Below are 110522 nucleotides of genomic sequence, written 5' to 3'. Positions count from 1 at the left end.
AAATGGTCATGTGTCGGTCTGCGGGAGAGTGAGAGCGGTAAGGCTTGTCACCTGGTTCCCACACCACAACTCCACACATAATTTATTCCAAAAAGGATTGTTTATTGTAAAACATGTTGAAAATTTGCTGACAGGCGGTCAATTCATTGATGAGTGTCTTAAGCTGGCTCTAGCAGACACAGGACAACTCAAATTAGGTGGGGGTGTCACGCTTAATGACTGTTTCATTTTGCTCTCCTAGTCAGTGAGCCTGTCACATAAAAAAAAAAAAATCGCTTCCGTCCTCTGGCAAAAAAACGAACACTTTATACATGAACTGCGCTCATTGGTCACTGCCTTTGTGGTGTGTTTTCACCCCACCCACAGCCACTGATAATTTCAAGCAAGCCGGATGTGTATTTTCAGTGTTTCAAGGCATTAACTCAGCTGGCCATTCAGAGAGTCAAGCGATCAACACATCCCGCTGCGAGGTGCCAATGTGCACTCTGTCTCCCTCTGGTTGGCCAGTGATTATGTTAATGAAGCTAACACCTGAAAATCATTGGAAAAATCAGCAAGTGTAGCACCAGCAGAAAAAGCATAGCATCTGGAAAGTGCTCATTGATGGTGCATTTGGAAGAGAAGTTTATTGCTCTATGGAGTCAGCATGTATTTTTGTATGACATAGCTCATGTCATCATATGACAGACCATGAAAAGAAAAAAAGTGTTCGGAGATCGCTGCTGAACTCAATGTACATGGTAAGGAACCATTTAAATATACAATCACAATTATGAGTAGCCAGGTTGTAATTAATATGTATACTAATGCTGCAGTGATAAGGCACAGAACAAAGTCAATGGCAGTTGTTAAGTGTGACACCTTCCCATCTGTAAATGTGACAGGCTCACTGACTAGGAGGGAAAGATTAGTGAAAACAGTCATTAAGTTTGACACCCCCACCCAATTCAAGTTGTTCTAAGTCTGTTAGTGTAGAGCCAGCTTTATGCTATTTTAGACTAAGCTTGAAGGCTCCCCTTGATAGAAGGGCTGTCTCTGTCTGCACATGTGTCAACCATTAGGAAATGTAATCAAGCTTGAAATCATGATAGAGATTGCAATGGCAAGAGCTACAGTGAAGGGAGTACCATTTTGGTATTTTCTAAACCAAAACCTTCTTGATCACTTCAGAAGACATTGGTTAAACATCTGGAGTCTTATGGATTACTTTTATGCTGACTTTATGTGCTTTTTGGAGCTTCAAAGTTTTGGTCACCATTCACTTGCATTGTATGGACCTACAAAGCTGAGATATTCTTAAAATCTTCATTTGTGGTCTACAGAAGAATAAAAGTCATGAACATCTTGGTTGGCATGAGGGTGAGAAAATTAGAGAATATTCATATTTGCATTTTGGTTCTATCGCTCTTCAGTTTCTTTTTATTTTTTACTCATACTGTTTTCATAAATGTCATTGGTATTTGTCCTAAAGTGTCTTACCTTTGAAATTCTAGCCATTCCTGTCAATGACGTGACATTTACATGGAATGAATACACTGGTCAGCCACAACATTAAAACCACTGACAGGTATATGAATAACATTTCTTATCTTGATACAATGGCACCTGTCAAGAGGTGGGATAAATTAGGCAGCAAGTGTCAGTTCTTGAATTTCACGTGTTGGAAGCAGGAAGAATGGGCAAGCGTAAGGATCTGAGAGACTTTGAGAAGGGCCAAATTGTGATGGCTTAGACGACTGGGTCAGAGCATCTCCAAAACAGCATGTCCTGTGGGGTGTTTCCGGTATGCAGTGGTTAGTACCTAACAGGGACGTCAATAGAAATCCATGGATGGGTGGGCTAAGCCTCTTTTAGGGGTTCTGGGCATACTCTCCCAGGAGCCCCCAAAATTTCTTTTCATCATGTATTTTTAGAGTAACAACGAGTGTAAAATCTATCGAAATAAGATTAGTTTTGGTCAAGGCTGTCTCATTCTATACACATAAAGAAATGAAAAGTCCACCTTGTCCCCATCCATCCAACACCTACAAAAGGCACAAAAATGGCTGTACTATGTATCCAAAATACTTTTGGTTTTATTTTGAGAGAGAGAGAGAGAAAGATAAATTGAAATACAAATTGAACTGAAAGCTTAAACATCTACTTGCTTTTGTTTATCACTAACCTTCATCAGACATGCTCCCTCAGCCTTGTCAGCATCCAGCTTCTTTCCCTCATTCTTGTATGCTATGTTTTGACATGTATTGTTATTAAACGCATATTTACAATGACTCAAGGCTTAATAGGTGATTAATCCATTTAAGTTTTAATTTGTTTGTTTGAACAGGTAAAATATTGGTTTCTTACCGGATTCCATCCATCCATCAATTTACCAAGCCAATGAAAATCAAAAGTAATTAAAATCTAATTAAAATAATGAACAGCATCAAGAAGAAACATTTGGGCCCCAGATTGTCATTTATATCATATTTATATCAACAAATGGTGCCAGCTCAACTTTACTCTCACAATAAAAGATTGTGTTTGTTTTAATATTTCAGTTTAATATTTAAGAGAGGAGAGATACCCAGAGGAATGACACTGAGTCATATGAAGAAGAAGCTTTCTGTCATGTTATTGAACCAATCGGGTCAAAGTAAACTGGTCAAGGAAAACCTCATTTGATTGGTTACTAGAAGCAGATAGACCCGCATTCCACCTCATGTTTGCAAAACTCTTTTCAATGAGACGTTTGTGTCAAAAGTGTTAGCGCAACAAAAGGTTAGGTGGAACAGTGTATATCGGATTATTCCTTGATTATTATTCAAGGTCAGTAACGTAATCTAAATACTTTGGATTACTTCTTCAGCACTGGTAGATATTTTCACTTGTTTTGACTATAAAAATTCTGCCAGTACAGTAAGACAAAACACACATGTTAAAAATACATTCTTAGGGCTGCACCTAACGATTATTTTTTTATTGATTAATCTAACGATTATTTTTTCGATATTCGACTAATTTGCCGATTGTTCTAAATATTATTTTGTATTATTTCTTGATTAATATAACAATTAATTAACCCAAAATAAATACTTGTCATTAATATTTCAATATTTTAATAAATTATATTCTCTTAAACACAAACAAATGTACAAGAAACAAAGTGTGCACTGCAGGGCATTATTCTGCAACAAAAATAGCCCCGTTTTAACTGGTAATTACAGTCCAACATTCACTTTATTTTGGAGAGATTTTATGTTGGACTGCTAAACTCGAGGTTACACAATGTTTTGATATTCCTCCTGAAAGTGACTTGAATTTTACATTTGTTTAATTTATTTTGTTGTTGGATTGCTAAATGTAGATTACTTTAATTTTATTTTGGAGTGATTTTAAGTAAGAACTTGTTCAATTTGAGTAAAAGTTAAGTGCAATCTACATTTAGCAATCCAACAACAAAATAGATTAAGTTTTAAGTTTTTAAGTAAAGTTTTTGTCTTTCTAGAAAAAATAAATTATGATCCAACGTGAATTTTCTAGATAAAAAAATACAATGGTGTCTGGTAACATCTGCATGTAAAATGGCTAGAAATAGCATTTTAGCTTAGCGTAAAGCTGATAATTTACACGAGGTTTATTTTTATTTCTTCTGCTCCGAACTTACTTCAAACGTACTTCTCTGTTGCGCGTATGAATGTAACACATCATAAGAAAGTGTTTCACCGCTGTTCAAATGCACTTTGGATCACATCGTTGATATGTATAAATGTTTTCCATCTGAAAGGAATAAATATTAAATGACACAAATGACAATAAAATGCAAAGTAATCTCTTCAGTTATCAAAATACCTTTTGAATGTAACTGTATTCTAATTACCAATAATTTAAATTGTAACTGTAGTGAAATACAGTTACTTATGTTTTTTATTTTAAATACGTAATCCTGTTACATATATTTTGTAACTCCCAAGCCTGCTTGTAACTTCATTTAAGCTTTCACAAATCTTTCTCTGCGCATGCAAATCATTTAGGGACTATTTTACCTTCATACTATAAAGACAATAAAGTAATTCAATGGTTATCAGGAGTGAGCTCACTGATTCTTGAGATAAGGGATGAGGGTAAAGGGTTTTTAATTTTTTTTATACTAAATTAATTTGACAAAATATATATAGGTATATTTTTAACTTACATCTTACTGTCATTTGTGTCAACTCCGTCAGACACACAAAAAGCATGCCATTTTAATTGGATTCACCCAACAAGTGTAAAGTCTTTAATTATCTAATAATATTGTTCAGTAAAGGAGTTAAATTATAAAATACATTCAATATATATATCGGGCGCCCAAGGCTTATTGATGCGCGTGGGAAGCGAAAGCTAGCCCGTCTGGTCCGATCCCACAGATGAGTTACTCTAGCACAAATTGCTGATAAACGTATTGCTGGTCATGATAGAAAGGTGTCATAACACAACACACTACATATAATTGAACTCTGACCGGTCAGATTGCCCATGCTGACCCATGTCCACCGCCTACAATGGGCACGTGAGCGTCAGAACTGGACCATGGAGCAAAGGAAAAAGGTGGCCTGGTCTGATGAATCAAGTTTTCTTTTAGATAATGTGGACAGCCAGGTGCGCGTGCATCGTTTACCTGTGGAAGTGATTGTAGCGGATGCACTATGGAAAGAAGGCAGGCTGACAGAGACGGTGTGATGCTCTGGGCAATGTTCTGCTGGGAAACCTTGGGTCATGGCATTCATTTGAATGTTACTTTGACACGTACCACCTACCTAAAGATTGTTGCAGACCACATACACCCCTTCATGGCAACGGTATTCCCTGATGGCAGTGGCCTCTTTCAGCAGGATAATTCACCCTAGTTTGAGGAACATGAAAAAGTGTTCAAGGTGTTGACTTGGCCTCGAAATTCCCCAGATCTCAATCCGACTGAGCATCTATGGGATGTGCTGGGCCAACAAGACCGATCCATGGAGGCCCCATACAGACTTAAAGGATCTGCTGCTAATGTCTTGGTGCCAGATACCACAGGACACCATCAAAGGTCTGGTGGAGTCCATGCCTAGACGGGTCAGAGTAGGGGTATAGTTTTCAGGGGGGATGGTGGGGGAAAAGTGGTAACCCCCCAATAATCAAAACAAGCAAGTACAACCCCCCAATATTAAAGCCAAATCTACGCACTTGGATCAGGGCTGATTTGGCGGCACCAGTGGGGCAGGTGGGTTTAATGTTGTGGCTGATCGTTGAAAGTATCTATTACAGTGTACTGTATATCAAATTAAATTACACAGTGAAAAGATTACAGTGCCGGAAAGTGATTATGTTGTGTCATAATCCAAACTGTGACTGAATTGTGTGACTTTAATCCAAAGAGGCAGCTTCAAAGCTTCGTTAAATATTAGGCCTAATATTTTCCAGTAAAAAAATATAAGAAACTTCCTGCTCAACAGTGGTAGCCTACAGAGGGCCAATGTAAATAATGCTCGCAAAGATCTGACAAATTCAAGACAGTTGATCAGCACATTTCTGCATTTATTTTTAATGACAGTAATTATGCAAGATGATGATACTTCAAATGAAGCACGCCTTCCTCAGGTTTCACGTGGTAGCAATTTACATGGCATGGGTAAAAGAAGAAAAGTAAAATCAATACAGAGGAAATGGAGTCGAGTGTAAAACAAACATAAGTGGCATTTCAGCTTTACGTTAGGTGTCAAACAAATGTGCTCATAATTCTTTAAATGCACCGTAATTACTTAATTACTTGTTGAGTTGTAAATGCTTGTTCAACGTAATAACTTCAAATGAAGTTTATTCTGTGTTCACTTTATTAGACACCAAATATAAAGTGGAAGCAACTATTACACCAGAAATTGAGGAGAGCAACACCGAGTCCTTTTCTGTACATGGAAGCAAATTCATTTCATTAAAGGCAGCTAAGCTAAGCTATGCTAAACGTGTGAAATTTAATTTTAAGCATTGACAAGATTCAGTGTTCTATCTTTATGTTTCCACCATAACACGTTTGTTTCTACAGTATAACGCACAGGGATACAATTTTTTTTTTAACGTTTTCTTGTATAAATTTGCCATCCAGAAATCCACACACAAGGTTGTTGTGTACTAGCCAGCGTGTTAAAACACTGCAAACAGATGCTCAGAACTGTACACAGCAAATATGTTGGTGCTGTTGGTATATCTTGCCAAGTTCTTTAAAGATGATGATTTCCTTGAGGTTGTGCAGCTGTCCAGAATGAAAAAAGCCCTCAAAATGGGTCCGTTTTTTAGATTTACCATGGCATCAACCATTGTGGAATGATCCAATATCCTTAAAATGGAGGTATTTCTCAGAAAAATGGTCTGCACTTGGTTAATAGCTTTAAAATGGCTTTCAGAGCAGTAATCGTCTTCTAAACGCAGATGATAGTCCCAGGGTTAGTGGAAAAAGAAGAAGAAAAAGTTTCCAAAAAAATCTTTAAGGTAACTTTGAAGGCAAAACTGGAAATAAACATACTCAGGCTAATAACAGTTTAGGACGATCAACATTCAAAGATGCCAGAACTGCCCTCAGAATACCATAATTAAGATTCTTATCATCTGTGTTGTCATTTCTATAATTAAAACATTGTCCTGTTGTTGGGATGCAGATATCAGCTTTCAAAATTTTCAAAACATGGAAAATACGTGATGACTTGTACTGTTAAAAGAAATATGTAGAAATGAGCAGCTGATGTCTATGACAACAATAAAACACTTTGGGGAAAGAAAGGGTAAGAAACCCTGATAATCACAAGGGCTTTCAATACTTCACAATGGTTCAGAGTTTCTTGTATAAAAAAAAACATATACTTGAAACTTTTGAAACAAAATGGATGGACTTCTTTGATTTACACAAGAGGACCAACACAGAAAAGAACAAAACACAGTTATCATATCAAATTAAATAAATACTCTCGAGAATGAATTCTCAACACTGCTCATGTAAATAGTCAATCATTTGGGAATGTTTATCTGCACTCAAATCAGTGAGCCTCATTCATTAATTGAGACACTGAATTTGTGTAAATTGTAAACCATTTTCCCGTTGCAGAATGTGTCAAAAGAAAGTTTAATGCTTTAAAAACTATTGTTCAATCATGATGCCACGACTGTAAGGATGTCACGATACTGATACTGTATTCCTGTACTGTACTCTGATACAGCGCTCATGTACTTGTACTCGGGTTTGTAAAAATAAATGAAACTATCCGACGTACGAATGTCATTCATCGCACAAATTAAAATCACATTATGTTCCAGTATGATTATTAAACCGAAAACCCCCTGTCACCTCAGGTCCTGTCCACCCTCCACTCCCTGTTGTTATGCCACTGTCTGTGATGCTCTGTTACTTTATGTGACAAAAATAAACAAACAACTATCGGTATCGGGAGAACCGAAAAGTTAGTATCAGTAATCAGACTTGTTCTCAAAAAAAAATGGTATCAGGACATCCCTAATTAAAATGTGTTGTCAGTTTTTTTAGTGCGACAATTTGGTTTTACAGGCAATTTACACAGAAATTAGTTCTGCTTGTGTATTATGAATGACGCCCAATATCTCTTAACTTGGTTGAGTTATCATGCCGAGTTGAGACTAGTTCTGTGGTTTCAATTTGTGTTGCAGAAGCAGGTCCTGACACAACAAGGTGACACATACCCTCAAAGTTTCAGGGGTGAATTCACTAAACACCTACAGCACTTTTGCATGTGGTACTTCAGCACAAAAAGCTGCACCGTGCAAATTGCGTTCAGGACAGATTTTGCGCGTTTGCCTGATCTGCATAATTCCTTCAGTGAATTGGCCACTAAACCAGTGCAGAGAGTGCGTGCCAACAAACAGCACTTTTAATGGCCACAATTCATTCTTTGTGAATTCCCTCCTCAAACGTTCTCCATCAATTGTTGTGTCAAAATTCCAGTTTTCCCAGGAGTATGACTTAAAAATAAAATTAAACACATTTAAACATCTGTGGTTAAAACATAGAAGACAAAAGTGACTCTTAACACCACTTAATAACAAAAAGGAGATTCCACATTGTAGTTCGTGGAATGATAATACTGAATCAATCAAAAAAGTAGGACAGCCAACAGGCATAACAAATTAGGATTCTCCAGGGCTCTCTGCAGTGCAATCTGAATGCACTTAACATAGACTCCAGAGACCAATATATCTGTAAACACACTAAAAGACTGGGTTAACAGTGAGGGCTGATGAAACAGTTTGGGTAGCAATACAACATATGTCTGATTGGTGCAGAATTCTTATCTGAATGTACTGTATAGTCTCATAACTGTAATGTAACCGAGACCAGAGGTGAGAGGCATACGGTACCTCTGAACGGTTCTGAGTTTCACATAAGCATTGCACCCAATAAGAGTTTAAAAGTGATGTTTTCTTTTTGAAGAAACCATTACTCATTAGCCCCTATTCATTTCATAAATGTGTCGTTTTGTTACAGAAAGCAAACATTAGAAGCCTGTGAATGCTAACTCTAAATATCAAGCTTACACATTTCTCACCCTGTTTGCCAATTTTGTTCTTAAAAGTAAAAATAAATTACCTGAAAACATCTCTTTTGCCATGCAAAAAAAAAGTAAATGGACAATTTTTTCACTGTATTATTTGCCTATATGTGAAAAAAGGTAAAGCCCTTACCCCTCTCCTCCCCCCCAGCATTTTGCTTAAGCATTTTTAATATTTAAATATATGCAATAATATATACAAACAGTCCTCTTGTCAATCATTGCTATACAGAACACCCCTCACTCCAATCCTCCTCTGATTAAGACCAGAAGTACACTGTTTTTGTTTTCTGATGCAAGCATTTGAGTTGTGTTCATTTACCGTTCTACATTCCTACCGACTTCAGAGAGGCTCATAATACTTGTGAGGGAGCTTAAACAGAAATAAGGAAAACATGACTAAATGGATGTATAAAAAGGGCCTCCTGTTGGGCTATTGGGTTGACGTCCCTCAGGCGTCTGGTACAGTGATTGTTCCCTCTATGTCCCCGGTCACACCCCTCATCATGATTCCTGTTCTTCAGTTCAGTTTCAGGCCATGGAGGGAAAATGTGGTCGGAGGGTAGAGTGGGCAGGGTTGAAGGCGTTTCTTTTGTTCTGTCCATCTTTTCTGAAGCCGGAGACTTACGAAGGCTCCAGATCCTTCAGGGCACCAACCTTTGACTCTAAATCAGTAAGCTGAGAGGAAGACACATAGAAGTTAGGGGGAATCTTACTCTGGTCTAGTACACAAGCAGTACAGTTTGGCCAACGCATTGAAATGTGTGGTCTGGTTATCAACATTTTCCTGAATGTGACGGTTCATAACGGAGGCCTGTTTTCCGGTTTTCAGGGTCCAGTCCCATCGTCGTATGCTTATAATGTGATGTATGGCATATTCAATTTGTAAAAATTGCCAAATTAAAAAAATGTGGCTCCATAGTGCCAATAATTTGCAGAGTCGAGCTGACCGTCTTTTGACAGTGCCTTACCCGTCAACCACTTTGAGTTGTTTTGACAGCCAACAACTGCCCAAATTGAGCCTGAACTTATTTTAACACCATCTAACACTTCAAATGTTTGTTTCCCATGGAATGCTCTTTTCAGAAGTTTTTTGCATTCTTCTCATGAGACCAGAACTAGAAAACAGTCCAGCGGCAATTAGAATCATCATGGCACCCCCCCCAATGGTTGGCCAGGAAAACTGTGGATACATAATGTGCGTTCTACTGTTTTGGCAAACTTAATACACAAGGGGGTGACAGAGTTACTTTTAAATGCCTGTGCCATTCAACCAGATGTTTTTTTTAGGTAACTAGTATAAACATGCCGAAAGTTTGGCTAATGTTAAAAGGATTGTTCACCCAAAAATGTAAATTCTCTCATCATTTACCCTCATGCCATCCCAGATGTGTATGACTTTCTTTCTTCTGCAGAACACAAATTATGATTTTTAGAAGACTATTTCTGCTCTGTAGGTTCATAAATTGCATGTGAATGGTGAAAAAAATGTGGATGCTGCAAAAAGCACATAAAGGCTTCATAAAAGTAATCCATTTGACTCCAGTGTTTTAATCCAAACCTTCAGAAGTGATTTTTTTTGCTAGAAATTCTTCTCCCTGCCCAGTAGGGGGCAATATGCATGAAGAATGTGAATCACCAAAATAAATTTGAAGAATGTGAAAGTGAAAGTTAATATGGAGATTGACTGAGTAGGGAGGAGAATATATAGTTCAAAAAAAGTACTTAAATGATTAACTGTTTCTTACTCATATTGCTTCTGAAGACATGGATTTAACCACTGGAGACTTATGAAATACTTTTATGCTGACTAATGTGGTTTTTGGAGCTTCAACATTTTGCTACCCATTCACTTGCATTGTATGGGCCAAAAGAGATGAGATATTCTTCTAAAAATCTTCATTTGAGTTCAGCAGATTCATACACATCTGGGATGGCATAAGGGTAAGTAAATTATGAGAACATTTTCAGTTTTGGGTGAACTATTCCAGTTCAAGTTGAGTTGCCACCAGTGACAAATAGAAAAACATTATGCAGTGCTTCCAGGATTTTGCAAGAATTAATGCAAATTCAACCTCTCTCCACATTATTTGCGGAAGCATACAATTGTAAAAAAAAAAAAAAAAAAATGTGAATCTGTGGTATAGTCCGATCGCAAATGAATGCTCAAAGCTTTTTGCAGTTGAGACGCACCAGATTATCCAGACGCACAGCCGCCATTCTATCATCCCCACAGTAACAGAGTAAGCACAGAGTCAACAGCGTGTATGAACTCGAAACGACCATTTGCCTTTACACGATTGTTAAATTAAATTGGAATGGAGCACTTTGCGTTTACAATCATTACAAATGCTTGTCTAAACTTTCACGGGACAGCAGACAGTGCATGTACATCACACTACATCATACGCTCTTCAGGTTTTTGCAAATAATCACGTCAGATTGTTTAGATCAAAAGATCACATTCACGAGATGTTATAATCGTGGCAGGCCTAGATATTTGTTTTAGTTTACAGTTTTATTGTAGGTCTACTCTTTTAACCTCACCAAAGTTTACTTGCATTGTCTGAGGCAAAAACTTTAACCAAAAAAGAGGGTCTTCAACTCGTTTTAGCCATATCACGGATTTTACCTCTTGAACTCCTACAAACTTCAGTCATTTTGGGCCACAATAATCAAGAAAAAGTGCAGCGAAATCCCGGTGGGAATTATTATGTATTTGTTACATTTAATAAATATATGTATTCAATGAAAAGTTGAATGAAACATAATGGAATAATCTGACAAAAGTCACATACCTTCTCCTGGAGATTTTCTGTCTCCACCTTGTGACAGGCCTCGAATTCCTCTTGTGATCTGCGCTGGGCAGTTTCCTTTTTTAAATACTCAATCTCTCTGCATTGAAACACACATACACAACACAATTGTACATTCTCCAACATTTAGCTTTTTTTAACTATTGCAAAACACTTCAATCCAAAACTACAAACCCCATGACATTCTCTTCATCTAGTGTTCTTCATTAAAGTAACCAGCTTTATATTAAGCCTCATTCATTATCCACTCAAGAGACTACAATTCCCACAACCCCTCACTCACTTCTGCTGATACTCTTTGATGAGGCGTTTGGCTTTGCTATATTTGCGCTCCAGTGCCTGGTACTGCGCCTGCGTCTCTTTCAGGTGCTCGTCCACTGCTTGGCACAAGCTCTGAGCCTCCATCCAATACCCCTCCAACTTCTCCATCCGCTCTTTATTCTCCCTCACCGTCTGCTCCAACTGAGCCCTCTCCATACGCCAGCGCAGCTTATCCTGCTCAGCATGAGCCAGCTATAGAGAGACAGGGAGAGAGAGACACCTTGTCACTTCAAGGGTAAACTAAGGTTGTTTTCAGATCTTTTCAAAATGATTATTACCTTGGAAAATGTAACTTAAAATATAGAAAAACAATGAAATGTGGCATCTTTGAAAGGTGTACCTTTCTCTTGAGCTGCTGAATCTCAGCTTGGGTCACAGCATGCTTTATCTGGAGCTGAAGACACAGAAATGAAGATACTACTCAATATCCATGCATTATGGAACAATGTAAATGTTACTTTTGATTTCACATTTTACAGGTGTTTATGTCTAACACATGGTTAAATAATTTATATTTAATTTAAGTTCAAACATAAATTTAGGAATGCACAATATATCAGTATCCATATCGATATGGGTCAATAATAGCATTTTATTTAAATTATCAGTATTAGTATGATTAGGCAGATATTGAAAGGTGTATATGTGAAAATACCCATTTGTTTTCTATTCAAACTGTAGACTACACACTCTTTCTATGCTATGTTTTAAATCTACTAAATGATTATCCATGTTTTATACACTATCTATCTATATCTATATTATCTAACTTTTCAAGACAAAAAAAACAAAAACGTAAAGATATAAAGATATAATCACGAACATCTTGTCGATAATAGGTGATAGCGTAAAAATAATTATCAGATATCAGCCAAAATATCAGCCAAATTTCAATATGTAGCTTTAGTGTGAAAGCTTAAAGTAAAAAATAAAAAACAGAAAAAGTATCAAGTTGTAATATTGGCTATTGGTCATAGTTTAAAAGTTGTAATATCAGCTATGAGCAAAATCCAAAGTTTGGCTCACTTTATCACAATATTGCTTCCCTACTTAATAATTAAGTATATTATCTATAATATAAGTATAATATATAATATGTATATATATATATATATATATATATATATATATATATATATATATATATATAGGTTTGTTGGTTTGTTTGAACACCCTTTGTGAAGATTTTCTAAGCAGTCAGTTCCAGCAGTTTCCCCATGTGTTTCCTCACTGACCTCCTTAAACTTGTGTGTAAGTTTCTCTGGGTCCATCTCCGCAGGCGAAAGCATGTCCTCATTCTCTGCCAGGTCAAACACCTCGATGGCATTGGGAAACATGGGGCTCATCTCGTCTTCCTCATCTGTGGCATACTCACCCGTCTGAACATAGAGACAGAAAAGCATAAGAATAAAAAGTTATATAAAAATAAAATAAAAATAATAAAATTGTATAAAAATCAGGAGAACGTCTCGGGTTACTTAACTGTAACCCCTGTTCCCTGATAAAAGCAATGAAATTGACTAGACTTTATAGCCTCTGCTGATGACTTCATTGGATGCACCTGTAGCACGGCTATAAATAGATGCATCACAGGTGCATCGTCAGGTATTTTGTCTGGAGAGCAGTCCTGGGGCATCCCAGTGCAGCAATGAAGCGCAGCATCTCGTTCCGCTTTTATCAGGGAACAGGGGTTACTATTAAGTAACCCGAGACATTCCCCATCAAAAAGCTACACTTTGATGCTGTGCTGATTTAGCGCTTTGGGAACGAGAATACCCACGCCACCACACTGTGGATGTCCGGACCCCTTACAGTTGTGTAGTTGTGCTCACAAGAGCGCGAGAGGTCATGAGACATGAGCTTGTGATGTTGACTCAAGGACATAAGAGTGGCATCAACATCCAAACTAGGGTTGCAGCGGTATACCGGTTTCATGGTATACCACGATTTAAAAATTGACGGTTATCATACCATGTACATTTGCTTATCTACGGTATTGAGAAAATGCAACCTGATGGAGAATCTCACATACGCGTGCGCATCTCCTTTCCTCCTTGTTTGCCTGTCAGACTCGTCAACTTGCGACAGACACACACACACACACAAATGCTGCGGATAAAATGTCAGAGAGAAGCGAGGGCAGGGGGACTGACATGAGTGTGTGTGAGTTAAAGCAGTGTTTCTCAATTGGTCTAGTTGGACTGGGTCATGGACAGCAGGGAAAGAACAATGCCATGGTTCTCCCATTGAAGATATGTTGGCTGCCGCCCAAGTGATGGCCTATTTAGGACTGCGGAGGCAGATTTAAAGATAATCTCGCAAACAGCTAAAGCAAACATGGGCAATTTACAGCCCGCGGTCTGGATCAGGCCCTCCACATGGTTTAATTTTGAATTTTTTCATTGGATATTTCAATTAACTTGGATTGGGACCTAACGCATCTCCACAAGCGTTTAACATGCTAAGGGTTGCCAAATAAGATACGCAACACCCCCGGTTTGAGATTTATACTTGCGCAAATTGGAAATATTCTGTCTAATGTAATACTTATTTTGTGCAATCTGGCACTTTTTCTGTCTCTCACTTTCCCCTTTGAACAAATTTAGCAATCTGTAGTGCAATATTCTGCTCAAGGAAATGTGTTATACGGCTACTCTGTGTCCATTCTTGAGGCTGATTGTGATGTTTGGTGCTACTTTGCAGGTAAACGTTCTCAGTGATAAAATTAAATATAGATGTAGATCTCGGCATCATTGACGCACGGAGGAGTAATCGTTAACATGCGAGCAAAAGCAAGCCAGATATTAATAAGTGTATGTATTTTTTATTTGTGCAATTTAGAAATGTTGAAGTCCCTTCGTACCTGTATGTTAATCTAACTATTGCAGTAATAATTTATCATAGGCATGCAGCCGGTGTTATTCTGTTGAGTGTTGAAAAACCCTCAAGGAGACCCGCATCATGACCCTTTTAGCATGTAAACGTGTAATGTTTTAGAAAAAACAGTAAACTCGCCCGCTTTGAAACAAACATTAAAAGTTCTATAAATGTCATTCTTTTTTTATTAAAACAGACACCTGATGTAGAGAGTGTTAAACTGAATAATAAATTAACAGGGAAGTAGAGATGGTAAAATACATTTATAAGCACAGCCTTCATTCAGTATTTTAATGCCTGATAGAAAATAATCTATCTATGTAGAGCAATACAATACTTAAAACAATTACAGAATAGTCCCATTAGTCACAGATACACTGTGTAAAATGTAAAATCTGTCCTGAAGCAAAACCAGTTGAGAAGCACTGTGTTAAAGGTACAGACAGGAGCTGTCTACAGTATATGTTAATTATTAATAATCATAGGACATTACTTTAAAAGCTCACACAGCTGATGTTATTTTTCATTTAGTAGTTCATTTAACATGCAATGATAACATGTAAACTAACATGCTTAAATTATATAACATGTTATAGTTACATTATATTTTTTCTATCATATTTATAATTCTGTTACCTTTCTTATTTTTTCTATTTATTTTATTTTCAAAAGGGAGACTTTTTTACACATACTTCAATAAAATAAATGGTTTCAAGTTTCAATTATAATAAAGTGTTTGCTCAAAAATAAATAAATAAATAACCCTTATGTTTTCACTGATAATACAAATTGTGTAAAACCGTATACCGTGATACTGTGAAACCGTGATATTTTCTGAGACGGTTATACCGTGAAAATCTCATACCGTTGCAACCCTAATCCAAATTATAGAATCTTATAAATGTGTGCGGAGAGGACCAGCCTGCCGCATCACAAACATGCTGCGGATGGACACCTCTAGCGAAGGCTTTAGAGGAGGTGACCCCTCTGGTAGAGTGAGCCCTGATACCTACTGGCGAAGCTTGACCGCGCACCTCGTAGGCCAGGGCAATAGCGTCCCTCACCCAGTGCGACATAGTCTACTTGGTGGCGGCCGCCCCCCTGTTGCGGCCCCCATGGCAAACGAATAGTTGCCCTGACTTACGCCACTGTCTAGTGCGGTGGACATAAGTCTGAAGGGCACGGACTGGACAAAGTCCGTGAAGTCTTTCCTGCTCCGGCGTTATAAACGGAGGGGAGCAGAAGGCTTCGAGAGTGACCGAATGTACAGTCGAGAAAGAAACCTTATGCAGGTAGTCAGGATGAGGGTGCACAATTGCTTTAGCCATTCCTGGGGCAAAATCTAAGCTGGCTGGCTAGACAGACAGAGCCTGTAGATCCCCAATTCTTTTTAGAGAAGTAATTGCCATAAGACGTTTATCAGACGCTGACTCTAGAGGTTCGAAGGGGGTCTCAACCAGACCCTCAAGGACTATTGCCAAGTCCCATGAAGGGATCCTGGTCCTAGCAGGAGGTCTCAGTCGCATGGCTCCACGAACGAAGCGAGCGAGCAGAGGATGTCTCCCCAATGGCACCCACGTCAATCAAGGCGTGGCAAGCCGATAGAGTGGCAGGGCATGAGCCTGCTGATAATTTTTCCTGCAGGAAGTCCAGAACTGAAGCAATCTGGCAGTTAACTGGATCTGCATTATATGCACTGCACCATCTTTCAAAGACACCCCATTTATTTGCGTAACTTCTTCTAGTAGAGGGAGCCCTAGCACTTAGAATGGTCTCGATAACTTCAGGTGAAAACCCAGTGTCCCTCAGTTGGTACCCTTCAGGGGCCAAACATGAAGGTTCCACAGCTCAGGCCGGGGATGAAATATTGTCCCCTTTAATTTTAGTCTCAAAGACAGATCTCAGTGTACCCAGATCAACCAATGCCAACACTGTGTATATAAAACAAGAAAAATTAATATCTAATCTGAACTAAAATAATCTGCTATCTATCTTTTCCTAAACTCGGGGCGCCCCTGTCTGAGTTGAGACACCAAGAGAGATGAGGTTTTCCCATTCAAAGTCTGCAGAATATTATTTGCGCCATCCTTCTGTGGATGTCTTTAATGTCATCCTCACATTCTAATCAAGATTCCACTACATCCGGGTGTGATATCTACCAACTGCTAGATTCTTAATAAAGACTCCAAGTGAGGACTAGAACATATGCGTGGACTGTCAGAACCACTCCCGCCCACTCTCAGTACGGGCTGTCTTAGGCCTCTTTTATTCAGGTACTAACAGCAGTACTTCACTCAATCTCTCCATCAGATAGTCCCTAACAAAAAATTTTCTTTTTTTTTGTTGGTTCATCAAGTGTACACCGATAAAATTGCCTGCATTGTTCCACCATAAGCTGTAGGGGGCGACAGCTGGGTCCTCAATATGGATATTGAAGAATACAAACTCAGAGTCAGGTTTTGCAATAATCAAATGAGAGAGTTTACTGATTGTTCTCTATAGGTTCAATAGGCATCACAATTCGATGAGATACAAAATAATTAAAATGAAAGAAAAAATTGAATACAAAAGCAAAATGATTTCATTGAAATCAATAAGTGCAGCACAATGCTTAGTCAGAAAATGCACAGCTAAACAGAAGTGTTTTCAGTCTGGATTTAAATGTGGCTACTGTTGGGGCACATCTAACCTCTTCTGGAAGCTGGTTCCAGCTGCCCGTGGCATAATAGCTCAACGCTGTTTTACCTTGTTTTGAGTGAACCTTCTGTATGTCTAACTGACTCGATCCTAATGATCTGAGAGGTATGTTAGGTTTATATGCAACAAGCATATCTGAAATGTATTTAGGTCATAGGCTATTGAGCAATTTATTATCGAGTAATGGTACTTTAAAATAAATTCTAAATTTAACTGGAAGCCAGTGTAAAGACCTGAGGACTGGAGTAATATGCTCAGATTTTTTTGGTTCGGGTGAGAATCCTGGCAGCAGCATTCTGAATGAGCAACATGTGTCTAATGGTCTTTTTGGGAAGGCCGGTTTGGAGTCAATTGTAGTAGTCTAACCTACTGGTGATGAAAGCATGAACAAGTTTCTCTAAGTCTTACTGGATACAAAACATCTAATTCTGGCTATATTTTTTAGATGATAGTAGGCTGATTTAGTTCTGATTAAGGTCTGACTCCAAAATGACATCCAGATTTCTTACTTGATTTTTTGTCTTTAGGCCCTTGAAGTCAATTTCGCCATGTTGCCAAACACGATGACCTCTGTCTTGTCATTGTATAACTGAAGGAAGTTTTGGCACATTCAACTGTTAATTTCATCAATGCACTGGCACAGAGCATCTATGCGGCTGTAGTCATTTGACTGGTAGATCTGGGTATCGTCTGCAAAGCTATGGTATGCAATTTGTTTCTTTTTCATAATTTGGCCTAGTGGGAGCTTATACAGGTTAAACGGGAGTGGTGCAAGAATTGAGCCTTGTGGGACTCTACACCTCATGAATGTTAACTCAGATTAATAGTTGCCTATGTTCACATAGTAACCCCTAACGTTTAGATATGACCTGAACCTCCTGAGGATTGTCCCAGAGAGCCCTACCCAGTTTTCCAATCTGTCTAGGAGAATGTTATGGTCAACAGTGTCGAAAGCAGCACTGAGATCTATTGATACCAGCATTGATATTTTGCCTGAATCAGTATGTAGCTGAATATCATTTAGGATATTTATGAGCACTGTTTCTGTGTTATGATGCAGTCGGAAACCAGACAACTTGCTGTTTTCAGGGACTTCGGAAATGTGATCTTTTTCCAGACAGTTAAACACATTTTTTTAAATGTTGTGGGGAGTGTGTCAAGACAGCAGGTTGAAGTTTTAAGATGCTGTACTATTTCTTCCAGGGTTTTGCCATCATTTCCCTCAAAATAGGAGCAATGCCATCAATAGCATTTTTAAATTTTGAGTTAGGGAGACAGGGCCCAATCAATTCTGGCCAAATTTCTGAGATCATCCGATAAAGATCTTGTGTTGCACAAGGTGATGAATAAAGGAAGGCTTTCTTGGAAGAATTTTCTTGTTCCCATTTTCTTGTTCCCAGGCTTTGTGAATTCGACAAGACAGAAACGTGTCTATTTGAATCGATTCAAAGAATGCAAGAAACTCTTACATCAACGGAAGGTCGCTTTTGCACTGATGTTCCTTGGCAAATTAAGAATAGAAGCTAAGGACATTTACATGCCCACAGCAAGCGATGTCCTTCATAAAGTCAATGAACTAAGTTAGTTATTTTGTGGTACTCATGTTGTAGCCAAATAGACAAACTCTCTAAACATCCACTTGACTCTTCGAGGAACTGAGTACCTTTTTTGTTTCATTTTGTGCTGGTTCCACCTAGTGGCTGGATTTCGTTTTGTGGAATAACACTTCTTCGGGACTGTTGAGTGGATGAATCTGCACGTTCTTTGTGCTTATGCCTCCTATTGGCTGCAGTTTGTTTTGTGGAGTATTTCTTGCAAGAAATTGGAGTGATTAGGTCATTGTTGCAATCATGTAGCAGCCGAATGGACCAACTCACTGAACATCCACTTGACTCTTCGAGGAACTGAGTGCCTTTTTTGTTTCGTTTTGTGCTGGTTCCACCTAGTGGCTTAAGTTTGTTTTGTGGAATAGCACACCTTCGGGACAGTTTTGTGGATGAATCTACATGCTCTTTGTGTTTATTCCACCTATTGGCTGGAGTTTGTTTTATAGATCAGCTGTTGTTGTGTAACTCTCTCATAATTTTTAAAGAAACAGGACTTAAGCAATTCGATGGCAAAGTTGTTGCGGGGGCTCTCATAGGCGTACATGGACTGTTTGAGTTTAGAGGGATGGACGCCAGTTGGCGCTGTCATGCGCGGGGTTAATGCACATGTTTGAATTTTCTCTATTTGTTTGGTTCTGAGGGGTGTTCGTGGTTTGATTGTTGCACTAATGTTGGAATGTGGTCTCTATAATTTTGTTTTTGACACATAATCTATTTGTTCTCATATGTCAAAATGTCAAATGTTAATATTAGCACATTCTCTCCATGTGGAATGTGAATGGGTTGGGGCATCCTATAAAAAGAAGGAAGGTTATTTCTCTTCTTAAGCATAAGAAATATGATATAGTGTTTCTTCAGTAAATGCATCTTTCCCCACAGGAAGCTGAAAAATTTGTGAATATTTATGAATATTTTTTCTTTAGTGCTGGCTCAAGTAAGAGCAGGGGAGTCATTACAATAATAAGTAAGCATCTATAATTTATATGTCTCAAACAGATTAAAGATAAATTAGGAAGAGTCATTATTGTTTTAGCAAAAATTCAGGGACAAAGGTTGATTTTGGCTACTATTTACGCACCTAACGCTGATGATCAGGGCTTTTTTATAGATCTTGAAAGGATGTTGCAAGCTGCTAGCACCCCTCATGATATAATATTGGGAGGATACTTTAATCTTTTGATGGACTCAGTCCTTTATCGTAGTGAAGCAAAAGTGTGCAAGTCCCCTAAAGCAACATTGAGGTTTCACAGGATGTGTAAAAATCTTGGTCTTATAGATATTTGGAGACTTTTGAACCCATCTGGTAGGGACTATAATTTTTTTTTCAGTCCATAAGATTTACAATAGAATAGATATTTTTTTATTTATATCTAAGTCTCTCATTTCATCTGTTGTTGACTGCTCAATTGGAAACATTTTAGTATCAGATCACGCCCTGGTGAATTTAGAGGTGCTGCCACATATGGAGAAAAGGAAATCATATAGTTGGTGCTTTAATGTATCCATTTTGCAAGGCTGAAATCAGTGTTTATATGGAGACCATCTGGTCCTCAGTGTCCTCTGTGGGCATAGCTTGGGAGGCACTTAAGGTGGTTCTTAGTTTTGGTGATTATGGCAAGAATAGGGGCACTTATTTGGCCTACGTAGAGGGTTGCCAGGGAGGAGCAGCGTAGAGGGACAAATATATGGAGTTCCTACATATGTGGAACCCTTTTACTTTTTTTTGTTGGTTAACGTGTTTATGCCATTGGTTTTTGTTCTAACTTTCATCAGTCATTTTTGCCATCTGTTTTGGTGGGTTTTTTAAGTTCATTATAGACTGTCAAGGAACGTTTGATTTATAGGACTCACCGGCTGTAGGCTGAGGAGGTCCATAGTTATGCACTCCTGTGTATTCCATCAAGGTTGGCAATACTGCAAGTAGTTTTGTTTTAAGAACTATGATTTTTTGTAGAAGTCTATTGCAGTGTGTGCAGCAAGTGGAGTTTGATCTGAAAGGAGACATTTTCTTTCTCGTCTGTCTGTGTGAATGAAGCTGTGTTGTCCCTTATCAGGAATGTAAACTGCCAGTTGTAGGAAGGCTGGTAGACCACTTTCACAGAAAAACTAATTTTTTTAAGTAAAATATCAGTCCCAAAAGTCTCTAGTTGTAGAGTGGGTGCCAAATTATGTTGTTCTGAGCATTTTGCTGAACTTCTGATATGAAAATTAAAGATTAAAATGCAAAAGCAAGGGAGCAAAGCATGGAGCAGTAAGCTAATGTGTCCGACGGTAGCAAAGCAGAAGCATGAAAATAACGTTTCAAGCAAATCTAACAGGGAACTATTAATGCTCCATTAAAGATTCTTTGACACAAATGTCTTTCTATGTCCTTCTATTTGATTTTGTCATCGGTCCAGTGCAATGGAGAGCTAGATTTGCATATCTGATCTTAGATTTATGGGAAAAAAAATATGATCTGTTTTTGGCCCTACAGTAATTTTAGTTTTACGTCTAATATGCAACAGACTAGATTGGTTTGCCCTACGTATTTAGAAAGCCGAAAATCATCCTTGGGTCCATAATGTTGGTGGTTGAGATGCTGTGATGTTGATGATTGACTGTGTATTGGCTAATTTTGAAGTCTGATCAGTGTGTTAGTAAGGTATATAAGGTTGTCCACTAGATGTCAGGTTTGAGCTAATCAGAAACCAGTTGGACCAAGGGGAAGACACCTTCCAGGAAATGGAAAAAAGGAAAGAAAAAAACAGTAACTGGCCAACCACCATTTTGAATTGAAAATGCAGCTGCAGGAAGATGCAGTAGAGCCTGATAAAAGCAATGCGAGACAAATGTAACCACTTGATACATTGATGTGCCACATTTAAAATGGTTTGTGAGCCAGCGGGACTCTAGAGGACACACACACACAAACTTGTTTTTATATCATTGTGGGGACTCTCTACAGACTTCCATGCATTTTATGGATTTTATACAGATCTAACAATAATTTGTATCCCCTAACCCTACCTCTAATCCTAACCCTCACAGAAACCTTTTTACATTTTCAAAAAAGCATAGCTTTGTATGTTTGATTAGCCATTTCCCTCATGGGGACCGCTGGCTGGGCCCCACAAGGACATTTGGTCAATTACTCTGACCCCAAAAACTCTAGTTGACCCGGCACTCCCTCAGAGCCACCACAAATACACTGCTATAACAAACTTTTTTAACAATGGACTTCCCCATTTGCAAGTTGGGACAGGAGCTGGCAGATTCCCCGTGATGACTTCCTGTCTGGATGAGGGAACAGTGTAAACTCGTATTGGGCAAACAGCCATTAAGTTTATGACACTTATCGTGACAGAAAATCTTGGTTCCTCTAATGTCACATTTTGTTCCTGTTAATGATAATCTTTATAATCTGTTCATTTTGAAGGTTATTATCATTTCTGTATTTGAGTAGTACATAACTACTATTTTCATGAAAAATTGAAGAATGGCAGCACTTTGTTGATTTTGTGAGAAAGATGTAATATAAATGCTGTATAAATGATGTAATTTCTCACTGATAGGGTTATTAGCACACAAATTGAACAGCGATTACATAAAATATGCTATAGAATGTGAACATTGTTACACAGAAAATTTATTTTCCCAGTTAAAAAAACAAACTTAATTGTTCTAGAGTCTCGATATTTTAGGTGTGTTTAACAGAGTCTTATACACCAAATATACTGTATATATAAAAAAATAAATGTAATATATTTAAAAAATAAAGTAACTGTCTGAATAATGTGTTATGTTAAAAATAAGAAAATTAATATTTAAAAAATAATATTAAAATAACCCATTTTAAAACAATGTGTGTAAAATGTTTATTATATAAAATACTATTATTATATTTGTGTTTATCAAGTATTTATTTTTAAATGTATTTATATAAGTATATATGTATATATTTTGGTTATGAAGTCTCAATATTTAAGGTGTTTAAGCAGGTTTAATAAATAAAAAATATCCATGTTAAATAAATAAATAAAATACTTTAAAAAAATATATTAAGCTTTTTGAATAATTTATTGTTATTAAAAAAAAGAAAAATAAATATTTGTAAAATTATGTTAACAATAAAACTCATTCTAAAATAATACACATAAAATGTACATTATAGAAATTACTATTAATACAATTGTTTTACATTTCAGTGTCGAAGCAGGCCTCATAAATAAAAATATATGTATTATTTATACATGATAAATAGTAAATAAATTAATAAACATGTTTAAGTAATAATAATATTAATACTTTATTAAGAATGTATTTTTATTTATAAATAATTTAACTTCATATAATTTAATATAACTATAATTGTATTATTACATTTTATTTTATTTATTTCAATTCACTTTAATTTGAGACCCCTTTTTTATTATTTTATTATCATCATTTAGATGGCTTCTGTGTTTCCTGCATTTTCTATCTCAGTTCTCTTGCCATCACCCCGCACTGACCCTTAGCTCGTGTGCCCGCCTGAACTCTGCCATGTGGGTGAAGAACTGCACACACTGTCTGTTTCGGCGCATCTCAAACGTTAAGACAACATCAGACTGATGTGGGCTCAGTGTTGCGGAGGAGAACACGCTGAGGGGGCACTGAGCTGGCAAATCAATCTGCGAGATGCACTGCCATGGAACTCTGCCCTAACTTTCATACCCAAGATCTCACAGAATACCCAATGTGAGAAGTGCTACTCCTCAACATCTCAATTATTAATCAATTCCCTTCACGCCATGGCGACGTGGGTAGGTGTAGAGGAGAATTATGTGATGTGTACAGGATGTCCTGCTTTATGCCGCATGAACGTGTTAAAAGTGCAGTGTAATTAAAACAGCTAATTATTGTGAACTCCTCTAAAAAGGATGAAATCCTTTGTCTCGATGAAAGAATGTCTTCCACGTTGAATGCACCAAAATCACTTCTAATAACCCATCATTAAAGGATAAAACTGTATTAATGCATTTAAATTGTGTTAGCTGAGGAATTTGTTTTAAGAGACAAAACATGTCTTTTGATGCAACTTGATTTCTGAGTTTGAACATTTCAAACTGATGGAAAACAGTGTTGATGTGGCAATGATGTGTTGATGCATTGCCAAGAACCATTTAAAATATTTCCCTGTGAGTCTCTCACATACACCAAGGGATTATTATTTTAGAAATGGAAAGTGATGACATGCTGTTGCAGGTAACAAACTTTACATCTCTACAGTCTCAACCTCTCATTTAACCTCTCATCATGCTCCTGTTTAGTTTGTGTGAAGTGTTTATTAACATGGAAGATCTGCCCTTTTTGTATTTCATGTCAGTGTGGTCAGAGATTATTTAGCAGAGATGGGCCACTTCTATTAAAATCAATGGGAGAAATTGGAATGCTCAACCAAGGAGCTCTGAGCGCCCAACGGTCAACAGATGTAGAAAAGAAGTCCCGCCTTACAGTTAAAAGAGCCAATCACCTTTTAGATACAGACATCACCTGTAAATCAACTTTAGAACGCACATGCACATTAGCTATACGAGCCGAGAAAATGGCTTTTTTTAGCGTAATCTGAGGTAAAGAATCACAATATATGATTCCACTATTGTCAGATTTGATAGCTGATTTGAAATATGTTCTTTGATCGTAATCTTGACCAACCGTTTTTTTTCTCCATTCAAGTAAATAGGAGCTGCACTAGCATGACTGGAAATAGCCTCCAGAGAGCGTTCCAAAGATGGCCGACAGTGGACTGACTTGCTAGAAAGACTTTGGTGTGGTTTAAAAAACAGCTGAGCGTTGTTAACCTTTCTGCCCACATGACTTGTTTACAAATATGATGTTTTTTTAAATGAATTAGAAATATTTCAACTGTGGTTGTTTAAGCCAGTGTCAGAAATGAAGGGGGGCTGAGAGCAAAAATTATACCAAAAGACAAAAAAATGTGGGGGCAATAAATTGTATTTATTGTAAAAGATCTGATCTTAGTTCTTAGTATTCTACAAGCCTAATATTTATACACATTATCACATAAAATATGATTTGATGTTGATTTACTTGTATGGATATGAGGAAATATATTCTCAATGTAATTATTTAGATTAAAAACTTATGTTAATAAATTGATTAAAGTAATTTAATAAAATGATTGCACAGTATATTTATTATATGTTTATAAAAATGCCCTTAAAATAAAACAAAGAAAGCCCCTGAAAAATCAGTTCCATGAGTAACTGCCCAAGTATTGCCCCTTTAGGGAAAAGATCATTTCTGAGACTGGTTTAAGCAAAAAACAGAGAGAAGATTCAGACCATGAATTTAGGGTGAAAAACAAACTAAACTCACTTTAACACACAATAACTGAATAATGCAGAGATGTCATTCATATTCTTAATCTTGTTCATCATGTCTTGTGTCTAAATGAAAGCTGCTGACCCAGCATCCTTCTCTCGTGCGTCAGCACTTGTTACGTAAAAAGCTTGACACAAACTCCAGTCTTCCTTATGAAAACTAAGGTGTCTGCTGTCTGTTAGAAACAAACAGACTGAACAAGGGCCTTTGTCCGAACAACAAAAGACAATTTAAAAAATAAAAATAGATCACAAAAGTGAGTACACCCCTCGCATTTTTGTAAATATTTGTTTATATCTTTTCATGTGGCAACACTGAAAAAATGACACTTTGCTACAATGTCAAGTGGTGAGTGTACAGCTTATATAACAGTGTAAATTTGCTGTTCCCTCAAAATAACTCAACACACAGCCATTAACGTCTAAACCGCTGGCAACAAAATTGAGTACACCCCTAAGTGAAAATGTCCAAATTGGGCCCAAAGTGTCAATATTTTGTGTGGCCACCATTATTTTCCAGCACTGCTTTAACCCTCTTGGGCATGGAGTTCACCAGAGCTTCACTGGTTGCCACTGGAGTCCTCATCCACTCCTCCATGATGATATCACGGAGTTGGTGGATGTTAGAGACCTTGTGCTACTCCACCTTCCATTTGAAGATGCCCCACAGATGCTCAATAGGGTTTAGGTCTCGTGCACTCAACTTCTGAGTGGAACCTGTCCTGTTAAACCGCTGTATGGTCTTGGCCACCATGCTGCAGCTCAGTGTCAGGATCTTGGCAATCTTCTTATAGCCTAGGCCATCTTTATGTAGAGCAACAATTCTTCTTTTCAGATCCTCAGAGAGTTCTTTGCCATGAGGTGCCATGTTGAACTTCCAGTGACCAGTATGAGGGAGTGTGAGAGTGATGACACCAAATTTAACACACCTGCTCCCCATTCACACCTGAGACCTTGTAACACTAACGAGTCACATGACACCTGGGAGGGTGACATGGGAGGGAAAATGGCTAATTGGGCCCAATTTGGACATTTTCACTTAGGGTGTACTCACTTTTGTTGCCAGCGGTTTAGACATTAATGGCTGTGTGTTGAGTTATTTTGAGGGGACATAAAGAAATTGTATTTTTTCTTACATTTTCTTGCTGGAATTGCTTCCAAGTATTTACTATCTATATTAGCCATTGATTGAAACCGAGATGATTAAAGCTCTGTCACATACAGTATCTGTTGAAGCCTCACCTCTTCGTCCTCCTCCATGTAGGGGTTGTAGCGTTGCTCCATCATTTCTTTCTGCCATCTCTCCTGCTCCAGTGTCTGCTGGATCAGCTGGGCCACCTCACTCTGCTCCCCTGGCTTCTCCCGGCCAATCACAAACCTGCACCACACAAACACCAGCCAGTTAGGTGACTACTTTATTGTACAACCAAACAAGGAGGGTAGGTGTTTATTTGTCACTCTGTCATTGTTTATATTACTGGTTTTAACAGGATAGTTTCCAAAAAATGAAAATTCTTCAATCATTCGCTCACCCTTATTACTTCTCAAACTCATATGACTTCTCTTTCTTCTGCAGAACATGAATTAAGATATTTTAAAGATGATATGATGTCTGTTTGTCTATACAATGCAAGTGAATGGTGGACAAAACTTTGAAGTTCCAAAAAGCACATAAAGGCAGCTTAAATTTACTCCAGTGGTTTTATCCAAGTCTTCTGAAGAGATCCGATCAGTTTTGGGTGAAAGCAGACCAAAATATAACTCCTTTTTCACTGTAAATCTTAAATCCCTTCACGCTCCTCATTATTTCAAGCTTGATTACACCTCCTAGCACCATCCAGAGCTGCACATGTGTCAAGAACTAAGACGTGTAATCAATTTTGAAATCATGATCATGCCTAGAGACTGCAATGGCAAGATGTACAGTGAAAAAAAAGAGTTATATTTTACTCTGTTCTCACACAAAATTGATTGGATCACTTTAGAAGATGTGGATTAAATCACTGGATTAGTTTGGAAAAATTTGGAAAATTTGCTCACCATTCACTTGCATATGGACACACAGACATCATTTTTCTATTAAAATATTTTTGTTCTGCAGAAGACAGAAAGTCATATAAGTTTGAGAAGACATTATGGTGAGTAAATGATGGCAGAATTGTTATTTTTGAGTAACAAGTGACAAGTAGTATGTATATATATATATATATTCAAGCTGTGCTTAAAATTATGTATCTTTCTGACATATGCAAGTACCACTAACTCTGAAGTATTTCCTGCTCGCACAAACCCAAACCCAGATTGTGACATGTATCTCAAGTTAAGCTGAGGCTTAAGCGTCATTATTGTCTTACTTGACAGTTCCGCTGGTATTCCTCAGGACTGATGCAGCAAAATTCTGGGTCACGCCCACCAGGCTGGTTCCATCCACCTCTACGATGAGGTCATTCACCTGGATCCTGATGAAGGGAAAAATGACAAAGAGAAGTGTAGCACAACTGAGGTCCATTAAGACTGCTATTGCATCTGTGAAATGGATGCTACACCCTGGGCCAAGTTACTGATAAATCGTATCACTCTAGGTGTAAAGAAAAGCACTGCCAAAGGAATCGTTTATCTAGATAGAAATGGACCTGAAAACCGACCAATAGCTGCAGTGAATCAGTGTCAAACTTCTTCTAAACCTCTTCTTGTGTTCCAGGCCTTTAAGAGATTGATCGGCTCTTTTCAGGACCTTTCAGTCATAAAACATTTCAAAATATCCAGGCCCATCCAAAACACAGTCCCCGTCAGCCTGTTCGTGACACCTACAACAATAAATAGATTCTTTAGCCATTTTTAATCCCAAGATTGATCTTTCAATCTTTCAAGCCTCTACTACAAGCAGAGGAAATCTCTCGCATTTGCAAACAAATTTTGCGCTACGCCACTAAAGTCAATATATTTGGCAACTGGCTGGTAAATGTTTACATTTCACTCACCAGTAATTATGTATTTTAGTCATGAAGTGTTCAACAGCAAGATCCTTTCACTGCATGTTGAGAGTAAAGGTTGTTCCGTGTAATGTGTGTCCAAAGACGAGATCCACGCAACTCATTTTTTATGTAATTCTGTCTCTTTTAAAACCATTTCTGTTCATTACAGTCAGTTGTTGAACAAAAACAACAACAACAAAAAATATTTAATTGCAATCATGCTTTGCACAGATGAGGTAAAGCCAGTCCAGTCCTTTCTAGTTAACATGCACTCATTTAAAGGCGCTTACAGGAATGAATGTTTTTGTTAAAGAGTACCGGTTTTAGCACCTGTTCAACAAATCAATGTAAATACTTGTAAATAGTACAAATGATGCAATTTAACAATAAATATGCAACAAAAATAATATATGAAATATAATATCTTATTTATTGATTAAATACATTTATTTGTTCATTTTTAAAAAGCCAAAATGTGACCAAAATGATGAAAAAGTAATAAAATATAATTAGTGAAATTAATATATTCCAAATGTACCTAATTTATAGGTCCCCTATATAATTAACAGCATTAGCTGGGAGATAATTTATTTTATATGTAAGCAAAAGGGACATTATAACTGAAATAAACATATGAATTGATATTGAATCGAAGAGCTTGTGAATCAGAATCAAATTGAATCTGGAAATCTGTATCAATACATTTACATTTACATTTATGCATTTACCAGACGCTTTTATTCAAAGCAACTTACAGTGCAATTATTACAGGGACAATCCCCCTGGAACAACCTGGAGTTAAGTGCCTTGCTCAAGGACACAATGGTGGTGGCCATGGGGTTAGAACCAGTGACAATCTGATTAACAGCCCTGTGCTTTAGCCACTACGCCACCACCACTCCACCACACCAATACCCAGCCCTACCAATTAGTGCAGCCAAATGTTTGATGGACAGCAAGAGTACCAATCAGGCACCAGAGAGTGGGAATGAGGGCATTTCCGAGGCTACATTCTGCCATTCTGCTACATTCTACAGACACACATGGTGACAGCTCATTTCAACTTGGGCTTATTAGGTTTTTATATTAGCTGTGACTTCCAGGTGGACTTTTTCTAAATGTCAGGCCATTGGACAAACAAGAAACGAAAATGAGATTTAAGTCACTTCAATGCACTTCGAACATACTGACTCAAGACCACAGAGAAATTACAAACTTAATCATGAGTTTTGTGAACATTCCTAAAGCTGGCACCACTCTAGCAGACTCCAAAGAGCTTGATTTTGGCCAAGGGTGTCACAAACGTGTTGCTAAATTTTTGCAGAGATCTGCTCTGTTTAGTCAGAGGTATGACACGCATGCCGAAAAAAAATGGTGAAGTGGTGACAAAGATACCAAGTCAACACAACTCTCTATCTGTCAAATGGAGCACACAGAAATAACAACACAAGAACCACTGTGATTTGTTCCGTATTAAAGTATTCATTATGTTAAGGTTACGCAAAATGTTTCCGCATGGTACAGAATGTGCACTCGAGTCAGAGGTTGCACTGCAAATAAACATTATACGACACACCGATGGGTATGAGTTGTGAAATTTCCGTTGTGGTTATTTTTACATGTCATTTGTGGCTTTTGCATTATTTCTGCATTGAAAAGTACCTATTCTCACATTCAGGGAGCTTGGTCTCTCTTGCGCCCGAACACAAACACACACACATGCACGCACACATGCACACAGAAAGAGTGAACTTTATTTCTGACATAAAGTTGCTGATGCTGATGCCATCCTACCTGTGGCTGTTCCGCCGCTATCCACAAGAGAGAAGCGATCGTTCTAAAACTATCTCAAGTATTATTAAATAACTCCCATTTTATCTAATATATTCACCAAAATACAACAAGCTGAATTACAGGTTTCTTCTCCGGAGATCCACCTGGTATGTGATGGTTTATATAGGGATATTATTTGTCTCACCAAAAGCAAACTGCTCCATATTTAGTTTGCAATCGGACAGAGACAAAGTGCATGATTGTGTATTTATCTCCTCAAGGCTTGCAGAAGAAAGCACATGTCCATATGCAGCTTTCAGTTACGTTCAATAAAAACAGACTGTCGTGTCTCTGGTGTCATTTTAGTGTGGGAAAAAAATGCAGGAAAAATGCTTGGTGACAGAATCACTCTGGATTACGGTCAGCGTTTGTGATGGTAAATGGTCTGCACTTATATAGCGCCTTTTTAATCTTAGCAGTTACCAAAGTGCTTTACACTGTGTCCCATTCACCAATGACAGCACAGCTGCCATGCAAGGCACTAGCCTGCCATTGGGGGCAACTTGGGTTTCAGTGTCTTGCCCAAGGACACATCAGCATGTGAAGTCATGTGGGCCGGTAATCAAACCACCAACCCCTGGATAAGTGGACAAACCGCTCTACCACCTGTGCCACAGCTGACACAGCCGTTAACCATTAACTCAGAAGGGAGACCCGACGGTCAAGTGATAAAGACCTCCCGCTTGCAATGGCTAATTCACACTTCGTCTCCCTCTGCCTGGCAAGCAATTATGTAAATTAAGCTCACACCTGAAAATTAAGCTCACATCTTTTACATCGTCAGCAAAATCATCACAATTACGTGTATATCATCGGTATTAGATGTATCGCCTAGCCCTACTCTCAACTCTATTATCTCTGCTTGTCTATTGCCAAACAAAAATGAAAGCACTGATTATATTACATGAGTAAGGGGTGTTCTTTAGAAATGCCTAAAATCCGCTTAGGTGTTGTTCACTTTGAAAGCGTTTTCGTGTTTATTTAAACATGCTAATCCTTTGACTGTTGGCCGTGTCTCGCTGTTTTTTCAGTGTCTCGTGTAGAACTTTCACTGTTTTATAGACGCCTTGTCAAGTTAAAGGTGCTATAATCGATTTTAGAATCTCAGTTGCCTCCATGTCTGATAACATCAATCCGAGCATCTTATCACGTGGATTGTTGAGTGCGTTACCGCAGAGATGTAGCACGTGTAGAGGCTCAGCTATTCTCCATGTCATCCATGCACAATTCACCATGCACCCCACAAAGAGCGAGAACCGCACATTATAGCGACCATGAGGAGGTTACCCCATGTGACTCTACCCTCCCTAGCAACCGGGCCAATTTGGTTGCTTAGGAGACCTGGCTGGATTAACTCAGCACACCCTGGATTCGAACTCGTGACTCCAGGGGTGGTAGTCAGTGTCAATAACAACACAGTATCTTTAAAAAAAACTTCCACTTTCAAAAATGCATCTCAAGACACCTGCATTCTGTTCTATACATTCTGTTCTGTCAATCATTTTTAGCACAACAACACGTTTGGGTCTTTAAGGCCCCTCAACCGTCATGAAAACACTGTAACACACAGATTCATGTGGCTTATTGCTTTTATAAAACTATGATAAAAGAGACCAGTGCTCATTATTCTGATAATTAAAGGAATTAACAATTCTTTTGCAAAATAAACTAGTTCAATAGCTTAACGGTTGTTGGTTGCCAAGCAATGCAGCAACTAAATGGTGTTCATTTAGTCATTTAACAACAGCTTCAAACATGGCTTGATATCTAATCACATTCACACATTTTTAAGTGTGATATACAGTAAGTGTCTACTGTATATTGATAAAAGCATAAATGTTCTCAGGCTACAAGATCAGCTCTCAAGACACAGCATCACATTTCCTGTGCATGTCTGGTTATTCCACCATGATTTCACAATTTAATCCCCTTTGCAGACTGATCTGCTGAAAACGCAGAAAGAGACAGAAGGAAAGGGAATCCGACCTCATCACCACTTTATCACAGCATTTTTCAGTCAGTCCCACTTTTCACTCTCATAGCCACACAAATCCATATAAATCCCATTCAAATCTTTTAATTCTCTAACTGACCTTCCATCTCGATGGGCAGCTCCTCCCTCTGTGACCGTCTTGACGAAGATACCGAGTTTTTCCAGGCCCATGTCTGCACCTGCACCCATTCCGATGATGCTGATTCCCAATCCATCTTTATCTGAGTGAAAGGAATCACAAAGTAGCATTTACAATTCTTAGGACAGATCTGGATAAATCATCCTATGTGCCAAGTTACTTTCAAAAAGTGACGTTCACAACTATGTATAGTCAACATTTACTTCTGTAAAATGACATGTTTCAGAATAAAGCAGGACTTTCATGCACAATAAGACCTGAAATTTGTACTTTTGAATTTGAAAGTAAAGGGCAAAATTTGATTCCATGTTGACTTTATAATGATTGTATTGAATAGAATTTAGAATGCAGTCCTGCAATTTATTTTCCCTGCCTGACATTTTATCAATAACATAGAACCTAATCTTTAAATAGTAAATAGGCACTAAATCGAGCTTTAAGGTTTTAAGCCAGTAATAACTAAATAATGAGTTAATGAGCTGAATTACTTTGTCACCAATCCAGTGACTCTAAATCATTTGAGCAGATTTTAATAGATTATAATTATTTATCAATTACAGTCACATAATTCAGTGCCACCAGAATTTCACTGCACTTTTTCTTGATTATTCCGCCCAAAAATTACAGAATTTGCTGCAGCTATTCTCAAAAATGTCGATGCCATTTGTGCCATTTTTTTATGTTTTGCGGTGACAACTCAAAATAATCATAGTATACTTGTGTAATTTGTGTCAATGACAGTATAAGTGCAATTTCTTGATAATATTTTAGTGCATAATAACTGAATATGCAGTTAGTAGGCAAAAAATATAAAAACACAAAACACATTCAAGAGGCGAAATCCGTGAAATGGCTAATGCGAGTGCAAGCTTTTTCAGCTTTTTTTGCCTCAGACAATGCATGTAAACTTTAGTGAGGTTAAAAGAGTAGACCTACAATAAAACTGTAAACTAAAAACAAATATTTAGGCCTGCCGTGATTATTATTACATTGCAATCTTTTGATCTAACCAATCTATCTTGATTATGTGTGATAACCTGAAGAGCATGTGAAGATTTTGATGTGCATGTGTTGTCTGCAGTCCAGTAAAAGTTTAGACAAGGATTTTGATTGTAAATGCAAAGTGCTCCTTTACACTTTAATTTAACAATCATGCTAAGGCAAATGTTCTTGGTCATTTCTGTTCATACACGCTATGTTAATGACAAGCAGTGACACAGAAGAAGAGACAACTGATTACTCCAACTACTGTGGAGACGATAGAATGGCTACCACAAATAATGCGGAGAGTGGTTGAATTTGCATGAATTAATTGTGATTGCAAAATCGTGGAGGGACTGATTATTCGGTTTCTAATGATCTCTTGGAACAGTCTTATTTTTAATCATTTTGAGAATGCAAGCTGACAGCCAGATTGTTTGTAATTAAAATTTTACAACTGCAATATCAAAACTACACAGTTGACCAATCACAATAGTGCCACACATGATTTAAAATGTTTGCACAAGCTTTTCTCAGCATGTTTCAATCCTCAAACTTTTCCACTTCTACTCACTGATATTTCATGTATAGCAACCGGCAGACTGCTTTAGCAAGAAGGGTCCGACCCCTAAGACTTTCTTATCAGAAAAAGCTGATTACTTTGCAGACTAAAACAAGCTGCTTGAATCTGTTTGTTTCGAAACAGGCCGTTAAGAACCCTTGAAGGCCCCAGCATTCTCATGGAGAAGCTCTTTTTCATTCTTTACTTAGAGCCAAAAAGAAGTTCGAAACAGCTGAGCAACGGTTTATTGTTTGTGAACATTCAGATACTGGCCATGGCGCTGTGGGAGGCACTGAAGAGTATTTTAATATGAGGACGCACAAGACTTAAGAGTTAAAACAGCTTCTTTTAATGATCTGGTGTGAATTATAGTCTTAGAATGAGGCATGAAGTCATTGACAACATGATAGAATGGCTACCACAAACATCAACTAATATGACATTAAAATGTGTTGTCAATGACTTCATGCCTCATTCTATGACTATAATTCATACCAGATCAGTAAAAGAAGCTGTTTTAACTACACAATGCTGGTTTAAAGTAATATATATGCAAACGATAATGTGTAATTTGTCATGTTTACATTCTGCATTCATGGCACTAATGCACGAACACGCTATATGCGGCCATAATATGCACTGGTTACCCTATGTTAATGTATTTTATGATTACACTGATACTACTGCAAAGATGGGTGTATGAAAGAGTGTTGGCTGGCAGAATAAAAAAAGAAATAAATGATAGGCATATCTAACTATTGGCAGATGTGTAAATGGCTTTCGGCTGTTGACGGCACATGAGTGAAGCAGCATATCAAACGGACTGAACAGGCACTTAAGAGTATTTAAGTAGCTTCAATTTCTTTTGTAGACTAATCAAGCAAACAAACAAAGACATTGTTCTTGGAAAATGTCTCAACAAGAATCGTCACACAGATTTTGTTAAGTTTGATCCAGTTTGCTAATAGCTCTGCAGGCTAGTGTGTTAATGTTGACTAATCTTAACTGACTGAACGGCAATTAGCTGTCGGCTTCAAAGTAGGTGGAGCTACAGGTCACACCTACCGATGATGTGGACCAATGGCAGTAAGAGGTTTTCATGGAAGGTTGCGCTGGCTGGCCACAGAAACAAACTCAAAAACACCTACGTTTTAGACATTCTGTTCTAAATGACGCCACACCCGTTCGTTCTTCGATTTCGTATGAAGTATGCCAGGGCCTTAAGACAACATACCACACATGCTTAAAAACACACACAGTCTAGTAAAGTACCTTTCTCCAGCTCAACGGGGAATAGATCCAGTCTCTCCACTCTCTTCTCCAGTTCATACTCGGCTGAGGCTGCCATTGGGTCAACCTCATCATTGCGCCTGTCATAGTCCTCATTTGAGTACGTGGTGAAAACCTGGGAAGACAAAGGTCAAAAACTTGAGATAATGTATAGGAAGGTGAAAGTGCATATAGAATTAAACAGGGTTCAATGGTCAATAAAGCAAATTGGCAAACAATTTTGCAAAATTGGCAACTACCCCCCACACACACACACTTTTTTACCTGTTTGCTTTCCACGGTGAACCCTATTGACAGTCTGTGATGATGCAATTCCACCTTATCTAGCAGCATAAATCATGTAATCTTTTTTAATTATTTAGTGTACATTTATAACATTAATCTTTAATGGCATTAAATAAAAGTAAAAACTAATATTTGCTGTGGTCTCCCATTCACTATTGCAGAAGTTTACCCTGCTATAGTTCACTTCCAGAAATGTGAAAATGGTCCATTAGCTGCGAGAGAAGGCCAGAGTGACAACTGAGAAGTGTGAATTAATTAACACTTGTTGAAGGAGACTTGGATTCAGCTACTGGCAGCCCTCTAAATAGCGAGAAAATCACTTGCATGTGCAACCAAATTTCACGCAATGCGACCAAAATATGAATTTTAATCAAACTGTAATTTAAAGCAACTGTAATAAGTAAATGTAATAAATGTGGAAATACATGACTATTTAAAGGTACAATCATACAACATAAAATAATTTCACTTCAGAAAACACTGTAAATATGAATTTCACAAATACAAATCTTTGGTAAAAATAAAGGGTTTGGTAAAAATAAATTTGTATTATTATTAAAAAAATTTTTTTTTGCATAGTTGTTTTGATATAGTAGCACTTAAATGATTATTTTTATGATATAATTATTAATTCTATTTTCATTAGGTTCCAACCTTTTTCAAACCATTCAATTTGTATGAAATTTCAAACAGTGACATCAGCTTGTATCATTATCAATCATAAAAATGTATAGAATGTGAAATTTGTACATTTGTGCACAAGCTAAAATGTCATTAAAAGGATCAAAAGTGAAATATGTATATGTTTTAAATTAAAAACTAACATATGTACAGTATATATGAAATGTTGGTGCCTTGGGTAGCTCAGCGAGTAAAGACGCTGACTACCACCCCTGGAGTCGCGAGTTTGAATCCAGGGCCTGCTGAGTGACTCCAACCAGGTCTCTTAAGCAACCAAATCAGCCCAGTTGCTAGGGAGGGTAGAGTCACATGGGGTAACCTCATCGTGGTCACTATAATATGGTTCTCGCTCTCGGTGGGGTGCGTGGTGAGTTGTGCGTGGATGCCGCGGAGAATAGTGTGAATCCTCCACATTCACTATGTCTCCACGGTAACACACTCAACAAGCCATGTGATAAGATGCACAGATTGACAGTCTCAGACGCGGAGGCAACTGAGATTCGTCCTCCGCTACCCGGATTGAGGTGCATCACTACGCCACCACCAGGACTTTGAGTGAATTGGGAATTGGGCATTCCAAATTGGGGAGGAAAGAAAAAAATAAATGATGGTGCCCCCTTCTCAGTTTTCTTATTATTGTTTTTAGTTTTCAATTGCATTACGCTTACATGTTGTCAAAAGTCTGGCGAGCAAAAGCAAAAATGTACTAGACAATGGCGATTAATTCTCCAATGTGTCTGTTGAGGATTGACTGGTCACACACACAGTCTAGTATCTTTTTGTGGGTCAGTAATCTAGCTGTTATGCATTATTTTCAGGCAGCTAAAGCCATTTAGGGCAGTAAAAGATGCAGTACAAGTTTTCACCAGTTGGAACCACCATACAAGAGCCAACTCAGTAGCAGACAAGGGTAGGCTAGGGAACAGGAGATGTCCCAAACTTAATTTGAAGCCACAATTTTCCAAATTGAGTGTTCTGGTACTAAGCCACCAGCTCTCTGAACTCATTAAACACATCCACTCTGACTTGATGTCTTTCCTAACAGCGCAGAAAAGCAATCTGGTCCCATAGAATCACATTACTGTACCTACTTTTTTGCAAAATGATTTTCCTTGTTGTACATATCACTACAGTTTCTTTGAGAAAATAACACTAGAGGCTCTAAAATAATTTTTATTCCCTTTCATACAAATCACAAGTAAAACAGCAACTATAAGTAAGGCATTTGTGGGTTGACTTATCAAAGAGTGTTAACATAGTGACACTTGTTGTAATTGTTTTGAGCACTGCCAGATTAGCTCAACTAAATGTGTGAGTTTGGGGCTGGACTATTTGTTTATCCAAACAACAATAGACTGACAGAGAGCTTGGGAACATCATCAGTTTTGGTTTTCCGTTTGGCACTGCAAATGCCACAGAAATTACACAACATTAAGTACTGTTGAGAGTCATCCTCTTCTGCAAACTATTTTCTCTATCGCCTTGGGCGGCACTAACTGCGCAGCTAAAGCAGCAGTTTACACCGCTAAATTCATGAATCATGTTCTCCTTTGGAGAGACAGTGGCACTGAAGCCACACAAGCATGCGGGTGTATAACTATGAATTTATAATACTTGTGAACTGAGACAGATAATCTTGCTCTGGAAACATAGTACCAATTTACCACAAGTCTTCAAAGAGCACTTGATTTCTCGTTTGAGTTTGTAAGACACCAGCTGAAAACAGCTTCCTGTTGAGGGTCTTCTTTGATTTTAAAAGTGTTTGCAAGGCAGCACTATGTTGATATGCCTCAAACACTTTGGTTAGGGTTTTCTCAACACACTAAACCCGAAGTATTAGACTGCTGCAATGAATTAAGGAATTTGAGATTAAAATAGGAAAAATATCCCATTGACCAACGTTAAAGGAATGTAACCATTGGTGTTCTTTCTTACATCTATATGCATACTGATTTATGATAAGTCTTGTCTTTCTTTTACCTTTCTTCCATTTTTAGCAATTTATAAACTTTGCATTGCACAATTATTGTGCACAGCCAACCGAAAACAAATGTCACGGCCATTGCAAAGCGGCTTGCATGTGGCATTTCATTTACTCCGAAAAAGCCTAAAACCTCAACTTACCAAGTACTTTAATGCTATTCTTTTGCTGCCTCGCAAACACTGGTATTTCTTTCTTAATATGCAAATCTAGTAATTTTTTTCTCCTTACTGAAGATCCTGACTCTCAAGTGCTTCACAAAGCTCAATTAGTATGATATTGTCAAGTTATCTCTTTATGACAAAAAGAGGTCAAACATTTTTGGAAATATGTTTCTTTCAGTCATGTTGAAATCTGACAGGATTTTCCTCTACATTTGACCCATGTTGCTCAATACAAATGCTGAACGAAACACAGAACTGTGTTTTTTTAAATAAAGTATGACCTCATCTCATCAATATTACCTCAAAAACTGCTGGTCTACCAAATCAAATTCGTAGTGCAGTCGTGTAAAGTCAGCAATGAGCGATCACCCATCTGTTTTTCTGTGTGCCTGGTGTCAACTTCTATTTTCCTCTAATTTTTGTTTAGTCATATTTAACTTCCTCAGGCCACCCCATCTGACTGAGCTTGTGTCTTTCACAACCACTCTCTTCTTCTTTCATTTCATCTCCCCCTTTTCATCTACACACAATTTACAAGCATATAATTCTCTTATCCCTTCATTTAACTCCATCAAATTTCCCCAAATAGCAAATAAAATCCACTGTTTCCACCTGCACAGTTCATTTACTTTTGATATGATCTTGTCTGCTGGGGAAAACTCAGTGCTTCTAGTAGGCTTTTGAAACATACTAGCTGGTTTGTTGCTGGAACCAGTGGAAATCCAGCCAAAGTGCTAGAAATTATTTTATTAATAAGCATTTTAGTCTTGTTTTCCACTAAAAGCTTCTAAACATCCTTAAAATAAGATAGATTCAATTGAGAAGCAAAATTGCACAAGATAATTGAGACCTGCTTTCAGAGAATAATTGGCAAATAGTTTTATCCAGCCTGATCTCATAAACATTATGTGACTGTGGCAATTTTTATTTGCAGAACAATATTATATGCCTTCTTACACATTTGGCTGCAGTTTCCCAGTGAAATGTCCAAAGGCGAGTAAAAGTGTGTTGAGATCTGACAAGGTTTTTATGGTGAATACTAGGAGGTTTTAATGAGTAAAACGTATCTCCCTGACCTAAAACTTAACCTGAACCTAACCAATTGTGACCTAAAATCAAATGATAGGTAGACACAAAACAGACAACAGTGTCCTAAAAGCAAATGCAACATGAAAAGAAACTTTTCTGAAGCAACTACATCATCTTGTGTTGCTTCTATGACACTCTCGTCTTGTGTGTCAGCTTGCATGTTTAACTGATCTCGAACTGCATACTTCAGAATCCAAAGTCCACCACTCTATGAGGTGAGCTACCGCAGAAGCCAAAAACATTGGAATGAGTGTGTAAATGTAGGTGAGTCTGTAATACAAGCGTTAAAATGTATAATTTTTTAAAATGTTGCATAATAGTAAAAGTGTTTCGACATCATAACATAGCAGTGAGTGAGTAACTGTGTGAAAAATATTATGTGAAAATAGTACATCTACAGCAGGGGTGCCCAATACGTCGATCGTGATCTACCAGTCGATCGCAAAGGCAATGCTGGTAGATCGCACAAAACTGAAATGTACTTTTTAAATTTGAATACAAATAAATATAATGTCTTTCCTTCTTTTAGTTTCTGTCTGACTTGCACTTGACCAGTAAATATTGACCAGGCGAGGTTTTGTTTATTCAGTTGCCATGACAACTAGGTTTGCGCATACGCACCTTCCAAGGACTTCTGAGAACAGAGCGCGAAATTGTCTGATTCCATTCAGTTTTGCCTAATCTGGGCAGTAGCATCGCAATTTAGTGCTCTGTTCTCAGAAGTCCTTGGAAGGCGCGTATGCGCAAACCTAGTTGTCATGGCAACTGAATAAACAAAACCTCGCCTGGTCAATATTTACTCGTCATCAGAATAAGGTAAATGCCCTGGCTATTGTAATCTATTGTGCTGTAGGTGTTTTGGGTTTAGTTTTAAAACTGAATGATATCAACATTGAACATTATTATATATTTTTTTATTAATTAGAAGATGAATTCCATGTAGGGATACATGCAGTAGTACCAACAAGCATTTTGTTATTTTAAATGAAACTGAGTTTTTTTAGTTGGTAGATCTTATTGAGTTGGTCTTTTAAAAGTAGATCATCACACAAAAAAGTGTGGGCACCCCTGATCTACAGTATCTTGTTTTAAAGATGTCTAAATATTTTACAGAAAAACAAGACAAAAAATACGGATTTAAAATAGTTTATTTTGCCATGCAAAGACCAGCTTGAACCATCTGGAAAGCCATTTAATACCAGCGACCATCAAAAGCAACTTCAGTTGGATTTCTTGCAAGGTTAGATACAATGTACTGTAGAATATCACTGTTTTATTTCTCTTTTACATCTCCATCTCTTCTCTAGGTCACGCCTCCCGTTCATATATTGCTTCATCTCTTATCTAAAAATATACCCTCTATCTCAGAGCTGAAGTGAACAGCAGGTCGGAGCACCCTCACTGTGAACACCATCAGCCTGCTCACATGTCTCTGTCGCTATGGCAATGGCCCGGCTTGGCGATTGTGATTATGACATTGTTGTACCATTTTTTTCTTCCCTTCCTGTCCCTCCCCCTTCTCAATTTTCACACTCTATATTCCTCCATTCCTCCTGTTTTCTTGTGAAAAAGGTGAGGAGATAATTTCAAGAAGACTAGTAGAAATTATCTTTATGAAAACAAATAAATATATGCCTATAATTAATGTTACTTTATAGTATACTTTATATAAACCACATATAAATACTGTTCTCTGTTGTTTATCCAGTGCAACAAGATTCATGGTTGGGTGGAAAGGAGGAAGCTGTTCGGGTGAACACTCCAACGAACTTTAATGCTCAACTTAAACGCACTACACTCTCAAAGTCACACATTACATAATGACACACATGCACACAGCTCCGTGCCTCTCTGTCCCCTACTGCCACTGTGTCCTCTCCTTAAATACTCCAGCCGCTCCTCACTGGAATGCCAGACCGGTGTGGCGCACAGGTGGAACTCGTTCACCACTTACCTTCCCGGCCTCGCTCTGCCAAGACGCCGCTTGGCCACGCCCTACTCGCCACATACCCCCATCGCCAAAACTCAGCCTGCGACTTACCCCACCTCCCCCAATTTCTAGGGAGTGTTGGCACCTCAGCAACCGCACTGCAGGATGCACGTGCGTGGGAGTAGGAACAGGACAAGGGAAAATAGAGCAGAGAGAGGGGAGCGAGAGGAGAGCCCTCGAACACACTGTCAAATGGTCCTCAGCCAGTTGCACTGCCTCCTGGCAGACGGCAGAGGTCAATGAAAGTGAACGGTGATTGATTCAGCCTAACATCTCCTTTTGTGTTCCAAAGATGAAAGTACGATGACACAGTTTATGATGACAAAATGTTACTTTTTTGGGTTAGCTGTGCCTTTAATGTTGACTAATAATAAATATGATAAAACGTCAGAGATTTATCTTGTTTACGAATTCTTGGAATTTTGCCATTCGGTCACTTTTTTAGTTTTAGGCCAATTCAAACAGTCCACTACCATGTGCCATCTGTGGGTCGTCAGTCATGGGTTATTCCTAAAAGGGGAGTATTTCCATACTATTTTATCTCTTGTAGTGTCTCCCTTTCTGTACCTCTCTCTCTCAGATAGAAAGTTGGAATGGACAGCAGAAATTCAGAGGCCAAATGTGTGTCTAACATATGCGACCTCTGTGAAATCCTTCAAACAGAAGAGAGGAGACTTCATAGTCAAAATCCATCTATCTTAGTCAGAGTATATGCTGAGACAGTATAGGGGGAAGAGAAAATTATTTGGAAAAATCTGTGGCTGTAGGAATGGAGGTCCCACCTTTCAGTTAAGTGACAATTGTCTTTTTGTTAGAGGTATCACCTGTTAGCTGCTCTGAAGTGAACCAACTGAACCAGACAGAAATTAAAATTCTCTCATCATTTACTCATCCTTATGCCATCCCAGATGTGTAAGACTTTCTTCAGCAGAACACATTTGCAGAAAATAAGAAAAACACCTCAGATCAGTAGGACCTTAAAATGCAAGTGGATGGTGGTCAGACATTTGAATCACCAAAAAGAATAGACAGTCAGCATAAACTTCATTTATATGACTCCAGCAGGTAAATTAATGTCTACTATTGCTTTGGTGTGAAAAATATCAATATCAAAAGATCAAAAGATTCTTTACTCAGAATGGTGCATTTGTGTGCTTATCCTGAATGTCTCAACGAGTGGAGAACGTAAGGGTACGACCATAACATGCCAACATGAATTCATCAAACGAGAGGCCACGTGAACTCAGTGCTCTAGTGAATGCACACTGCTGCTGAATGCAAGTGATGGTTTATAGTTAAAAAGTACATAAATATTGATCTTTTTAGCACCAAAAGCATTTCGCATTAGAAGACATTCATTTAACCACTGGAGTCATATGGACGACGCTTATGCTGACTGTCTGTGATTAGCTTCAAAGGTCTGATCACCATCCACTTGCATTTTAAGGACCTACTGAGCTGAGATATTTTTCAGTTCCCTGTCTGTCGCTCACTTCGATGTTGTATTGAAGAAGCAACACTAGGGGTCTCTCTTGAGAGCCTTTCACATCTCTGATCTATGAGAAAAGGCCAATGAGAAATTGGCAGACAGAATTTGCATGTCCCGCCCCCGGACATACGGGTATAAAGGGAGGGAAATGCGTCTGTTTCATTCAGGATTTTTCTGAGGAGCCGACAAAGAGGTTCGGCCGCAACAGTGGCTCGATTCAGCGACGTGGCCGGGAGGACACAACTTCTCGTTCCCTCCATCAGGGAACGGAGGTTACGTCCGTAACCTAGACATTTTTCTTCAAATGTGTCCTGCTGAAGAAAGAAAGTCATACACATCTGGGATGGCACGAGGGTGAGTAAATGATGAGAGAATTTTCATTTTTGGGTAAACTATCCCTTTAAAGGTCCATTTCACAGCCACTTGAATCTTGTGGCTCACTTCCTGTCAGAAACATAGTCATTAATCTGAGACAGAAATTGAAAAAAAGAAGAAAAATGAAGCCAGAAAGATTTGTGTACCTTACTTCACAGATCTGCCCTACAAAACATGTCAAGGGTATGACACACTAAAAAGAATAAGTGACACAAGTTGACAAATAATCCTGCTAACATTAGCCAGATGCTATTTTGTGTGTATTTCAGACACCGGCATGCACATACACACAAATGCAGTGTGTGCTTGTGGAATGCTGTTGTTCTACTGTGTCTGGATTCTCTAGCCAAGCCTGGCTCATAATTCTATAGTCTCTCTGGTACGCAGGAGACAGTGCAGTGTGTTAACGTAGCAGCAAGCAGCTCCCCTCCCTCACACTGACAAACCTTAATTTTGCGGCATGTCTACATCCTTAAAGGAATAGTTCACCCAAAAATTATCCTCTCATTATTACCTCACCCTTATTCCGCATCAAACTCACATGACTTTTTTTCTTCTGCTGAACACAAAGGAAGATGTTTTGATGGCCATAGGATGTGAAAATATCCATACAATGCAAATCAATGGGTCCAACACGTTCAAGCTCCAAAAAGGACATAAAGGCAGCATAAAGATAAACCATGTGACTCAAGTAGTTTAATCCTTGTCTTTTGAAGTGATATCGGTTTTGTGTGAGAAACTGACTAAAAATAACTGTTTTTTCAATCTAAATCTTGCCATTTTGCTGATGCTAATGTCTCAAATTGGCCAAAAATCTGGCACATGTGTGCTTTGGTTATTTTTAGCAGACCTGATTTTACCCAAAAGGGACTTGCAGAGATCATCCACTTGGAGTAGTACACTGTAGATTTAAGTGACAATAGTCACAGAGAATGGATCACACCTAACCCAAATCCTAAACCATCACCTGGGTTTTTACAAGGCCAGGTCTTTAATCGCACTTCAGGGCACATATTCAGAAACCTAAATATAGTAAAAAAGAAGTATGTGTGGTTGTGTGTATGTGCTAGTGTGTTCCTCTGGTTTCTTTGAGCAAGCATCTGTGCATACTCCTTTCTCTCTCAAAGCCACGGTGAAAATCATCCTCTCTAAGCACTGTTTTTACACTCCCTGCCTGGTTGCTATGGAGATCATCTTTACATGCAGACTGATACACACTCCACATGCACACACACACACAAACACAGACACTAACACAAAAATGACACAGGCCCACACATGAGAAACCCCCCCTGGCATTCTGATAGGTTGTGACAAATATTCTCAGCCACCTGAATTTGTCTAATAATTAAAACACTGCAAAATCACACACGTGATTCAACTGCAGGGCGGTCTAGAGAGTCTATCCTCACTGACAGGACAAAAAGAGAGAGGGAGTAGCAGGGAAACATTGCAGGGAGGTCAGAAAATGGCAGACAATGAACAATCCCTTTATTTCCCTTCCTGTTTGATATTCATATAATGCAGATTAACTCATCTGCATATAACATGGTGGGTCGTCCTCCTCTTTTTGAAGTTTCATTCTAATTTATTCCTTTGACTACTGTTTAACATTGGATAACAAATCTTAAACATTTCTGAAATATGCAAATTTATGAGTCAGACACATGTTGAGGTTTAAATATTTAGAAATAAATCCACATTGATTAATGATATAACTATAGCTATAACTATATAAGTCATTATTGACTCCAGATGTTCCTGTCCATGACAGCAAACGATGATGCAAAATGACCAGGGGTAGCCCATGACTCTCTTTAGACATTTCTAACTGTTCCTGTAAGTTGTCAACAGATTTCTTCATCTGCTCGGATGAAGACAAGAACTTTAGTTTAATTTTCTGTCCAAATTGATAACATTTTCTGACTCCCAAGTCACAGCCATTAAACGTCACAGAATTAAAAATGTTCATCTTCATCAGAACGTTGTGACTAGCCAAAAGTAGACCACACATAGCGCATCCTGTCCTCGTACTGTACATGCTCAAACTTTGAATCTTCTGGCTTTGTTACATAGCATCAAATCAAAACTTTTGCAGTAGTTTTAAGTTTAGTCCAAAATATTTATATATAAAAGTCTTTATTTTGAATGGAATTCTAGCCTACTGCTTAATGTATAAGGCACAGTACAGGTCAATGCTACCTACAATTTATTGTAATAGTATGTGAAACAGTATGGAATATGCAACAATAAACATTTCAATCCATAGTATGCTACATCATCACATGACTGGTTATTTTGCATTTGTAGCTAATGGCAGACAATCAAATAACGAGTCAAGAAAAAGATGTTAGAAAGGTTGGTATTGTTTTCACAATTCATCATAATGAAAATGGAAGTGAAATTTCATGTGTTTGCTTTTATAAAAGTTGCGCTGTCAATCGATTAAAACATTTAATCATGATTAATCATATGATTTTTCATAGTTAATCATGATTAAAGAAACAAATGCACTGAAATAGCACTGTGGCAGGGCGGAGGGCGGGGCCGGGTCGTGATTATAGACACCCGGTCCCTTATCAGGCAAATTAAGCCTCTGAGAGGGATAAAGGCCGATGGCAGACGGTGGTGTGATGAGAGAGAGATAGTTTACGGACATGTCCGTCATGTGTGTATGTTTGTCTTTTGTTTAGTTGCTCATTAAAATATTATTTATATTGCCAATCTGGTTCTCGGATACGCCGTAGCTTGTTCCTCGGCCACTCCTCCACCCTCTAACAGACGACAGCCGCGCCTCTCCAGGTGTGTTGGCGGCCGTCCTCCTCTTCCAGGCGGCCGGGCTCCTCGTCCCCCGGCAGATGGCCACGGCTGCTCCATTGGGGTGGACGGTAGTGGCGAGAACTCTACTACGACATATTCCTCCTCGTTTCTGTATTTCGGCACCAGTATAACGTAGTTCAATGGGAAGGAGGCTTGGCAATATAAATAATATTTTAATGAGCAACTAAACAAAAGACAAACACACACACAACGGACATGTCCGTAAACTATCTCTCTTGTCGCACCACCGTCTGCCATTGGACTTTATCCCTCTCTGAGGCTTAATTAGCCTGATAAGGGACCGGGTGTGTATGATCACGACCTGGCCCCGCCCTCCACCCTGCCACAAGCACCAATTCAATTAACATTATACTCTTCCCAAAGTTAAAGTGGGAGGTTAACTAATATAAATATCTAGTCACAGTACTTTGCGTTTTTTTGAAATGGTCATTAAATCTCTTAAACACTCATTCTCCACAATGTTAATAGTGGCTATCCATTTTCCTACAGCAATCGTGAAGCTGCATTTACTTAATTTTCCACTTTGAACTCCACTTGAAAAGCGCTTGCAGTGAACATCTTGTTTTACTTGTTGTGCACGTAAATTATATTTAATCTGTATTGTCTGCAATGCGACGGCAGGGAAATGCTGATGCTTCACTGATGGTCGTATGAGTGTGGCTTATCAAAAGTCCCATTTGGGTTTGTCTTTTACAAAAAAGTATTGTTACTTTATGGTTAGGTCCTTTCTCCATCACTTGATCATTAACACAGAATCGCTGTAGTGTGTGTGTTTCCGCCCAATTCCAACCAGTGTTCAGAACTCACAAGGAGCTGAATAAAATGTTAAATCTAATGTGAAAATTGGTAAATGTGTTAAATGTGGTTAAGAAAATAAACATTTTAAATTATTAACATTTTATTTTCGACTACTGTAATAAACATTTATCATTGGATGGTTGTTCAAAAATCAGGCTACACGTATCCCCAAAATAGCTTCCTCTAATCAAAGGGATTCAGATAGGTAATATTCTGCCATTTAGAGATTTGGAATACACTCAACCATTGGGAAACCAATAAAACCTTTCTAAACTCAGGGTGCGCAATCTACCTTTATGAAGAGTTTAGGTCAACCCCTAGGTGTAGATTTAGGTAGGGATGATAGGGACATATCCCTACCAACTTTCAGAATATTGAAAATGGCCCAAACAACATTTGGACAATTTTAGCACATATAAAATACTTCAACTTTATTATGTTTTTATTTTCATTTAAATTACTTCAAATTCTCAGTATTATTTTTCAAGTTATTGTCCGACGTCTTCTTAAGTGGCGCATAAAATGCATTTTCACGTGCACCTGTTTTTTTTTTTCTCGCCACTGTTCGGGATCAAACAATCATAGTTGTTTGTAATTAGTGCATAAGGGCTTTTTTAATCATTCTCTGGAGATTACACAAATTTCCATTTGTATTCTTTAAATATATCCAGTCTGTGATGTCAAGCTAAACTGAGTGATCTCTCCCTCTTTTTTCCCCCCGAAAATAAACCCAACAAGCAAAGAAACAGCTTTGAAAACAGGACATTGTTGATTATAATCAGAGCTTCACTAAGCAAGGTAAAGCAAAGCATAGCATTTTAAAATTGTCACTTGTGACCAACATTGTCAAAAGAAGTAGAGTACCACATCAATTACTAGAGTTAAGGGATACTTCACCCCAAAGTGAAAAGTCTGTCATCATTTACCCACCCTTAAATTGTTTCAAACCTGTATGACTGTCTTTCTTCTGTGGAACACAAAAGGGACATTTTTGGAGAATGTTAGGGTGCTTTCACACTTGTTTCAATTGCTTGGACCAAACCAGAGTTCATTTTCTCCCCCTCCCCCTGCTGATCTCTGTTCACATCATATTATTTGGGTCCGACTGCATCATCAGCGTGAGTACAAGCGGCAGCTGTTTACCACTGTAACTATGCAACAAATCAAGAAGACATAATCTCTTTGGATTTACCACCAAAACTTTACTTTACACAGAACAATACTTGTATTTGTCTGTCACTGATGCGTCGAATGTGCTATGATGTGATGAATGTAAGCATTTGTCTGCCGCGAGCCCGCGGGTGTGTTGCAAGAGATGTGAAGAATGTGAGCTGCTCTCTGAAGGTGATTTATTCAGACACAAGCAGGTATCAGAAATGCATTATACCATTAGAATTGCGATAGAGTGCCTGCAAATAAGGCGGATTATACGTCATTATGAACCGTACCCAGACCACCTTTTTAAGTGTTCTCAGGTGCGGTTCCCGGTGCACACTGAGTTCAGAAAACAGTGTTCACATCATTCAAACAAACCAATCTTTGACGTCATTTGAAACCGGGTCCGCACCAAATGTGCTTGTGTGAAAGCACCCTTAGTCTCAGTCAACATTCACTTTCATTGCATCTTTTTTCCATACAATTAAAGTGAATGGTGACCGAGGTAAAAATTCTGTCTAACGTCATCTTTAGTGTTCCAATGAAGAAAGTTATACAGGTTTGAAACAACATGAGGGAGAGTAAATTTCATTTTTGCACGACTATCGCTTTTTAACTATTGTTGTACTCAAATCCTGCTCTCCTCTTTATCGCTCTTCCTCCACCACCCTTTTACCCTTTTTATAACACAATCAGTTTTCCAATGAATGAAAGGTTAAAAAGGTTAAATGTCTAAAATAGGAAGTGCAATTTCGCTGCTAATCTCACACTCACAGAGGACCCAAAATGGTGCAAAATGGTGGCATTAATGTACACCATTGATCCAAAGAGACAATAAAGTGATAGTTCATCCAAAAATAAAAATTCTCTCATCATTTACTCACCCTCATGCCAGCCCCGAAGTGTAAGACTTAATTCTGCTGTACACAGACAGATTTTTAGAAGAATATCTCAGCTCTGAAAACACCTATATAAACATTCTTTAAAATATATTGACAAGGTACCATTAATTCCGATCATAAAGCTTAGAAGAGCAAGGGTATTTTTTAAAATCGGTCAGCCGATATTATCGGATGATATTAGCCTTTCACCGATATATCATATCGGCGTATATGTTTACCAATATGTGCAGATATGAAAACTTTTTTCAGAACATATAATGCTTCATAATTGGTGTCATAACGTTGTTTGTCCAGCAGAGCGCCTATAAATACTATAAATAAAAAAATAAAATTAAGATAAATAAACACTAATACAACAGGCTGGAAAAATAGACATTGATTCATTTTAATATCCTATATATATTTTGAATGTGTTGAAACTTGACACTGGGCGACGCACCCTAAAAACTGCACCGTTAGATCGGTTTCATACTGAAGAGCCGCTAAAAAGCAGGTTTTTTTCTCTCTCTCGTAAATGTAAACGAGTGTAAATGCCAACACCATCATATATGTTGAAAGGACTGAAGCCTGTCAACCAAAACATGAGATCATTGATGTCATTAAATGAGTCTGCTTTTTTATTCCATCAGATGCTCCTGGTCGGAGGCTTTTGTACATATTTAGTTTATACGTAGGTTTACGTCCTACATAAATGTAATGGTGCAATGCTCAAATATTTAGTAGAGCATACATTTTGACTTGCCCATTTACGCCACAACTAGGCTAAGTTGTAACATACGTATAGCTGGTGCAACCGGCCCCTGATGTTTATTAAGCTATTTATTTGATTTGAATTTATTCTTTAATTTAATGGTCAACAATTGACTGATACTAAACAGAACTGATGTTTATTTAGCTATTTATTTCATTTGAATTTATTTTTTATTTTAATTGACAGCAATTGACTCCTACTAAACATACAGTACTGATTTTTATTTAATTTTATTTATTCTTTATTTATATGGTCAGCAATTGACTTATACTAAACGTACAGTACTGATGTTTATTAAACTATTAATTGTATTTTTATTTATTATTTATTTTCTCAGTGTTCATTTCTAGAATTTGTTGACAATGTATAATAATAAAGTCAAATATTCTTTGATAAAAATATTTGTTTAAGAAAGCAGCCTTCTGAGTACCTTTGCATAGTCATATCGGTGCAATCCACATAGAAAAGGTCTGATTTCATTCCAGCTCAAAAATTTGCTATATCGGTAATAAGTGAAGTGTCCCCCTCTAAAATCGGTATTGGTATCAGTCTCAAAAATCCCATATCGGTTGGGCTCTACAAGCAACCTCCAGGGATCAGGGATCTACCTACTAATCATATCTCTGTCTGGTGGTGAAACTGATCTAACATGATAATACAGGCAGAAAAGAGCCATACAATACTGAATCATCACAAACCTACAAAAATTATAACAGAGCTGTTAATTAACCAGTGCAGCCTTGCACACAGAGAAAAGGCTTAAATAATCTGATTTATTACTGAAAACATAAAACGAAGCCAAAGGTTATTGTAAGTAACAGGCAGCAGTCCTTTAATCTCACAAGACACACTACTGCTGCTAATCCTTAAAAATCAACCTGTTAGCTTAATCCAACAAGTGGCTATGAACCCTGAGGGTGCTTGACCACTACCTGACTGGCTGCTGTTTGCTTTCAATGCAAGAGAGTGTCACTGGGGCACTCTGAGAACCTTTGACATTTAGACATAACCTGGATGAAGGCTTGAAAGTGCAAGCAGGCTAACTGAGCTAAACAAGCTTACCCAGATGAAGTAAAGTAGACTAGAGTTAGTTCTGTGGAACACAAAATATGCCAGAATGTTAGCCTCAGTCACAGAGAAAGTCTGTGAAACATGACTTTTCAAACAAAGTTTGTACAACATGAGGGTGAGTAAATGACAGAATTTTCCTTTTTTGGGTGACCCTTTGAAGCACGTACTTGGCCACTGGAACTCAAATAGTCTGTTAAATGGGACGTGGGTGTAGCAAGTGTCATTTGGGAGACATGAATAGGTTTTCAGATGTAGGAAAAACCGTCATGGTCTCACACATGCCTTCGTGGCTTCCTGTCCAGGCCACAACGGCTGGTCTTCTTCCACTAATACTAACTTCAATATCGATCTACAGATTGACCAGCTGTTCCAACAATTTCCAGTACACACACACACACACACGTGCACACACACACACACAAATGTATCTAATTGTATTTCAGTCTCTCAACATCAGGACTGCTATTCAGTGCACTGGAATGCTTTCTCTTGGGATAGAATGAGTAAAGCCTTTGTGATTTGTTTGGCGATGGTTTTAATGGCTTGTGGATCAGCAACTCTCCCCCAAACTGTTACAGGAGCCTTACTGTAGATGTATTTAGAAAAGATTTAAAGAGAAAAAAAAAAGTAAATTATATCATGATTGAATTAAGAGATAGACTGATAATTGGTTTGACCGATATTTACACTTTTTTACTTAATCAGTTCTTTAATATCGGGATTACTGATAAAGTTGCAAACTAAAGACTTTATATGTTAAATATTAATTAAATGAGGGGCTTTGAACAAGTGTTGAATTATGCATATCAGTTTTTAGACACTTGAACTCAAAAATAATCAGTATGTATCAGTCATTAAAAAAACAATATTGGTCGATCTCTATTAATCACTCATGTCGTTCCAACCCGAAAGACTTCTTGTTGATGAATGCATCTTTTGTGGAATATAAAGGTGATTTTTTTGGTGAATGCCATGGCCACTTTTTTCATATAATGAAAGTGAATGGGGACTGAGGCTGTGAAGCTCCGAAATGACAAGAAAGCACCATAAAATTAACATAAAATTGATTACGACTTGTGTGCTGTACTACAAGTCTTCTGAAGCCATACTGTAGCGTTGTGTGATGAACAAACTGAAATTTAAGTTTGACGTCAATTACAGGTCGACCGATAGTTGATTTTGCCGATACCAGTAACTAAGACTTGGATCTGTTATAATGCTCTATAATTAATTATTTACCAAATTAAGCTTGTTATATCCTATATATTCATCAGATTAAGGGTTTTATATATACAGTATGTATATCACCAGATGAAGTTTAATGAGGAAAAAAGGTTTTGCCTATTATTAACAAGACATGAAGTTAGAGACACAATGTATGTGTTGACGGGGCATATTTCCATATAGATGCATTTCTTCTTTGCATAAACTCGCTTCAATTTAGAACACTTGATTATCTAATCAAAATAACAATATATGCATTGAAGTGAGGAAGTGAGAATCCTCCGGTGCCACCAACAGATTAGCACAAAAAGCAACTATCTGCACAGATTAATCGGTAAACCTCTAACATCAATGATATTTGGTCACAAGACACTCAAGAGCGAATGAACCAACTGAAGCCAAACATGACATGTCTGTTTGCCACACAAAACTATCATATGACTTATGAATATTTGGAATACAGTGTGTCATATGGACCAATTTCATGCTGCTTTTTTTGTCATTTTGGACCTTGGCAGGCCCAGTACCCTTCACTTTCATTATATTGAAAAGAAGTGTAAAAATACATTTGTGTTGCATGGAATAACGAAAGGCATTTGGTTTTAAAATGACATACGGGTAAGTAAATGATCCCTTTGAAGGGATAGTTCACCCAAAAATGAAAATTCTCTTATCATTTACTCACCCTCATCCCATCCCAGATGTGCTTGACTTTATTTCCTCTGCAGAACAAAAATTAAGATTTTTAGAAGACAATCTCTGCTCTGTAGCAATGCAAATTAACAGTGGCCTGAACTCGTAAGGTCCAAATATCACATAAAGGCATCATAAAAGGTAATCAATAATCCATAGTGGTTAAATCAATGTCTTCTGTAGTGAACTACTCTGTTTTGAGTGTGAACAAACCAAAATATAACTCCTTTTGCACTTCTTAGCACATCTTGCCATTGCGGTCTCTAGGCACGACCATGATTTTAAGCTTAATTACACTTCCTAGTGCTTGACGCATTCGCAAAGTGCTAGATGGCACAATAGGAAGTGTAATCGAGTTTGAAATCATGATCGCAAAGGAGCCTACTGTCAAGATTTACAGTGAAAATGGAATTACATTTTGGTATGTTCACACTCAAAACAGAGTGGAGTCGTATGGATGACCTTTTATGATGCCTTTATGTGATATTTGGACCTTCAGTGTAGGGTTGCAAATTGTGTAATATTTGATATTTTCGGAGATGGTTATCATACCATGAAAATTTCATACATTACACAATTTATTGACGAATCTGACAGGCAGAGAGAGGAAAGGAGATGCGCACGCTCAGGTGAAATTCTCCATCCGGTTGCATTTTTTTCTCAATACCGTAGATAAGCAAATGTACATGATACGATAACTGTCAATTTTCATACCGTGGTATAATGTGAAATCGGTATACCGCTGCAAACCTACTTCAGAGGTCTGGCTAATATTCATGGACATTCAAAGCTGAAATTCTACTAAAAATCTTGTTTGTGTTTAGCAGAATATAGAAATTCATAAACATTTGGGATGGCATGAGGGTGAGTAAATGATAAACCTTTTTTTTTTTTTGGTTAACTATACCTTTAAGTAGAGACAGCAGGCAGAGTTGGAAACTGAATCTGCAGTGGTGCAGTCACGATTTGTGCACAACAAATGGGGTTAGTAACAAAACTGAGATGGAAAAGCAACTTTGGCTGTGTGCCTGCCTCCACTCCAGCTCCCTTTGCTGCGGATCTGTGTTCCAGGAAACTCATCTGAGGATCCGTTATCAGAGCAAACAAGGTGGCAGAGAGTGAGGTGCACAGAATCAGATCAGTATTACTGAAACATTTAGAGAAACACGACCAGAAGATTCAAGGCCATGCATTAATAATGTGGATGCAGAATGCAGTCCATTTGCCCTGCAACCACCAATTTGGAGAGTTAATCGCTGTGTAAAGTGAGAAAACAGAAGGGTAGAGGCTATTAAAGTCAACATGAAACAGCTTTCACATCCCATTTTATCTGCGCAATGTGACATGTTGAAACAATATATGACAAGAAACAAATGTAGACTGGGACCTGTTTTTATCCTCTGGAATTGATTGGATCATGAAAGTGGCCTCTATAGCAGGTGGTTGCAGATGAGAGCTTGGTGACATCAGACGAAGAGGACAGTCATTTCAGAGCTGGAGAAAGTTTTTACATTTTGATGAAAGATTATGATTAGCATGCACTTATGAATTATTTACAAAAAGAAAAACTACATATTTTCAAAATTGACTAGTCAGTGGGTTGCCTAATATCTAGCTGAATAGTAGGTCTTAAGGAAGCTCTGTATATTTAGGTTGGTTTTGTGTTCAACCAACACAGATTGGACATGTTTTTTAGAGGTGTTTACACATAACATAACGTTCAAACATAACATACGTAGCTCAACGAAATTGAACCTCACTAACCATATAGTCAGTTGGACAGCTAATTTACCACCATGACCCATCCCTAAATAATTAAATGAATGTGTATGAAAAAAAGGAAATGGGGTCAAGTAAGGTGCTATGATTTCTAAAATGCCGAAAACATGGACAAAATTGCGTAAAATCCCAAAAATCTATTAACTATAAAACGAGGAACTTTACGAACTTTGACATTTTGGATAAAATTAATGTTTGAATGCACAATTACTCAAATTAAAATTGCAAAATGGCCTAGTGTGATTATTTAAATCTAAAAGGCTGTGATTTTATTAAATATATTTAAATATGAATGAATATTTTAATGTATACTTTGATGCACTGTTATGCAGCACTATATTTGACAAAAAAGGACTCCAATGTTATGTTTAGATTATGCTAAGGATCTGTACAGAACTTTTCATTTAATAACAATAATACCATGCTATGTTGAAAACCAATTGTTCTATATTCATTTGAGAATACTGTACACCCTTTTGATGATAACTTGAAAAAACTTTACATTTAACAAAAATTCTAAAAAAAATATAATGGAAAACACAGAATTTGGGAAAACATAAAATAGATTTCATATGATCGTTGTCAATTTTAGTCCAACTTTTAACTTAGATCATGACTTTTAAACAAAAAAGAGAGAGAGAAAGAAATAATGGAGTATTCAAGAGAGAAACAGAGCATTACTTTGAAAGGAGAAGGAGGGCACATGGCAGAGTGCTTTATAGAGAGAATGCTTACAGAAAAGGGCCGAGTGAGAAAATTGAGAGAATCTGAGAGAGATGAAGAAGTGAAGAACAGAGGCTTCAGTGTGTGCCGCTTCTCGCTCTCAAACAGCCAACGCTTGAGGATGACTGCTAAAAGAGTGCCAGCCAATAAGAAAGAACTAAAGAAATAAACAAGTGCGTTGGGCATTCCAGCGTGACCCTAGCAACCTTTCTATAACAGACTCCCTGTGATCAACCAACAGCCAAAAGCTGACGTTTTCCTCTCCCACACAGAGGAAAAAAGCAGTTTGCTACCTTGGCAGGCATTTCTTATGCAGGAACTAGCAAGTGGCTAAAAGTGCTATGCACAACTATAAAGACAAAGACTTTGACTTACAAACAAGGCCACTGAATACCCACAAAAACACCACAACCACCTCTGCAAAACAACATCAGAAGATTGCAGCTGCTATCTACTTAACGTCCATTACCAAATAAAGAGATTTGTCTCAGTTATCCTCACTTTTTTGGCTGTTCCATAATAAAGAGAGCTCAGTGAGGGACACATGCCATGCTGAAAATATATTTGGTGGCAATTAGCGCCAAAATACATGTACAACCACAAGATTTAATTTTAGAGCTTTGGAAACTCAGACAAACAACAAATGCAATGCTTTAGTGAGCACTGTTGAGTGATTGGGCTTTTAGATGCGCAAAGCTTACCTACATGCACTAACTGAATGGATGTAGGTTCAGGCCCTACATTTTTGCAGGCACTATTTTTGTTGGTCTATGTACACATGCATCAGACGGATAGTTTTGGAACGTCTCACAATGGCTGTGTCGTTTTTCATTGTTTTTCCGTGTCCCTAGGCATAAATGCTACATATACAGGATGCTTTTGTCAAGAGAAATGCAGTTGGAAACTATAAATAACATCTCAAGACCCAATGTCGGTTTGTAGCCTGTACAGCTGGAGTTGTGGTGACTGCCTCCTGCTGAATGGTACTCACAAAAAAATTAAGGAGGTACTTCAAGCTTGTTAATTTTCTGTAAGTTGAAAAAAAATATAAAACAAATTATGAACAAGAAGAGACAGATACATTCTTTATAATTTATCATCATAATATCCTTTTTTGTTTTACAGTCCATTATTATAAATATTGTGTAAAACTGCTTTGGCAACCCAACTATGCCATTACTTGTCTTTATATAAAGCAATTTCTCCAAATACTAATATATATGTCTCATACCAAGACAATCCCTTTCTGCCAAAATGGGAGAGGTTTTTAAGATGGTGAAGCTATTACAGGATGCAGAGCTGATTCATAAAATATAAAAATCACACAATGGCTCAGAGCAGAATGTGATAATGGCTTTGAGCACAAGACATAAAGAAAAGACAAACACTTGGCCAAGTTGGAAGGTGCCGTCTCTTCGGTCAAAGACAGTAGCATATCTGACCTCTATTAGTAAATACACCCTCTCTCCCAGGAGTAAAAATAACCAGACTGACCTTAGGTCACTGTCATCATTTACTCACCGTCATGTTGTTCCAAAAACATATGACTGTCTTACTTATGCTGAACACAAAAGGAAAAGTTTGAATGACTATTCTGGTCCGTCTTTCCATACAATGGCAGTTGATAGGGACTTTAAAGCTTAAAAATGACCCACAAGTATCATAAAAGTAGTCCATGTGACTTGATTTTCCAAATCTTCTAAAGGCATACAATAGGATTTGATGAGAAACAACCCAAATGTCTTTTTTTCAGTGAAAATATTGAGCTAGTTTTCATGTCCACCAGAAAGCTGTTTATTGCGAAAAAGCTGCATAAGATTGAAATCGGCATACGCATTTATATGCACTGTGTTCGTTGCTTTCTCTTTACTCCTGTATACATGTGATTCAGTCAGTAAGCATCTTTCTCCACAGCAATGCCATTTCCCTGTGACGCTTGTCTAAATAACCATCATGGCATCCAAGAAGACTTCGCTGTTTTATTCTGTTACATCGCTTTGTTTCCAGATATTCCAGAACTTCCATTGTGACCTGCAGGGGTAATTGTGCTGCAATAGTGGGGTTTCCCTCTAACATAAAACTCTGGGATTCCCCCAAAGTACTCGAGTACATATATGCAGACGTGAGGGACAGTATTCAATATTTTTAATTGGTGTGTATAAATGTGTATATTTTACAGTTCCCACTGTACTGCCAAAAAGCTTTCAACACTGTGTTGACTTGTTGATATGATGTGGCTCTATCCCATAACATTGGTTATCCAGTCTGTTCAACTCACATGTGCACTTTTTTAAAAACTGAGTAGAATTGTGCTTATGCATTTACATGGACACATAAGCTGCGTTCTCAGAAGCCTAGGTGTGTTAAACCGCTTTCTCTTAATCCCTTAAACGGCGTAAGAAAACCGGTGTTCTTATTTACATGACGTTGCTTTCGACAATAACTCTGGAATAAACTGTTGCATGTAAACGTGGTCATTGAAACTTCCATTGAATGTTCTGAAAACCATGAGAGAAGCACGCTCACAGCGAAAACTGATCCTAGCGCTAAACAACACAAATACTTGAATGAACATGCAAGCCACTTTTAACAAGCTTTTCTCATAGTGCACATAGAATATAGAAAGACAATGCAGGAAAAATTACACAAAAATGCCTGATAAATGCCTGATAAATGCCTTCCCAACAACTGAATATCACAATGTTAAAACATTTTAAAGTTAAAAACCTCTGTGACAATGCTGTTTTATTACATCTAATTAAGTGAATGCTGTACATCTGAGTATTGGTTAACCTTTTTTAATTCTTTAACTAAAGTCAGACTTCAATATTGGCCATCAAGTTACATTTGCTTGACTGCTGTTAAACAAACACTTATATGAAGAATTAGATTAACCTTAACTGTTAATATTTTACATAGCAACAAGAAGCCTAGAACAAAGCAAATGAGGTGTTTAAACATCAATACAATTATCCACGATCCAAATCTAAAATGCAGATGCAGTTTCTTTAAATGCTTCTAAAGAGGGATATTTTGGGTCTGATCTGATAATTCAAATGGGCTATATTAAATATACTTAATGAGAGTGATCCGTATCAAATTTCAGGGACTGTATTAAGTACTCCAGCCTTTTTATATCAAAATCAGATTAAAATGTTGTAATAATCACATCCCTTCTATCTCAAAATAGCTGACCTAGCTTCTCTGGGACTTAAGCCCCTGTTTTTCCCAGTCAATCGACTCAAACTGTTGAAAATGCCAGCACAAAGAATGAGAGGGAGGCATAATTTAATTACCCTCCAGTTCTTTTGAACCTGTATAACTTTTTCTTCTTCCATGGAACACATTTGAAAGTAGTAAGAGTAAATGATGCACATATACAGTATAGAGTACAGTATATAGTATACATATGCTTACATATATATATATATATATATATATATATATACACACTGATCAGCCACAGCATTAAAACCACCTGCCTAATATTGTGTAGGTCCCTCTCATGCTGACAAATCAGCGCCAACCGGCATCTCAGAATAGCATTCTGAGATACTACACTGCTTACCGCAATTGAACAAAGCAGTTATCTGAGTTACCGTAGACTTTGTCAGATCGAACCAGTCTGGCCATTCTTTGTTGACCTCTCTCATCAATAAGGCATTTCAGTCAAAAGAACTGCTGCTTTTTTTTGTTTTTAGCAACATTCAGAGTAAATTCTAGAGCCTGTTGTGTATGAAAATCACAGAAGATCAGCAGTTACAGAAATACTCAAACCAGACCATCTGTAACCAACAATCATCCATACGATTATCTAATCAACAGTCTCTAGAATTTACTCAGAATGGTGCCAAAATCAAAAAACTTCCAGTGAGCAGCAGTTCTGCGGATGGAAATGCCTTGTTGATAAGAGAGGTCAACAGAGAATGGCCAGACTGGTTTGAACTGACAAAGTCTATGGTCTTTTTTGTGAGAAAAAAAATGAAGGGGTCTGAATACTTTCTGAATGCACTGTGTGTGTGTGTGTGTGTGTGTGTTTATACACACACACACACAATTTAATCAATTTTGGAATATGGCTGTAACATAACAAAATGTGGAAAAAGTGAAGCGCTGTGAATACTTTCCAGATGCACTGTATACAGTACAGATTCAATTAATTATTTTCCTCAAAATATTACCCCATAATGACAACGTGAAAGTAGTTTGTTTAAAATCTATGCAAATTTATTAAAAATAAAAAACCAAAAAAAAAATAAAAAAATAAAAAAATCACATATACATAAGTATTCACAGCCTTTGCCATGACACTCAAAATTGAGCTCAGGTGCATCCTGTTTCCACTGATCGTCCTTGAGATATTTCTACAACTTGATTGGAGTCCACCTGTGGTAAATTCAGTTGATTGGACATGATTTGGAAAGGTACCCACAGTTAACAGTGCATGTCAGAGCACAAACCAAGCCATGAAGTCCAAGGAATTGTCTGTAGACCTCCAAGACAGGATTGTATCGATCTGGGGAAGGGTACAGAAAATGTTCGGCAGCACTGAAGGTCCAATGAGCACAGTGGCCTCCATCATAGGAAAATTGAAGTTTGGAACCACCAGGACTCTTCCTAGAGCTGGCCACCAGGCCAAACTGAGCGACTTTCAGACCATGAGAAACAAAATTCTCTGGTCTGATGAAACAAAGATTGAATGAATGGCAAGCATCATGTCTGGAGGAAACCAGGCACAGTTCATCACCTGGCCAATACCGTCCCTACAGTGAAGCATGGTGGTGGCAGCATCATGCTGTGGGGATGTTTTTCAGCAGCAGGAACTGGGAGACTAGTCAGGATCGAGAGAAAAATGAATGCAGCAATGTACAGAGACATCCTTGATGAAAACCTGCTCCAGAGCGCTCTGGACCTCAGAATAGGGCAATGGTTTATCTTCCAACAGGACAATGACCCTAAGCACACAGCCAAGATACAAAAGGAGTGGCTACGGGACAACTCTGTGAATGTCCAGCCAGAGCCCAGACTTGAACCCGATTGAACATCTCTGGAGAGATCTGAAAATGGCTGTGCACCAATGCTCCCCATCCAACCTGATGGAGCTTGAGAGGTCCTGCAAAGAAGAATGGGAGAAACTGCCCAAAAATAGGTGTGCCAAGCTTGTGGCATTATACACAAAAATACTTGAGACTGTAATTGGAACACTTACACTTAAAGGTGCTTCAACAAAGTATTGGGCAAAGGCTGTGAATACTTATGGACATGTGATTTTTTTTATTTTTAATACATTTGTAAAGATTTCAAACAAACTTCTTTCATGTTGTCATTATGGGGTATTGTTTGTAGAATTTTTAGGAAAATAATGAATTTGATCCATTGTGGAATAAGGCTGTAACGTAACAAAATGTAGAAAAAGTGAAGCGCTGTGAATACTTTACTGGATGCACTGTATATATATATATATATATATATATATATATATATATATATATATACTTAGATATTTAAGCTTGATTTAACAAAGCAAATAGCTTTCAACTGTGTTTGATATAATGGCAAGTGGTTTTCTTGTACCCAATTAGCAATTTAGCATGATTACTCTGGTTTTGGAGTGATTGCTGCTAGAAATTGGGCCTGACTTGATCAAAAATGACTTTTTTCAGACAGACAGATAGATAGATAGATAGATAGATAGATAGATAGATAGATAATTTTCTGTTTGTTTACTCCCTTCTGCCAAGGCACTGGGTCTGATATGCAGCACTCAGGCCTGCCATTGACTGGCTATGGGCAGTGGGAACTGTTTAACAAAATGAGGCCATACATCAATCAATAACCTCACCAAAAGCCAGCCAAAGGCCCAATAGGATTTAAACAGTCCTCCCCCAGCTTGCAAGTATATAATTCAGCTAGCCTAACAACCTCTCTGTCTTTCTCAATCAATGTACATGAATGGATTGCTATAAAGCAGTTGTTTAATTGGAAGGTGGGCGGTTATAGTTCTGGCAAACTAAAAGGCTTGCTTTGGCAATCCTGGCACCTTCAAGGCTGAAAACTGGGGTTGCTGCAAAATGACTAGAGGGGCAAATAGCATAAACACAACACTGATTTGTGCAATTTAAATGTTTGACATTTGACCACATGAAGACAATGCTAGGATGGTTCTAAGATGCAACTGAAAGATAACGTACATACAAGCTTATATTTTAGGGCTGGGTGACACTATATATCTTAAATTAGAGCTTGATGTATTTCAGTATTTGGACTAGGGATTTTCAGGATTAACCGCTATCTTCATTTGAACGATTTTTTTACTCCAGGTCAATTTTCAGTTGTTTTCGGAAGTTTTCCAATCAAAATCCTCGCTTCAATTTTCACTGGAGTTTGGCACGATTCAGAAGCTGCTCTGGGTACAGGTCAGTGTGACAGTACGAGTTCAACTGGTGTGCTCACATAATGCAAAAACATCAGAAAATGAGAAACACAAACTTGGACTCTTTCTAATAACCAATCAAATAACCGCGATCAGACTATATTTAATAATCACAGGCCGACACACGAAAAACTGAGAGAAAATACTGGCCGATGACACAAAGAAATAATTTAAGCTGTATTTTGAACCAATTCAATGAAACAAACAATGCAAAAGAACTGATTTATTGAAGTAAATCGAACTTGCCAACACTATCTGCATTTTTGCTATTGAGTATTACAGTAAATCAGAGACGCTAATAAAATATGTCCGTCTTAGCGAAACTGGCCTCCTTTTCTGGCCCAATCTTTATGAAACTTAATGGCCACAAAGTACATTAAAATCATCTTAATATTCATGATATTGGTTAATTTGACATCACCGACCAAATAATTTAGAATATATCTTAAATATTTGATCAACTCAGCCCTATTCATTATGCTCAGCAGCCCTTTAGATCTGCTGTGGAATCTGAAGAATGCTGCATCACTTCTGTCAATGGAGAACAAAAGTGGGTTGTTAAGCTGTGATGCCATGCTTCATTAGTTGTCATTTGAGCTGTAGTTTGGTTCTAACAAGCCACTCAACATCTTTCTTAGCATGGAGGCAACCAAGCAGATGTTTCCATGGGTTTCAACCACTCCAAAATAATAAAAATAAAAATGCACTGTCCCTTTAAGACAGCATTTCCTTTTCTCCTGTTTCGTGCTTAACCCTGATATTGGGCCTCATTCAACAACACATTAACAACACCACACAGCAGCACCATTATTGCTTGTGTTATGGCATGAATCACAGCTACCTTAATCCTGAGAAAGCTCTATCACCAACTTGTGAGACTTTTTCACTGGATTTTTCACTATTTTTAGCTGCAGGAATGAACTCAATCTCTTTAGGTTGAATGGCTGCATAAGCACACATTTGCAGGCTGAGACAATCTAAAAGGGTGCACATTCAACAGCTATTTGATATAGTCAAACATCAACATTTGAGTGCAATTTTATGCTGTGATAGATCCTGTTTTGGCCTATTTTTCCTATCAATATGCCTTCAGCCCTTACAACAATAATAATATAATAATTATAAAATACTTTTTTCCCTACACAAACTTAATGTGCAGAGACAACTTCACGTAAGCAATTTGTAGGTTGATTTTCAAGAATAGTGTAAATATTGTGGCACCATGATTCTCTTTATTTGAGGGGACATGTCAACACTTGTTTGCATGCCCAGTTAAGCTACAATGGGTTTTTACACAGTCATGCTACGGTACTCATTCATCGGTCCAAGTTTTCATGACACAATGCATAACCAAATATTTCACGAAAGGACGTCACCTGAGGAAGTGTTAAAATACAAATTGCACGTTTTTCAAGCATCGCACACAAGCGCACACAACAGTGAGTCCAAGTGTGGTCTGATTAAGTCGATCTATTCACATTATTTAGGTCTGTTAGTCCGACTTCTCAAAAGCTACTTCAGTCGGACTAAAGCATTACTAAAAACAAACAAAAAAAAACTAATTATTGTTTCAGTCTGACCAAAATCGATCTTTTAAAATGCATGTAAACATTCTGAATGTCTCTTGAGTTTAGGGCAGGACTAATTGTCCAAACAAAAGTAGATGGTGTGCGGGGCAAAAGGGATGCTAAAAGTGTTTGGGAAATCTGTCATTATTTTTTGCAATTACATTTGGTCCACTAAAGGTGCACAAATTATACAGTTTAGTCTCAAAAAGACCAATTTCACAGTTTTAGTCTGAGACACCAGTAAGCTTTAATAGCACTTCCTCTATACTGTTTTTCTTCCAGTCACTAAATTGGAGTAGGAACTTTCACTTTCTATTACTCTTTTAGGATCTGACTGAATCTAATTCCAGAACATCTTTCTTCTGAGATGAATTGCAATACTGTTCTGAGATCAATGTTGAAAGGAAAATTCCACCAACAGCCCCCCAAAAACCTGCTGCCTCCTCCTGAAATTGCTGGAGTTCTTCCTGTCTTTGAATGGATGAGAGAGTCTACCCACATCTGTCTGGACTCTTAATAACAAGGCCAGTCTATAAACTAGATGTGAACATAATTGCAAACCATCAACTAGAATACAAGCAGTACAATTAACATTGAATATTCATGTAAGCAACAGGCAACAACATTATCATGTAAACAGCAGTCAACATTTCAGAAGATGACATATCTGTTTCCCTGTCTCCCTTAATCTCAAATAAATGTGTATGGTAGCTGCGAAAAGTATTTGAACACTTATAAAACCACATGTATAAATGTATGAATGTCATTGCATTAGTTAACTAATTGTCAAACCAACCAACCCAAGTGGCATGTGCAAAGAAATGATGCTAGATCTTTACTCAGAACTAACTACTTTCATTGCCATTTTTGCAATGACTTTTAAAAACCTTTTCAACTTTTCATTGGTCCCAAGGTCTTTTTTTTAGTGAATGTATGATGCTGTTCGCCTCAAGTTCACATAGATGTTCTCGCAGACAACGTTCATCAAATTAAATACAGATGTGTTCGAATCATTCATATTTTTATTAGCATGTCTTTGTCCAAATTTATTTTGGAGTAACTATATGCACAGTCTACTATTAACCACAAACTACCTATCTACAGTACATAATACATACCTACAACAGATGGTACATTACAAAAATTGTCACAGCACTCACATTTACACAAACACACACACACAAACACACACACACGCACAATCCACAAGTGGTATAATAGGCCTCTGTCTATGTCAAGCAGTGTTGTAGGATCAGTAGTGGTCAGCAGAAGGACTAAGGGACAAACAAGGCCGTGTTTATAATATACAAGAGCTTTAAAGTGTTAGTTCACCCAAAAATGAAAATTCTCTTATTATTTATTTATTTCCCCCTCTCCTTTTTCTCCCCAATTTGGAATGCCCCATTCCCTGTGCACTCTTAAATCCTTGTGGTGGCGTAGTGATGGAGGACAAATCTCAGTTGCCTCTGCGTCTGAGACCGTCAACCTTCTTATCACGTGGCTTGTTAATGCCATCCACCGTGGCATCCATGCACAACTCACCACATGCCCCACTGAGAGCATTATAGCGACTATAAGGAGGTTACCCCATGTGACTCTACCCTCCCTAGCAACCAGGCAATTTTGGTTGCTGAGGAGACCTGGCTGGAGTCACTCATCACGCCCTGGGATTTGAACTTGTGAACTCCATGGGTGGTAGACAGCGTCTTTACTTGCTGAGCTACCCAGCCCCCAAAATTCTCTTATCATTTACTCACCCTCATGCCATCCCAGGTGTGTATGACTTTCTTTCTTCAGCAGAACACATTTGATGAAAAACAGAAAAATATCTTAGCTCAATAGATCCTTAAAATACAAGTGGACGTTGATCCGACTTTTGAAGCTCCAAAAAGAACAGACAGTTTGCGTAAACGCCATCTATACGACTCCAGCGGTTAAACTGATGTCCTCTAAAGTGACACAATCGCTTTTGGTGTGAAAAATATCAATATTTAAGTACTTTTTAACCATCGCTTCCTGTCAGCAGCAGTATGCACGTGTGACATAATCGCGTTGGCATTTTCACGTGAGATCTGACGCACGTGCGACACAACTGAGAAGGGGGAATGCTGTACAGAAGATTTGTTGGTTTACGTTTTGATCAGTATTTGTATCTGTTTGTTTTCTCACAATGAATGGTGCATTTGGATGTCTCAACTGAAAGAAAAATGTGAGATTACGTCCATAACATGCCAACATGAATTCATGTTGTGAATTCTCGTGAATGCAGTATGTGCATTCACGAGAGCGTTCATGTTTGCTCTCGTGAATGCACATACTGCTGCTGACCACAAGTGATGGTTTATAGTTAAAAAGTACTTCATTTTGACCTTTTTCGCACCAAAAGCAATTGTGTTGACATCATATGAATGATGTTTACGCCAACTGTCTATTCTTTTTGGAGCTTCAAAAGTCTGATCACGATTCACTTGCAAGTATCTACTTAGCTGAGATATATATTTATTATTTTTTCTTCAAATGAAGAAAAGAAAGAAAGTAAAAAACTCATACACACCTAGGATATCATAAGGGTGAGTAAATTATGAGAAAGGTTTCATTTATGGAAGACTTGAGAAGAACAAAATCAAGATTAAATTAATGTTAGACCAATAACTATTTGTAGCATAAAATAAGGTTTGATTCTTATCAAGTAGCTCTCTTTAAACCACTTGCTATTGACATGATCATTTCTGTTGTGCATTGAAGTATGATATCTCTAGAATAAAATCAAATAGGGACATTGCCATGCACCATTTGGAAAGGCAGGACACGCCCCCTGGTATCAAATCCCCTTGACATCAGTGAGATAACACTGTGTGTGCTTGTGATACAGCATTTCTTTGGTATGCCCCCATTGGGAGCTGGTGACTCCCATACTGTGAATCTAGCACCTGCCGAGCAAAACACCTTGCCAATTTGGATGTGTTTGGGTATGTGCATGTGTTTTGTCAGGATACACAATAGCTATATGAATATTTGGGAGAATTTCTTGAATATTTGCAAATTAAATTTTGGAATCATTTACTCTTTTTTTTGTGTGGAACACAAAAGGAGATGTTAGGTTGAACGTTATCTTTAGTGATCATTCACTTTTATTGCATAATTTTTTCCATGCAATGAAAGCGAATGGTCACTAAGGCTGTCATTCTCCCAAAACATCTGCTTTTGTGTTCATCAGAAGTAAGAAAGTCATTGGGGTTTGGAACAGCAGGAGGTGAGTAAATGGTGGCAAGATATTTTGTAACCTATCTATTCAATTATATACTACTCTTAGAAAGTTGAGGCTTTGTATCTATCTGCCAACACAACAACACTGAGAATTACATCACAAGTGACACAAGTGCCAAGCAGCCATGTAAAATGGCCCAAGAGACCCATTTGAAACCTCTGGAATTCATTAACGTGAGCTCATATATTTAGAGTAAAGGATATGAGAAATGAAGATTTAGCTCATATCAGTTGTTGTTTATAGAGAAGCAATTCTGGTACTGTATGCTGTGAAATTCAGTGTTAGATGACTGCTTTTGTACCACTTTAGTTTCAAGAATATAATTTTATATGCAAGAGTTGCAAAAACAGAGTGAAAACAGCCATGTGACTCTCATGCAAAGGCTACTGTGTACCACCTTTCTAACATGCGGTTTGCAGCACAAACTGATAAAAGTCAGAGACAGCGTGCTCTTAATCCTACAGAATTGGGCCTTCAGCAGCTGGAGGGGGCCAGTGGCCTTGTGTGTGCTATATTGAAGTGCTGACGGTGCCTGGAGGTGACTACATGCAGTGAAACATTTTTCACTTCATAAAAAATCTGCATCTGAACATTGAAGGAAACAAAAGCCATCTACTACTTCTTCATCAAACTAATAATACTTTCATCTGGAATTCCCCAATTAAATGCATTCTAAGACTGCTTCTAAGAAAGACATGCTTGTAAATCCTGTTGTAAGCAAATTCTTCATCCAGCATTCATCCAGACTCTGTCCAACCACACTTTTTATAGGAATGGTGGCTATAATCTGCCACAATTTATTCCAACCTAAAATTGAAACTGCATTTATGGCAATGTACTGTATACTGAATTTAAACACTAATGTGTTTAAAGGAATTTCCTTGTTCAATAAGCTCAATCAAAAGCATACGTGGCATAATGTTGATTACCACAAAAGAAAATTCAACTGGTCCCTTGTTTATTTAAAAAAAAATATATATGTGGTTACAATAAGTGCTCTTACAATGGAAGTGAATGTTGAATAGTCCATACATATTTAAAAACACACTGTTTCAAAAGTATAGCCACAAAATGTGAATTTTAAATATGCTATGTTAATATGTTAACATGACTTTAGAGTGACAAAATCAGGGAAAAATAACATGTGTTATGGCGTTTAAAGATAACAGAGTTTGCTGGCATTACATTGTTATTATAACATTACAATATTAAGTATTATTATGGAGCAACAGATATGGCGCCATCTAGCAGTTTGATATTTCCCAGTAACAACCACACATCCATGTATCAGACCACTCATTTGGGTAATTGCGAGCCATCATGCCTGCTTCTTGGATTACTGTGTGATCTCTACAAGTAAGCTAATCAAATAATTTTAACTCAGATCAATTTTACATGTGCATTTATTTATTTGCCAAGTACACATGTAATAAGTTGCATAATGAGCAGTCAGACGTTCATTAATTACAAAATAAACACTAACAGAAAAACTAGAGGTGAATTTCAGCTGTTCAGCAGTTTCTTTCTTCTCACATAATAACATGATTTCAATGCAAATCAATGTTTCACATCCATTTATTTGCTTATTTGGTAAGTAGGCTAGCAATAAGCTGGACAATGAGTGGTCAACTATCATTTGCACAGAATAAACACCAACAGAACTCAGCTGTTCAGCCATTTATTTCTTGTCATATAATTGCATAATTTCAAAGCAAATCAATATTTTATGTCCATGTATTTATTTATTTGGTTAGTAGCAGTGTAGTAAGAGGGATCATGTTCAGTCAGCAGTTGTTATTGCAAAATAAACCCCTTCAGGATGATAAAAGACCTGATCAACCTGTCAGGGTTTATTTTGTGATAACAATCAGCCAACTGTACATTATTCCTTACATATTGGATAAAACTTTGCACAGATAAGGTTAGTAAGCAATTTGATCACACTAAATTCATGTTAACACACATAATGTTTACGTCTTGTGGCTTCCATTGTAAGTGCCCTCCTATAACCAGGCTTTTGCTTTTTGTGAATAAATGAGAAACAAGTCAAAATGATATTCATTTGTATTCAACATGCCACAAATGCTGTCGATTGAGCTTGACTTGTATTGAACCTGCACACAATGCATCCTTTCTTTCTACACCATCTATGCTTTCACACATTTTAGGCACTCACCTTGATAGGGTTTGTACTGAAATGAATCTTCCTGCTAGGGGGTGTTTCATCTTCTACTGGCAGCCCGGGGACTTCTGAACAGCTGGATTCTGGTTCGTAAGCATCATCATCTTCTGCCTCCTCATCCTCATCCAGCTGACTACCACCAGAGTCCTCTCCGATGCCGCTGTACGCGCTGATGTCAACCAGGTCTGCTTCAGAGATATCCTCTTTGTGCAAGTCCTCCTCTGTGCCAGCCTCTCCTGCTGGCTGTCCAATTTCCTCTCTTTGTTCTGAAGGCTCATGGGTGCTGGTGGCCTCCCCATTTTCCAGAGAGGCATGGACATCCGCCTCCACCAGTCTACTCCCTGCATCTGGCATGATGGATCCTGCATGCTCACCAGGTTTGGACTCCTTTATCTCGTCCTGGAACTCCTCTGACCAGGATTTATCTAGATCTGTACCAGCGGTGACATCCTCAGATGGTTTATTGTTGGGTCCATCAGATTGGATAGCTGTCCTGGTCTTCAGACTCTCAGGTCCAGCCTCCTGGTCTTTAAGCTGAGCCCCTTCCTCTTGATTCCCTGTTGTAGGTAAGGCCCGCACCTTTCTGGAGATGATTTTGGAGTTTATTCCTTCGATTTGGCTTGGGGTAGGGCTTACACCATGAGAGGGCAGTGGGGAAGTTGAGGACGGTCGGTGGAGGTTGTTACGCTGGTCTGCTTTTTCAAACACAGCACTCAGCTGGCTAACCGTAGGGGACACTGCTTCTGCGGGATAGTCTCCTGTGTCCATTCTATCCAATGATTCGGTACTGCCATTAAAGCGAACCACAACATCCAGACGGCTATCTTGGAATCCTGATGCCCGCTCTTTCTTTAACAGGATCCGGTTAGTTGCGGCCTGCTTCTCCTGGAGATGACGTTGTTCAAAGATCTTCCGTGTTTCCTGAAGCTTGGATAAACCTGCGTTTGTCCCACGGGTGGAGCTACCATCAGTCTTTCCGTCAAAGCGGCTAACCCGTTCTGACACAGTTCCGCCGAGTTTCAGTAGCGCACTGTGGTCCACATTCTCATTCAGACTGCTGGCTCTGGGGAGGGACAGTCGCACTGCCTGGTCTTGAGCTTTAGCCTTTGACGGATCCTCTTCATCCCCTGGAGAACCCATCTGCATGAACATGTTCTTGATGCGGTACACATTGGAGCCATACCTGCGGCCCCGGCCCTGTGGTCGAGGTTTTCCATCCTCTCCATTTGCAGCACTGGGATTTTTTACTGGCTTAAGAGTTTGAATTCCAGCCTCATAGGCATTTCTGTGCGGAGACGCGCTTCGCACTACGAGGGTGGTGGTAGTGCTACCACTGGCAGATGGGGGTTCAGTCTTCATCATGGTTAATCAATCAGCACTAAAAATTAGCAGAAATGGCATAGCCCTCTGCTTCCACTTCTTTTTGCAAGAAGGAATGCCAGATGAAGATGCAGACATAGGGAAGCATTCACAGATCAGTCCACATTATCAGCAGCAAAAACAGAAAAAGAGAAAATTAAGTATGAAGAAGAAACAAGAATGCATAACATACTTAAAGCTGATGCGTGTAATTTTCTCAATGTTAAGATACTATACTATAACATTTAATATACAGAGACAATTAAGTTAACCATGATTTCCTTGAAAAGTGTAAACACTTCTGGCTATGTGGTGCTTTCAGACCTTGATCTGTTTGACAGACCTGTCAGCCCGACACAACAACATTGACTCAATCTATCGCATACGTTTGAGGTGGGACTTTCTGTTTGTATGATTAATGGAAAATGTAGGGTGTATTTGGAAATCTGTTTGAAAACAATGTTTATTTTTGCAATTACTTTGGTGGTGCTAATGTTGCAGAAATTACACACTTCAGCATTAATAATAAAGCCCCGAATGAGCCTGTGATATAAAAGTCAGAGCAAAACACAGGAAAGAGAGAGTGAAAACAATTAAACTTGACTAAAACAGAAGCTCATATAGCAGCTATGTACATATATACAATATAGAATAAACAGGAAACGTCTAGTAACACTAAGGTGGTTTTGGGGCATTCATTGACAGCTCTGCCTTGGCCACACAGATGCCCCTGGGTCATAAAGCCAGAAAAGTTAAATCTCTTTAGTTTTAGAGTTCACTTAATGGTGCACTCAGTGATTTTTTTCCCCAATAAATACATTAGTCTTCTAAAGACATCAATAGAAATGTTGAAGCACATGTTAAAAATCATGAAGACTCCTGTCATGTCAGTAACATTATGAAAGCTGTTTTATTTTAGAAGGAGAGGGTCCCCCTCATGGGGGCTACCATGTTAGCATCACATGTATCTCAGTAACAACCCTGTTTTTGGACACTTTAACTCATGGATTAAATTAATCATGGCTGACTGTGAATAATTAATTTTAAATGGCTGACTGAAAATGATGAAAACGATTGCATTTTAATGACGCTGCATCCACTCCACTAGGTGTCAGTGTAAGTCCAATATGACATTAAAGAAATACTGAAATAAACAGTACAATGTGTTCAGGTGTAAACAAATAAATAAAAGCCTAAATCTTAATCTGTTAATTTCAATTTTAACATTTAAGCAGCACTGGTTTATTACGTTGAAATATTAACTAAATAAAATACTAAGTACACACATACGTAGAGATGAATTTACTTGAAAAAGAGCATACATCTTACTTACATTACATAAAATTGCCTTCCCAGATAGAATACCAACATCTCCGAGATGTCTGTTTAAGAGTGCTTCATCTGGAATGCATCACATTCTAAATTATAAACATCTCAAAAACATCTGCTGAATGTAATTTCAACATCCGAGAGAAAATCTGTCTTATTGACGTATTGTAGATCAGCAAACAATCTCCTAGATATTTGAGATATTATTTAGAATATATAGAACGTTCTAATGAACATCTGCAAAACAATCAAACATTCTAAATCATCTCAAAGTCTCGAAGACATCTGCTGAATGTATCATTGACATCCGAGAAGAAACGTCTTATAGACGTAGGCTACTGCAGATGAGATGTTCTGATGTACGTGTGCTACCAGGGTTATTTTCTTCAACACAAAATATGCATTTTACAGACAGAAAGACTTATAAATCGAATACATTTAAATATCCGCCTACATTTTTAATTAAGAATGACAGCTATAAATGGACAATCAATCCGAATAGCGCTCAGATCACGTTTGTAACGGTTTATGATCTCTGTAGACATCAAATTGATCTTTGTGTCAGATACAGGAAGTCACTTCATGAACGAAACATTAAACAGTCAGAGGTAAACGAGATCAACGAGACACAATCTCAAATCGTTAGATATTTGTTTTTAAAACAAAAAGGTTCGCGAATCCTTGGGAAATGCCATGCATACTTGCATGGACAGACATGCTTTGTTGTGATCCCATACTGCTGCTGCTGATGTCAGTAGATTACTTATCTTGGCAGAACGAATCTGCCAGCCTTTAGGCACTTGAAACGTCGGCTGTCGTTTTAATTCCGGATAGAACCGAGATATTGTGTATGACATGTCAAATTGCCAACTGAAATCTAAAATAAATCGAATGTTTGCGCCGAGAATTGCGCCGAAGAAGTGTCAAGAGATTAAAGCTGCAGCCTGTCAAAACATCACATTAGGACCCTGCGGAACTACCGGGCCCCAATTTCTGCAATGATGCCTCGACTCGCGACGTCGCTTCCTGCATCCTCTGCCGTCCGAATAAATGTTCACCGCTGGAATCAAAGAAAATTAGGAAAAGCGCGACAAATCACGCACATAGCGCGCCGCGCGCTCTTCTCAAAACACCTTGCTTACCTTGTTTCTCGTGTTCATCGAAGACTCTGTGTTTTAATCAACGAAAAATTCTTCTGTTCGCGAATCCATTGTGTCCACGAGCCGTTTTCGCCCTCTTGATTTCCCCCCCACGAGCGTGTGACGCGCTTGCTCGCTCTCTCTCTCTCTCTCTCTCTCTCTCTCTCCGCGCGCGCCCTACTCTCTCTTCATCACCACTAGCATATATCAGCATCGCAGGTTATTTGAACCCTTTCAACAAGGCCTTATAGTAACATTGGTAACGGGGCAGCGATTCAACGGTAGTTTTGCACAGTAGTTGAACAAAAAGATGATTTTCAGAAAAATTATATATATATATATATATATATATATATATATATATATATATATATATATATATATATATATATATATTGCAGATGATTACATACACCTTAGCCAAACACATTTAAACTCAGTTTTTCACAATTCCTGACATTTAATCATAGAAAACATTTGCTGTCTTAGGTCAATTAGAATCACTACTTTATTTTAAGAATGTGAAATGTCTGAATAAGAGTAGGCTAGAGAGAATTCTTTATTTCAGCTTTTATTCCTTTCATCACATTCCCAGTGGGTCAGAAGTTTAAATACACTTTGTTAGTATTTGGAAGCATTGCCTTTAAATTGTTTAACTTGGGTCAAATCTTTTGGGCAGCCTTACTCAAGCGTCTCACAATAAGTTGTTGAAATTTTGGCCCATTCCTCCAGACAGAACTGGTGTAACTTAGTCAGGTTTGTAGCCCTCCTTGCTCGCGCATGCTTTTTCAGTTCTGCCCACACATTTTCTATCGGATTGAGGTCAGGGCTTTGTGATGGCCTCTCCAGTACCTTGAATTTGTTGTCCTTATGCCATTTTGCAACAACTTTGGAGGTATGCTTGGGGTCATCGTCCATTTGTAAGACCCATTTGTGACTGAGCTTTAACTTTCTGGCTGATATCTTGAGACCTTTCTTCAATATATCCACATAATTTTCCTTCCTCATGATGCCATCTATTTTGTGAAGTACACCAGTCCCTCCTGCAGCAAAGCACCGCCACAGTATGATGCTGCCATTCCCATGCTTCACGGTTGGGATGGTGTTCTTCAGCTTGCAAGCCTCACACTTTTTCCTCCAAACATAACGATGGTCATACTGTGTATTACTGTGGATATATATACATGTCTACCTGTTTCCTCCAGCACCTTCACAAGCTAAATATATGTTTATATTTACAGTTGCTGTTGTTCTGGGATTGATTTGCAGTTTTCACACCAAACAACATTCATCTCTAGGAGACATAATGTGTCACCTTCCTGAGCGATATGATGGCTGCGTGGTCCTATGGTGTTTATACTTGCATACTATTGTTTGTACAGATGAACTTGGTACCTTCAGCCATTTGGAAATTGCTCCCAAGAATGAACCAGACTTTTTTTTCTGAAGTCTTGACTGATTTATTTGATTTTCCCATGATGTCATCAAAGGTAGGACTTAAAATATATCCACAGATACACCTCCAATTGATTCAAATTAGCCCTTCAGAAGCTAATTGGCTAATCGTGTAAAGGCTTGACATAATTTTTTGGAGTTGTCCAAGCTGCCTCAAGGCACAGTTAACTTAGTGTATGTAAACTTTTGGCCCACTGTGATATAGTCAATTAAAAGTGAAACAATCTGTCTGTAAACAATTGTTGGAAAAATTACATGTGTCATGCACAAATTAGATGTCCTAAATGACTTGCCAAAATGGTATTTTGTTAATATGAAATCTGTGGAGTGGTTAAAAAAATTTGTTTAACTGACTTCAACCTAAGTGTATGTCAACTTCTGCCTTCAACTGTAGATAGACAGTTATCAAACATTATAAGGATCTATCTATCTATCTATCTATCTATCTATCTATCTATCTATCTATCTATCTATCTATCTATCTATCTATCTATCTTCTCAGCAGGTCAAATAGGTAAACATAGGGTATTATTAATACATTATCACGTCATAGAGAGCTACTTAGTACGTCTAAATTAAAGCTGTAAATAAACGCTTTTTGCAAGGCTCTCAGCTACCAAACGGGGTACGCTCGAGGAATAACCTGTAATGTAGACACTTGCCCTTTCCACATCGTTCTAAATTAATCAAACCTCTGCAATAAGCAGTCCTACAAGACACACTGACCCATTTTAGAGAGATAAGGCTCCTGTAATCCTGGTCTGTGGAGGGCGACACCGTGTGGTGAATAGTGGAAGTACAGGATATCCCTCGGACAAATCGCACCGTCGCCAGGACACCGTTATGGAATCCCACACCCTGGGGAGTCTTTGTTAGAGTTTCAGTCAGTGATTGTGGAAACCGTGGACGAGTCTGTCTGTAGGCACTGATTATGCATTAAAGATGAAGCGAGACAACCTTTTCAGTTCCATTTGTATTCCAATTTGACATGCTGCTCTGGAGAATTTTGAATCAAGCTGTAAGATGGGATAAAAGGATATTTTTTTGGTCTATGATGTTGCAGGCATAAAAGATGGAGAGGTAATCTGTGACAATCTTGTTTGTAAGATTTGCATTTGATTGTGTGCTATGAATTGGTGGCGGTGTAGTGGTCTAAGCACATAACTGGTAATCTGGTAATCAGAAGGACGTTGGTTCTAGCCCCACAGCCACCACCATTGTGTCCTTGAGCAAGGCACTTAACTCCAGGTTGCTCTGGGGTGATTGTCCCTGTAATAATTGCACTGTAAGTCGCTTTGGATAAAAGCGTCTGCCAAATGCATAAATGTAAATGTAAAGCTTCTTAAAATATCAATTTTGGATGACAAAGAGAATTTAAATAATAATTTGAAAGTGAAATGTGAAACCAAAACCTTTATCTCACCACCTGTCAACCTCCTTTAAACATTTTCTCTCTGCAGGACCAAAATGCATCATTATCCTGTTTTCGGATCTTACAATCATGGACACTATGAGCACACTTGGCCAATAAAGCTGTTTTCGTAAATTGTCGTAAATTAAGCAAAACTAAAGCTGCTAGGTATTTTTATGTAAACGTAATCTTCAATAAATGTTGACCAAGCCCAGATGTTTTGGACTGAATGCCCTTATTGTAAGGATTTGACATGGTTAAGTCAAATCAGAGCAGGGATGAAAAAAATGTAATCCACATTTCAGCAACCACTTTAACAGATTAGGCCATTTTAACTAAACTCATTTTGTTATAACAAAACCTATCCTGCTTTATGACTAGGTTATTAGCTCCTGCATTTTTATTATAGACCTACTCAATAATAGCAAGGAGTTGGTATATCAAGAAATAAAAAGATTAATTGAATGCCCTATATTGAAGTTCCTTTAAACACCAGGCCTCTCCCACTACGTTCCTGGTGGCTGCAGAACAGCAGGAGCAGGTGATGGAGACTTCCTCAGGGAACCAGAACAGCTGAGCACTGCAGTTCCAGCACCTTCTCTAACAGCTGTGTGGTTGCCTTGGCAACACATCTACTGCATACTGCCGCCACGGTGACCCAGATTTGATGATACTAATCTCACTACACACAAAACTCACACACAGCCTGCCTCCCTTCTGTATGTGCTTGGGGTGTTATGCACATGGGCATAGCTAGTTTGAAGAATATTTGGCATTGATCAGAGGGCACTCACTCCAGATAATGTTAAACAAGCATAATTGCACTCACCTCCGATCAATACCTTGTCTCGTGTTTAAAAAACAGGTAGCTATTTGAATTGTTTACTGAACATATATTAGTGGTTTTTGAATATGTTACACAACTATGGTAATTAATTTTGTCAATAGATCTCTTCACATGAACTAACCTTAGCTCTTTTATCTACCTCATTAAAATGAGCCTGTAAGCTTTGTTTTCATCCTGTTTTTAAAGGGCTATTTTTTTTTCATTAGTTAAACATTTCTCATTTTCTCACCCTCATGCCATCCCAGACGTGTCAGACGTTCTTTCTTCTGCAGAATACAAACAAGGGTTTTTAGAAGAATATCTCAGCTCTGCAGGTCCATGCAATGCAAGTGAATGGTGGTCTAAATGATGACTAAAATTAACGCGTTTTTAAATGGGTTGCATAAACTATACAGAAAAACAATGCCTTCAGAAGCGATACGATAGGTGTGGGTAAGAAACAGATAAATATTTTTAGCATTTTTTTACTATAAATCTCCACCTTTGACAAGCCCCAACCAAAAGGTGGCGATATGCATGAAGAATGCGAATGTCAAGGATCACCAGATGCGAGGACCCAAATGCAGTGCGGTGAATAAAGGGCTTTTTTTTTTATTTTTACAAAATAGCAGTGTACCTGTACCATGTACTGTAGGGGAGTAAACAGTCCAGGATGACAAGAATGTTGACAGGTTGGAGCAAGAGAACCGACAGACAGCCACAGAAATGGAAAAGACGGCCGACAGGAACCTGACCGGGAAACAACCTCACAATCAAGACAATATGACATTTAGACAACAAACTGCCTCCAGACAGAGCACAAAGGGAGATTAAATAAGGGAGAAAACAATTGAGGCAGGTGGAACTAATAACAAGATAACAGGGCAAACGAGGGGGCGGGGTTATCATTCAACACAAACCACAGACACAAACAATAGACATGAGTGCATGCTGCCAGAATGACACAAGAGCAACATGCACTCATGCTAACACACACACACACACACACACACACACACACACACACACTAGACATGAGTGCATGCTGCCAGAATGACACAAGAGCAACATGCACTCATGCTAACACACACACACACACACACACACACGCACACACACTAGACATGAGTGCATGCTGCCAGAATGACACAAGAGCAACATGCACTCATGCTAGAAAACAACAAAACAAGAGAACACTTGGCAAATCCAAAAGGTAAACCATGCATTCTCAACAAAAGACACAAAACATGAAATCACACGAAACAGAACACAAGACCCTTAGGCCTGTACCATAAAGGTAGCTGAAGGAACTCAGGGTTGCTGGATTGGTTTCAGATTGACAAATTCAAACCAATCCAATCATGCTTAATTGGTACAGAGATGCAGCTCATCAACTTTTCTGTCAACTCAGGCTTGATGTGTGACGTTTACAGCTTACAACCAATCCTGTGAGAGAACGTGATACACTTCTTGCCAGAGACAGTGGGATTTACCTCTCTGCTGAAAGTTTATGAAATAAGAATTTTAATTCATTTAAACTGTGCACAAGTCATTGTTTTAAAAACATAAAAACAATTAAAATGCATTTACACTGCTCAAGAGTTCAGCATGAAATCATGAAGTATTAAAACACTTACACAGTACAAGGGATAACTGTCAAATTATGAAGCAATTAAAGACAGATGCAAACTAATTCTTATTGTGATATATATATATATATATATATATATATATATATATATATATATATATATATATATATATATATATAAAAGCTGGTAAATCAGTGCTTAAATAAATTTATATTGACTCACAACAAGAACACACAAGCTTACATTTATTTAAAACATAAACAGTTTTATATTTGTTTGAATTAAAAGCTTTATATATCATTAAAACAATATTACAAATAAATATAGGCTACTTTTAATTACAAAACAAATAGAGACTATAAAGATGAATATTCTCCCAAAGTGTATTTTCATTTTTCAAAATCTACTAGTAAGTGTTTCAAAAAGTGTTTTTAGACAATGGAATAAACTATATATATATGGGATAATAGGAAACCTAGAATTAGTCTTAAAATTCTTAAATTGTCAAAAAGGCTTGGAGGACTGGAATTCTCAAAATGTAATAAATTATTATAAAGCTGCCCAAATTCAACCTATATTGATTTGGATGAATGAAGAATCTAAAGTGAAATGGAGGAAGATGGAAATATATGAAATGGGGAAACTTATTATTATATCCCTGTTCCTACCCAAACAAAGCAACACATTTAAATAATAGATAATATTTGTATTAATAGTACTTTTAGAATTTGGTTAGAAAAAAAAATAGGAAATGTTTAGTTAACTTACAAGAAATTGCTAAAGATCCTGATTTCATGCCAAATAGATTAGATAATACATTTAAGTTTTGAGCAGATAGAAGTCTGAAAAGATATCACCAACTGTTCACTGATAAAGGAATGGATACCTTTTCAAACATATGAGCTTCCAAATTATTTTTTTTTGTTTTGTTTGTATTTACATACAGCTAATCCAATACAAATGTTAGGAATTTTAAAGAGTGCACTTGAAAGAGATATACAGGACACTCTGTATAAAATTATATGTAGGTGGGAGGATGAATTAAAATTGAAAATGAGTCAACAAGAAATATCATATAATACATTCCATACTCAATCCAGTGTTTGGATTGAATCTGCTTACAAGATGCAAATTAGATGTTTTATAACATAATATATAATAACTATAACTATATAATAATTATTAAAGTAAATACAATAGCTGGTAAAAGGGGATTGTTGGAAAAATTGTGGAGAGAAAATGCTCATTACAGTCAAATTCTACATGAGTGCTCTAAACTGACAATTTACTGGAATTAACGGATTAGACAGGTTAATTAAATATTTGACTGCACAAAACCTTATTTTGGGTCAAATGCCATTGTCCTTAAGAAATAAAACTGAACAAAATGCATTTAGGGTAATCAGAATAACAGCTTTGAAACAGATGACAAAACATTGCCATGCAATAATAAGACATATTTGTTATTTTATTAAAAGACGTATTTTGTGCTTGTATGTATGTTCATCTCGAGTCCATGAAAGAAGTGGTTTGGGTGGCATTCACCCCTTTCCATAGCAAACTTGAGTTTTTAATATTTTAAAAATGATTATTTTTTGCAAGTGTCACATTAATCCATCTTACTGGCTGTTTTATAGATAGCCTAACATATTGAGTTTATATTTTCAAAGATTTTTTTGCTATGAGGGCTAATGAAAAGCAATTACATTTTAAATTAAATACAACACACTATCTACTGAAAATCTACATTTAGATTCTCAAATAAATAATTTATCATGAAGAGTCAATTTTGTGGCTTTCTCAGTTTGTAATTGTAAAGTGTGCTTAAGAGACACATTCCAGAGATGTCATTTTTACAGGCCACAGGCCACTGGACTCAAACCAACCGAAGTGGCTGAATCTGGACACAAGTCAGAGACTAACAAGACATGTGTCAGGGCTCTGCCACAAAAGTCACAAAAAAAAAAAAAAGAAAAAAAGAATATGGAAGTAAAAGTGGACAGTTATAGTAAAAAAGGACTTAAATATTGATCTGATTTTACACAAACACCTATCATATTTCTTCTGAAGACATGGATTTAACCACTGGAGCCGTATGGACTACTTGTATGCTGCCTTTATGTGCTTTTTGGAGCTTCAAAGTTCTGGTCACCATTTACTTTGCATTCGCATTGAATTGACCAACAGAGCTTTGATATTCTTCTTAAAATCTGCATTTGTGTTCAGCCGAAGAAAGAAAGTCATACACATCTGTGACTGCATTAGAGGGAGTAAATTATGAGATAATTGTTTTTTTTTTTTTGGGGGTGGGGAGTGGTGAGCTAGTCAAGTCAAGTGGTTTTTATTGTCGTTTCAACCATATACAGTTAGTACAGTACACAGCAAAACGAGACAACGTTCCTCCAGGACCATGGTGCTACATAAAAACAACAAAGGACCAACACAGGACCACATGAGACAACACAACTATATATAAAATACCTATATAAACTACCTATATATACCTATATAAAGTGCACGTGCAAACATGTGCAAAAAGTACAGGACAGTACAACAAATTTCTGACAATGAACAGGACAATAGACAGTGCAGCTCTGACCAGTACTCAGTAGTGCAAAAAGATGACAGTTTCTAAAATGTAAACATAACATACTATGAGATAATGTTCTATGCACATAGCAGTTATTGAGGTAGCAGACAGTTATAAGTGACAGTAATTAAAGTGCAACTCAGGACACGTGTGTGTCAAACCAGTCTCTGAGTATTGAGGAGTCTGATGGCTTGGGGGAAGAAGCTGTTACACAGTCTGGCCGTGAGGGCCCGAATGCTTCGGTACCTCTTGCCAGACGGGAGTAGGGTAAAGAGTTTGTGAGAGGGATGTGTGGGGTCGTCCACAATGCTGGTTGCTTTGCGGATACAGTGTTTTTTGTAAATGTCTTTGATGGAGGGAAGAGAGACCCCAATGATCTTCTCAGCTGTCCTCACTATCCTCTGCAGGGCTTTGCGGTCCGAAACGGTGCAAGTCCCAAACCAGGCAGTGATGCAGCTGCTCAGGATGCTCTCAATAGTCCCTCTATAGAATGTAGTGAGGATTGGGGTTGGGAGATGTGCTTTCCTCAGCCTTCGAAGAAAGTAGAGACGCTGCTGGGCTTTCTTGGTAATAGAGCTGGTGTTGAGGGACCAGGTGACGTTCTCCGCCAAGTGAACACCAAGGAATTTGGTGCTTTTGACGATCTCCACAGAGGAGCCGTCGATGTTCAGCGGAGTGTGTTCACCTTGTGCTCTCCTAAAGTCAACAACCATCTCTTTTGTTTTGTCGACATTCAGGGACAGGTTGTTGGCTCTACACCAGTTCGTCAGCCGCTGCACCTCCTCTCTGTATGCTGACTCGTCGTTCTTGCTGATGAGACCCACCACGGTCGTGTCATCGGCGAACTTGAGGATGTGGTTCGAGCTGTGCATTGCTGCACAGTCGTGAGTCAGCAGAGTGAACAGCAGTGGACTGAGCACACAGCCCTGGGGGCCCCAGTGCTCAGTGTGGTGGTGGTGGAGATGCTGTTCCCGATCCGACTGACTGAGGTCTCCCAGTCAGGAAGTCCAGGATCCAGTTGCAAAGGGAGGTGTCCAGGCCCAGCAGGTTCAGCTTTCCAATCAGGTGCTGGGGAATGATTGTGTTGAATGCTGAGCTGAAATCTATGAACAGCATTCGAACGTATGAGTCCTTATTGTCTAGGTGGGTGAGGGCCAGATGGAGGGTTGTGGTGATGGCATCGTCCGTTGAACGGTTTGAACGATTTGAACGATACGCAAACTGCAGTGGGTCTAGTGAGGGGGGTAGCTGGGTCTTAATCTGCCTCATGACGAGCCTCTCGAAGCACTTCATGATGATGGGTGTAAGTGCGACGGGACGGTAGTCGTTGAGGCAGGACACTGAAGACTTCTTTGGCATGGGGATGATGGTGGTGGCCTTGAAGCACATTGGAACGACGGCGCTGCTCAGAGAGATGTTGAAGATGTCGGTAAGAACATCTGCTAGCTGGTCTGCACATCCTCTGAGCACTCTGCCAGGAATGTTGTCTGGTCCAGCAGCCTTCCGTGGGTTGACTCTACGTAGAGTTTTCCTCACATCTGCCGTGGTAAGACAGAGCACCTGGTCGCTGGGAGGAGGGTGGACTTCCTCGCCATCACGCCGTTCTGCACTTCAAACCGAGTGTAGAAGTCATTCAGCGCATCTGGAAGGGAGGCATCTTTGTCACAGGCAACTGATGTTGTCCTGTAGTTGGTGATGGCCTGGATGCCCTGCCACATGCGCCGCGTGTCACCGCTGTCCTGGAAGTGACTGTGGATTCTCTGGGCGTATGCGCGCTTTGCCTCTCTGATTGCCCGTGACAGTTTGGCCCTAGCTGTTCTTAGGGCTGCCTTATCGCCTGCTCTGAAGGTGGGGGCGGGGCTCCGCCCGGTACGCGCCTGGGATGTTTGTGTAAACAAGATCAAGCGCGTTCGCCCCTCTCGTTGCAAAGTCCACATACTGATGGAATTTAGGGAGCACTGTCTTGAGATTTGCATGGTTGAAATCTCCGGCGACAATAAACAGTCCGTCGGGGTGAGCGTTCTGCAGTTCGCTCATAGCCCCATACAGTTCACAGAGCGCTTCCTTAGCGTTAGCGCTGGGGAATGTAAACCCGGTTATGCAAACAGTGGTGCATTCTCGTGGTAGATAAAAAGGTCTGCATCTAACAGTCACAAGCTCCAACAGCGATGAACAGTAACTAGAGAATAGCATAGAGTTCTTGCACCATTCCGTGTTGATGTAAACACACAAGCCACCACCGCGAGTCTTACCGCAGAGAGCTGTATTTCTGTCGGCATCGAAACGAGGCGAGCCCGTCTAGCTGAATGGCGGCATCCGGAACTCTGTCGCTGAGCCACGCCTCCGTGAAAACAAAGACGCAGCAGTCTCTAAACTCACGCTGCGTAGCCTGCTGGAGTCGGATATAGTCCAGTTTATTGTCCAGGGAGCAAACATTTGAGAGCAGGATAGACGGGAGAGCCGGCCGGCTAGGGTTTGTTTTTAGCCTAGCATGGACCCCGCCCTCTTTCCGCTTCGCTCGCGACACTGCTTACGACGCCCTCTCCCTGGCCACCGGCATCAGGCGACGCCGAGGGCTGGAGGCCTGGTCTCCGCAGCAAGCCGAGTACGCGCAGCGCCTCCTGCAGGTCATCATGCAGCTTGGTTTTTGAATGAGTCTTATATTTCAGTAGTGTCTGGCGATGGTAGACACGAACACCGGTTGCTCCGATGTCCATGTGTTGCAAAAGTCGGGCTTTTTTAACAAAAATAGCACCATTGTGGATCCGGAGTGGCCGCTGCGTGCTACCGCGCCGCCATCTTGGATAAGAACTTTATATACCTTTAATAAAACGAAACTACCTGCAAATAATACAGATTCTGCGTATTTTTTACGAAAATGTAAATAATTTCCAAGACATATTTCCCCTGCCCCTAATAATTTACATTTAAGTGAAAGCTAGGGCATGAATTCATTACCCCCCCCACCGCCCCCCGCCACTACTGAAGGCTCCGCATACCTCACGATACAATGGCCCTGTTGTGTCCTGAAGGACTACCACCCTCACCACCGTCCACCTTCATCATTCGGCTTCACACTGGAGGAAACGGCTGGTTCCCTTTACCCAGTGTGAGTTGAGACTTTCACGTTGTAGGAATTTGACCTGCTTGCGGTCGGATTACAATTTCCTCGACAGCACGACCATATTTCACGAGCAGACGGAAGGTTTGGAGCATCAATTCGACTACTTCGTGTGCTGATCGTCACCGATGGATTAGTTGTGGAATTATTATCCGCATGTGGGAGTCTAACAATCTTTTTCCGGTTAAAGATGGCAGAAAATAACCTCCACCAGGCTGTGTCAGGTTAGTTCACTCCACTATGCATCAGAACATATAGTATTTATAATAACTTTAAACTAAAGAGAAATGCATTTGCTTCAAGGATGTCATGTAGGGTAGATATTGACAACATAAAGTACCAAAGACAAACGTTTCTTAGATTTTCTTTAATCTTCCTCTTAGTCAAAACAATTGTAACAGGTGCAAGCTGTGCTTCATTCAAGTCCATTGGGCAGTCAGGGACGAGTCAAGATCACTTCTGACAAACATAAGGTCGACCACTTAACATGCTTTATTTCAGCATTCAAAATAATTAAAAACATCTCAAATTATAATACATATACAAAATAGGTACAGATCCTCTTTTTTAACCCCCTATGGTGTGCCTTCTTCTCTCATTATTTTATGATGGGATGGAGGGGAGGGGGGGGTGGGGGGTTGGCAATCTATTTTCTAAAGAAACCAAAAGACAACAACCAAAAAGTGTCATAAAAGGTGTTTGGTAAATAAAAACAGACTCCACCTGCTTATTCTACACTTGAAAAGACTGTGTACCACAGCTACAGTACTGCTTAACCAAAGCACTGCTGTTTGGCTCTTAGTAAACACTTCAGAGAAAGAGGCATCTGTTACAACTGGGCAGCATGATACTAGGGATTCTTTAGCACCAAAGGCCCTGCGAGCAAAAGCGATGTACAATACATCACAAATACAATACAAAAAAAAAGCAAAACTCTAATATACCTTGCTAACAGGACCTCAAGAGCAAATAGCACCTTTACAGCTGTCACTTGCTCTTTTAGCCATACTTCTGCCACTTAAAATCCTGACCTGGTGTAGGTCAACACTGGGAATCATAGTTGTTTCTATTTTGAGGTAGCCATAAGACATCAAAACAAAGTTGAACCCCTTTCCCTATGTTCATTCTTTCTGTGACTCTTTGAAAGGTGCATTGCCATTGGGAACCCAGTGGTCCTAATGGGTATAACACAAAGACACTTAAATGTCATTTTACAGATTTATTTAACACCTGAACATGGTACAAAGCATTTGGTTTTGCTCTTTCATTGTCCTTCCGCAGTGGTTGTAGAAATGTCACTTGTATCAGTTTCTTTTAAACTCCTGGGGGATTTTACACTTTATAGGTATATATTATTTTCTTGTTGCCAGTGAAACAAATGAGTCTTCTAAAGTGTCCTCAGTGTGGATGGTGACAGAATAGTGGTCCAAGAACAAAGCCTGATAGCACACAACCAATTTCTTCTGAACCGCAGGTCTAAGCAAGTGGACCGTTTGGACAGCCAAATTGAATTCTTGGGTTTGATTTTAATGCATAGAAAAGGTTTTAGAGTGATGAAAATAAAAAACAAAAACAAAAAAACACGCACGCACACAAACAATCTCAAGTCCAGATTTCTTTTTTTTACAAGAAGCAGACTGGGCCAACTTCAATGCCAAATTCTTGATTAGGTGCACCAACGTCCATAGGGGCGATGTCAATAATAGGCAGACGGGATGTTTTTGTTGTTTTGTAGTCGATGACTGTCTTGCCCCATGCACCAGTGTGCGACTGTAAAGATGTAAAAAGGAAAAGAGGGATACAATTAGCATATTGGTTCTGTTATTATGTATTCTTTTTTGCTGTTTTTTGTTGTTGTTGTATTTTCTCCCTTTTTTCTCTCAATTTGGAATGTCCAATGCGGTCTAAGTCCTCATGGTGGCATTGTGACTCAATCTGGGTGGCAGAGGACAAATCTCAGCTGCCTCGACCTTCAACCCGTGCATTTTATCACGTGGCTTGTTGAGCGCGTTACCGCGGAGACAGTGCATGTGGAGGCTTCACACCGTCCACCGCGGCATCCATTCACAACTCAACACACTGAGAGCGAACCACATTATAGTGATCACGAGGAGGTTACCCCATGTGACTCTACCCTCTCTAGCAACCAAGACAATTTGGTTGCTTAGGAGACCTGGCTGGAGTCACTCAGCACACCCTGGATTAGAACTAGCGAACTCCAGGGGTGGTAGCCAGCGTATTTACCACTGAGCTACCCAGGCCCCCTTTTTTGTTGTTTTCTATTATATCATTCTCTAAGCAAGCACTTGGTAGCATGTCATTTTGTTCATTATATGCTTCTGTTTCTATTATTCTCATTTGTAAGACACTTTGGATAAGAGTGTTTGCTAAATTAACAAATGTAAATGTGAAAATGAAACAATAAATAAAGTGGTAAAGACTTGATATTAGCTGTTATTTCATTTTCATAATAGATTTGGTATTAGCTCTAATATTCAAGTAAACTTTGTCACTTTGCAGTTTGATAATGTGCCATAAATGGAGTGTCTCTGCTCTATTGCTGAGATATTGGGATTTTGAGTGACTGTGATGCTTTCATTTAGAAACGTAAGAGATTAAGAAGTTCCATACCGTGCAACCATCCTCAGTGACGCTGTATGTGAAGCGGCTATTTCCCTCTGCTCTGATCTCAATCTCGTTGGAGCCCTGCAGCAGAAGAGCCTTCTTTAGGTTGCCAGAAGCCTGGTCCATGTATGCAATGCTGTTCTTGCAGTGGTATGTGATGTTCTGGGAGGCCTCATTGGACATGAGGCGCAGGAAGGTGAGCTGAATGTTCACATCCTCAGGATTGGAGTTCTCGCTGCCATACTCGAACTGTAGGAGTTTGTAGGATGACACAGATAATGAGCAAATATGGATACATGAAGGGAAATTCTGTTATGGTCTTTCGCATCATTAACTCAAGCTCACCTGGAAGCCATCGGTCATGGCCTCTCCGAACCAGACGTGCTTCTTCTCCTTGATGTTCTTGCTTGTGTACCAGTTCTTCTTGGAAATGGTGGACAGTGCTGGATAGACGCAGGTCTCGCCAGTTTCCATGTTGCAGTAGACCTTGATGGCATCCTGGTTGCAGCCCTGGTCAGGGTCAATCCAGTACTCACCTTTTTATTTGAGAGAGGAATGGGATTAAGCTTGGTATGCTAATGTAGTACAGTCATGATGCATGGCAAAAGGCATTTGTGTATTTGTTTTGTGCAGTGTAGAGACTGGCCATTACATACCGCTCTTCCAGTCTGGGTGGCACATCTTCAAGTCACGGCAAGTGCGTGCAGGGTTCTTCTTGGTGCCATCTGGGCTGATGATGCTCTCAATCTGCTGGCTCAGGGACTTGAGGGTGGTGTCAACCTCAAGGTCGCGGTCACGCATCACGTTGGCATCGTCGGCACGGAAGCTGCGGAAGGGATCCGGGGCCTTTTCCTGTGGCTGGGCAATGAAGCCAATGTCAAATCCACCACCAGAGGGTCCAGGAGGTCCAGGGGGTCCAGGAGGTCCAGGTGGGCCCTACACAAGAGAGTAAATAAAATATGGAGGGGGTAAAGTGTTTATTTGGTTTAGTAAGCACATACTCATGTAGTAGAAAGAGTCACCTACAGCTGGTCCAAGTTCACCACTGCGACCACGGGGTCCAGGAGGTCCAATGGGTCCAGGAAGTCCGCTTATGCCATCTTTACCAGCGGGGCCACTAGATCCAGAAGGGCCCTTTTAATACAAAGTGAAAATATCCAAATTAAAATTAATGTCAAGTACATTCATTCATACAGAAATCCGATGTGAAAATATAAAATTATAGTTCTTAAATATATGTGCCATATATATGTGTGTATATTCTGTTTATAAAATAAAAAAAATATGTTAACATATATAGGGGCAGTGGTGGCTCAGTGGTTGAGGCTCAGGGTTACTGACCAGAAGGGGGTTCAAGACGCCACTGTTGGGCCCTTGAGCAAGGCCCTTAACCCTATCTGCTCCAGGGTCGCCGTATCATGGCTGACCCTGCACTCTGACCCCAGCTTAGCTGGGATATGTGAAAACTAATACATTTCACTGTATATATGCAAAAAAACTGTGTGTATAATGTGTGACCAAAATAAATAAAGGATTCTATTCTATATGAAAACTAGTGGTTGACATTTAAGGGTATGGCTGATGTCGATAACTACAGTGATATGGCTGATATAATGCAGACATACAGTATGTGCTACTATAGGCTAGTACATATAATTATACCAATTAAGATCACCATTCACCATTCAACAAATATATGCTAAAATAAAAAAAAATGACACAGTATTAACTAAATTCATGAGTCATGGACAATATCGGCCTATCACTAATAAAAAACTATTTTTTTGTAGTATTTTGAAATATATTGTATGTTGCGAATGCAACATTTTTGTTTATATCAGTGAAAACTATACATGAACATAGATATTATATACCGTAATTTCCGGACTATAAGCCGCAACTTTTTTCCTACGCTTTGAACCTCGCGGCTTATACAATGACGCGACTAATATATGGATTTTTCCCGCTTTCAAATTTTATAAAAAAAAAAAAAAAAAAAAAGAACATTCTGTGACGTGCTCAATTTTTTTGTGGCGTGAAGCTTTCATTAGACCAATGAAATTGCCGAACGGGTTAAGGTCAAAACAACTTTTTTTGTTTACTGTTTAGATTAAATCGAGCGCGCTCAAACTTCCCATCATTCTGATTACGGTAGTAATTTTGTCACCCTCACCATGGCAAAGACTTGGAGAAACGCATATGATGCTGCTTTCAAGTTGAAGGCGATTGATCTGGCTGCTGCACGGGAGCTTGGTCTTAATGAGTCGATGATAAGACGTTGGAAACAGCAGCGTGATGAATTGACTCAGTGCAAAAAGACAACTAAATCTGAGGCGATTCAACTCCGACACCGAAGGAGATGACTTCAGTGGTTTCATGTGCACAAGAGGAGGAAGATAGTGACCAATGACTTTCTTGGTAGGCTACTGTTTACTGCAAATGTTTTATTACAAGCCGTGTGTGGCAGCGGGCGTGGTCAAGCGCCTGTCCGGGAGAGAAAAGCTGAAAGGACGCTTACACCTGCGCTAAATTATGTCTAACACCGGTGTCTAATTTCAAGTGCCCTGCTTCACGTGTCCTTCTTGGGAAAACTGTCACACGGGCACCAGTGTGACAGTTTTCAGCAGGGCACTTGACGTTCCAGGTAAGGCTTTTAATGGCCACAGCAATGTTTACAATCAATTTTATAAAGTTTCTCAATTCTTCTATCGCCAACACTAGACTGACGTGTGTCACTCTCTCAGCTCTGTGGCTGCTGCCTTTTTATGCCGCTCTCCCCATGCTTACTGAAATTAGACTCCGGTGTTAGACATAATTTAGCTCAGGTGTAAGCGCCCTTACCGCTTTTCTCTCCCGGACGGGCGCTTGACTACGCCCCCGCTGCCACACCGTGTTTCGTTAAAGCCTGAGTAAAGTTCATTTGTTTCAATGTACCGGTTGGCACCTGCGGCTTATTTATGTTCAAAATAATATTTTATTTAAAAATCAGTGGGTGCGGCTTATATTCAGGTGCGCTAAATAGTCCGGAAATTACGGTATGTGGTTTACAAGTATTGCCATAAATGCATATGCTTCATCTAGCAGAGAAACAACACCAGGGCAAATACTTTGGCATAGATTTTCGTATTCTGTGAGAATGCTTACTCTAGGTCCAGCGTGTCCAGAAGATCCAGCAGGTCCAGGCTCTCCAGAGGGTCCCTATAGGAAACCATAAAGAAATGAACTTCCAAGTTGAGAAATTATGAACATGTTAACCAGTCTGGATATTATATGACATTTTATGTGCAGCCTACATGGTGTCACTTACAGGAGGTCCTGGGGGACCCTGCATTCCGGTAAATCCTCTGTGTCCCTTCATGCCTCTCTCTCCAGCCTCGCCAGTCTCACCCTTGTCTCCACGAGCTCCAGCGGGTCCCTGCACAAAGAAATGACACCTCAGTTTACAATATAGTATGCACCACAGATGGTAGATCAGATCACAATAGATCAGCTTTGCTATCCTTATGAGATTTGATTAAGGACTTACAGCAGGTCCACGGGGACCAGCAGGGCCAGCGGCACCAGCAGGACCAGAAGGCCCCTAAAGAGGAAAAATTGGATGAGATTAATATACTCCCTAGCTTTGTTAAACCACTTAATATTCATAGTGTAGTTTACTGGAGATGTGACACTAACACTCTCTCCACGATCACCAGCCTTTCCAGAAGGGCCTAAGGGTCCGGGAGCACCAGGGGGTCCAGGGGCACCGGGAACACCAGCAGAGCCAGTCTCGCCACGGTCACCCTATTTTGTGAACAGAATGCTCAGAGAAACATGATGCCATTGACACTGCAGAAGTTATATTTATGGAAGATTAACTAGGAAGTTAAATTGCCTAATGTGTGGTACATGGGTTTGGATGTATACATTATGAGAAAACATAAAGAGCACAGCTAACCTTGGGGCCAGGAGCACCATCACGTCCAGCAGAGCCCTCGTTACCTGGGGTACCCTAATGAAAGGTAAATTATTTTTTGTTTAGAGTCAACAAGGCAAGGGAACCAACAAATAGCAATTAAGTGAAGTGCAACAGGCGTTGGTGTGAAGGTATGTATCCTCACCTCACGACCGGGCTCACCAGGCGGTCCAGCCAATCCAGGGGGTCCCATAGGTCCAGGAGGACCACGTTCACCAGAGGGGCCACCAGATCCCTGCTTGCCAGGCTCTCCCTAGATCACACCATTATGAAGAACAGCATAGTTTGTGGCTATGAAAATTCTTCAACTATCCTTTATTTACAGGTGAAACTCGAAAAATTAGAATATCGTGCAAAAGTTCATTAATTTCAGTAATTCAACTTAAAAGGTGAAACTAATATATTATATAGACTCATTACAAGCAAAGTAAGATATTTCAAGCCTTTATTTGATATCATTTTGATGATTATGGCTTACAGCTTATGAAAACCCCAAATTCAGAATCTCAGAAAATTAGAATATTACATGAAATCAATAAAAAAAAAAGGATTTTAAATACAGAAATGTCGGCCCTCTGAAAAGTATAATCATGCATATGTACTCAGTACTTGGTTTGGGCCCCTTTTGCATTAATTACTGCCTCAATGCGGCGTGGCATGGATGCTATCAGCCTGTGGCACTGCTGAGGTGTTATGGAAGACCAAGATGCTTCAATAGCGGCCTTCAGCTCTTCTGCATTGTTTGGTCTCATGTCTCTCATCTTTCTCTTGGCAATGCCCTATAGATTCTCTATGGGGTTCAGGTCAGGTGAGTTTGCTGGCCAATCAAGCACAGTAATACCATGGTCATTGAACCAGGTTTTGGTACTTTTGGCAGTGTGGGCGGGTGCCAAGTCCTGCTGGAAAATGAAGTCAGCATCTCCATAAAGCTTGTCTGCTGAAGGAAGCATGAAGTGCTCTAAAATGTTCCGGTAGACGGCTGCGTTGACTCTGGACTTAATAAAGCACAGTGGACCAACACCAGCCGATGACATGGCTCCCCAAACCAACACAGACTGTGGAAACTTCACACTGGACTTCAAGCATCTTGGATTGTGTGCCTCTCCATTCTTCCTCCAGACTCTGGGACCTTGGTTTCCAAATGAGATGCAAAATTTGCTCTCATCAGAAAAGAGGATTTTGGACCACTGAGCAACAGACCAGTTCTTTTTTCTTTAGCCCAGGTAAGACGTTTGACATTTGAAGCCCATGTCCAGGACCCGTCTGTGTGTGGTGGCTCTTGATGCAGTAACTACAGCCTCAGTCCACTCCTTGTGAAGCTCCCCACACATTTGAATGGCCTTTTCCTGACAATCCTCTCCAGGCTACGGTCATCCCTGCTGCTTGTGCACCTTTTTCTTCCACACTTTTCCCTTCCACTTAACTTTCTATTAATGTGCTTTGATACAGCACTTTAAGAACATCCAACTTCTTTTGCAATTACCTTTTGAGGCTTTCCCTCCTTGTGGAGGGTGTCAATGATGGTTTTCTGCACAACTGTCAGGTCAGCAGTCTTCCCCATGATTGTGAATTCAACTGAACCAGACTGAGAGACCATTTATAGGCTCAGGAACCCTTTGCAGGTGTTTAGCTGATTAGAGTGTGACACTTTGAGCCTACAATACTGAACCTTTTCACAATATTCTAATTTTCTGAGATTCTGAATTTGGGGTTTTCATAAGCTGTAAGCCATAATCATCAAAATGATATCAAATAAAGGCTTTAAATATCTTACTTTGCTTGTAATGAGTCTATATAATATATTAGTTTCACCTTTTAAGTTGAATTACTGAAATGAATGAACTTTTGCACGATATTCTAATTTTTCGAGTTTCACCTGTATATTAAAGTCAACAAAAATTAATAACCCATGAATAATACTACCACAATTACAAACTGGCTGAAGAAATGATCCAATGCCACCCATTCAATACAGACTTAAAAGTGATAATAAAGGATTCAGAACACTCACAGATGGGCCGGGGAGACCAGGGAAACCACGCTCGCCTCTCTGTCCCGGGAGACCGACAATACCACGCTGTCCAGCAATACCATTAGGTCCAGGGATACCAGCAGAGCCCTGTGAAAAAAATTTGAATATTAGTGAGATAATCTAGGAAATACATCACAGAGGAAATGTCTTCTAGTTGACACTGATCTGTATTTTTGTAGCTAGAAAAAAGTAAATCTAAAAATCTGGTAATACTAACATGTTTTGTCTGAATCCTTTTTCGAATGTACTATATAACTCTATATAATAATATTACTATATAATATATTTTTAGGACTTAAACTCAAAATCAATAACTGCAATATGACACTTTTTATGTTAGAATATATTTAAAGTTGAAATATGCTGCTGAGAAAATGTTGTACAACTAATGTACAGAGAAGCAACAGAGAGGGTAACAATCACTTAGATACACTTTTGTAGGTGAAAATGGAGTAAAGGTAAATCTTCAACCACACCATGAGCTCTGCATATCACTGGTCTTTATGTAGGGGTGACTCAAAGGAAACCGTTGCTCAAAAATAATTATTTGAAATCAAGTCTAGCGCTTGCCAAAAAATGCTTACTATTGGGCTAGTTGTGATGTTTGGAAAATATATTGTTGTCAGACCCATTGGACACCAGGATGGAGCTTTTAAACCCAATTTTAAGAAATATGTATTGTGCACATGTAACACTACACACAGATCAAAATTGTTTAGCCTACTACTATACCAAAACTTGGGAGAAAGTTTTCTTTCAATCAACAAGATATCTGCAATGGTCCAGATCGGTTCTCAGGCCAATCAAGTGTTTGTGGCACTATTTAAAAATAGTGGTGCATAAACATCATCTGCTGTAACAAACCTGAACAACAGGAACATATCTGCCTGGAAGAATGCACCAAAATCAGAATAGTTCACTTTAATAGTGTGTGAAGCTGGTACTAGTAGGGATACTTAATTACAATATAATGAGATAATTGGTTAAGGCACCTAAATAATTTTGCAAGGCACTGTCATTTTCTCTCTAATGTTTTGGTTTGGTTGGTCATATATCAGACTTTAAGAAGGTTCAGTTATTGATTGGCATGAAGAACTTACAGGAGGACCCTCAGCTCCGGGAGCTCCTTTCTCACCAGGGGCACCAGGTGGTCCAGCAGCACCGACCTCACCAGGGCGACCAGCAGGTCCAGTCTCACCACGGTTACCTTTCTGGCCCTCCTTACCAGAGGGTCCAAGAGGTCCTGGGGGTCCAGAGTTACCCTAAAAAGACAAAGATCAGACAATAGTTATTAATCATAGAAGAAGATCCAAATTTTTATCCCAAGTCTTAATATAATGTTTGATGATCTAGATCTGTATTGAAGGTGTTCTTACAGCAGGGCCGGGAGGTCCAACTCTGCCAGCAGCACCAGGGAAGCCAGTAGCACCCTTAACAGAAAATGTAAAAATGGATTAGTTCCATCGTTATATGGAAGTTTCAAGTGCCTTTGGTAGTAGAATGTATAATCATTTTTGGTAAATATTAACATCTAGCAGCAATGAAAAAATATGAAATGATGGTAGTCATACTCACAGGGGGGCCAGCTGCACCACGGGCACCCTTGGGTCCAGTAGAACCAACAGGACCCTATATGACCCAAATAAATACATTTAATAAATAATTCTCAAAACTGTCAACATTAGTTTATAAAACTTTATTGTTTGAGTTCATCAAACATTGTAGATACAAATGATGATATATTTGTAAGAATAATAGACAGTCCTCACTTGAGCAAAGAACATTATCCACATCTGTTTTGGACTAGCAGTTCACAAAAATCTGAGACAATAGTCCCTGATTTGAGAAGGTTATAGTGGATTATCACACCTGAGGTCCAGGGGCACCAGTTGCTCCTGCAGGTCCTGGAGGACCAGCATCACCCTTAGCACCATTGTCTCCAGGCTCTCCCTTAGCACCAGCCAGGCCATCGGCACCCTATTGGAAAGAAATTACATGTTTTAATTATAAACTGGCCAATAATGTTTAAAACATGTTGTAAGGTTATACTGGTGGTTTTTACTCACAGGAGGTCCAGCAAATCCAGCAGGTCCAGTAGAACCAGCCTCACCACGCTCACCCTAGTGGTAATTTTAGAAAAGATGAGGTGTCAGGACGTTTTAGTAAAACTCACTTAAGATCAGTGTTTCTTCAAATCGTCCTTTTTTGTTCACCCTAAACTGTTTATAGGCAAGGATTGTACTTACAGGTGGTCCACGGGCACCAGTAGGTCCAACAGGTCCAGCAGCACCAGACTCTCCCTAGGTTAAGATACAAATAATAGAAAACATGGTGGAATGGGCTCTTCAACTTTGTAATAATTTATCATCAGTGACAATCGGTCGATGGAATCCAGCTCCAAAGAAACTCACCTTGTCACCAGGAGCTCCGGCAGGTCCAGGAGGTCCAATTGGTCCAGTCATACCACGAATGCCATCCTTACCAGGGACACCATCAGCACCCTTGTTGCCTTGGTCACCCTAGGATAAGAGTTTGCCATCAGTGTTGGGAATTGGATCATTAGGATTACACCATTAGCCATTTAATTATCTGGCTGCGTAATATAAATTGAAGGTGTTGTCTGTCAAGTTAAACACTTAACGGGATGTTCATGCACACATTTTTGTGTTCATCTGCACTGAGTTGTCTGAGTGTCTTTCTATACATGTTCTTGTCAGGCTGTAAGCTCAACGTTTACTGCACTTTGGGGAGGTGCACTTTAACCTGATTTTGCCAATAGATCAGATCCATTAATGATCAACACAAGTTCTACGAGTAATCACCAATGGTGGTGTGATGTAGTTTAGGGCTCTACATAATTTGTGTTTAAATTAATGCTAGTATATGTGTCAAAATGCAGTATGCTAAGTGGGGTAGGACAGTCGTCATTGACACTCACTCTGTCACCCTTGAGACCTGGCAGACCAGCAGCGCCACGTTCACCAGGCATGCCTTGAAGTCCAGGAGGACCCTGAGCACCAGAAGCACCTGGGGCACCAGCATCACCCTAGGAAAGCAAGAAAAATATTTATATTTAGAGGCTTCCTTTGGATTCTTCCCAGCTGTTTGTAGTTGTGAAAGAGTGGAAGCTGTTCAGCTTGACCAACACTAGTGTTTAAGAATGCTGTGTCAGAACAGGTAAGACTCACCTTGGCACCATCATTACCAGCTGAACCAGGAGAACCACGGGCACCAGCAGGCCCAGCAGGGCCAGGGGCACCACGCTCACCAGAGAATCCTCTGTCACCCTGGGAACAAAGTAGAGAGGGATTCCATCAGTTCATAACCATCATAATAATCTAGCACTTAGAAGGTTTGAATTATGGACTATGTGTATTTTTGTGATCTTGCTGTAGATACTCACTCTGGGTCCAGAAGGTCCAGGAGCTCCAGCCTCTCCAGAGAGACCCTGTAAAAGGCACATATATAATTGTGTCACATCTAGTCATCTTTAGAGGGTGCAGTGCAACTTGCCCTTAATTTCTGATGATATGGGAATTCCCTGCTTTCACTTATAATTGCAATTGCTTAAAGAATTGTTAGAAGTTATTAAGTCGATATAATGTCAAAGGACAGGAGTGGCTACTATTTCTGTCTTATGTAAACTTACTATTGACGAAGCAATATATTTACGTTAAAATGTATCTGCAATTCTATACATTATACATGATGTTCTGTACCAACACAAGTAGGCAAGTATCTTACCTGCTCACCAGTCTTGCCTGGCTCACCAGTGGCACCCTGAGGTCCTGGAAGACCCTGCAATGCAGATGCATAACAAAAAGATGAGGATACTGACTTCCTATAGCAAAAATGTCATGTTTTAGTGTATTTGATAGGTAAGATACTGTAAGTGAGCACACTTACCTGGAATCCAGGAGGACCAGCAGGTCCCTGCTCACCTCTCTCACCAACAGGCCCCTATTCAGTAGAGACAAATGCCATGAGACACAATAGCCAAAGTGTTTTATTAAAGAAATTATACATGGATGCTACATAGATTGCAAGTATTATTATAAATGAGCAGGATAAAAAAATAAATAATTGTAGCTGTGCTATATTTATTCTCATCTATCATTTAAGGCTGTTAGATGAACATTTAGCATTTTTTTGAGATGAGACACTTTATATGATGGATTAACAAGGCTGTTGTTTATGATGAAGTTTTAATAAGGCTAAAATGGCATGAAGATCTTTAAGATGCATTGTGGGATATTGAAGTGTTACTTACAGCAGATCCAGGAGCACCAGGGGCACCAACATCACCATCCTTACCAGGAGCGCCCTATTGTCAAGCACAAATCAATACAATAAGGTTAAGATTAACTTTTTTTTAGCCAAAAAGGGTGAAGTATACTGTGGTATGCAAAATGAAAGCTACATATACTTACAGTGGCACCAACAGCACCCATCACACCTCTCTCACCAGGTTTGCCAGCCTCACCCTGTTGAGGGGCAAAATAAATAACATCAAACTTAGACAGCTTTGTGTAAAAAATACACATTGAGCCTGTGATCAAAATGTTCTGAGACTAAGCAAATGAGCAACATATAAAGGATAGAGTCAAGCTTTGCCTGGATATTGTTTCAGAATTTCATTTCTTCAAGTGGATTCTGTTGAAAAATGTATCCAGCTATATCACCGACTGTTGAGGAGCTCAAAAAACCAGCCCTCACAAGTCAAAGTGACAATAGTAAAGAAAGTCTAAACACTCACAGCAGCACCTTTAGGTCCAGGGAATCCCATTACACCAGGCTGTCCTCTGGCACCAATGGGGCCAGGAGGTCCAGGGCGGCCATCTTTTCCAGGAGTACCCTGTCAGATAAAAACAAAAGGCTTTGTGAGGTTTTTGACTGAATATGAAAATATGTGGATATTATAATCCATGGTGTGGATTTTATCAATGTGAAGCTGATTATGACTCAAACTGACATAGGCTTCTGGATATTTATTGTAATATGGCAGTCGTCTTCTTTTTGAACCCCTTTTGCTCTCAATTTATAGTTACCCCTACTTTTGTTGGTTCTCACAACAGAAAATTACCACAAACAATCCAGGAGTTCAAAACAGCAGTTTCAGGCTTGGTTTTACACAAATTCAAACCCCGGATCCCAGCAATAATATGAGTGATGTTAGACCACTTCAGCACTCAGTAATAACACAATGTGGATAGTAGTGGGTTTGGTATGACAGAATGCAGAGAGGGGGGCACTCACAGCGAGGCCAGTCTTGCCATCAGGTCCAGGGCTGCCAGGGCTACCAGTCACACCCTGTTATGGACAAGAGAATAGAAGGGGTCAAACTATATGATTGGCATACCAACAAACAACCGATGAAAAATGATGTAGAATTCCTACTGATGTCAACTTTCTCACCTTAGATCCTGGCATGCCAGGTTCACCATTGCGGCCAGGCTCACCAGTGCCACCCTTAGGTCCAACAACTCCAGGGCCTCCACGCTCACCAGGGGCACCCTGTTAGAGAGATCAAAAAAGAGTTGCACAATTTACCACTGATGAAATATGCTAAATGAAATATGCTAAATTGATTTTCTGTCAACTGAATTTAATGTGAAAATATTGTAGTCAGTTTAGTTAAAAAGTCCTATAAGTTAATAACTGAAAAGGGATAGTCATTAGTATTAGAAATGTTATATCTTTTTAAGACTTACCTTAGGACCTGCAGATCCATCAGCACCAGGGAAACCACGAGCACCGGGAGAACCCTGCACAAAGAGTTGTGTTGTTGGGGTCAGTGCCACTCAATTTAGAACTTGATTGATTAGTATGTCTCAATAGGCTCTCTAATATAAAGGAAAACCTCTGAAGAGGGCAGTTTAGGTCTCCATACATAATCTTATCTGAAATAATGTCTAAGATTTTCTGGATAGGCTTGATGTGGGTACATACACGTTCTCCAGGGGGTCCACGGGTACCGGCAGCACCGGGCTCACCACGGGGCCCTCTCTTGCCTTCTTCACCAGAGGGGCCAGGGGGACCCTGAACTCCTTGGGCACCCTGGGTAAGCACACCAGAAAAGGTTTATTTAGAAATAAGACACAAATTAAGATAAATCATCAATTATTATACAAGCCACAGGAAATATCGCTTTGTTAAAGGGCATTGCTAAACTAAACACAATCCTAGACTAAAGATGAGAAATGGTTTACCTAAATTTGCATGATAAGTGTCCTGACAAGAGCTAAATACTTACAGCTTCTCCCTTAGCACCAGCCTCTCCTTTGGCACCAGGGGCACCAACCTCACCCTACAAAACAAAACGGGTGAAAAAAGTAAGCAGGTAAAATGAACATTCAATACAGTACAATACACATATTATTTCTATAGCACATTTAAAAACAACAGCAGTTGACCAAAGGCCTTTCCAATGAATTAAGAAACAAAATAAGACATTTAAGAAACATAAAATCGACATACATCATACTTTAAAAAGTCTCATCAACAACAACAGATGAACCTTTATCTCTTAATTTGTCTATGGAACAAACGCTAATTGTGAAATTAGCTACAAAACTGGAGCTGATAATTTGTGAAGAATTTGACACTTACAGTGTTACCCTTGGGGCCAGGGGAACCAGCAGTCCCAGAAGGACCAGAAGGACCACGAGGTCCAGGGAAACCAGGAGCACCAGCAATACCAGGAGTGCCCTGCAGGTGACAGCAGATAGAGAAACATAACCTGGGTTTAATTTACTAACACCAAAGTTCTCATCCAGGAGGAGACCATATGGGGCCTAAAGAAGTGATGTATTTATTATTAAAAATAATAAGAATTGTTGAAACACTTTTTATGAAAAATTAAATGATACTTACAGGAGCACCTTTAGGACCAGCAGCACCATCAGCTCCGTTGTTACCCTACAGTAGAAAGAAAGCAATAGAGACAAGGTGTTTCAGGATGGAACCTCACAAGTGTTTTACATTTATGGAAAACATATCTCTGGGTGAAAATTATAAAACTAAAAAATTCACTTACAGCGGGTCCAGCGGGCCCAGCAGGTCCAGGGTTGCCTGCCTCACCACGGGCACCCTGGGGTCCCTCTGCACCACGAGATCCCTGAGGACCAACCTCTCCCTGGAGAAAGCAAATAGAATGAGCGATGGAATGATAATAGGTTAAGATACCACCTGTTTGTCTTGGACTGAAGCTGTAGCATCTCAATCCTTGATTGTAAGCTAGAATGCTATAGGAGGCATCTCAACCCTTGAGTGTATGATAAACCACTATAGAGACCATCTCAACCAACAAATGGCATCTGAGTGCTAAATGAGGAATCCCAACCATCAAATGGAAATCTGAGTCCTACAGGGGGCATCTCAAACCTTCAAATGCAAAACAGAGTGCTATAAGGGGCACCTCAACCATAAAAATAAACGGTAGTGCTATAGGGGTATCTCAACCCTCAAATGCAAACAAGAGTGCTATGTTGGGCATGTATATCCTACAGTATATCCTGCAACAAGGGACATCTCCACCCTGAAATGTAAATTAGAGTGCTATTGGGGGCATCTCAACATTCAAATGGAAATCTGGGTGCTAAAGGGAACATCTCAACACTGAAATTTAAATTAGAGGGCTATAGAGGGCATCTTAACCCTCAGATGGAAATCTGAGTACTACAGAGGGCATCTCAAAGCTGAAATTGAAATTAGAGTGCTAGAGGGGGCATCTCAACACTCAAATGGAAATATGAGTAGCTACTATAGGAGGCATCTCAACCCACAAATATAAATTAAATTATTAAAGGGGGAATCTTAACCCTTAAATGGAAATCTGAGTGCTATAGGGAGCATCTCCACCCTGAAATATAAATTAGAGTGCTATAGGGGAAATTTCAATCCTAAAGAGTAAATTATTGAGCTATGGGGGGCATCCCAACCCTGAAATGTAAATTAGAGTGCTATAAGGGACATCTCAACTCTGAAATGAAAATCTGAGTGTTAAAGGGGTAATCTAAACCCTTAAATAGAAATATGTTTGCAATAAGGAGAACCTCAACCCTAACATATAAACTGTAGTGCTATAGGGGTATCTCAACCCTCAAATGCAAACTAGAGTGCTATGTTAAGCATGTCAGTCCTCAAATATAAATAAGAGTGCAACAGGGGACATCTCAACCCTAAAAAAATGGTAAATGGTCTGCACTTATATAGTGCTTTTTTAACCTTAGAGGTTACCAAAGCACTTTACACTGTGTCCCAATCACCCATTCACACACACATTTACACTCACACTCACACTCATACACTAATGGCCGCAGAGCTGCCATGCAAGGTGCTAGCCTGCCATTGGGAGCAACTTGGGGTTCAGTGTCTTTCCCAAGGACACTTCGGCATGCGACTTGAGTCGTGTGGGCCAGGAATCACTCTACCACCTGAGCCACAGCCGCCGCCAATATTATAAAAAGTACATTAGAGGACTATAGGGGGCATCTCAACCCTGAAATGTATATTAGAGTACTATAGGGGACATCTCAACATTCAAATGGAAATCTGGGTGCTAAAGGGAACATTGCAACCCTGAAATTTATATTAGAGGGCTATAGGGGGCATCTTAACCCTCAGATGGAAATCTGAGTGCTAAAGTGACATCTCAACCCTGAAAAGAAAATTACAGTGCTATAGGGGACATCTCAACCCTGAAATGAAAACAAGAGTAGTACAGAGGGCATCTCAAAACTGAAATTGAAATTAGAGTGCTAGAGGGGGCATCTCAACCCTCAAATGGAAATATTAGTACTATAGGGAGCATATCCACCCTGAAATATAAATTATAGGGCTATAAGGGTCATCTCTACCCTGAAATGTAAATTAGAGTGCTGTAAGTGTCATCTCAACCCTGAAATGAAAATCTGAGGGTTAAAGGGGAAATCTAAACCCACATAGGGGATATTTCAATCCTAAAGAGTCAATTATTGTGCTATGGGGGCATCCCAACCCTGAAATGTAAATTAGAGGGCTATAAGGGTCATCTCAACCCTGAAATGTGAATCAGAGTGCTATAGGGGCATCTGGATCCTAAAAAAGTATATTAGGGTGCTAGGGGGGTATCTCAACCCTGAAGTGTACATTAGGGTGCTATAAGGGTCATCTCAACACTGAATTGGAAATCTGAATGTTACAGGGGCATCTCAACCCTCAAATGTAAATTAGAGTGTGAAAGGTGAAATCTTAACCTTAAATAATTATCTGAGTACTATAGGAAGCATCTTAAACTTGAAATGTAAATTAGAGTGCTATAGGGGAGGATCTCAATCCTAAAGTGTAAATGAGGGTGCTATGGGGGTATCTCAACCCTGAAATGTAAATTAGAGTACTGTAGGGGGTATCTCAACCTTAAAATGTAAGTCAGAGTGCTATTGGGGGAATCTAAACCCACAAATATAAATCTGGGAGCTATATGGGGGCATCTCAAACCTGAAATGTAAATTAGAGTACTATAGGGGGTATCTCAATTCTGAAAAAGTTAATTAGGGTGCTCTGGGGGCATCCCAACCCTGAAGTGTAAATTAGGGTTCTATAGGGGGCATCTCAACCCTCAAATGGAAATTAGAGTGTTATAGCGATATCTCATCCCTGAAATTGATTGTCCTATAGGGGGCATCTATGTGCCATGAGTTGACATAAACATCAACTCTGTAATTGGCCCAATCACAGTGCCACCTCCTGGCACCTTCACTGTTTGTTTGGAAGTCAAACCTTTGATTTTATTTACCTTAGATCCAGGGCCACCAGGGAATCCCGAGGGACCAGCAGGGCCAGTTGGTCCCTAGAAAATAGACAAAGAAAAATAAATTGCAGTGAGACAACTTTTAAGCATCTGTTTAAATTTCTTAATCATACTGCTCATAGATCTGGTGAGTGATATAGGTCTAGTGGTTTTACAGAAATAATCTGTCAATTTGTGGAAGTTTAAAAAAAAAAAAAAATAATAAAAAAAGGTTACTTACTGGAGGACCAGCAGCTCCAGCTGCACCATCATTACCACGAGCACCCTGAAAAAATGGAGTAACAGTCATTATATGGAGCCAAGATGGAGACCATCATTACAGAAACTATAACAGCAACTCATTCATTATTTCTATTTTAAAAGTTGCAATCTGTGCACTACAGAGCAGAGGATTTACTTATAGGATTATAAATACTGTGCTTTAATATTATGTTGGAGAGATGATATCAACTCATTTGAAAACATTTTGCATAATGTGTCAACTGAAATGTAATTAAGCTACTCTAGAAGACTGAAATAATTTTTGTGGCAAAGGACACTCACATGCATATTTAAGGTATAAATATGCATGTGACTGTCCTTTGCTGGCAAGATATATTATGATACAAAGCTTCATCTGGCTCTCAATATAACTTGTATATTAGAATAGTTATAAGAAGGACAGACCACTTTATCAAGGTCATATGGTCACTTACAGCAGCACCAGTAGGACCAGGACGGCCTCTCTCGCCAGGCAGACCGCGAGGACCCATTGCGCCGGGAGTTCCGTTCTCACCAGAGGCACCACCCTCACCCTAATGGATAAACCAGAATGTTAAGTGATCTGCTTACTGTGGAAATGTAGTGGTTTAATCCAAGTGTGATATTGATTCAGAATATGGATTTCACCTTTGGACCAGCAGGGCCAGTGTCTCCCTTAGCTCCATCTAGACCGCTGAATCCCTGATGTAGGGATGAAGGACGTAAAGATTTTAGATATGTGGATATATTTTGACAGTCATTAAACTAAAGGAAACACTTCCAGGAGCACTCACTCTGTGTCCTTTAATGCCTGGGAGGCCAGGAGTTCCGGGGAATCCGCGAGCGCCCTAGGTAGAGAAAGAAAGGGACAGGGGAAGGTGGATACTTCAGTTTTCACAGCCATACAAACGTTGTTTGCAGCATCTCTTTCTGAGTCGTGAGCCATACTGGACTTAAAATTATTGTCCATAAACTAAAAAATGATTCAATCGTCAATCTGTCAAACATCAGCAGAACTTAAAAGTTAATTTACTGTTACTTTGGGAACACTAGTACACTCACCTGTGAGCCTGTGGGTCCACGCTCACCTGGGCGACCTGGTTTGCCAGACTCACCCTACCAAAAAGCAGAGAATGAAATCAGTGAAATACAAAAGAAATAGTGAGACAGTATGTAAATCATAGGCCTCTGTCAGACAGAATAATCGTTGCTATTTCGATTACTGTCACAGGAACCATGACACGTTGCACTGTATGTGAACTATTTAAATGCTGGATGTCTTCTTGAATGTCGTTGGACATAGAAAGAACCAAAGCAAGAGATTGCATTCCCTGGCTCATCTCATATGTTTATAAATATTATGTTTAGCCCCCTCACATTGCATTAATCACAGCAGAAGTAGTATGCCATTCTGTAATAGTATTACAGTGCACTAATGAAGTCAAAGTTGATGGCAACAATTAGGTTCCCCTAATTTTCTAGTTATAAACAAATGTTTTTAACTTTTTGCTTACGGTAATTTTAAGAAATGTTGAGATTAAATGTGTATGATACTTACATCCTCTCCATTCTTTCCAGGGGGACCGGCAGCACCACGGGGACCCATTGGACCCTAAAGGATGGAAAACATCAAAATAATCTAGGTTAGAAACTAGGTTTGTCTGTGTGAGTGTCTGCATGTGTCTCATAATGTGGCAGCATAAAAGTGAAGAAACGACTAAAATTACTTTAAACTGGCTTAGTAAGAGACTTTAGTTTGATATTACACAAGCTGGATGTCATGCATGTACTTAATGGAAAAACAATTTAGCGGACATGTGATCAAGTTTAATGAACCCAAATGTGTCAAATTGCAGACAAAAAAAAAAGAGTACAATTATTTTTAAGTGAAATCATTTTTGGTTTCAACTATTATTAACTGATCACTAAAACATTTTGTGGAGTCTTGAAGTTTCAATCCAGATTCAAAGGTGTGCATTTAATTTCAGTGTGCAAATTATTGGTTTAGATACTCACAGGGGCACCAGCCTCACCAGGCTCACCAGGGGGGCCAGTGAAACCTTGTGGTCCCTGTTAAGGAGGACAGAGAATCACAATGTTACTATAAAAATAGATTCATGGGGAAGAAATGGCATAAAATGCAGTGAGCAAAAATAGTTCATTTAAGCTTCCGGTTGGATGTAATTATAAAGTTCAAATTTAGTTAAAATACTAAACCTAAAAAACATTTTATGTTTACCAATTTGTAAATTGAAGATTTATTTTTGGAATTCAGTTTGATTGTTTGTGATTTAGTGCCATGCCAGTTTCCGTGGAAATTTGTATGGCTAAAAACAAGTTAAAATCCAATAAAAGGTATAGTGATCAAAAATCTATATAAGGTTTTAAAAATCTATTGGAATTAGGGTCAATGATTTTAAAACAGCACCAATTCTCCTATGTACACCTGGACACAGTTTTTCTTGGTTGTTGGCAGATTGGATGTTCCAAGCTTCTTGGAGAATTCACCACAGTTTTTCTGTCTATTTAGGATATAGTCTCGATTGCTTCTGTCTGTTCATGTAATCTCAGACTGACTCGATGTTCAGTGGACATGGCTTTGTGGAGGCCATGACATATGTAGCAGGGCTCCCTGTACTTCTACTCTAATCTTTACTCTTTGCAAAAGTAATGTTTTTGAGTCTAACATTTATATTTCCTATAGACACACTAAAGCAGAAGAGATAAATAACCATCTTAAGACAAATGCTTTTGTGAAACATCTTATGTGCCTTAGACTTTTGCACAGTATTGTATATATATATATATATATATATATATATATATATATATATATATATATATATATATATAGATATATATACACACACACACACACACACACACACTTTTTTGTGTGCTACAGTCCTATGCTGCACATTTTAGCTTCCAAATATTTTTCTATGCTTCAGTTTGACTAAAATATGTAAAAGTGTAAAAAGTGTGACTGGTCCAAAGTTATATTTCATGTGAAGATAGCATGTTTCTTTTGGGGTTTTTTTACAGGTAGGGAGTACTCACAGCAGTTCCGGGAGGTCCAGGGGGTCCACGGGGGCCCATAGCGCCCTTTAAAAAGTTAACAGATACAGTCAGTACTCTTGCAAATTGAAAAAGTCACATTGTTCACATGATATGTTGTTAAGAGTTACATGCTACAGGCTTTTAGATGTCTTGTAGCAGCCTGTAGAGAGGCTGTTTAAGATCTAAGTCTAATTTAATGTTTAGATGAAAAGACAAGAACATAATAAGCAGGTGTTTGTAGTTGAACTGTTCATGCCACTGTTTGGAATGTTGTTTGCTCATCAGGATATAAGCAGACAATTTTTTAGAGGAATAAAAAAGGTCATAAGGTACATCAAGTGTATCTGCATATCTAAATACAAACCGTGCATGTAGGAATGTTTGTACAAATGTTTGTATGTTAGCATGTGTGCATTTTTACCATGGGGCCTGGGATGGCCATTCCTCCAGATTTCTCATCAAAACCACCAGACATCTGAGGAGAAAAGTTCTGAAGAGACAAGAAGGAAAAAAAGCAGAGATATTGTTAGTAATTTGAACAGGAACCATGTATTTTCTTCTCAAAAAGCACGAGATTAGAGGCCCTCTGTACTTCTGTACTTTAACAACTTAAAAAAGGGTTTTCTTAATCTCAGCACAGGATGGGATCAAAGCAAAATAATGTTCATGTGCTTTGATGAATCTTAAACTTAATTAGCTAGTTTATATTTGGGGGATCTTAAAGTGATAGTTCACTCAAAAATGAAAATTCTGTCATAATTTACTCACACTCTTGTTGTTCCAAACCCCATATTACTTTTTTTTCTCGTGTAACAGAATCTTAGGGACTGACAGCCCCAGTCACCATTCACTTTCATTGCATCTTTTTTTTTTTTTTTTTTCATACATTGAAAATGAATGGTGACTGAGGCTGCCATTCCTAACTTATATTTCCTTTTGTGTTCCACAGAACACAGAAAGTCATAGGGGATTAGAAACAACATGAGGGTGAATAAATTATGACAGCATTTTCCTTTTCGTGCATCTTTACATGCAACTGCCCTCTGGGCGCTGTCCACTATAATGGTTCTGAAATGTGTCAGCTCTATGACCTAAAGGTTTTATAAATGTGATCTGATTTCAGATTCTGGCTTACAGCTTTACTTAGATGACTAAATGGGAGAGAAAAACTTCCAGAAGATTTGCACAAGGCCTAAAGGCACTTATACATCACCTCTTTAACCTGTCTGTTGGTAAGGTGTTGTATTTTCGCTCTTTAGGGTGAGATACTTACTCCACCAAGGCCAGGTGGTCCAGGAGGACCTGGAGGGCCAGGAAGTCCAGGCTGTCCAGGGATTCCATCGTTGCCAGGAAGGCCGGGAAGTCCCTGTTTGAGATAAGGTGAAAGACAAAATAGGATTTGAGGCAATGAGATTGATGCTACACTAGTTAACAGATACATCAAAGCCCTTATAGTTCAAGATCATGCAACACATCTACAGATCAGTCATTCTTACTTTATTAAGGTAGAATTGGTGGAAAATGGTGGTCTGTTATATAATTTCATCTTTTCTTTACATTAAATATAGACCAAATCATCTCCCTGTGTCTCATCACAATTGTACCACAAATACCATTTAATAAGGCAAATAAAAACAGCCATATGCTTACAGTTAATATTATTTTGTTGCTATGAAGAAAAGACAGGAGTAAAACATATGAATAAATAATTAGTCAGTACTGGCACTTTCTGTGCCTTCAGACATATGTCTCCTAATGAGCTTGTGACTTATTATATCACAAAATTATAATATCTTAATATTCTAATGAGTTTATATTGTTATCAATATATAATTTGTTTAATGTCTCGTTTAAAATCTTTTGTGTGTTTTTATATCTAAAAAAAAATGACAGTATGATCTGCATAACCTCACCAACAAAACTTAACTGCACTTTTTTTGACCTCAAATCTCAGCCAAGTTAGAAAATATCATTAGCAACTATCCAACGTAATTGCAATTTAAGCAATAATGTATAACTCACATAAAAGACAACTTTTAATTGAAATTATTATTTTTTTTTTTACTATAAAATAACATGAGGACCTTCAGCCACTAAACAAAATCCTTGATGAAGCAATGAACAGACATATAAATAAAAAGAGAAATATAAACCTACCCTATCTCCCTTCTCACCAGCAGAACCGTTAGGTCCCTAAGAAAAAGTGATAAAAAGGGAGTTATTAGGACTTCACCAGATAAATATTGTAATTCACAAATCAAATCACATTTAGTTATATAGCACATTTAAAAACATGCATGGTTGACTATAGTGCTGTACAGTGCTATCACAGGCAAGACAGAATAACATAAATAAAACATAGGTAATAGGGCAATTTCACAGCTTAACCATGATTTTAAGGTAAATTAAAAGCTAAAGAAAATACAAATGAAAATTATATTCACCAATGAATATAATAATATCAACTCTTAACTAGTCCCAAATGAGCCTTCTATAAGGCCAACTTATTATAGGATTCTTGCTGTTTGTTTTCATATTGACTTTTTATATTATATATTATATAAGATCCCCTATGAAGCAAACAATGGCAAAAACATTTGAGGTAATATAAGGAGTCTTGCGTCTAATACAATTAAATCAGCATTTACCTCAACACTGGGCACCTGGAAATCTATAAAATTGACAGAAAAAATAAAATAGAATAAGGACAAATTAAAATCATATTAAAATGCAACTTAATTAACCTAACGTTTTTGTATGAGATAAAATTACTTTTAAGAACTAATGCTACATATGAAAAGTAACAGTCAGCTTATATAGTGAAGGGTGAGTCTGTAGTTTTCCCTTGGCTAGGGCCTTGATTTAGGCCTACTGGACCAAGCACCAAAAGAGAAAGTAATCCAGAGTGTGACAATAAGGCTGGAAGGTCGAAGATTAAATTCAGTGGATCCGTCTCGTTTCCCCAAGGTAGCCATTTTCCTTGGTAAATAAAGAAACGGTGCATGAGAATCAAGGTGTCGTACCGTCGTCTGGGCAGACAGGGCAGCACTCGTCTTGGGGAATCACTGGGTTAGGGCAGTCGGTCGTATCCCCGCAGATCACCTCATCACACATAACGGTGCCACTGTCGCACACGCAGATTTGGCATGGCTCTGGTTTCCAGACATCCCTGTCATTGAAGATCTGGCCATCCAACGTGCAGCTGCTGCCTGTGCCTATGGAAAGTACGAATAAGGTAAAATGTAATTTGCATGGAAGTTGGACTTTGCATATTTGCAAACTCGCATATTTGAGTTTTGTCATCATATATGGCGCAAAATTTCATTCACATTCCACAATGCCTTATTCAAGACAACTGGTTTCATTTAATCCTTATTGAGTAAAGTTTAGAGTTGTCTTCTCAGTGCAAGGTTGATCTTGCTCAGATAAGAAAAGTAGGAAATAATTAAGAGTGCACTTTTGTAAATATTCTCTGGTGAATAATCTCATGTGCAGTTGGATATATGGATTTGGTATTGTATCTGCTGACATGAGAGTTGCAAAAAGGCCATGTCTTGGGCCTTGAAACTCAACCCACCCACCAAAGACATTAGAGATGGATGGTGAGAATTATGGGGGTTATATGCAGGTAATAGCATTTTGCCTTTTACAGAAAATGTTTTGGTCTGGTAAATGACCTGTAGGTGGCGCAGTGCCATTATACCCAAATTCCATTATTCATGGGGGAAAAAAAGCATAGGGAAAAGGGTTTCAAGTGCGCTTGAAGCTGACCGTCCGTCACAAAGTAATTGAAAACTGTCAGCTTGGCAGCGACAGACGTTTTCCTTGAGTGGAAGGTCTGCAGGGTCCGCATGTGTTTTCAATCATCATATGAGGGGGGGAAAACTGAAAGGGATGGGGGGCCATTGTCAAAATATGATGTTATTGTGTATTTAACCACTGGGGGCGCAGTGATACTGCCTGAAAAACTCAAACCTGTTAAAATGATGGTTCTGGAAAATGATTTAGCCTGAATATAAAATGCATTAAATTAGTTTGAACTCTTGAATTATTCCATCTTGTGCATTCTTCTATATTAGATGGAGTTGTTTTGTTTTAATGCAGTTAGCAGACCTCACTACCCAAGAAGCTGTTCCAAATACCAGTCCAAGAATGAGATCATCTTTTTGTTGGGGGAAAAAGAACAAGAATTAAGAATAAGACAAATATAATAATAATTAAAAAAAACAACAATTCCTTCCCCCAACTGGAAAGTATTTGACCATTGCAATTGCATCTTAGGCAAATGTAGGCTATCCATCTTAACTTGATCCAACTGTTTGTATATATAAATTCAGAGAGTCAAAATAAGTATTAAGCCTTAATATTGACAATTTTCTTTTAGTTTCCTATATGCTTTTTTCAGCTTAGCTTGAGGACAACAAAGTGGAGGAGAGCCTCTAAACCTGTGCCAACTTGCCTCCAAAGGCTTGGAAAGGCCCAGTGAGTCTAATGCACGTTCAGACTGCCAATGTTCCTCTCACATTCCTGCAAATATATATATATATATTGCGCAGCCTATGTAATTCCTAATATAAAACACAGCATGGCTTTTTAATCCTTAGGGAATGAATCATTTCTACTGCTGCCTCTCTCCCTCCCTCTTCAGCATCACAACATTGCCTCAGCCCTTTGCAACCAGCAACCTCCAGCAAAGCTTGAACAGTTTCACAAAAGTTATACTTACGATCGTCCTCGCCTTGTCCACTTGTCAAAAGCACAGTTGCGCTGAGCAACAGCGCCAACCGAATATCCACAAAGCTGAACATGTCTAAATATTAGACATGTAGACTCTTTGAGATGAGGGAAGTTCTTTTTTTCCTTTAGACTCCAGTCATACACGGTAGGGTCCGGTCTTCTGTGACTCCAATCCAGATCCCAACAGAAACTCCCTACTGCCTAAACGAACTCTACGCCTGGGCTTATATACCTCAAACTTTCTGGGAGGCGCCGGGCGCAGCAGATAACTCAATAATGTTCACATTTAATAGAATAGCGTTCCTCCTTCACCGGGGACAGGAGGGGCTGTCATTAAAACTTTCACTCCTACACCTAAATAAACCTGATCTCTAAAAATGTGAGGGTTTGCTCTCCAAATTCTTTTTGGTTAAGTTAGGTGCTGGTGCTGTGCCAATGCAACCACCTGTAATGTGGACACATCTCCGGACTTTTTATTTCCATTCTGAATTTAACAGACATGCTAGACTTCTCTACAAAAAGAGATGAGAGGGAGATCTTGGAGATGAGAAGGGCTCAATGGAGTTTTCAAATGAATTGGTGTATTTTAATTGATATTACCTTTCAACTCAGCTGCAAAAAGGTGCATTGAATGCTATTAATATAATAGGTTAGTAAATATATGTATAGGAGATTTCGTAGTTATTGCAATGAAAAACAAATATTAATGAATTTATGAAGTCACAAACTGAACACTTAATGACGAAACAGACTGTTGACTTGCAGTAGATTAAAAACGTTTTCAAAATATCAT

At 38.8% G+C, this 110522-nt stretch overlaps 2 protein-coding genes across 3 annotated transcripts; both read right to left on the bottom strand.

Moving 5' to 3' along the window:
* Positions 1-5520: 5520 nt before the first annotated feature.
* LOC127648259 (neurabin-2-like) lies at positions 5521-72434 on the bottom strand. Of its 2 annotated transcripts, none has more exons than XM_052132845.1 (11): positions 72299-72434; positions 68463-69887; positions 35009-35141; positions 32155-32275; positions 27608-27712; positions 26496-26631; positions 12943-13086; positions 12048-12101; positions 11670-11899; positions 11369-11465; positions 5521-9248 (listed from the first exon to the last, which is right to left on the bottom strand). In XM_052132845.1, the coding sequence occupies exons 2-11, from the start codon at positions 69828-69830 to the stop codon at positions 9195-9197; spliced, it is 2442 nt and encodes an 813-aa protein (XP_051988805.1). In that variant the 5' UTR covers positions 69831-69887; positions 72299-72434; the 3' UTR covers positions 5521-9194. The 2 variants fall into 2 exon arrangements, with proteins under 2 accessions (XP_051988805.1, XP_051988806.1); XM_052132846.1 differs by having other exon boundaries at positions 68463-69884; positions 72299-72404.
* An 11325-nt stretch (positions 72435-83759) lies between these two features.
* LOC127647399 (collagen alpha-1(I) chain-like) lies at positions 83760-109944 on the bottom strand. The gene is made up of 50 exons (XM_052131610.1): positions 109719-109944; positions 108016-108207; positions 107641-107663; positions 107150-107185; positions 106266-106358; positions 105414-105482; positions 104993-105037; positions 103949-104002; positions 103491-103544; positions 102995-103048; positions 102727-102780; positions 102581-102634; positions 102388-102486; positions 101913-101957; positions 101678-101731; positions 98939-99037; positions 98776-98820; positions 98512-98610; positions 98156-98209; positions 97852-97959; positions 97614-97667; positions 97318-97416; positions 97159-97212; positions 96659-96757; positions 96333-96386; positions 96173-96226; positions 95809-95862; positions 95647-95700; positions 95306-95350; positions 95091-95189; positions 94841-94948; positions 94314-94421; positions 94149-94202; positions 93969-94022; positions 93772-93879; positions 93478-93531; positions 93279-93332; positions 93003-93164; positions 91882-91989; positions 90016-90123; positions 89853-89906; positions 89591-89698; positions 89442-89495; positions 89223-89330; positions 89060-89113; positions 86942-87049; positions 86572-86851; positions 86261-86451; positions 85922-86164; positions 83760-85060 (listed from the first exon to the last, which is right to left on the bottom strand). The coding sequence occupies exons 1-50, from the start codon at positions 109798-109800 to the stop codon at positions 84914-84916; spliced, it is 4344 nt and encodes a 1447-aa protein (XP_051987570.1). The 5' UTR covers positions 109801-109944; the 3' UTR covers positions 83760-84913.
* Positions 109945-110522: the final 578 nt, after the last annotated feature.

Source organism: Xyrauchen texanus, chromosome 8, assembly GCF_025860055.1.
Source record: "Xyrauchen texanus isolate HMW12.3.18 chromosome 8, RBS_HiC_50CHRs, whole genome shotgun sequence".
NCBI lineage: Eukaryota > Metazoa > Chordata > Actinopteri > Cypriniformes > Catostomidae > Xyrauchen > Xyrauchen texanus.
This window is presented reverse-complemented; position numbering and strand designations above follow the sequence as displayed.

Excerpts from the sequence above, each read along its gene's own strand:
- LOC127647399 (XM_052131610.1), bottom strand. The coding sequence starts at position 109,800 with ATGTTCAGCTTTGTGGATATTCGGTTGGCGCTGTTGCTCAGCGCAACT. Across the intron at positions 95,190-95,305 it reads CTGGACCTTCTGGACCCAGA|GGTGACAGAGGATTCTCTGG; the intron begins GTGAGTATCTAC and ends CTTTGTTCCCAG. Across the intron at positions 85,061-85,921 it reads TCACTGAGGATGGTTGCACG|TCGCACACTGGTGCATGGGG; the intron begins GTATGGAACTTC and ends ACATCTTTACAG.
- LOC127648259 (XM_052132845.1), bottom strand. The coding sequence starts at position 69,830 with ATGATGAAGACTGAACCCCCATCTGCCAGTGGTAGCACTACCACCACC. Across the intron at positions 32,276-35,008 it reads CCCCGTTGAGCTGGAGAAAG|ATAAAGATGGATTGGGAATC; the intron begins GTACTTTACTAG and ends CCTTTCACTCAG. Across the intron at positions 26,632-27,607 it reads AATACCAGCGGAACTGTCAA|GTTTGTGATTGGCCGGGAGA; the intron begins GTAAGACAATAA and ends TGTGTGGTGCAG.